Source organism: Pseudorca crassidens, chromosome 2, assembly GCF_039906515.1.
Source record: "Pseudorca crassidens isolate mPseCra1 chromosome 2, mPseCra1.hap1, whole genome shotgun sequence".
Taxonomy (NCBI): Eukaryota; Metazoa; Chordata; class Mammalia; order Artiodactyla; family Delphinidae; genus Pseudorca; species Pseudorca crassidens.
In genome coordinates, this window is record NC_090297.1 from 152,297,695 (window position 1) to 152,440,338 (window position 142,644).

Here is a 142,644-nt window from a genome sequence, read left to right on the forward strand (position 1 = left end):
TCTTTGCCTAACAAATTAGCAATGCATTTTAAAAAAATCCAGTGGAGGTAGGAATACAGAGAAATGGGCACATTTTTATGTTGCTGGTGTAATGTTTAAGATGGAATATATTAACTCTAAAATCCTTTAGGATAAGCTGACAATATATATCAAAAACAAAAATATGTTTAAGCTATTTTTTTCTCAGTAATTCTTGATTTTGACAATCAAACCCAAAGTAATAATCCTAAATATACACACACAAAAGCTAGTTGCACAAATATTCAATATACTTGTTGCTGCATTATTGTAAGGGAAAGACTGGAAACAATCTGTATGATCAATCCTAAGGGAATGCTTAACTAAATTATGACACAGCCATCTACCCAAACTTGTGCAATTATGAGGGCCCTAGAGCAGTAAAATTCACGGAGGCTGAAATTAGAATGGCGGTTACTAGGAGCTGTGAGGGCGAGGGAATAGGGAGTTATTGTTGAATAGGTATGGAGTTTTAGTTTGGGAAGTTGAAAAGAATCTGGAGATGAATGGTGTTGATGATTGTACGACAATGTGAACGTCCACAATGCTATTGAACTATACACTTAAAATGGTTAAAACAGTCAATTTTATGTTATGTATACCTTACACAATAAAAAAAATGTGCATTGAAGAAAACTAAAAAGACATTAAAAATTCTCTTTCCTAAAACCCAATTCATTTAAGTAGAGCTTGTTTGGAGTTTGGAATATGAAATAGTGAATGAGAACAAGGAGAAAACTTGTTCATTCATTTGTTCTTTCGTATCATGAAACACACACCTATGCACCAGGCACCGTGCTCCGAACAGGGCGCACAGTGGGACAAACATGACAGACCTGGATGCTGACCTATTTTCTCCTCAATAATGATCATAACTAGGGGAATTGCAGTTCTAGGGGAGCCAGTTAAACTATCGGAGATAATATAAACTGTGATGTCTCATGTGCCCTGATTTTGCATGTTGGGGCTGGAGAGGTGGCTAGGTCCCAGGTGGACGAGGTGGGCATGGACATTTCCAACAAACCCCTCTGTATTGTCCCATGTCCAAGAAAACTCTGCCTCTGGAAGACGGCAGCTTCCAGCTCACTTAGCTTTAGGTTTTGAGCGCAGGTGAGATACATGAATGTAACTCTAGAGGGTTTCTGGATTGGTGTCGTGGTCCCACAGCCATGAGGAGGGCATGGTCAGTGTTCATGACTTAGCCAGAGTTGGGGAGAAGGGATGAGGCGGTGCTCCCCCACAGGCCTCGCTCCCGTTCACCAATGCTGCTAGAAAATATTTTAGAACATGCCCAGACTCTGGGATGGGGTTACATACAATAAAAGCACGGGGCAAGTAGTGTTAATATCACAATTGGGAGGGACTGGGGGCAGCTTAATGCTCCAGACAGCCAATGAGTTTGGTGTCTACTACATGTCAGGCACAGGGGTTACAGAGGCCACATAGAAAAAGGGTTCAGGGCACAGAGAGTAGAGCTGGGCCATCTAGTTCAAGTCCTGGATCTGCCACTTCAGGCTTAGTCACCCTGGGCAAATTATGTAACCAACTCTGTGACTCAGTTTCCTCATCTGCAAAGTAAGGACAATAAGAACATCTACTCTGTGGGATGTTATGAGGATTAAGTGAGTTTACATTTGCAAAATGCTTAAACTAATGTGTGGTGCATGGTAAGCACTGTGCAAGTTTCTATTAAATGAGATTCAATAAATTATCAGCCCCGTGGAGCTCATGGAGCAAGAAATTCTTGAAGCCTGAACAGACTCACACCTATTAGCAGTCCTGGCCTCTAAGTGAGGAGCTCTCCATGTCTTCTCTTTCCCTCCCCTCCCCGCTGAGGTTCACTTTGCCTCCTCCCATCCAGGCAGGGAGCTTTTCTCCAGATCAGTGAATGAAGTGGGTGCTGGGGGCTGCGGCGCCCCCAGAGGCTGGGAACAGGGTGAAGCCAGGCTGCCTGCTTGGGCTGGCATCCCTTGCCCCTCCTGACTGGCTCCTGGCAGGGGCAGGCCAACAGCAGGAGGATGCAGAGGGGGGTGGAGTCAGATTACTGTAATCGCTGTATTACCAGCCCCACTCACTCCCCCACTCTTTCCCTTAATGGTGATTGTTATACTTATTAGAGGCGCAGCTGCCAATGGTTATTGATTCTCCCTGCTGCAGCATTTTAATCAGGGATTTGCAGCTATTGTTAGTAGTACGAGCCTCTGTGGATCCCAGGACAGAGGCAGAGCTGGGCATTGGGACCTTTTCAGTCAGGCAGGCAGGGTCCCCAGGGTTCCAGAGTCATACAGAGCACTTAACCCAGAAACATCCTGACTCAGTCTGGTGAGAGGGAAGTGGGGGATGGAACGAGGGATGGGGCCACCCTGGGCTTCCAGTCATAGATGCTTGTAGGCAGTTCTTTCCAGCTGGGGCCCGGCTGTGCCTGGCTCTGCTGGATATACCACCAGCCCCCTCCCCTAATCCTCTCTTCCCTGCCTCCCTCCATGGCCATGCAGCTTCCTCACCTACACTCCTCCCAGATGGTGTGGGGGGTGAACTGAATAGTGTCTGGGTGTCTGCAGAGCCAGTAAGAAGCAGTGATGGGGGTGAGGGGTGTGTGGCCACGACACCCTGACCATTTCCCAGGGTTAGGGGTGAGGGTGAGAGTGAATGAACGTTTGTTGTACTCCCACTGTGTGTCAGGCATAGCATTAGGAGCTTTGCCCGTGGTATTCCCTTTAAACCTCACATCAGCCTTTCCAATAGCACATTATTAAAACCATTTTATAGAGGAAACTAAGCTCGGAGAATCAGAGTGACTTGCCAAAGGTCACTCAGCTAGGAAGGGGCAGAGCTGGGATTAGACTCAGGTCTTGTACTTTGTAGGTGAGGAAAACTCCGCTTCAGAGAGAGGTGGTGGCAGAATCTTCTAGACCTTTGATGATGTCAGTCCTGCACAGCCCGACCCTGTCCTGTCCAGGCACTGAGGATGCTCAATGAGCTTCAGGCTTATCATACACTTGAGCCCAGGAGAGTGAAACCTGTCCCATGTGAGAGCCACCTGCCTAGGCTCGGAGGTTGGGCAACAGCCCTGAGTGGCCGGGAAGAGCCCCCATGGCCCCTGCCCTGGGCTTCAGCTCTGGCTCCTGCTGTGCACCCGAGTTCCCCGCCCCCATTGGTGTGCTGAGGGGAAGGCCATTCTGGTTGGCTGAAGCCTTTGTCCATTACTGCCCTGAGAGCCCTCATGGTACCAGGGTCCTGCTGCAGGCTGGCACCTGGCACTCTCTCACTACCCAGGATGCCATCCTCTCTCCCGGCTGAATTTGTGCAAACAATTACCCTGCTCTGTGAAGCTCTTGTAGCAAGTGCAGTGGGGGAGAGTGGCCAATAAAAGTCAAGTGAAAATCCAATAAATCAAAAAATATTAAACATTATGAAAATGGATGTCCTACACCCGCAAACAGTGGACGTCTAACGTGAATGTTTTTCAGTTCTACTGCAAACATTAAGCAGCTTAGGTGTTAGCAGTTAAAAATGATTGCAGGCCTTTGTGGTTGACACTGGTGAAATCTGAGTTCTTCTGGTGGCCCACCCATTGGCCTGCTTGTAGCAGAGGGGCCGGGAGGACAGTGTCCTAGACACACTGCTGCTGAGTGTCTGTACTAGAAATGTCATAGAAATCCTATAATGGGGATTTGTCCCTCCACAGAGTTATGCTCTAGTGATCTTTTGACACCCAGGCTCCTCTACTTTCAGAGAGGACAGGATGGGGGGAGGCAACATAAATGCCTCCAGGGGCACTCCCTCCACCCTGACCCAGGAGGGGTTCCCTTTCCTCCTCAGGGTGCAGGAGAGTTCCAGCTCTCCTCTCTGTTTCCGTAGCTTTCCTTTCCCTTCCCCTTTCCCTGTGTCCTCTGAGTTGCCTCAGGGCCTAGTGCAAGGCTGGTTATGCTGTCATCCCTGAGGTCACACTGGGAGAGCTACAGGGGGGGCTCCAGTGCTTTCAGCAGGATGGCCCACATCCCTGTTGCTGCGGCTCCCTCTCCAGCAGGGGCGGCCCCGGCCACAGCCAGCCTTCCCAGCCCCAGACCCCAAGGCTGGGTCTCTTTTGGCATTGGAGCCAGCCCTATTTATTTATTTATTTTTGGCTGCGTTGGGTCTTCGTTGCTCTGCGCGGGCTTTCCCTAGGGGTGGCGAACTGGGGGCTACTCTTCATTGCGGTGCGCGGGCTTCTCATTGTGGTGGCTTCTCTTGTTGCAGGGCATGGGCTGTAGGTGTGCGGGGTTCAGTAGTTGCAGCATGTGGGCTCAGTAGTTGCAGCGCACGGGCTCAGTAGCTGCAGCACACGGGCCCTAGAGGGCAGGCTCAGTAGTTGTGACGCAGGGGCTCAGTTGCTCTGTGGCATGTTGGATCTTCCTGGAGCAGGGCTCAAACCTGTTGAGCAGGCAGATTCTTAACCACTGCGCCAACAGGGAAGTCCCTTTTATTTTTTTTAAATTGGTTGAGCTTTTTTCTCTGCCACTCCCACCACCCCCATTTTTCAGAGAAGCACATGGCGCTCTGGGCCCAGCTCCCTACGCAAGATTGTCCCCAGCCCCCAGCCCCCAACCTGTGTGCTGCTCAGGGCCCCTGCCATTCAGGCCCAGCCACCACCAGCCCCAGCAGCTCACCAAGCTTCACCGTGCTCTTGCCCCCTGACCTCCATCACTCTCTGCTTGAGCCCGCAGATGCAGCCACCCAGCCGCCCAACATGCTCTTGGTGAGGAAGTATTCCTCCCTAGGAGGATGCAGCTTGGGCAAGTGGAGGAGTAGGGCTGGAACCCCGCTGATTAGCGTCTGTCATGTAGCAAACACATCACCCTTCTGAGCCTTAGATTTTCCTTATCTGTAAAATGGAGATACAGCTGATTGAAGGTATGGGTCAAATTAGATAGTGGGTATACAGTGCCTAACCCAACATCTAGCACACAGGGGGAGTTCATCGGCCTTTTTTAAGCTTATTTGTGCCCTTCTAGCATCTGGTTGGAGTGGGGATGCCATAGGCTTGGAGTCAGTCGGCACCTGCGAGGCCGATGCTGGCTGGAGCTGCCGTCACCTTGGCCTCATCTATGTCACCTGAGGCTTCAGGCCTCCTTTCCTGCTTCTCACTTCCAAGATGTGATATATCTGGATCCACATAGCCTCAGTGGCTCCTAATGCACCCTGGGACTTGGAGAATGAGTCACAGAAGTTGATAGCATGGAAATGAGAGAAGCTCATTTGAGCTACGATCTCAGTATGATAACGAGCCTCATGAAACTTGGAATGAGTCAGAGAGGCAGGCTGCCCTGATCCTTGCCTTTACCAGCTGGGATTCCAATACAAAGGGTCTCTATAACCCCTCCCCCCACTGACATGCTGCTCCTAGGCTGTTCCTGTGGCATCAGAGAGAAGTAGGAGGTCTCCTGGGAAGGTAACCTTTCAAGAAAGGGGAGTCTGAGACCCACCCTACAAGAATTGTCCTGCAGTCTCTCAGAGGCCCCAAAATAGCCCAATGTCTTGGTCGCCATGACTGCTTGATGGGCCCCAAAGGGAGTTCAAAGAGGGAGGATTTAGGGCTCGTCATATTTCTCTTAAAGCATAATAACAATCTCTTCTGTTTGTCAAGCTCTATGTGCCAAATAATGGTAAGCACTATGTGCCAAATAATGGTAAGCACTATGTGTGTGTACATGGCTTAACTTAACCCTCATAACAACCCCGAGAGGGAGTGGTATTCCCGTTTCCCAGATGAAAAAAGTGAAACAGAAGAAAAATAACTTACCTTGTAGTAGAACTAAGTTTCAAACCGAGAGTCATCTCTAAGTTAACCAAACTGGGCCTTGTTCTGGGGCAGCGTTCTAAGGCATCTTTTCTCCCTATTTCCCACTGGTGAGGAGAGCAGGGGCAAAGTATGCATTAGAGGGGCTCCAGCAGGAAAGAGGTGGCATATACACCCCGGCAGGGCTGCGGGACACCGGCGAGGGAAGGTGAAACACCCTGAAGGAATGGGGGAGGGCCTTCCCTGGGACCTGGAGAGAGCTGCAGCGGCAGGAGGAGCCTGCCAGACAGAGGAGGGCTGAGGGCGGGGAGTAAACGAGGGGACGAGGACGGTACAGTCTCCTCCTGCTCCAGGTCTCCAACAGCTGATCCCACTGGAGGCTGGAGGTCTAGGGAGCCTGGCTGGTGCAGGCTTAGAAATCAGTCTTCCAGATACAGGGCTCAGAGCAGGGCAGAGGAGGGTGGCGAGTGTGGGAGCTGGGGCGGAGGGGCGAATGGAGGCTGTTCAATGCAAGGTGCCTCTGGAACTTTCTGAGAAACTGGCACTTCCTTGATGCTCCAGGAGCCTGATAAGGGTCGGGCTGGGAAGCACGCAGTTGTATTTTGCCTGCACCCAGGGCAGCATCTTCTACCTGATGTCCTGGGTGTGAGAGCGAGGCGGGGAGTCTCCCGTTCCTCCCCTCAGGGACACAGGGGATTTGAACAGGGGCCTACCTGGAGACGGGGAGGGAACCAAGTAGAGATGGAGAGGAGTCAGGGAGAAGATGCCCCCCCCCCCCCCACGAAGGAAGGCATGCAAGAGAGGGACTGGCGAAGGCCAGCTACCCAGGAGGGCCCCTTCACGCGGCTTACCTTCAGAAACATACTTTCGCTGCCAGCAGCCTCTTATTCTTTCCATAAATAGGTACTGTGCTGTGTGTAAGGCCTGTCCCTGCCACGTAGAAGTTGTACTAAACAGCTGCCTCTGCGGGAGTGAGGAGGGGCCATGGCAGTTCACACACTGCCTCCCCGACTCAGGCTTCCAGCTGACTTCAGCCCACGGCACCCTCCTCCCTTGAGCTTCCACGTCTTACACTGTTAGCATTACTGCCTCAGCTATGGCCTCCAGAGTAAACTCTCCAGCACAGGCTCATGTTTGACTTGTCAGCATAACCCTATACCTAGGAGTAAGGGAAGCACAAAGCATGCGGCACTCAGGTTAGAGAAGCTCTGTTACCCTACTTCTCTGTGCTCCCCTCTAGAAAAGAGAGTTCAATTACCCAACCAATAATGCAGTCATTTTTGTCTGTTGGGCAGGCGAGACCGATAATGCCAGCTGGCCCAGCCCCAGGCCCCCTCCCCCTGTGCCCAGCTTCCTTTCACTTCAGCTGCTTGCAAGGGTGGCTCCCACGAGTTTCTGTTTCTTTGATTCCCCTCTTATCCAGCAGCTGCTGGGGAGTGAGAGGACAGTGGCATCCCTATCGTCCTGTGTGTACATGGGAGGGATGCAGTACATTCCAGAGGCCTGGACAAATGGAATGCAAAGGCTGGAGAAGAGTAGGCTGAGGCCTTACTCGTCCCATCTATGGGCGGTGGAGCCTGCCAGTCAGTTTAAATGGCAGCCTCAGTTCCTGGAGGGATTGGCTGCCATTCTATTGTACCTTGGACCCTGGGATGGAGTCCTGATTGGATTGATTCCAAGGAGATGTGTCTTTCCCTCTGCTAGCTGCTGGCGCCAGCATCTCCTATGCCTGAGGGAGTGAGGTTGAATGGGAGCTTGAATCTCTGCCAGGAGAATCTGGGGCTGGGCCCATTTCTGGGGCACTGGGGCACTGGAACAGGGACCAGGTCTCGGCTGCCAGGTGAGCTACTCCTGGGTACACCCAAGAGCTTTCCATAACCCATGACCTTGAAGGGAATAGATGATCCTTTGGAACCTTGATCTTTCACCTTCCCCTCTCAGCTGTCCCTCTGTGTCATTTGTGTCATAGAACTTAGGGCCTGGTTCGAGAGGCAGACAGGTGAAGTGGAGATGGCTGAGAGAAGGGCCTAGCTCCCCGCCACTCCCATCCAGCCCCTGAGTGCTTCTCCTGTTTCTCAGTTGCTCTGCCATAATATTTCTCTCCCTGCTCAGCCCCACTGGTCTCAGCCGCCCTGAGCAGCTCTCTTGCCTCCTCGTCCATCATCCTGGTTGCGGGGCACCAGAGTACATCTCACAGAGAAACCTTCCTGCCCTAGGCCTCCGAGGAGAAGAGCTCAGCTGTCAGAGAAGAGAGCAGTTTCCAAAGGGGTCAGAGCACTGGGCCCTCCAGGACTGATCGGCTATGAATTACAGACTTCATGTCCCAGTCGGTCCTGGTGCTGCAGAACCAGTTGGGGTGTCCCTGCCTTCCTTCTGGAGTCAGCCTCTTCTCTTGGGCATCCCTTTAGCATGCATTCATTGACTTTAGGTTCATTCCTGATTGATATTACTTGTCGGTTGCTTTTTTCTTTTTTTCTTTTGGCTGCCTTGGGTCTTCGTTGCTACACGCAGACTTTCTCTAGTTTTGGCGAGCAGGGGCTACTCTTCGTTGCGGTGCGTGGGCTTCTCATTGCGGTGGTTTCTCTTGTTGCGGAGCATGGGTTCTAGGCACGCGGGCTTCAGTAGTTGTGGTGCACAGGCTCGGTAGTTGTGGCTCGCAGGCTCTAGAGGGCAGGCTCAGTAGTTGTGGCGCACAGGCTTAGTTGCTCCGTGGCATGTGGGATCTTCCAGGACCAGGGCTCAAACCCGTGTCCCCTGCCTTGACAGGCAGATTCTTAACTGCTGCACCAGCAGGGAAGTCCCTTGTTGGCTGCTTTTTTAATGGATGGAGATTTTGTGCACATGCTCCTGCAATAGACTGGGAGCTCTCTGAGCATGAGGGCTGTGCCTCTCCTATACGCTACATAGCCCGTGGAAGGGTAGACTGCCAGTTGGTGCTCAATACCAGCAGTCACTGTGATGGATAATGGGGTGGCAGAATGAAGAGTGGTTGTCTCCAGGAAGACCCCAGAGGTGAGGGGAGAGGCAGCAGTGAGCCCAGACTGCTCACACAGGGGTCACCAGGGCCAACGTCACTTCCACACTGAACAGGGTGTTAGCTGTTAGTGACACTCTGCTCTGAGTGAAGCCTGACCCGACTACCTCCCACTTTACCCTCTACCCCTTTTCTTCCCTTCTGGGTTGCCAGCCTCTCCTGCTGCTTTCACCTCTCTGGCTTCTCTTTTGCCTGCACACCCACCCGGCCTGGGTCTCCTCCCATTGGGCAGTGCTCTCTGCCCCCTGGCTGCCTTTCTCACAGCTCATGTGCTTAGTAATCCATCACATACCCTCTCCTGGATTCAGCTGCCCCTCTGCTGGAGAGTCCCACTCCCCAAAACTATTGCAGGCTCTTCCTTTAATGGCTCCTGGGACTTCTCCTGTCCCACCACTGTTCTCAACTCAGAACTCACTTCATTTTATTTTTTTATCCTATTCTATTCTATTCTATTCTATTCTATTCTATTCGGTTGTGCTGGGTCTTAGTTGCGGTAGGCGGCCTCCTTAGTTGTGGCATGTAGCCTCCTTAGTTGTGGCACCTAGGCTCCTTAGTTGTGGCATGTGAACTCTTGGTTGCAGCATACATGTGGGATCAAGTTCCCATGCCCAGGGATCGAGCCCGGGCCCCCTGCACTGGGAGCCCAGAGTCTTATCCACTGCATCACCAGGGAAGTCCCAGAACTCACTTCTGATTCTCATGGCATTGGCCTCCTAACCAGTCTCCCTCCCCCAGACTCCAGGCTTGTCCCCCTCAAAACTGCCTTTCACAGAACTTCTGAGATACCAGCCTGACCCTTCTGATCCCCCACGTGCCACCCAGCAGGGGCTCCTTTCATAAGTCTCTCCTGCCCCTGCTTCCTCTGCTCACAACGTCTGCTCCAGAATCACCCTGCTCAGCACCACTGCGTGCCCTGGGTACAGGCCTGTAGCGCATCACCCCCCATCCCCCCGCCAGCCCTTGATCCCATGATCCCACTTGGCCTCAGGCTTCCTCTGGCATCACTATCTTCTCCTTCAGTACACCTTCCGCCTTCCATGGTCTCTGCCCCACCTTGGTGCCGTGTGCCACCACTGCTGCCACGGTTACTGCTTTGTACTTTAATGGTTTATTCGTGTATCCATGCACCCACCCACCCACCCACCCCCCGTATCTCATATCCACAGCACCTGGAGTCCCTAGCACATAAAAGCAATGACTCTAAATTGCTGAATGAGTGAAATGACCTGAATGAAGGAATGGTTAGGAGTGGATGGGTCCTGTGGGCAAAGGCTCACAGGTGAGGATTAAGAGAATGGGGGACCCAAGAGGCAGGTCAGAGGAGCAGCCTTTGAGGAAAATGAGAAAACAGTGCCAGATTCAGCCATGGGGGTGGGGGTGAGGGGGTGTGGGGGACGGACAGATGGAGGCTTTGAATATACAAAACACCCTTTACCTAGCTGCTCCTGTCAGCACCTTCGCAAAGTGAGGAAAATAAACCTGTTTTCCTTATGACAAAGCCTGATTTGATGATAAACGCTCTCAGTTTCCCAGGAGGTGGCAGTGGCTCTGAGGGGTGGGGAGGAAGTGGGAGAAGGTAAAGGAAGGGGGTGGGGGAGAGACACAGAGAGAGAGAGAGAGAGAAAGGAGGAAAGAGGCAGGAGGCGGGGGAGGAGGGGAGGGGAGGAGGGGAAGAGCGCTGGGTACGTGTGCTGCTTACTAAGGTGGTAGAAAGCGCTGCAGGTTCTGCAGGAAGGACTTGCTGTGCTGAAGAAAGCAGGCAGCCTGCTAAAGCAGCTATGCCCCGGTTCCTGCAGCCAAGCTAGAAGGAAGGAGCCAGGAAGGAGAGGGCTGACCAGGGCCTGGACACTCTGCTTGGCCCCGAAGCAGCAGGGTAAGGAGGAGAGAGGACCTGAACTCTTGGCTCTGCCAGGGTCACAGGTCACCCCAGACCCTCTCCAGAAGGTGAAGAGGCGCTTCTGCTCCCCAGGGGGTATCTCACCACTGAGGTCGTAGCCGCCTTCCTTGAGGAGTTGTTTACATGGTCTACCTTGCTCGGGGCTGCACCCAACCCAGTCCTGGCATCGAAAGACAGACGCTGATGAAAGCTTCCAGGAGTCCCTTGTCCCTGAGGGAGGTCAGTTCTTTGGAGAAGGCTGGGCCTGAGCAGTGTGTGACGGTCAGGGAGCAGGTGTGCCCCTAAAACTGTCCCCTCTCGGCACTAAGGGCAGCAGGACAGCCTGCTGCAGGGGTGAGACAACCTTCTCTGGAGGTCAGGAGGATCTAAGCCTTATCTTCTCAAGTCTCTGTTAAGGAAACGAAAGGACATGTGGCATCTCGGAGCCCCAGACTGCTTGCACCTTAGAGATCATCTAAGTCAGTCCTCTCATGGCCAGAGGAAGGGAGCAGAGAAGTGACTGGACTGAGGCTACACAGCAGGCGAGTGTCCCAGCAGGAGCCCTTTTCACCTGTGTTCCAATCTCAACAGTGCACTGAGCACTGGGGCTCTCCTGAGGCCCACTTCGTCTCTAGACTTGTCTAAAAGGAGCTGACATCAGACTCTAAAAGCTTTGGGACATAGTGAGGCTCTTAACACAAGGTCTTCTTGAGAGGATAACCAAGGGGAAATTACACTGTGTGAAAGCCAAACAAACGTCCTTAAAATACTCTGTTCCCCTCTATTCAAAGCGCCACGGCTCCTGGGAGCCGCTCAGGCCTCCTTCACTCTTTAAGCTCCAGCCCAGAGAGATTTCCTGCTCTCAGCCCTCCCCTAGACACCCTCTCCTGGTGTCTCTCTTTTTGCTCCACTTCTGTTGCCCATTTCCACCCATGACCCTCCCCAGGCCTGGTAGCCAAGCAACAGATCCTTCCTCCCTAAAAGGTTATACTGGCTCTGGTCAATGTCATCGCCAGTGAATCACGCTTCCTTCCCCTCCTTCCCTGTGTTTTTAGCATCACTAACAGAGAGACAAGCAGGTAAGGGTGTTTGAGTTCCTCGGAAAAGGACCCATCTCATTTCCAGTAAAATCCTGCAAGACCTTGATGTTCAGGGCCGGCTGCTTCCCCCTCCCTCACACCCTGGTAGGGGGAAGCAGCTCTGGCTGCTTGCATGGATCTCCTCTCTCCTCTTTGAATCTGCTTGTTTCTGCACAGGGCCTTTGCTTCTTCTCTCCCTTCTGCCTGGAGAGCATTCGCCTCGTATTTGGAAAGGCTGCTGCCTTCTTGTCATGAAAGTCCAAGCTCAACCGTCACCACCTCCCAGAGGCTTTCCTTAATCCTCTTTCTAATGTTGCGGGTGCTATCACCAGTCTCTGTCACATCACCCTCATTTTGCTGCATGTGTCTGAATTACATTGTTGATCTGGTTGTTTGCTTATTCCATTACTGCCTGCCTCCCCCACTGAGAACAGGGACCTTGTCTGTCTATTTACTATAATGTCCCTGATGCTTGGTACTTAATAAAGACTTGTTCAAAGAATCAATGGAGGACACTGGAGATGGTTAAGGTTGAGGGAGGGCCTAGTTCTATGTGAATCTCTTGGTTGATGGGCCCTTGCAGACTCATGCTCCTTCTCCAGCCTGCTCAGAAAACTGAGGCTCAGGATCCGTGTGAGTCAAGAATTAGGGGATCCCCATCATTCCCTGTGATGGAGGAGTTTTGGCCGCCTGCTCTCTTCAGGTGGTTGTGTCTCCCTTCTCCGGTGTTGTCTCTGCCATGTTTATTGCTGCTTCTTCGCCGGCTGTCATGGAGGTTACTTGGAAAACACCATTCCCCCACCCACCAGATCTCAGCCTGGGTGTGGGGTGGTAGGAACTTGCTTGGTGATGGCTACAAACAACGAACACTTCCCCCTTCCCATCCCTCTTCCAGTATTCTAGGCAGGAGCTGAGAGAGCAATTCCTGGGCTCTGAGGAAAAATAGAGGCAGTACGTTTGGCACTGTACCACTTGTCCCCTAAGCTGCAATGTGCAAGAATGGCAGGGACAGAGAGGCAGGGCATGGGCCAGGCCAGGCCACCTCTCTAGGATGTTCTGTCCCCATCAGGAAGAGACTGTGGCATGAGGGGCTCCTTGAGGAGCTGAAACCTGGTCTAGAACACACCGCCCTCGGAATGTTGTGATTCTGTTTACCAACACACACAGGAAGGAGCCTATTGTATTCAGGGTGAAAGAAGCGGGAAGACATCGGTGAATAGAATATCAGGGGCCAAGAAGCTGGGCTCAGAGACAATGGGTAGGAAGGGAGGGGGTGTGGGAAGGGAGATCTAGACTGGAAAGTCTTGAAGGAGAAATCCAGGTGTGCGGGTGCCACCACTGGGGTAGGGAGGGGGCAGAAAAGGAGCTATTTAAGGTCAGATTTCTGCAGAAGTCTGCCTCCCTCCCCATGCCATGTGTGGTGCTCCAAGGACAATGGTGCTTCAAGGACAAAGGACGACCCTGCCTGAAAAAGTGTCAGCGTCACACCCCCTACCGGACTCTTAATTGCCCTCCCCACCATGTTGCGATGGTTATGAAATTCCTGAGCCCACCTGGGCAACGCCCACCTGGGCAACGGGACCTGTCCCAAATAAGGAAAGGCATCTGCCCTGTCCCACTCCCACCCTATAGAAGGAAGGTATATGTGCCTCGACAGATCAGTAAAGGAAATTTTCACCTCGGACCATTCCTTTGTTTTCAGGCTATAAAAACTGATCAATAGCACATGTTCGGGGCTCAACTCTCCCAGACTACCAGGAAGTCGGCCTGCTGTTCTGGCAGTGACCTTCCCTCTAATAAATTCTATCTTCTTTACGTTCTGCCTCATGTCTGGCAGTTCTCTTCCAGCCTGCATTCGGACCACAACGCCATGGAGCTGGCCGCATGGTGTTTACTGGGTGTGTTCCATACGCAAGGCTCCTATGGGAAGCGTGAGGTGACCCATGATTTACCAGGAATGTCAGACACCCAGCACCAATCCAAGAGGGATAGAGGGTTTTGCAGTCAGGCCAAGTTTGAATTTCCATTCAAACTTGCCTCTTACTTGCTGCATAACTTGGACAAGGAACTCCTTGACCTTGGACAAGGAACTTAACCTCTCGGTGTTCTTCTATAAAATTGGGGCAGTGCTCACTTCATCAAGCTACTACAGGGATTAAATGTAACCATGCGTGCAATGCAAAGGGCTCGCCAAGGCCAGGCAACGGTGTCCTGCAAATGGCGGCTGGGTAGCTTTCTGCAGCTTGGACCTCTGGCTCTTACTTAAAACCAGGGGAGGTTTTACCTGCACTAGATAAAGACCTGCCTGGACACAGGAGCTTGGACTGAAGGTCTGTGAGCCATCTCAAGGCCTTTGGAATACTGAATTTCTTCCCATCTTTCGTTACCTCCCATAATCTCTGTAGGGATAATGTTCTGATCTGCTGACTTTAAAATGGAGCCTATTTTCAGACTGACTTGTTCAAAGGGGTACCAGCATCTGCCTGGGCAAGGTGACTTTAACCGAACTATACAGATGATCTGGAGGACTTGAATCCCTAAAGACTACATTTTGGTTTTTTTTTTCTCCTCTGCAGGGTGCTTTAGCTTGAAACATCTGTGTAACTGCTTAACACCTTCCTACTTTGCAGAGCGTTCTGGGCATGGGGCCTGTGGGCATCTCTCTAGCCTGGCATTTTTCATGCATGGCTAGGGTCCCACCTTTCCTCTGCCCATGCCAATCCCCACCTCCCCATCCCCCAGCACTTTCCCCAAGGTCACAGTCTCACCTGCTATCACTTGTCCCCAAGGTTCAAATCTGCCATCATGCCTGTCTCCCAGGACGTGGCTCCATGGGGATTTCTTAGATCCCCAAGAGACGTGCTGCTCTTCTTGCAGGCACTGGGCTCCAGGAGCCTGTCCTCGGATGCAGGGTCCCCTCTGGGGGAGAGAAACACCTCTCCTGAGACTGCGTTTCGGTTACCCTTTGGTGACTGGTCATCCTTAGGTGGGTGAACACTGATCATGGGCAACGTGTGATTCAAGAGCTGTTGCCTCTGATGTCAAGAGGGGTCAGGATGGATGTCCCTGTCCCAGGTTCCTTGGCCTAAGTGGGAGGAGAGCTTGGGTTGTTTCCTGTTCTGCAGGACCAGAGATGGGCTCAGGAAGGCCTGCAGCTAAGCCAGTTTTTGGGTCAAAGTGCAGTTGATCTGGGATCAGAAACCTTGAGTTGGGGGCTAGACACATTCTGTGTGGTGTGTATTTTCTGTCCTTATTCCCCTTTGTTTTCCTTCGTTCTCCTTTACCATTAGGTGTCTCTGTCAACGTTGGCCTGTGCTACTGGGAATAGTGAGGGAGGGTCTGGTCTTTGTTCTTAGACTAGAAAAGTAATGGGGGTGGGGAGATACACCACGCCCACCAGGCTTCTTTATGCTTTGAGCCACAGAAGTAGGCTGAGGGGCCCCAAGTGGAAGGCAGGCAGACTGTGGTGCTGGCATGACTTTTGCCGCATGTTGCACAGCGAGTCAGGGCCTCAGGTGGTCAGACTCAGGGCTCTGGACGCTCATTCCAGTTGCTCGCTCCCTGAACCATGGTTCCTTCGCAGGTGGCTGCAGCAGAGAACACTTGGCGTTTCCTCCTTTGTGTGAACTGTGTGTTAGATACACACCAGAGACGGGGATTCAGGGCAATGGGGCTGGGACCAGCAGTGCCAGGAAAAGGCTAAGAACTGTTTGCTCCGGTGCCTGGGGCACAGCAGTGGGTATGGGAAGGGAACCAGATTGCAGAGGGGAGGAAAGAAGAGAGCAGATGTAGCGCGTTCTGCATGCACGTACTGGACAGTGTGCACATGCATGTCCCGGCCACAGGTTTTTTCCACGCCTGGGAGGGATGAACAGGCTGGTCTGAAGATAAGAAGGAGGTCTGAGTTTGGGGGGCTGTGCAGTGAGACAGGAAGGAGGTGGTCCCCTAGCTGCCTTGTCACTCTTGGAGGAGAAGGGAGACATGGGAGCCGTGGGGAAAGAAGCCAGCATCCCCCCTCCTTATGGAGACCCTCCTTTAAGCTGCCAGCAACCACAGGAGGGAGGTCTGTGAGATGGGGAGATGTTGGCTGCTGGGAGATGTGAAGCTGGCCCAGCTGAGAGAGATGACCTTGAAAGAGAGGAGAGGCCAAACTGAGTTGGTGTCTAGTGTGGGGGAGAGGGGAGGGGCAGGCAGGAGGAAGGAGAAAGCTGAGAGATCCAGACAGTGGAGGGGGCAGGGCAGAGCCTCGTGCACCTCCTGTCTGTCTGCCTCCCTCCTTCTGGCCGGAAGCAAGAAGGACACAGATGGGGGCGTGTGGGTGCTGGGCTGTCCATGCGCCTGCTGGGGTGGGGGCAGAGATGGGGGGCAGTGTGTCCTTGAGTCCTGGGGTTTTCCTGAGCTGAGATTCACAGAAGCTGCCTTCTCCTCACTACCTCCTGTGCACCATCAGGATGCAGGCCCACAGCCCTGTGGGTGGCACGCATTTTGCCAGTCTGAGAGAGGCTCTCTCTGTTCCTTGCTTTTCAAAGAGCTCTTGGGGAGTGGGGAGGGGGATACTAATCCATTGCTCCAGCAGCTGGTGATGGGATTTCCATTTCTCTTGCAGGAATTCCCAAGAAATGATGGCTGTCTCCCCCCATCTCCCTTGTGCTTCTATACATTAAGTCAACTTTCCCTTGAACAAATCACTTAGCCTCCCATTTTCTATCTGTAAAGTAGAGATAATACTACCGTCTGCAGAGTTATTGGGACCATAAATTCAATCCCATATATCAAAGAGGTCTATCTGTAAAGTGAAAATTTACAGCATAAGCATAAGAGATTGTTATTCAGGGAGGAAATTCAAGGGGAAAGGAAGCAGCAAGGCAAGGTCAGGGTGAGGAAACACTCCCTGGCTCCTGAATGGATTTAGCTCCAGCCCCTCCAGCAGCCCCTCCCTCCCTCCATTCCCTACCAGCCTCTTCCTGCCCTGGGCCTGGCTGTGGAGTTGCGGACCGGCAGGTGGACGGGCAATCACTGCAAACTTACCCTGGCCTCTTTGCCTCCTCCCACAACAGTCACAGAACTGGTCAGGGCACCTGCCTGGAGCTAGAACCACCCTGAGGCCATGGGGTGCAACGGGGTGTGGGGGAGGTGCTCCCCTTTGCTCAGGGCTGGCGGGAGGGCCACCAGGGAGCCACCCAAGAGCAAGGGTCCTCACCAAGGTTACCAAGGTGGAGCACAGGTGCTGAGTGCCATTAAGGACCTGGATGAGTGAGGCCAGAAAAGACTGGCTCTTTGAAGAGATGGATTTAAATTCCCCCTAGCACTGCCCACTGCATCAGCAGTGAGGCCCCTTCCCCACCTGACTGGACCCCCACAGCCCACTCCTCTCTGCTCTCCCTTTTTTCCTCAGGGCTGGTTCACACCCGTCTTTACCATTCCGCCGGACAGGAGACCCTCAGTCTGGATAAAGAGGTGCTCTCTCTTTCCCCTGCCAGGTGTCCGACCCTAACTTCGTTAGGTCCCTGAGAAGAGCCCCAGCTCCTTCAGTCAAGATATAAGAGCTGCTGGGAGCCACTTGGATTTCTCTTCCCTCCCCACTCCCTGGATCATGGGAGGGGCCGAGGGACAGATGCACTATTTATAATTTCTTCAGGGAGGCGGCCAACAAGGGCGTTCTTTCTATTCCTTGGGTTTCCCTAGCCAAAAATGGGGCATTAGTTAGGAGACAGCTGCAAAGGCAGCAGGCCCTTGGGGAAATCCTACCCAGCACAGCAGCTGTGGCCTCAGGAAAGGAGCCTGTCTACTTTGGCTGGCCTTGAAAGTAGTGCCTACATTGAAGAGTGCTGTGAGAGCAGGACTCCGTAACCTGTGCTTAGAGGGACCTGGGTTTGAATCCTGGCTCTGCCACTTATTAGCTGTGTGAATTTGGGTACCACACTTTCACAAACTTGTTTCCTCATCCACAATGTGGAGATAAACATCTCTACTATCTAAAGTGGTGGTTGGGATTAAGTGAGTTGATGTGCATAAAAACTTCTAATACAGTGTCTGGCAAATTCCAGGAGTCCAGAAATTGTGAGTCCCCTTCTCCCACAGTAGAACAGGGGTCAGATGACTTTCTGTATTTAGCACATATTAACCTTGGGGCATATGGGTATGATGTGGCTTCTAGCACACGGGAGCCCCAGTTCTGGAAAATTTCTTCTGTTTTTTCCATTGGATTGTTTCAAATCAGGGTTTCTTGCACTTGCGGATCCTGAGGTTTCCAACTGTTGCATGCCTAGGCCTGGTCATAATCAAATACAGTGGGATATGGAAGAGGATGGGACTAGGGGATGAGAGAGAGCGTGCATGTGAGAGAGATAGAGAGAGAGAGCAAGAGAGAAACAGAGACAGAGAGAGAGAGAGACAGACAGAGAGAGACAGGGAGCCTGCTGGGTCCTGGAATCCTTGGGTCCTTGGGGAGAGGGAGGGTGAACACAGCAGCAACTGTACCAGGCCGCTCTCACCGCCTTTGAGACTTCCCACTCCTAGTTTGCAGCCTGTGTGTGAAGTCTTCTCTAGTTCTCAAATTCTTCATCTGAAGAATGTGAATAATGATCCCTGACTGGTCTGCTTACAGGACTGTCCGGAGCACCCACAGTACTTGGAGAGGTCTAGACAGAGGTGGGGGAGGCGGATGAATGGGTTCCCTTCCAGGTGGGCCCCAAGACACACCTGTTCCTCCAGACTTGGGGACCACCTGGGGCCTTGAGTGGTTGCCTTAGCTAACTCCTATTCCTTCAGCTTTCAGCTTAGACATTGATTCTTCAAGGTCTCCTGGACCCTTAAACTGTGTCCCCCTCCTGTAAGTTCTCATAGTGTTTTGAATATTCCTTTTACAGTATTTATCATGAGTTGAATAGTGTGGTTATTTGTGTGATTATTTGTTTCACACATGTCTTCCACACTCGACTTTAAGCTCCATGAAGAAAAGGAGTATGTCTATTGCATACCATCTGCACATAGCAGGTAGGTGCTCAATAAAATCCTTGCTGAATGAATACATGAACTTCTGGCCTCACCCTTCTTCTATGCCCCAGTCAACACCTGATGCCAAGCACCGATCTATAACACCACCCCCCCTTGCCCAACATGTCCTTATAAGAAGGAGAAAGATGACATCTCTCTTCCCATTATAATTCAAGGGGCAAGTTGGCTAGATCATAGCTGCCCTTCTTCCCATTCGCCCAGTACAGCAGGCCCAGCCCAGGATCCAAGAAGGTTGCAAGAAGGTGAGTAATTGCTATATTTATTTATTTATCTTTGCACAAGGCTGCCCTCTGGTGGTTAAACATCAAGAGAGCATGGCTAGGAACCAGCTGGCTGAGCCACCCGTGCTCAGAAGCTGGTCACTGAACCAGGAACAGGTAAGTGCTACAAGGAGGCATCCGGATGAAGATTCATGTCAGTTCTCCATCCTTATGAATGGCTCCCTCCAAATCTAACAGGAAGCCCTGGCACAGGAAAAGTAAGAAAATTTTAAAAGCCCCACAGAAACCCCACCCTACCCCCAGTGGGGTGGCCTGGAAGTACGGGGAGGGGTAGTTTAAATAGCTCTTCTTTTTCCTCAGTGGTGTGCTAGCAAATGCTTAACAACAGGCTCTCTCTCTTTCTCAAAAAAATCCTAATGTGTAGTGTTTACCGATGTGCGTGGTGTAAATACTCCCATCATGGCCAATTTCAAACTACCAATGTGATGTCACTGAAAGCAGAGCTGGGAAGAGATGGGCAGCAGTCGCCTGTCATTATATAGTAGTTCCACCACACAGGTACCGTGGACGTAAGTAAGTTCAAGAACATGATTAATAGTAAAACATAGTAAAGTAATTGGGAAGTGATGAGTTTGAGTATTTATTACATTTGTTTTCAACATATCTAATTGTGAGTTTATATAATTTAGTTTTTAATAATGGCTGTATTTAACAACTGGTTTGCAAAATTCTGGAAAATTTTAATGATCAGTTATTGCGAGCCTAGTAGTAAGAGCTGGCTCCAGCACGCCACTGCTTCTCCCCACTTCCTCCTTCTCTTTCTGTTCCTCCTCTTCCTCTTACATGATTTTCTTGGCATTCTGTATGGGTAGGAGGGATGGGGGATATGGGAAAGAGTTTTGCTGCAGACGTCGCTATTCTCTGAGCCAGGCGCCATAAGGTGTTCAGGAAAGAGGATGGAGAAATACAAATCTGGCTCCTGGAGGACATTTCCGTGTGTGCGTTGGGGGAGGGGTGTGTGTGGAGTTTTGCAATTGCATCCTGAGGATGATTAGTGCCGGGATGAAACACCACTGACAGGGATCGGGCCCTGTGGCCCAGGAGGCCCGTGCCCTTGGTGGTCCTCCAAGGGCTCTTACTTGGGAGCAGTGGAAGGGGTGAGCTAGGTGAAGCGGCCTGTGGGGAGCCGAGGCAGGCAGAAGTAGGCACTGGGGAAGAGGTTCAGGTTGATGGGATTGCCATCCAGGCGGATGTCTTCCAGCTGCCTCCGCGTGTGCTTGTGCCTCTCAGAGTCACAGAAGGTGTCCCTCTGCATGGTCTCTATCATGTTATTCTGGAAAGAACATACTGACAGCTGCAAGCCTGCTCCACCGGGAGATTCTGCCCTCAGGCCGCACTGAAGGCAGGCTCAGTGTGTTCTCCCTACCAGCTTGCCTCCCCTTTACAACTGGAGAAGCCGAGGCACAGAAAGCCAACGCCCCATGCAAGGAAAGAGGAGAGGAGACCATTGAGGACGGATGGAGAGAGAGGGGAGATTGAGAGGGAGGAAGGGAAGACGGGAGACAGAGGGTAAGGGAAGGGGGAGAAGGAACAAGCAATTGGGTGAGATGGGATAAGGACATGGAGGGGAAGTGTTTCAAAGAGCAGGAAGGGGAAGAAATCAAACTGAGTCTGTGGACAGTGGTCTGAACAACACCTACCAATCCTTGTCTCCCACGAGCTCTCAGTGACGTAGACCCACCGCTGCCTAAGGGGGCAGGCTCCCTGCAATCTGACCTCCGCTTTCTGTGCTGTTCAATCCCTTGCTCTGGGGAGGCCGCTCACCTGCAGGTGTAGTGAGCGCAGGCTTAGGGGCAGGGACCTGGGGATGGAGTCCAGCAGGTTATCGGCCAGGTAGAGGAACTGCAGCTTCTCCAGCGCCTGGGGAGGAGGCAAAGGGTGCGTGAGGCTGGTGGGTGCTGTGGGGCCCTGGCAGTGATGGGTGGCTGATGTGATCCCATTCACTCACTCAGGGTCTCCCGGGCCTCAGCCAGGTGCCAGGTTCCGCGCTGGGTGCTGTGGGGGAGGCCCATTTCCTCCCACTGGATGCAGAAGGAAAAGCTGCTGCCACTGAGGCACCGGCAGCTGGGGGAGTGTGAAGGCACTCGGCAGTGTCAGTGGCGACTCTGGGAAGAGCAGGCAAGGGGCAGGGATGGGTGGGAGGCAGGACGCAGGACATTTCGGCCCAGCCTCAGCATTTCTGCTATCAGAAGGGACTTTCCCAAATGAAAAGTCTCCAGATGCTACATCTGGAGCAGCTGTGGAGAGCATGGTCGGGAAACACTCGGACCAGCGTAATGAGAGCCACAGGCACAATGGAAGCAGATTGCATATGTGAGTGTGACAGAGCTGGGGTGTCAATCTCATCCACACCCCTCTTCACTTCCTCACTGGAACTGTCCCCAGGACTCTTCCTGGCCCTGCTGAGTGGGCAGCCCAGGGGGCCATATTTGTGCCATGTGTTGAGCCCTTCCCATCAAAACTGGCCAGCCAGTGACCAGATTTTCTCTCTTGAGAATTTGCTCCTAGAAAGACAGTGATCAGTCAGTTAGTGATGGGTTTTGGAAATAAAAGAATATGTAGAGTGAGAACTGGAGCCAGTACCACTGCAAGTCCAGTCACATGTAAGTCAAAGTTTTAGGGGAGCAGAAACTGAGTGTGCGAGGATGTTGGTGCACAGAGAGGTGACTGGGCAGTTGCACAAAAAGAAGCCAAGAGACCAGGTGCCCCACAGAGGGAGAGGGGGAGCTGCTGATGGTTTAGATGAGGAAAATTGGGTTTGATTTTCATGCCCCAGAACAGGGTTGGAGCAGAGATATCCTGTGAGGGCCGTGTGTGTGTGTGTGTGTGTGTGTGTGTGTGTGTGTGTGTGTGTGTGTGTGTGTGTGGTTGTAGGCATGGGTGGCATGTGGTAGATGGGGGACTTAAGGCCCTGGCTCACCCTGAAGGCTTCAGGCTGTATCCCTGAGCTCTGGAGCTGGTTCAGGCGGATGTCCAGGACCTCAATGCCAGTGGGCAGCACAGGTAGCGCTGCCAGCTTGTTCTCAGGGAGGATCAGATCCTGCAGAGCAGGCAGCAGGAGGAGGGCATCGTCATCGATGGAGGAGATGAAATTGCTAGAGAGGTCAATCCTCTTCAGTTTTGCTAAGAGGTGCAGGGCAGAACACAGAGAGATGAGGGACATACCATCTTCCCTTGCTCCTGCTGGAGCTGCCTGTGCCCTGCTCCCTGCCTCTCAGGATAGGGGATGCTAGCCAGCTCTCCACCTGCACCAGGTCCAAACCAGAAGGAATAACTTTATAAATCTGGAAAAGCCCTCAGATTCTGTGATACCTTTCCCTGGAGTTCTGTCTTATGTGGATTGGCTTGGAAGAAGCTTTTTGAGGGTAAGACCCAACAGGCTCAGGAATCCCTGGATCCATCCCACTTCTACCTGTTAGTTTACACAAAAGAACAATGAGGCCCAGGAAGGCTGTCAGTAATTAGTGGAAGAATCTGGATTAGAGACAAGAGTTAACATGGCCTTGTCCAGAGGCCAGGACGGCAGAGAGCTACAGTTGCTGGGACAGCCTGAAAACGTAGGCTTGATCATACCTTCTCCTCCCCTGCTTCCCATAGCTTCGGGGAGAACATACAAGAACAGGTCACTTTTGCCATCTAAAAATCTTCAAGCAAAGGAATTAAAGAGACTGGGGCTATTTCTGTTTGATAGCTGGAGAGACTGAAAGCCAACAGGGAAAGGCACTTGGGCTGGTGACTGTTCAATGTGGCTGGGTGGCAAGGGAAAGAACCCTGGGGGTTCCCTCTGCCCACCCACTCTTTTCTGTTGCCAGGACATTACATACTCAGCCCTTTGAAGTCTCCAGCCCGAATATGACGGATGCGGTTGAAGCGGGCGTACAGGTAAGCGGTTGTCTGGGGAAGAGGAGGGATGTTCTCTAGGTCAGCATCATCACAGTACACAGAGGAACCAAGGCACACGCAGATCAGACAGGTTGGCAGGCCTGGCCCAGGTGGAAGACAGAACAAAGGGAGACCCCCCTCCTCAGTCAGACTCCCTTCAGCCTCTGGGACCAATAGCCCCGGCCCCAGGGAGTGTCTGAGCCGTGGTTGTCTGTGTCTTCTTGGGTTGCTGCCCAGACCAACTGTCACAATGTACCCAGGAGTGCTGTTGGCCGCTGCCAGCCTGGCACTCAGCCCTTGACCTAAGAGAAGCAGATCCACCCTCAGTTATTACCCATTACAATCCAAGCCCATTAGTGCCTTTATCAGACCCTGGTCCTGTGCAGGTTTTTCTGGGCCTATGTGGGCATTTCTAGGACATCTATCAGTCTCTTTTCCATAGGGCTCCTCTCTGGTCCTAAAAGGTGCAATGAAGATGAAATAAAGCCAGATTCAGTGGAATGGCCAATGGCTGCCGGCTCTGCCATCTGCCTGGTGGGCGAGGAGTTAGACATGTTCTGTGTGGCTCTGAAAAGCATAATAGAGCCAAGGTGGAGTGTACACTGCCTGCCCAGGATTCATTTCCCCTTCTCATCGTTATCAGCATCTCAGTTTTCTATTGGAAAACATCCCTCCCCTGTTCTCAGTCCATGACCAGTGGTCATGAGACTTAGGCCAGACCACTGAGCTCAGACTGGCCTTACAAAGTTGGGAAGGTTTTACTGAATACTGCAGGAGGTTTCCATCCCTTGTTATTAGAAAGAACAGAGGTTACTGGAGATCACTGCTCGTCCAACTCAAGGCGGAACTCTGTTGGTAGTGACACAGACCCAAGATTAAGAGATAGCTCTTCTTCACCAGTCGTGACCAGACAGTGTACTTATCCCCAGGCCTTGAACGGCAGGTCCAGCTGAGGCCCTTTATGGTCTCTTTAAGCCTGGGACGTCATGGATTCCTGACAGAAGTGTTTTCTCTACAGGTGCCCCATTACCCTATACCCATCCAAGGCAAACATCTCAAGAAGAGAACAGGAACCGAGAGCAAGCAAGTCAGGAATTAACTGCATCCTCCTCTGCCTCAGTTCTGATCCCCAGCAGAGTGCCAACCCCCTACTGGCGGATATGCCAGCATCCCAGAGTCTCCAGGAGGGCCTCAAGGAGAGGGAAAAGCTGCTAACGAGGGAACTCAAGCTGAAAAGCAGTATGACTACTTCATTTGCCCCCATGCCAAATGACGGCCACAAAGTTATTTATTCTTCTCTACAGGCCTTTAATTGTCTCTAATCTAATTATCACTCAACCTGCTCCCCCAGCGACGCTATTAATTAAGGTAGGTGGCTTTTCTAGGCACAGCGGAGTTCTTGCATTTCTTTGCTTCCTATCCAGTTTGTGCACTCAGGAAGAAGCATTAGGAACAGCCGGCCTCTCCCTTTGTTTTCTTTTTTCCTCCCCTGCAGCTGTTTCCCCTTCTCTCCCTGATCCTCCACTCCATATAGCTCTGACTGCACTCCTCTTTGGCACCCCTGGTGCTGGGTTATGGCTGCCGGCCCATGACCTGTGGCTATTGAGACCTGTGCCTGTGAACTTACCATGGCTGGTCAGGGAAACCAGCAGGCCCCGCGTCGTAGGCCTGGCCATTGTGGGGTTTGAAGGGGGTGTCCTTGGAGCCCTTGTGCTCTGAGTGAAACTTGTCCTGGTTGGAGAAGCCAGGCTGGTCCCTTTAACCTGGAGACACAGTATACAGTAAGCCAGCTTTGAGGGGCTGAGAGGGACTTCACTTTGGATTCTGGGAACTTCAGCGACCAATTTCAAGCTTGCAAAGAGTCACTGTGGAAAACGAGGGAGGGACGGCAGGAAGAGTGAACAAGGCAAGGGCCTTCTGAGCATCTGGTCCCTCATCATGACGTGGATGAGGAAACTGAGGTCCAGATGTGGAGGGACTGAGCTCAAGGGGCCATCTGGTGGCAGAGCCAGAACCCCATCTCCAGACCCCCCAGACTGGGCTTTTCCCTTGCCCGCACAGACCAAGGTCAGACAGCAGATGAGTGCAGACTTCAGATCAGTCCCTGCAAAGGCCAGAAAGGGCTGAAAAATGAACTTCAGAACTGAAGATAGTCTAAGAAAAGACAGGTTGTAGCATTTCTTTTTCCAAGGGAGAATGTGAGGACTGTTGTCCCAGTGAGATATACCTTATGGTCTTGAAGGCAGAGGGAAGGAGGGATGTATGACTTCTAAGGGAAGTCCCACAAAATTTGCTACAAACAGACAAAGAACTTGAAGTTTTGTGTCCTCTTTCTTAGTATTATCTAAACGACAAGTTCCTGTGGAGGGACAAGAATTTCCACCTCCTAGAGAAAGTTGGAGGCTTGAGATACCTGCATTATGGAACAGGTAGAGAGGGACCAGGCCTCAGGCTCCCAGTTTCTTGCAGGGAATGCAATGGATCTGCTGCATGCCCCTCACCTTGGGGAGCTGGTCCCTGTAGTCTGTGAGTTCATCATAGTTGCTCAGGTCAATGACTTGATCGTAGTTGTCTAGGCTCAGGACATAGTCCCCCAGTTGCAGAACTGCATAAGAATCGCCTTCTCCGTGCGGCTGGTCTCCTTCCCTCTCCCTCTCCGTCTTTGGGAGAGATGCTGTCCTTGCTTCCTGCAGCATCAGGGCCAGCAGGCTGAGTAAGGCCAGGAGCTTCATGGAAGTCCTGGCAGGTGGGGGATGGGATGAGAATGGGGCCGAATCACTTAGGTATCCAGTCCTGGGGGAACAGCTCACAAACTCACCCCACTTCCCACCCCCACACTTGCAGACTCTTAAGCCATTTGTCACACACTTAGTGCCTTCATTGCATGTGCAGGCTCCTTCAAGGCTGGGGCTACATCTAGGGGGATATCTCCTGCCAGCCCCCCTCACTGCTCGCCACTTCAGTCTCTTCACATGCTCATCCACACACTGATATTCACTCACGCAGGAATGTGCAGGCACCTGGCAAAGGCTCATTTACTTAACACACACACACTCATGCATGTCCCCTTGTCTACATACCTCCCTACTAACTAGGCACACACTTGTGAATTTACACAGATGTTCTCTCTTATACAGCCACCCACTCAGAGTACAACCATTAGCCACTAAACTAGATTCAGAGAAACTTCACCATTAAGGAATCCTGTGGTTTTTAAAAAGATCATTCATTCATTCATGCCTTTGCTTGACAAACATTTATGAGATATCTTAATAGTCCCAGGCACTGGATTTGTCTCTGGGGGCACAGAAATAAATAAGGCATGCCTAGTTCCAGGAATGACTAGTCCATTTAGAGAACATAGGCTTAAAAATTGATTACAGTGTAAAAAAGCATGTTAGTTTTAAAATCTATTTATAAATGCAGCTTTTTAGAAACAAATGATTATGGAAACAAAAGAGCTCTTTGTGTTTGGTTGTACACACTCGGAAAGTTCCTTAGGTTTCTGTGTACAGGTGAATTCAAATGTTCATCCACATATGCACAGATGGGTCAAGGAATGTGTGCAGTGTGGATGTGAGGTACCCAGTGTATTTCTGATAATGCAGCTCTCCCCAAAGCTGGCTACACAAGTCTCTAGTAGACTCTCTCTCTTTTTTTCTTCATTTTTAAAAACTGAAGTATAGTTGATTTACAATGTTGTGCCAATCTCTGCTGTACAGCAAAGTGACTCAATTATAAAAAATATGGGGCTCCCCTGGTGGCACAGTGGTTAAGAATCCGCGTGCCGGGCTTCCCTGGTGGCGCAGTGGTTGGGAATCTGCCTGCCGATGCAAGGGACGCGGGTTCGTGCCCCGGTCCAGGAGGATCCCACATGCCGCGGAGTGGCTAGGCCCGTGAGCCATGGCCGCTGAGCCTGCGCGTCCGGAGCCTGTTGCTCCGCAGCGGGAGAGGCCACAACAGTGAGAGGCCCGCGTACCGCAAAATAAATAAATAAATAAAAATCCGCCTGCCAAAGCAGGGGACACGGGTTCGAGCCCTGGTCCCGGAAGATCACACATGCCGCGGAGCAACTAGGCCCGTGTGCCACAACTGCTGAGCCAGTGTGCTGCAACTACTGAAGCCCGCACACCTAGAGCCCATGCTCCGCAACAAGAGAAGCCACCACAATGAGAAGCCTGCGCACCTCAACGAAGAGCAGCCCCTGCTCACCGCAACTAGAGAAAGCCTGTGAGCAGCAACAAAGACTCAATGCAGCAAAAAATATATATATATATGGAAAGCTTCACGAATTTGCGTGTCACCCTTGTGCACGGGCCATGCTAATCTTCTCTGTAGCATTCCAATTTTAGTATGTGTGCTGCCAAAGCGAGCACGCTCCCTTTCTTAGTTTTTGCTGGGCAATGGGGTAAGCCCCCATCCTAGCAAGAGGTGTCTCTTCATCTTACCTCCCATACGTTACTCCAAACCAAATTATATAATCAAAAAAATCTTAAAGCAAAAGCCCTAAGACAGTTTACTGCCTCCCTCCAACCTCAATCCCCTGTCTCACCCCAGACACCCCACCTCACTGCACCCCTGTGCTCTCCTCCCCACAAGCACTCTCTCTCATTTGCATACCAATGGGCCTAACCCCTCAAAGCCTTGAACCTTACCCCTGGAGACTCTTTTGGTTCCAAACGGAGGCTCACAGCTTCCAGAGAGGTGGGGACTCTGATGGAGAAGTCATGACCCACGGAGGGGTCTGGGTAGACTGTCGCCTGGGGAAGGCAGGGGAGCCAGCCAAGGCAGGCGTGTAGCCAATCAGACTTCTCTTTTTCCTGATGTCCAGCTGTTTCTTCTCCTCCTTCCTCAGCGGGTCCCTCATCCCACTCCTTTGCTTGGTTTGAAAGATTTTTTTTCTCCCTCCCTCCACCTCTTCTACTCTCAGCCCCCTATACGTACCCCTCCCCACCTCCCCTCATCTTTTTCTCTCTTTCTCTGTCTGCTACATCTCTCTCTTTCTGGCCCACCGTCTTTGAGGGGGCAGGTGGTTCCCACCTCCTGAGGGGAGACCAACCCCTCAGATTCTGTACTCTCCAAGAAGAGAAGGCAGCAGTGGGGGTATGTGGAGGGATGGGGCTTGGCTTTCCAGCTTTTTTCTCCAGCCAGCGAGTGATAAGGCTTTGGTTTCATAGATGCAATCCAAAGATTAAAAGAGGCTCAGCTGAGGTACTCCGACCAGCACCACTACCCGCCACCTGGACCTCTAATACAGGACCATAAAGATCACCACAGGGAAAGAGATTCAAAGAGAAGGTGAATGGGGGAAGGAGCAGGATTTGATAGCCAACTTCAAGCTCTCTGACGATGATGGGGAGGAAGATACAGGAAATTCTCCCAAATCTATAAGATTGAGCCCTAGAAAAAACCTTCCTGATCATAAACACCAGGAGGCATTGTGTGGGGTCCTCAGGGGGCCGAGGAGACTCCCCCCCACTCCATGGTCCCCTACCAAAGATGCATGTGTCAGGAGAGACTCCTTTCCCTGGTGCCTTAGGTTGCTGCAGGGCAAGTCCTTGCTGAAGGCACGGGTAAGGGGCTAAGACATTGTCCCCAGGAGTCTGCCAGCCTGCATACATGTTTGCCCAGGTTCATAGGTGAGGCTCCTCCATCCTTCCTCCCACTAACCAGATACCGAATCCCAGCTGCATAGTTCTCCTTAGGATCATTTAATCCAAACCTTTCATAGTGCATGTGGGGAAACCGAGGCCCAGCAAGGTGAGGTGACTTGCCCAAGGTCACACAGAGCCAGGGCCAGGTCCTAGATTTCCTGATTCTCAGGCCAGAGAGTTCTCCTTTATTCATATGACCCTCCCCTTCTTTGCCTCACCCCTGAGGTCCTGAGGCCATGTATCTCCGTGCCCTCAGAAGAGATGGCCTTGGCAGAACTCATCTCTGCCCTGGCACAACAGGTGAAGGGTCAGAGCTAACAGCCTGGCCCCAGGGGCAGTGCTCAGCCTGCAGTGCTCCTGGGCACCAGCTGGTGTGGAGGGGGCTTCCCCAGCTCAAGAACCTTGTCACCAGAGCAACACTTGTTCCTGTGCCCCAGACAGCCCCCCGCGTGTGGAGAGACACGCAGGGCTCTGCTGGTGGAGGGAGGGAGCCCCTGGAGCCAGGAAGGTGCCCGGGAAGCAGAATGCATATGTGGTGGGCTGTCCTCTACTTTCTCTCTACAGCCTAGGCTCTGCAGCCAGAAACCCGAGCCCCCGCCCCGCCCCCCAGTCAGCCTGGGCGTCACCCGTCCCCACCCCCCACCATTTATTCCCTGCGAAGAATGCAGATGTGACTGTTCATTCATTCCCCCCTGCAGTCTGCTCCCACTCTCCTTCCCCGCTTTCTCGGTGACGCACACCCGCCAGCCCTCCTGCTCTCTGGGCTCTTATCGCTGTGCCCCCTGCAATCGGTATTCTCCCACGCACTCGGCCAGCTTGGCCAGATTTGCGGTCACGCCACGCATGCGCCGGCTCCCCCACCCCGGACCGCCCCCCCACCCCCGCCCCCGGCCCCCGGCCCCCAGTGGAGCAGCTTCTGATTTAGGCTGCACGTCTTAGACCCTCTCCCAGCTTCTGCTCTCGGTTTCACAAACACACCGGCACACATTCTGGTTACCATGGATTTCAGGGAGGGTCCATGGGATGTGTGTGTGTGTGTGTGTGTGTGTGTGTGTGTGTGTGTGTGAGACCTACGTGGGAACCGTCTAACGATCATGCTGTTGTTCCAGGCAACTCAGCCCCCAGAGAGCCCGGAAAAGGTGGCGGGAGGTGCCGGAGCTGGTCTAATCCGAATCTCATTAGGAGAAGCAGGAGGGCATGATGATGGAACGGAGGTGGCAGGCCCTGGGGACAGAAGCCTGGCCAGCTGACCCTGTTGCTTCCCTGTTCGTGGGCAGAGAGAGAGGCAGGGGTGGACGTTTCAGGAACCCTCCTGCTTTTTGGACAGCAAGGGTAGATTCCCTGCTGAGGGCTTGTAGCTACATAACTGCACGGCTGGAACTCATTTCTCTTCCTCTCTCAGGCACACACACACACACCCCTCATACAGGGTAGACTCCATGTCTTCCAATCTTTTTCTCATGCTGCTTCCCTTCTTTCCTGTTTATGTGCTTTTTCCTCCTTCTCCCACCTGGCAAAATCTGATTCAAACCGTAAGATCCAGCTTAAATGATAGGAGCCATTCTGGTTTCTCCCAGGCAGAAGCAGAGGCCCTCTCCACTATGCTTTCTGTACCCAACATTATTGCAAACACTTAAGACATGCAATTACTAATTCATGGATTTTTCCCTTTATGAATTCCTCAGTGGCGTGGCGTATATATTACTTATCCTTGAATTCTTAGCTGGGAACCTTGCACGTGGTTGATATATGCTGAAAACTTGCTGAATTGAACTGAAGCAGGAAATTAGGGTGCAGGGTGGGAGGGGTGGGACGGCATCCGGCAGTTTTCATTCAAAAGAAGATGGTGTAGTCCGGGAGGATCACGGGGTTGGCTCTGGAACAAACCTTCCACCTGAAGAGAGATTCCAGGGTACCCTGTTTTAGCCCTTCTGTGAACATCTGCATAGCATGTAGACCATTCCAGATGATGTGGCTGGCCCTTTGCTCACTGCCCTTGATACACCTCTGCCATTGTTTTGTGTATCTTACACTACCTGTCCTCAACTAGTCTGTTAGCTTTTCCTGGTCAGGAATGGTGTCTGTTTTGTGTCTTTCAGTACTGAGCATTTGGGAGACCTCAACAATTTGGTATGTGTGGGTTAAAAAGAACTTGGAGATTTGGGCTTCAAATGTAGCTGTCAGATTACTTGTCTGACTTTAGGGATTATTTTTGTAACGATTGTGAGTTTGGGGGAAATTCACCAGAAAAACTTTTGGAATCATTTTCCTAGAGCTTCTTAAGGATAGGATCCTTTCTCCACCAGTCTTCTCAGAGCAAGAAAGGTGGGAGGCCTGGGGAGAGGGGTGGCAAAGTGACTTTAAGGTACTATTCTCATCTGTTTACATTGTCAAATTCAAGCAGGGTATTTTTCATATAACTTTATTTTCTCTGCTGTGAAGCGTGCTGGAATGTCAAAGTTGTTGCACAAAGTTAATACGGTCTTCAAGAAAGAACAGATATATGTACAGAGTACACATACATACACACCTTCCTACACACCTGTATGTGCATATGTCAGCAGCACTGAGAGAATTAACTTGTATATGGAGGAGGGGGGCTTCCTTAAGCCCAAGGGAAAACAGCACATTGTATGTGGGAGGGTGGTGCTGTAAAGCCAATTTAATTTCCTCTGGTTTACAGATACAGGGAGCAATGGAGAAAGCAGAAATATGCTAGATGCGGCAATAGGATGATGGTGATTTTGTTGCTGTTGAATCAAAACACTTCAGCTTGGCAGGAGCTGGGGAATGACCCCTCCTCCCCGGGGAGCCCCAGGAGCTGGGCTCCCCTGAGGGCCTCATCAGAGGGGCTGAGGGCGCAAGGTGGGGATAAGGTGCAGAAGGGGCTTATCCAGGCCATAGCAACAGGTTGCTTACAGACACAATAATATCTTGACTCTAAGCAGAAGTCTTGGAGAAACCAGCTGCAGCCTCGAAGAATGAAGCAGTTGTATGCAAGCATGGGGGATGGAGGCTGTAATGAAATGGGCCCATATTCTGTACATTAGCAAAAGGGAAAAATGAGTATAATGGGAATTTCTTGAAGTTAGGGACCTAGCTTAATCCAATTTCTTAAACATCTCTGGAACTTTTTTCAACCTAACTTGGGAGTGGGCACTGTATCCTAATCATTTCTAGGACATACGCCCCCACCCCCACCAACATACACTCAGAGGCTGTAGAGGGGCAGCATCCCCTAGAGGGAGTTAAGGGGAAGATGAAGTTGAGTCAGCCCTGTGGAACCCAGGCTTCCCTTAGAGGCCTGACACACTGCTCACCTGGGCCAGACAGGGTGGGGTGGGAACTCTGGGGGAAGGAGAGTCCATACAGGGAATAAATTATTGCAAGGGAAAGGGATAATATTTAGGACTCGTCCTGCATTAGAACACGGTCTAAAGGATGGAGCTGCATACAGGAACATGAGCGCCAGAGGGTCCTTGGAGGGGGATCTTATCCACCTCCTTGGTGTACCACATGAAAGCTGAGAGCAGAGGGGACCCATAAGGTAAGAGAGCAGATCGGAACAAACTGTATCCTCAACTGGCTTCCTGAAGGTTCTCACTTGTGTTCACTCATGATGGGAATCAGATCCCCCACCCTGGGGCCTCTGTACCTTTGTGCCCTTTAGACCCCAGAGGAGACAGAGACCATGCACATCGCCCATGGGTCTCCAAGTTGGAACCTGAGGCCAACTCCTTGATCTTGGAAAATCACACCAGAGAGAGGAGCAGGAACACGGGAGCCGGATGTGGCCAGGACCAGCCACCAGGTGTCACTGCTGTGTCTGTCTTAGAAGGGGAGGCCGATCTGCATAAGTGGAAGAGGCTTCTGGGAGATTTCCAGGTGCTCCACCCCTTCTTGAGCAGTTTCTCAGGAACTGCTTCCCGGGAGTGGAAAGAACTGGGCCATCCTCACTGATAGAGAACAGATGGCGGGGCGGGGTTGGTGGCTCTGTACACTCCACCGTGGATGCCGTGTTCCCCAGGGCATCAGGCCTCTTATCCAGAGTGGCCAAGGGGGCAGCAGGATCCATCTGCACCCACACGGGGCCCAGCCTGGGTCTATGACTCCCACCCCTCTCCCACCAGCTGATTCCTAGTTTTTTGAGCCATTCTTCTCCTGGAATGTTCCTCCCTGCTCTTACTCTTGGAACAGAGAGGACCAGCCAGGAGGCTGTGTGCTGAGAAGGAGGGCCCCATCTCATCCCTATGCAGAGACAGCCTGATGCAGGCCCTTGTGTGAATCTCTGACCCTCTGCCCTCCCTCAGCCGTTCCCTTGCACTTCCTTTCCGGAGAACACAGGCTGGCACAGAGCTGGTGCACTGTCTGGTGCCAGTGAATGGGGTGGTGGAGCAGCAGTTTTGGAAGATGGGATCCTCGGCCAGGGAGACACGGGTTTCTCAGCCTCTTTGGGCCAGAGCTGCCCACCATGCAGGAGTTTCCAGCAGGACTTCCCAAACCTCACCTCTAGGCTTCCCCTGACCATCTTCTGCTTGCTTTGGCCAGGACAAGATCCAGATGTCAGTTCATAGCCCAGACTTACCCAGGAGTGATGAGGGGAGGAGGGGAGAGAAGAGAATATGAAGTCTTTAGACACACTTCTGTGCTTCTGGGGCCAGAAGTTTGGATGTGCAGTGGGTGTCTTTGAGCTGCGTGGACCAAATCAAGCCTTTGGAAGTCTTGCTCTAGAAGCTGCAGGGGCAGCAGAGTACGTGGCTTGTCCTTGCATCAGGAGGGTGGGTTAAGAAAGGCAAAGCTGAGAGCAAGAAAAGGAGACAGAGAAAACAAATGGTGGGCACAGGCACCTGGGCCACTGCATTCAAGTGTGGCCAGAGGATCTCCAGGGGCAGAGTAAGGCCTAGATGATCACAGATTGCAGCAGGCGGAAGCACATCATGAGGTCCAGCGGGATGGGTGGCTTCAGGTAGTTTCCATCCAGCCGCAGGTAGCGGAGGTGTGGCACGTTCTCCAGATCCGAGGAGAAGTCGTGGAAGGCAACTAGATCTTTGGGGCAAATCTGGGTCCCATTGATTTCTATGGAGAAAAAGGGGAGAAGTCAGCAGGAGAGATGGGCAGGGGATCAGGCCTGACAGGGCTGGAGTAAAAGACAAAGAGGAAGAAGAGGGTAGACAGGGGCAAGGACTCTAGAGTTTTCCTCTCTGGAACTGGCTGACCAGTTCTTGGGAACGTGTGACCGTGAATGAGTCGACCGTAACCTCCAGGCTCCACTTACCCATTTGTGAAACAAATTAAGTTGGAATTGATCAACAATTGTTATTGAAAATTTACTCAGAAGAGTCATAGAGGAAGTAAACTTTCAGCTGAACCTTCAAAGATAGGATTACAGCAGGTAGAGACCTGGGGATTGTGTTCTGATGCTGTGACCTATTTGAATGATACTGTGGAGGCCAAGAAGCTCATGGCAGAGTTTGGGACCAGTAAACAGTGCAATGTGATGTACTAGGAAGACTAAGCTGGAGAGGTAAGTTGTGGCCACCAGTTACGGTAGGCCTTCAAATATTTCACTAAGGATGGGCTCTTTGATTTCAGTCTGAGGAATGGCACTGAGCAGGACTGTTGTTATGAGATGGATGGTGGGATATATGAACCATAGTGTCCTGGAGCGCTTAACCTGGAAGGGTCCTATGATCACGTTTGTACTATAGAAAGATGAATCTGGCTACAGTGTGGAGAAACAATAGGGGGAAGCAAGATCTGAAGCCAGCCGGTGGATGGGTTACTCTGGAGGTTTTCCTGAGAACAGAATGTGAGGCACGAGGATGAGCAGAAGGTGGTTACATTAACTGAAATAGGGATTACAGGAAGAGGAAAGGGGGCCTGGGAAGGGCATGGAGCCCTAGGACATGATGAATCTGTTGATTCTGAAGTTGATTACCGATTCTGGGGAAGGTAAGCTGGAAAGGTAAGTTATGGCCAAATTGTGGTAGGCTTTCAAATGGAAAATGAGTTTCCATTTTCTCCTTCCCCTCTTATTAGATGACAGGAGGTATGGCATCTTCTAAATGGAGCTTTTGATTCTCCCGAAGCCTTGCTTCTTTTATCTTCTGTCGGTTGTTGTTGTGGTTGCTCTTCATCTCCTTCTTCCACTTCCTCGTCTTCCCTCTCTCCCCTTTCTTCTCTCTTCAACACTGGAGTAGCAGAAAGAGCCCTGACATAGATGGATTTTCTTCCTATGACCTTTGTGACTTTGGACTTTACCACCCTGATGCTCAGTTCTCAAATCTGTGAAATGGTGCGACCTTTCTGTCTTCAACCTCAGAAGGCTGGATAATACACTGCCCCCCCCTCCGCCACCCCTGCAGCCTGTTCTTCCACAGTGTGGTAGAAACTTGTCAGCCATGGATTAATCAAGGTATCATTTCTGTCTAGATCTGTGGCCTATACAGCCTCCTGGGGGTAATGTGTTCCATTAGTTTGCTACCTGCAGGGTAAAATTAGACAGTAGTTTTCCCTTTTCCTGAATTTGTTTCTTACAAGATTTTAAGAAGCCTTCCCCTACTTTTGTGTAATTATCTCAGATGAGTGAATAAGCCTGTTCTCCCACCTGCTTGTTTCACTATTATAGAAATTCAAAAATCCCCCTCTCATCCTTTGGCTTGAAAACTAAGGATTCCTAATATTATTTTAGGACTGCTTCTCTTTCCTCGTGGTGTCCTTTATCTGCACAGCTGCTGCATTCCTTGTGTGAACGTAGCCTGATTTTGTCCACGGACCAGATAATATTTTCTCTTTTGTTTTCAAACTGTTCTGCTGATGCTCTACTCAGACCTGACATTTTTGATTGAAGTAAAACTGTGACTTCGAGCCTCTTTTCTGGCCTGCAATCTTTTATCCCAAGCCCGGGACCCTGTAAATGTAGCTTAGGCAAATTCTGCCTTAAGTGTACTATCTTATATGCGTAAATCTTCCAGCCTTCCAGATAGATTCAGAAAGCACCTGCATACGGACATGTCCTTCTGGCTGCACGTGTTTACCAGTTGTATATACGCTGAGTATATAGTTGCCTCTCTGTGTATGCTTTTTACAGACTCTTTAAAACCTAGGCTTAGGCTTGGGAAGAAGCCTCTTTCCTCACAGCTGCCAGTTTCTGCAGTGGACAGGCCCAGGGCATTTCAGAGTCAACATTTAAATGTCACCATTCTGCTTTTAGGAGAATGTCCAGGCCTATATTCCATGTCTACCTTACCTATAGATCTGGAGGGCAAAGGAGCTGGGGCTGATGGGAAGGGGTGGAGGGAGAAAATCTATTACCCTCCAAGCATGGTATTCTGGGCACTTTATCCATATTAAACTATTAAATCTTCACGTCAACTTTGTGCCATTCTCATTTTACAAATGAGGAAACTTCCCAGAGAGGTCGGATATCCTTTTAAGGTCACATAGATAGTAAGTGGAAAGACCAAGGTTTGAAGACCAGGGCCCCATTGGGTGCGTTTTGCACCCCCCACCGTGAGGCTCATGAGAAAGTGTTGAGGCAGAAGAGACTCCAGCTTCCCTCCCAGTGGCTGCACCCCAGCCCTGCCCCCACTCACGCTCGATGCTGTTGTTGTTGAGGTACAGGTGCTCCAGCTTGTTGCTGATGGCAGGCACATTGCTGATCTTGTTGTGCGACAGGTGGAGCACGAGGAGGTTGGAGATGTTAAAGGAGTTCCTGGGGAGGCCCCTGTCTGAGAGCTTGTTGTAGTTGAGGCGAATGAAGGCCAGGTTGGGGAAGCCCTTGAAGTATCCACTGGGGATGGTCTCGATTTTGTTGCTGTCCAGGTAGAGCTGGTGAATGGCCACAGGGATCTTGGGTGGCATCTTTCTCAAGATGTTGTGAGCCAGGTTGAGCTGCATGAGGTTTTTAAGGCCCTGGAAGGTGTCGGGCTTGAAGACGCCGTCGCTTAGCCTGTTGTGTTGGAGATCCAGGAGCACCAGTTTCTCCAGCTTGCTGAAGACGCCGGGTGGGATTCTGGAGATATGGTTCTGGCTTAGCCTCAGCTGCTCTAAGTTCTGGGGCAGAGCCGAGGGCACCTCTTCAAGGTGGTTCTTTTCCATGTAGAGGAACACCAGGCTGGGTAGTTTCTCTAGCACTTTCTGGTCCACCTTGCGAATTCGGTTGTTGTCCAGGTTGATCCACCTCAGGCCCGTGGCGTTCTTGAAGGACTCCACTGGGAGCTCGGTTATGAAGTTGTTCTGGAGATAGAGGTAATGGATGCGGGATGGGATGAGAGGGACCTTTCGAAGATTGCGGCTGTCACAGTAGAGGGCAGACGGGAAATCAGGGGGGCAATAGCACTCCCGGGGACAGTCAGGAAAGATAGATGGAGGGCCTGGTGGGAGGGGAGGAGGCAGGTCTGTAGGCTCCAATGGCTCATGGGGCTGAGGAAAGCTGGGTGTGGGCCTGAGTTTGGGTCTGGGCTGGAGCCTTGGTCTGGGTCTTGGTCGTCTTGTTGGCTGGCCTTGGACCTCTGAGGCCAAGATGAGGAGAAGTGGGAGGAGCCAGCAGAGGGATGACCTCATGATCCAGGTGACGCCCCTGTGGGGAGGAATACAGGAAGTCATCAGCCTGCTGGACCTCAGTAATGAGAGGACATGTCTTTGCAGCTAGAGTTGGTCAGGATGGGCTCCAGGGGCAGCTGTGGGAGGGACCTGTGGAAGCATCTCCTTGTTTGCCTGTATCCAGCAGGTGAGAAAGTAACAAGGGCTGGAGGCTCTGGACCCTCTCCCAGAGGCCTAGCCACTGAATGTGTTAAGCCTGCTCTGGAGGGTGTGAGCCATCCTGGCAGAAAGCACATTGGGCTGTGAATCAGGAGTCCCGGGGTTTCCTGGAGAAGACCCTTAACCTCTCTAGCCCTCGGTGTCCCCATTTGCACCATGAGAAAATCATCCCTCCACTTATACTCCCCTTATAGGACGGATGTTAGAATATGTGAGCCATAGAGTCCTGGGGTGTTACATCTGCAGGCTCCTTACGGATCCCATAACTCGGTGGTTTTCAAACTGTGCCCCCATTTCTGTGGAGTCCTCCTGAGAGAGGGAGACCAAGGGGGTGGCCCTGGGGTACCCCCAACCCACCCTGTGCCAACCTGAGCAGCTCTGTGTTTTTTTAATCTGTTATGTATAAGGGGGTTTAGCCAAAGCATTCATTTGAAAAAAAAGTTGCATTGCTAAAAATGTTTTGAAATCCACCAATCAAGTCCAGACTTGACTAGTTATAAAAATTGAGTACTGGAGGAAAGAAGTAGCTTGTGAAGGCCAGGAAGCTATGTAACAGCAGACCCAGGACAAACCCCCAGGTCTCCATGGGCTCACAGCGCTCTTGGGAAGGAAGTGCTGCAGATACCCTTGTGTCTGACCTTGATCACCCCTCACCCCCAGCACTCAGCTCAGAGAATGCTGGTCTTTGCCAGCAGGATACACACCAAGAATTTCTCCCCAGATGTGGAGGCTCCTGGGGAAATAAACAAGGAAGGAACTGAAAGCTATGGGGAATACAACAAACTAGTGAATATAACAAAAAGGAAGCAGACTCATAGGTATATAGAACAAACTAGTGGTTACTAGTGGGGAGAGAGAAGCAGGAAGGGGCAATACAGAGGTAGGGGATTAAGAGGTATAAACTATTATGTATAAAATAAACTAGGATATATTGTACAACACGCAGAATATAGCCAATATTTTATAATAACTAGAAATGGAGTATAACCTTTAAAAATTGTGAATCACTGTATTGTACACCTGTAACTTATATAATATTGTACATCAACTATACTTCAATTTAAAAAAAGGCTGTGGGGGTCATTTCTTCTGACCTGGTATTGCTGCTTTCCATATCCATTGGAGTTGGTGGGATTGAGGTGGGATATAAAGAAGAAATTCCTGCCTCAGAGACATAGTGGAATAGGTTGCTAAAGGGTGTTTTCGGGTTGCCCTTCCCCTTGGTCCTGATGACACCTCAGACAGGGCCATGTACTTTGAGTTGAATTAAGCTGGGGAAATTGCAGTAGACACAAGTCTGCAGATGGAAATTGGCTTCTCCCATAGACTTGCTCCCCTGGCCTGGCTGGGTTACCTGTACTTTCCCCTCCCAGGGCCATCATCCCTGTGACAGCCCCTCTGGTCTCCTCTGGGGTCTCTGTTTCCTCATTGCTCCCAATGGCCCTCCTTGCTGCTGCTTCACAGTTGTGGTGGTCTGTCCCTCTCCTTCCTGGGGTCTGGGACACATTGGAGATGCAGGTTTCTTGGGGTGCCCTGCAAGAGAGTGGGCTGGAGTGTATCCCCAGCTGCATCTGGACCCTGTGAAGCCTCTGTTCCAGGCTTCCCCTCTCTTTCCTTGGAGCCCGCATCTTTCCTTGTGTGACCCAGTGCCGGCTTCCTGCTGGCTTTGCTCAAAGGAAGACGATAGAAGCCCTTCACCAGCTGCTTAGTCCTGAGTCCGATGCTCGGGAGGAGCTGAATGCGACAAGAAACAGGAAAGAGGGCAGAGCCCACCCTGGAGGGGCAGAGGGCATCTCCCCACACCTTTCACACATACCCCCTGGACACCCAGCCTGCACACTCTCACACACACACCACTCCTCTCCCCGTACCACACACATAAGCAAACGCACGCTCCCCTGTCGTCTGTGTGCATGAGTGAATCCTCATAGAGGATACTGAGTATGGGAAGGAAGGAGAGGAAGAAGGCGGAAGGCAGATGAGGACGGAGGAGGGAGGAGACTGCCCTGCAGCTTCTGTTGCTTCTTCACCTCCCTCTAAGGTGGTCTCTTCCCAGGCAGACCTCTCCAAGGGGTCCCGGAGTACCATGTCCCCTGGGCCTCCCATCACAAAGGACCTTGCAGTTAGATTCTTGTCTTTATCTCCAGTTGAGGATGTAACAGTTTTGGGGATACACCAAAAGGACTGAGAAGAAAAGACATTCATTGTAAAACCAAACTTGAGTCTTGTTGCCGGACCCCACACCACTTGTAACTGGTGAACCATGAATTAATATGTTACAAGTCCTGTAATTTTCTTGAAAATAGCACAACCATATTGCACATAGATTTTAAACAGGTGGTTAAAACATTAGTGTACTAAAATCAAACATTTTTAAGAGCCCCAATTTTTGTGACCTTGAATTTTTTTGCTTTGGCGTTTTTTATTTCCTGATCGCCCAGAAGCCTGACAATAAGCAAGAGATCTCTCATGGTGTGAGAAGCCCTGCCCTGGGGAGGCTTCCCAGGCTGGCTGGGCCCTCTATCCCTTCATTGCCTTTGTCACCAAGAGCATCTACCTGGTGCTGGGCCCTGAGGGAAGCAAGAAAAGCTCGTCCGGAGTGGAAGCCTGCTCTGTGAGGCACTGTGACTCAGGCAGCTGGCCCTCGCTCAGGGGTGTTTCTTGGTGGTTCAGGGCCTGGGCAGCACTTGGCCTCATTGTCAGGGGTGACAGAATCACGGGTTAGTCACAGCTCCACCTGGCAGGCCTGCCCTCCACTCCTTCCATCCACGTGAACACAGGACTTCCTCATCCCCACCTCCTATGCCAGACCTTTTGGGAACTTCTCTTATCTTCCCATGGGTCCTCTGACCCTTCTACACTCTAGACCTCTGGGGCTGGCCAAGCTCCTCTCAGAGATGAGAGGAGGTTCCCACGGAGAAGCTCCTGGGCCTGTTCCGTGGAGAAACTGGATCTGTTCAATTCTCCTTCTCTTAGCCTGTGGCTGAACCATTCTGTGTGTGTCTGTGTGTGTGTGTGTGTGTGTGTTTGCACGCGCACACACTTCCTTCTTTAGGAAATAGTGCTCATTTCTAAGGCTTTTCTCATCAGGCAGTGCCCTGTCCTGCTGGAGTCTGGGCAGCCCCCAGAGTCTAAGTCTCCAAACCAGAATTTGTGACAGACTGGAGGTCCTTGGACTCCAAGGGGAGCCACAGTCTTCCTCACAAAGCCCAGAGTCACACCTTCTTATGTTCCTGTCTTCCAGAACCTTCTGTCCGGTCATAACAGTGCCTTAGGCTGGGTCGTAAGTGTGTGTGAGTTTTAAATTTTGTATGCCTTTGCAAGCACGCCTCCCAGCTTTCTGCCAGGCTGTGCTCACTGCTTGCTCAGTGAACACATGTGGACCGCCTAGAACCACTCACCTCCTCCTGCAGCCTGTTCACCAGCATCGGTTCTCAAAAAGCTGCTCGTTTGTGGGGGGAAAGCAATTGCTTTGACTGACCCAAAATTCACTCCCTCATTTAAGAACATTTTCTTTTTTTCTTTTTAATAAATTTATTTATTTATCTTTTGGCTGTGTTGGTCTTCATTGCTGCACGCAGGCTTTTTCTAGTTGCGGCGCGTGGGGGCTGCTCTTCTTTGCGGTGCGCGGGCTTCTCATTGCGGTGGCTTCTCTTGTTGCGGAGCACGGGCTCTAGGCACGCGGGCTCAGTAGTTGTGGCTCACGGGCTTAGTTGCTCCGCGGCATGTGGGATCTTCCCGGACCAGGGCTCGAACCCATGTCCCCTGCACTGGCAGGTGGATTCTTAACCACTGTGCCACCAGGGAAGCCCTAAGAACATTTTCTAAGAGAGTTTTAAATTCAAATTTCAGTTCCAAGTATTAGAGATTTGGGCTTGAATCCTGGCTCTGACCCTCTTCCTCAGGCCCCAGGCTCCTCAACTGTGTGAGGATCACACACGTTAAGGCATGTTGTAGAGCATAAAATCTCTACAGATGGCAGTGACTTCGTTTATTCATTTATTTGTTTATAAAAGGGCATATTCTCTAGAGAGACTCTGACCTATTTGTTTATTTTTTAGGCCGTGCCGTGTGGCCTGTGGGATCTTGGTTCCCCAACCAGGGATTGAGCCCATGCCCTCTGCACTGGAAGCACAGAGTCTCGACCTCTGGACCACCAGGGAAGTCCGAGAGACTCTGATTTTTAAAGTGAGATAGCCCTGTCCCTGCTTAGCTCATAAATTCATTCATTTAAGGTTCAAACTCCCAGGATCCTTGCAGTGTTTAGCCTCAGGACTGGGGGCAGGGTTGAGGTCCACATGGGTTTGCCAAGTCATTAGGGCAGGTTTACGGGTAATTGGCTTTGTATGGAGAGAGTCTAGGGTTGGGGCTGGGCTGGGAGTGATGTTGGGTGTGTCTCCCCGGGTTAAAGAAGGATGACTCCACGCTACTTCCTGGTGTTCTTCTTTCTTGTCAGATCTCCCATCTAGCTTGTCACCCCTGAGCCTCCATGGCTTAACACAGCCAGTGACCCTACCACGGAGGATGGGGTTGCCCCTGGACACACCCATGGACATTGGGATGACCCTCTTTCTTTATTCCCTTCCTTCTGTCTTAAACTCAGACTTCTGAAAGCTATCCTGTTCCCTTTACCTCTTCCTGAAGCCCAGAAGAGAGTTGGAAGCTAGGTGAATCAGGTGGTCTCTGACCAGCTGTTAGCAGAGGAGAGAGGCAGGTCCAGCCAGGCTGCCTGAGACTCTTCCAAGGCCTCCAAGTAGGGCTTGTGGGGTTCTGAGGTAAGGAAAGGGTTGACATGGAGGCATGGTAAATTCAGCATATCACTGATGCACTGTCCCTTTCCTGGGGAGTGAAATCAGAGTAAGGGTGAGCCTGACTGGGGCAGAGGCAGGGAGTGCATCATGGTGCGTATTAGACAGGGGACGTGGGGTCACAGCCCGTCTACCTCGACCTAGTGACGTGACCCTGTTCTCGCCTCAGTTTCCTTATCTGTAAAATGGAGATAACGAAGTTTTCCCTATCCCTATCTTCCTCATCCAGTTGTTTTCAGAAGTGTGATAAGCAACTTTAAAATGTGCTACAGATCAGAAAGTGCTAAAAATCAATATAACACTATTATGGAGAGACAATCTGTCTCCCCAGTGTCTACCGCCAGGCAAAGTGTAAACACAGTGTTTTTTTGGCCTCAGGCCACTAGTCCAGAAGAGCAAGTTTTCCGTTCCAAGGGCCTGGGGAAGAAACAAGCGTGAGAATGGCTCTAGTCCTCTGACAGCCTGTCACCTCACCGTATCCTTCTCTCTGCCTCCATCCCCTAACATCTCCAAGCCCTGAAAAAAGAATAAAAGAATCTATCTGATGCACTGGGTGCTTGTAGATGTGGGTCTCAACCCTGCAACTCATCAGCTGTTTAGCTGGGTACGCTTGAGAAATCTCTTACCTCTACTAAGCTTCAGTTTCCTCATCTGTAAAATGGGCATACTAACATCTTCTTATCAGATTATTTTGAAGTTAAGTGAGGAAATGTGTGAAAAGTGAGGCTCAGTGAATGTTAAGCTATTATTGACATTATTTCAAAGTAATGTGGTCTCTTTCCCTCCAGCTTGGCCCGAGGACAGCCCTGCCCTCCACCGAAAGGCTGATCTATGCAGGTGGGCACATGGATTTCTCCCAACCTTCCTACATAGAGCAATTTCCTCCTCTTTGGGGCCTGTGAGACCACACTTGGGTCTCAGAACCAACAAATTAGAGAGAACAGAGATGCCCCCGGCTATTCGGGGAATGTTTACTCTGTCCCTCCAATTCAGTAACCCCCACCCCTAGCATTTCTGAAGCAGGTGAGGGGATGCTGACCTCCTGTCCTCAGCAGGCTGTGGAGTCCCACTGTGACCCATGACTTCCCATCCCAACCTGTTGCACCTGGCCTTTCTGCCCCTTCCAGCTTCTCCCACAGGCCCAATAAATAGGGCTGCCGCCCCCTCTCCCAGGAAGGCGAAGGGGGAGTGTTCAGCCCATCCTCTGTGTGAGCCCGTCAGAACAGACAGCTGTTGGGCAGGGGAGGGGGGCATCTAGAAGGGATGGAGGTGAGCCCCACGCATGCCCCTGGGGGCCCAGGGAAGGCAGATTAGCAGGTAAGAGGAAACATAAACTCTTTGGAGCTACCTTGGGGGAACTTTCTTTCTGGAATGTACCCCCACGACATACCTGTCAGTGCTTACAAGGAGAAGGAGGGTGAGAGTTCACAGGAGGTCTTCCCTGTTCCCTCAGGTGCTTTTTCTACTCTGCAAAAGAGGGTGGCCCACTTGGGACCCTCGGGAGCTCCTCCATCAGACAGTCCTTGTCCAGGAAGCCACACAGCCCTTCTGCGCAGCTAACTGCCTGGGCTCTTCAATTCCACACAGGTCTCCTCAGGCCCCTGGTTCAGGTTCTCAAGCCCTAGCTGACCCTCAAGTCCTGAGACAACAATAGATTCCTGGGTCTTGATCCAGTGGGTCTGGAGCAAGGGGTCCAGACATCTACATTTTTAGTAAGCACCGCTCTCCCCCTCCCCTGCACGCCGGGTGTTTGGAAGAGCACCCATATTTGGAGACCCTGCTCTTGCCCATGCCCTGCCTGCCTTGGGATAGCACTCTGTGTCGTCACAGAGGAATGAGTTGGGGAGATGGAGAGGGACCACCCTATTTGGAAACAAGCCCCATTCGGTTGCCCACTTCAGTTTTCCCCTCCCTGACTGATTAAGGAACTACTGTCTTGTTTCCTCTCCCACAGGGACCCCTTACCAATGTGGGATAATTTTGAAGTGGCTTTAAAGAGAAATCTTTTCTAGCTGCCTGCAGAAAAAAGAAATGAATTGCCCCCAGAGCTGGGAATTAGTACCTCCAAAGTCAGAGCTACTAGGAAGACACTGTGCAGGTTGGAAACCTGCTTTTCTCTCTCCCACTCAATTATGTTCTGAAGAAAGAAGAAATCCTTCCAGCTCCTGCAGTTGTTCATGCCCTTCCTACTCCGCCTGGACTCAGGACACATGATTTCTTTTGGCTCTGCCATCTCAGTGGGGAAACACACTTTCTCTTTTCTCTTACAGCTGGGGAGGCGTGTGAGAGGGCAAGAGACAAGATGCAGCGTGTGTGCACGTGCCTGTGTGTGTCCCTGCCAGTGTCTCATCACTATGTGCTCTAGCCCTGCATGTCAAATGCAGAAGAGTGGAGGTGAATGGACAGGATGCCTTCATGTTGTGTGCGTATTCGTGGGTGTGCATGTGGAGTGAGAGTGCAGCCTCTGTGTGACACGTGTGTGTGCCTGTGACAGTGTGTGACAAAATGTGAAAGGTGCAGAGAAATGGGTTCTAGAGTAGGGTTTCTATGGGAACTTGATCTGTAGAAATACTGTGTGCAGCATAACTCTGCGCTACAACAAACATCTGTACCAAGAAAGTTCAGCTTTTGCAACAAGCAAATACATGAGTACAGAATGATGCAGAGAAGGAAGAGGATGGAGAAGAAATGAGGAAGACTAATTTGAGCTCCTTCGAAAGGAGAAAAATTTGGTGGAAGGAAGGAAAGAAGGATGGAAGGAAGGAAGGGAGGGAGGTAGGGAGGAAGGAAGGAAGGAAGGAGAGGATACAGACTAGATCAATAAACTAGCTTGGATAGAGCAGGAAGAAACTGGCTGGAGGCAGGAGCCTTCCTCCCCATCTCCAGACTGGACTTACCTGCACCACCTGCCTCTCCTCTCAGCTCTGGGTTTAGTCGGCAAGGCTCCCTCCGTCTCCCCCCGCCCTTTGGTGGAGCTGTGGCAGCAGAGAGCCAGCTAGAAGTTCTGATCTCTCAGTGGTGTGTGCCTGCTTGTGTTTGCCTGGCTTTTCTTCCACCGGATCCTATTGGGGTGGGGAGGTTAGGTTGGGGGAGGGCCGGGCAAATTGTAAGGAGGGAGGGGAGGAGTAAGGAAGGGAGGGGAGAAGGGAGGGAGGGAGGGGAGAAGGGAGGGAGGAGAGACGAGAGGGAGGGAGCTTGGGAAAGGAGGAATGACAACAATAAAGTCTTTATTTAGCAGCCAAGACTCCCAAAGACTTCATCCACACACCATGCCCACTAACGGACCCGTTTTTAATAACATTTCCTTCTGCTGCTGCTGCTTCTGGGAGGGAGATTGTTTGACCCATGTTTGGAAAACAGGCCAAATTAACAGAGGAAAAGGAATGAAAAGCGTCAGACTCTTTCATTCCTCCTCCTAACAATTGCCTTTCTTCTAATGCCCCTCACTCCCCTGCTGTTACTTTCCCAAATGTGAGGGGTGTGGGATGTGTCCTGTGAGCAGTGACAGTCCTTCCCTGGGTCATCTTGTCTAGGAGGTTGCTAAGGGAATGGAGTCTTGCTGCGTGTGAGTTAGCACAAGAGACAGCCTTGGTTTGGCTGCCAGGATGCTCTGAGGGAGAGGGAAAATTCTGGCCTGGGATCACACTGCAAAGGTAAGGCAGAATAAAGATTTTATGTAAGACCTAAAGTCACTGTCCGTGTGAACAACGTCAGTGTCTTTTTTCAGCTTCTCCATGTATATCACACTCAGGAGAGAGTTGGAGGCTGTATGGTCATCACACAAAGTACATGAGGAAACCCAAATGTCCCCTGTCCATGTCATCCCAGAAGACCCACTCAGGTAAGACCATCACCTCTAACAATTCTCCTCAGTTAAAAAACTGCAACACACTTGTAGCTAAGTGTTAAGTAACAGCCCATCGAAAGTGCCTGCCGCCTCAGCTGATTACTTAGAAAACTTGATGATGTTTACTTTTTCTATCATCAGGTCCCTGGAGAGCTGCTTCATTGGAAGCATTGGCTGGGAGAGCATTTTGCGATTCACTGGCTTCATATAGCCAGACCCTTAGCCTCCTCCAGAAAGAGCTTCCCTTCTTGGAGTCTCGGGGACACCAATTGTCGAAGCTTCACCCCAAGGGAGGTATTTATCTCTTTTTCGTGTGTCAAGGACAATATGAGGTGAAGGCTAGGAAAAGTGGTGGGAAGTTAAGATACCTGGGTTGCTGCTGCAGTTGCCGACTCCTAGGATGGAGCTAGGAGGCGGAATGTGGGGACAGAAAAGTGCAGGGAAGGTGAGGCAGTGGGGAGGTGGCTCTCCAATGTGGTGGATTACAGCTACATTTCCAGAGAGTCAGGACCTGCTCACACTTCCCACCCAGGTTGAAATCCCATCTTGGGGGCTCACTGCTTATTTGATCTGCACAGTAAGTGCTTAAAGCAAGAGAAGAAAGGGCACGATTGTCTATGATCCTTTCCACAGGGAGGCAGCTCAGGCTCCCCACCTCCCCACTGCCCTGTCTGGAGACTCTGGCAGGAAGGAGAGGTGTGGCCCTGAGCAGTTTGGGCTCAACTGCTCTGTGGTCATCAGGCCCACAGGGGCTGGATCTGGGTCAGACCCTCACCCCTCACAAACTGAGGCTCACAGTCTTGGGTGGCTGGGGGTCCGGGCAAATACGCAACAGGGAGGAGCTGTGGGAGTCTTGTGGTAGCGTACCCCTCAGCCAGCCTGGGGGTCTGGGTCGCCTGGGGTGAGTGGCTCCTGGTGGGTAGAGGCAGCATCCTGCCCATCATGGTATAACCCGCAGCACCCACCTGAGGCTTGGCACAGCCTGGGTGCTCAGTAGCAGTCTGTTTCATCACATTTTAAGAGGGTTGAACAAGGAAATTCTCTGTCGATCTCTTTTTTTTTTTTGCGGTACGTGGGTCTCTCACCACTGTGGCCTCTCCCGCTGCGGAGCACAGGCTCCGGACGCGCAGGCTCAGCGGCCATGGCTCACGGGCCCAGCCGCTCCGCAGCATGTGGGATCTTCCCGGACCGGGGCACGAACCCGCGTCCCCTGCATCGGCAGGCAGACTCTCAATCACTGCGCCACCAGGGAAGCCCTTTTTTTTAATTAATTAATTTATGGCTGTGTTGGGTCTTCGTTTCTGTGCGAGGACTTTCTCTAGTTGTGGCAAGCGGGGGCCACTCTTCATCGCGGTGTGGGGGCCTCTCACTGTCGCGGCCTCCCTTGTTGCGGAGCACAGGCTCCAGACACGCAGGCTCAGTAGTTGTGGTTCACGAGCCTAGTTGCTCCGCAGCATATGTGGGATCTTCCCAGACCAGGGCTCGAACCCATGTCCCCTGCATTAGCAGACAGATTCTTAACCACTGTGCCACCAGGGAAGCCCCTCGATCTCTGTTTTAAAAATGTTATTGCTGTAAAAATATGAAAAACTAATACCTTCTCTTGATTCAAAATCCAAAAGGTACGAAAGATTGCACCAGGGAAAAGTCTTCTCCCCCTGCCTGTTTCCCCGTAACCCAGTTTCCTTCAGGACACAACCAGCATACCAGTTTCTTGCGTGCTGCCAGATTTAACTTAACGCACATACCAGCGATAGGTTCAAGCAACTAAGCCTTTTATTTTTACTCAGTAGGATATCTTGATGATCACTCCATATTGACGCATAAGGCTGTCTCTCACTCTCTGCCCCGTATTTGTCTGAGCAGCCCCTCCTGATGGACATTTGGGCTTGCTGCCACCTCCTGACCCATTTTTAAGGTAAGCAGTGCTGGGCTTGGAGTCTCACAACCTTGGGTCCAGTTCTGGCTCTACCTCCTTTCCATGCTAACTGTGGCCTTTAACCTGAATGAGGGCTACTCATTTGCCCTCTCTGAGCCTCAGTTTTCTCATCTGTGTGTGGCAGGTATCAATTGCAGTCTACTGACTAAGTAGTTAAATTATTTTACAATTTAAACTTTCTTCTATAATTTAACTTAGTTTCTGAATCTGAGCATTCTTGTCACTGGGACAGTGGAAAACTCCACCTCAGTCCTGGGTGTCCCTCCCCTTGGGGTTGTCCAGCTGCTGAGGCAGTTAACGTTTTACCTCCAGTGCTACAGGACACGTCCTTCATCCTGGGAGGCCCCTCTGGCCTGGCAGCCCTCTGACGCTTTCTAAGGCTGTGTACTGAGGACAGAAACCTTCTGCAAGCTGTCATTTCCTTTCTGCAGACATGCTGGCTCCTGGCACTCTGCCAGGGGCTCAACCCCTCCCCCCCCCACCAGACCCCACATTCTACCCTGGCCTGGCCCAACCAGGGACCATTTCTTCTCGGGGAAGAAGCTTCCTTATCCTCTTTACTTCTGGCCAAGACATTGCATGTATACTCGGAAACCCCCAAGGGCTCTGGTTGTCAACCAAAGGGAGGGGAAAGACAGGGAGGGGAGAAATGAACCATGTCTGCAGCCACACAGGGAGTGCAGTTGTACTGGGGGACCCTGAAATCCCTTTCTGCTCACTGTTCATGATCCTGTCCAGAGGTTGTCAATTTGTGGGCCAGCTGAGCAGTCCTGCTACACCATCAGCTGGCATGACCAGACAACACTGGTCAGGGGGCTGCTTAGTCAGCATTGCTTCCAGAGTTCCTCAGGTCCTCGAGAAGCCAGGCTCAGGGGAGTGGTAATGGCATTTTGCCTTCCAAGGTGAGGTCCTCCAAGGTTCTGGGATGCCTCTTCCACCCTCCAATTACATCATCCTGGAACTCCAGTCTAACTTAATATTTATGTTGTAAAAATTGCCTTTTGCAAGTCACAACACCTAGATCTAATATCCAAGTTCTAGATATAATTCTGATAAGTCACAGATGGCATCCTGCTCCATGCAATGGAATATTGGGTAATGACACTGCCTTACATAGGCACAGTCACACTGCCACCATGTGATGATGACACGTGGACATATGTAGTTAATTATGCCCCATGTTGCAAAGTTCAGGAGGGCAGGAGCAACTCAGGCCGACCTGGGGCCACCACACATGACCTTGGGCATCCTCACATCCACACGTGCACCAAGCATCATCTTTAACCTGAATAAAAATTATAGTAATAGCTAAAGCTCATTGAAGTTTACCATACCTCAAGCCTTCTTCTCAGCCCTCTACACGAACAACTCTTCAATCCTAGTACAACTCCATGATGCAGTACTGCTGAAACACCCATCTGACAGGTGAGGGACGGAGGCACAGATAGTTCATGTGCCCAAGGTCACACGTCTAGTAATGGTAGAGATAAGACTGGAATCCAGGTTGTTCTGCTTCCAATGTTCTTGTTCATGTATATATCTATGCTGTTGTGATGAATAAAACGCAAGTTCTTTAAAATGATCTAGAGATCATTTTAGAAATCCATGTAGCTGGTGTCCTTAGGTATTTTCTATTAATGCAAGTTTAACTATCATCACATTTTTTTTTATGTTGAAGAGAAATCCTCACACTCAAAACTGTTGAGAACCACTGATCCAGGCCTCAGTTTCTCATCCCTAAAATACAGATTTACCCTCAGCTCCTCTCTTTCTCCCCCCGCCAACCGTATGGACTCCCTAAGTTCTGTCAGTCGTATTTCCTTAGTGGCTTTGGCAGCTTCCCCCCTCACCTGCCATGGTACTACACCACTACTGGGGCTCCCGAACGAGTGTCCCTGCCTCACCCCTCCCTCTGGCCTCCACCTTCCACCTGGATCTTCCTAAGGCGTGGATCTGACCAGGTCACCTTTCAGTGACTTCCTGTCCCCATAACCATGGTTCTTAGCCTATGGTGCAGGTCAGATTCACCAGAGAGCTCTTAAAAATGTCTGAGCACCCCCCCCCCCCCGCCTTAGAGATGCTGATTCAAATAGATCTGTATTTTTTTTCTTTTTTGCGGTACACGGGCCTCTCACTGTTGTGGCCTCTCCCGTTGTGGAACACGGGCTCCGGACGCGCAGGCTCAGCGGTCATGGCTCACGGGCCCAGCCGCTCCGCGGCATGTGGGATCTTCCCGGACCGGGGCACGAACCTATATCCCCTGTATCGGCAGGTGGACTCTCAACCACTGCGCCACCAGGGAAGCCCTAGATCTGTATTTTTAAAGGCTGCCACTGTGAGAGATTGGGATCCACACCTTTGACTGAGCTCTGACTCCTCCTTACTTCTCCAGCCCCATTTCTCAAACTCTAGACCCTAACCATGTGACTGTCTCACAGCAACCAGAATCCTCCAGGCTATTTCACATCTCCACATCTTTGCTCTCTGACCCTTCTGTCCGCCAGCTGTTGCATCCTCTAGGATGATCTCCTGACAGCACTTTCCTCTCCAACCCCATGGGTAGCCATAAGCACTCTGTCTATGTGTTCCAGCATCCCCCTAGTGTGTGTCCAGCCCAGGACCTGTGCCACTTCCCTGCCCTCCTCTGTTCTCCTCTCTGCCTGCTCTACAAACTCCCCAGTGGCCTGTGTCAAATCTGATTCTTGGAGCCCTGGGACCTGGCACAGTTCTGACACACAGTAGGTGTCAGTACCCTGAACCCTGGCCTCAGTGTAATCTGCCAGCCAGTCCAGAAGCACTAGAATACTTTCTCCTCCTTTGTGTTTGCCCGAGCCATTGCAAAATCCTCCTGTGTGTGTTTTTCTGCAGTCTTCTCACTTTCTAATCTATTTTTCATGACCCACAAGTGTGTTATTTCCCAAAACACAAACTTGATCATGCGATCTCCTTGCTTAAAATTCCGTAGTGAGTCTCAGTTTTTTACAGAACAAAATTCAAATGCCTTAGCATGACACGAGGCCCTGCAGTCTGACCTGGTTTTCCTGCCATTCTCATTTCCTTCTATAATTCCTACAGAACTTGAGAGCCAGATTCACAGGGTCACGTATCCCAGGTTTTCATGTCTCTAAGCTTTTGCCCAATCTAGGTTCAGATGTCCTTCTTCCCTTATTCGTCATTTGGGGAACTCCTATTCACCCTGCAGGACCCAAATCAAATATTATCTCCTGTATGAAGCTCTCCCTGATTTCCACAGGCAGAGTGAGCTTGCTCTTGTCCGTGCTCCCCTGGGCCACAGCTCTCTTACTGCACTTACCGCATGGTGCAGTTACTGCTTGTACCTCCTTTGTATGATCGGAGGGTCTCCAGGGCAGAAACCCAGCTCCTGGCAAAGGACCTGGCAGAGGAGTAATAATGGTCAGAATAGCTAACATTTCCAAGAGCTTAGTATGTACCATGCATCTACTTTACAGTGCATTAGCTCATTTAATCCTCATAACAACCAGAGGACTAGGTACTATTATTATTATCCCCATTTTACAGAGTGTTATACAGTCTCTAAGTGTCAAAGCCAGGCAGCCTGGCTCCAGGGTCCATGCTACACTATACTGATAATGTTTGCTGAACGAATGGTAATCCACAGTGAGTTATGTGTGTGTGTGGGAGTGTGGGGGGCGGTGTTAGTTAATAAAACATGATATGACCTGACTCCTACCCACACTACTCGCGGTGTCAGGCTGCATTGGAACCCTGGTCTCCCGAGAGCTGGTCTGTGGCTTTTACGGAGATAACAGAGCTGTCATCTCTTTTCCAGGAGCCGACACAATGCTCGTCCACTCCTCTCATTATCCCCATAAGCATCAGCCTCCTTTCTTTTTATTTTTCTTGTGTTCTGCTCTGCTTGCCCAGTCAGGAAAAACGACTGGTTGGCCTGCAGCTCAGGGAACGGTGCCCCATCTCCCTCTTGCCTCCTGGCCCTCCTCCGCCTACCTCCTGTGCACACCCCTGGCCTCACTCAGAGCCAGATCACAGGGCTCAGGGGCTGAGCCACGTGGCTGCCCACCCTTAGCTCCCTCCTGATTCCGGCCCCACCAGAGGGAAAGGATCCAGACAGAGGCAAAGACAGAAGCCAATGTTCTCGGCTCCAGTTTTCTCCTTTCTCAGCCTGCAGCGTTCAGAAGTGCTACTGTAGGATGTCACAGCACTGTACGCATGCACTCCCACCCGCTGCCTGAGACTTCTGTTGCCTCCAGGGGCTCTCCCTCTGTAGGCTGAAGCAGAGGGAGAGAGAGAACGCCCTCTGGTAGTGGTCTGTGGGCCCCAGCTTGGTTCTCCGGAGTGGAGTCACCATCCTGCCCTGGAAATTGTGTCAAAGCACCTTCCGGAAGGGAGGGCGGCCCACCCGAGCAGATTCCTGGAACCCCTCTGTTCCTACAGTCACCCTGCCTTCTGTTCACGTTTGCGTGCCTGTGGCTTGTTCCTGGATCTCCTTTCTCTTTTCTTCACATGGTGTGGTTCTGCCCCTGACAGAGGCTGCGTCTCCCCATCAGCCTGGCATTGGCATTTCCCAAGAGCAGTGTGAGAAGGGATTCTCCCAGCTGATGGTGTGGGAAAGAGGAGCCATGATTGGCTTCATCCTTGTTCTCCCTCCCCAGTCAGTGCCCAGGGAGGGTAGCAGGGGAACTTAGGGCTTATTTGAAGTATTCCATTGACTCTCAGTCTAAAATGGGCAATACACACACAGACAGGACAATCGGGGCAACAAGACCCATAACGACTGTCTGAACCCAAAGATTCACAGTAAAGGATAAATACTTTTTATTTTTTAATAAATACTTTTTATGGCCGTAGCTCATGAAACAGCATCATGGAAGAATCCCGAGCTTTGTTATGAAGTGTCCTTGCCAAGAGACACTGTGTTTCCTTTGTAGTGTTTACACTGGCCTTGGCGGCCATAGACAGAGGATTTAGCCAAGGGAGCTCTGGGCCGAGGGCTGCAGCTGGGAAGAAATTTACTGGGCACAAATGATGCCCCTTCGATCCAGTCACCTCTTGGCAGTGAGCTGATGGGGCCACTCCAGCCAGGTCTTAGAAGCCCACCGTAGATGCTCTTTCTTGGGAGGCACTCTGGGGGTGGCACTAGGGGCTGTGCAGCAGAGACTCTGAACCATGGCCTCTTGATGCCCCTCCCCCCACGTGGCCCTGGAAGATGCCCCTCGCTGCTTTTGGGGACTGAAGACCTGCTGTCCCACCCCATAAGGCTGTTCTGAGGACAGAGCAGGGCGTTCAGCCTGGAAACAGTGATGTTAATGGTGGAGCATCCCATCTTGGCCTACCCCAGGTGTGGGGAATTTTCAGGCCCAGTTGAGCCAAGCCACAGAATGAAGGCAAAAAGGCAAAACATGTTTTGGAAGGTGGCTGGCAGCCCCAACTGTCTGCTCCATGGGCCAGGGCTCAATGAGAGGCTCTGGAGTTAGCAAAGTGGTGTGGTGAGCTGGGAGGAGGCAGGCTGGGATAGCGGTGGCTCTGCTTTCACTAGATACCCCCAGAGATGAAGGCTTTCCACCCCACCTTGCCTTCATACACCGAGCCTTCATTAGCCTAGCACTTTAAGCTTAAATGACCTTGTGAGGAAGTTCTTCCTTCAGTCTACCTTGCCTCTCTCATGCTGGAATTCAGGTTCCCTTTTTTTTTTTTTTTGCGGTACACCGGCCTCTCACTACTGTGGCCTCTCCCGCTGCGGAGCACAGGCTCCGGACGCGCAGGCTCAGCGGCCATGGCTCACGGGCCCAGCCGCTCCGCGGCATGTGGGAGCTTCCCGGACCGGGGCACGAATCCGTGTCCCCTGCCTCGGCAGGCGGACTCTCAACCACTGCGCCACCAGGGAAGCCCCCTTTTTTATATTCAGATCCTTCTTGGAGGACGGAGAAGCCCCCTCCCGCCTTAAGCGGAACGTGGATTTGAAAGAGAGCCTTGGGTTCTGGAGACAGGTGCTGGGTAAACCGCGGCGTCGTCATTAGGGCTATTATATCATGAACATTACTCGTCTGTCTGCTCCTTCTGAATGCAGTAGCTCTCTGGGCAGGCAGCCACCCTCCTTCCCGTTTGTTCTGGGGAGCGGAAGAAAGAGGGGAGATGGGGAGGTGTGGTGAGGAGGGGGCAGAAGGAGGAAGGCAAGGACAGGCTCAGAGGGGAGCCAGCTATGCTCTTTTTTTTTTTTTTTTTTTTGCGGTACGCGGGCCTCTCACTACTGCGGCCTCTCCCGTTGCGGAGCACAGGCTCAGCGGCCATGGCTCACGGGCCCAGCCGCCCCGCGGCACGTGGGATCCTCCCGGACCGGGGCGCGAACCCGCGTCCCCTGCATCGGTAGGCGGACCCTCAACCACTGCGCCACCAGGGAAGCCCTATGCTCTTCTTATAACGTGGCTCTGCCCTTAGACTACATGTTCCCCCAGAAAGAGGCTGTGTCACCCCATCAGACTGGCATTTATGAACCTGATTTATGATGGTCACCACCCGTGGAGGTACAAGGGTGTGATATGGGCCATTTGGTCCGTGAGGCTGTCACACTGATTCCTGTTGTCAGGAGACCCTACTCCTCCCTCCCACTCTTCTCTCCCCCTCCTTTCTCCTCTGGTCCTCTCTCCCCTTCACCCATCCCTCCATTTCCTCTCCTTTTCCTCTTCAGGCTGCTCACTTCATTCTCCCATCCTGCTCCCAGCTTCTTCCTCTCTCCCCCAACCTTGGGCTCCTCTTGTGGCTGAGCTCAGGGAGGAGATATGAAATTCATTAGCTGTCACATTGCCGTGGGATTAAATCATCCTGGCCGCTCTGCTCCGGCAGCACTCTCCTCTCCACCAGGCCCTCACTGAGCCCCAGGCGCCTCCAAGCCCTGCAGCTCCGCCAGGACTCTCCCAACCCCTCAGTGCAAGCTCCAGGCTGCCTCCACTCCACCCGGTCCCTGTGACCCAGAGCTGGGTTCCTTCCCTCAACCCAAGTCCCCGGTGGGTTGGGGTGGAGGTGACTCCAGGTCACTCCCTTTTCAGCCTCCCTCTTGCAAGCTTCACTCTCACCCTCCTGGCCCCAGTCCTGGCTTCGAAGCCCAGCGTTGGGCCCCTTCTCCTGCTAGCCCCGCCCCAGCCCATCTCTGGTGCCCCTGCTGCCTCCCTATCAGTGCTCGTGTGCCTGTCATCTTCCTCCACTGCCTTGTCCCTCTCTCCTCATCTCAGGCCCCTTGCCTGATACCTTCTGCTCTCACAAAGAGCTCAGAACTGCCCTCAGAGAATTATTTAAGTTATTCCAGCTTCCCCTTGAGATGAAATGCTCTATGAAGTCTTACAGTGTATCCCAGCACCCTGCCCAGGCCTGGCATTCATCCCACAAATGCTTATTGAGCACCAACTATGTGGTTGGCAGTATATTAGTCTCTGAGAACACAGCTGTGAACAAAACAGACATGGTCCCTGCCCTCCTGGAGAGCTCAGTCTAGCAGGAGACACAGAAAATAACCTCAAAAAAATCACATCGTGTAACCCAAATATATATAATTTTTATTTGTCAATCATACCTCAATAGAGCTGGAAAAAAAATAAACAAACACATAAATAAATCTAAGTATATCATAAATGGTGGTTGTACTATGAAGGGGAGAAAAAGATACGGAGTAGGCCCCTTATACATATTTATGTAATGCATGAATGATGCATTAACTCCAATTTTTTTTTTTCCCCTTTTCTTGGCCCTACTTGCTTCCAAGAATGAAGGCTGATCTGGTCTATACCACCTAAAAATATCCTTAATTATATCCTAAATTAATCTTTCACTTTTTCCCCTTGTTTTTGTCTTATCATATTAATAATAATAATAATTTTCACACATTAAATGGCTATTATGTGCCGGGCAATATGTTAAGAACCTTCATGTATTGCCTCATTGTCATTTTTATCCCCACTTTAAATACAAAAAAAACTGAGACTCAGATTAAATAACCTGTCAAAAGCCACACAGCTACCAGCCATAGGTCTGTGTCTTACACTTCTTCATTGCCCCATAGGCAGGGGTACACAAGATCCCACAAAAGGAGTTGGGTAACCAAGCTGGTGGGGAAGAACGGACCTGGAAGCGTAACTCTGCCTCCGGGCCCCTGCTGAATCCAGCAAGAGTGGGGTTGGCACCCTTCCTGCCCCTTGGAGGGCTCCAGGCCTGGTGCTCTCACACACCTCTGTTAGGAATGGAAATCAGCCATCACCCTGCAAGAGCTGGTTGTTCAGCCTTTACTAGCACACCACTGGGCTTACCCACAAAATATGTCCAGAATCTGATCACTTCTCACTACCCTGACAGCCAGCACTGGGACCCCAGCCACCACGATCTCCTTACCCAGATTATCACACTGGTGTTTTAAAAGCTCTTTCTGCTTCATTCCTTGCTTCTCTTCAACTGATCCTCAACACTGCAGCAAGAATGACCCTGTCACTCCAATGGCTTCCAGTCTCACTCCAAGTGAGACCCAAAGCCCTAGGTACTTTGGCTTTCTCCTCCTCACTCCTCTTACCTGTTACCTCTCTCACCTCTACTACTACTATCCACACCTCTCCCGGCCACTCTTGCCCCCTTCCTGTTTCTCAGCCACTCTGGTACTCTCCTTGGGCCTTAGGGCCTTTGTACGTGTTATTCCCTCTTTCTGCCTGTTCTCCCTGCAGATATCTACATAACTCCCTCACCCCTCAACTTCAAGTCTTTATCACATTTCACCTTCTCAGTGGCTGTCTCTGGCCACCCTGTCTGAAATTGAAATACCTGCACAAAACTTCGTAAGTCCCTTTTCTGCTTTCTTCTTCCCCTTAGCAGTTGTTATTAACACATTATAAATTTTACACATTTATCTTTATCATATGTCTCCCAATTAGAATATAACTCCATGAGTTTGGTGTTTTTTTCTGTTTTTGTTGAGATTCATCCTGTATCCCTAAAACAAAGTCTGACATACAGGCATTCAGTAAATAATTCCTCACTCACTGGTTTGTGTTGACTTACATGGGTATGACCTACTGGGGCATCTGAACATTTTAATTCAATTGAGGAGGATAGGGCTTATCCCAGCCTTACTGGCATCTTAAAGGCAGTGTGCTGGCCCAAGTCTGCAAATTGGCAGCCTGAGTCGAATCCAGCCCAAGAATGTGTTTTGTTTAGCCCACTAGACTTTTAAAAAAATATTAATTAATTAATTTGTTTTTGGCTACGTTGGGTCTTTGTTGCTGCTCGCAGTCTTTCTCTAGTTGTGGCGAGTGGGGGCTACTCTTTGTTGTGGGCTTCTCATTGTGGTGGCTTCTTCCCTTGTTGTGGAGCATGGGCTCTAGAGCGCAGGCTCAGTAGATGTGGTGCATGGGCTTAGTTGCTCCGCGGCATGTGGGATCTTCCCGGACCAGGGCTCGAACCCATGTCCCCTGCATTGGTAGGTGGATTCTTAACCACTGTGCCAGCAGAGAAGCCTGCTAGACATTTTAAACTAAAAAAAATTAGTTGCCAACATAAAAAAATGGGAAAATTCACATTTTAAAAATCCAGATTTCCAGCTTCTCCGGAAAAAAACCCCAAAGATCCTGTAATCCTGAGGCTGCATTCCCACCTGGCAACGATCAGAAGGCACTGAGCAGAGCCTGCTCTCCAGTCTCTACGCCACTCCCCACCAGCATCACCTGCTCACATATGCGTCTGGAACCTGCCTGGTCTCCTGGCTTAGGTTTGTGTCGTTCAACGGTGAGGTTAGTAGCAAGACCCCTAAATTGGAGACAGGAGCTCTGAGTTTCAGTTCTTCACTTGTAAATGGAGATAATAACAATATCTACCTGAGAGGACAGTTATGAGACTTAGTGAGGCAACATCTGTGTTGAAGAGACTGGGTGAGCTGCAAAGCCCAGGACACCCTGAAGGGATCAGCATTCACGCTATAGCTGATAGGTCTCTGTCCAGGTCTCTCCTGTCTGAGGATCCCACCCAAAGCTTCTATGCAACATCATTCTGCCTTTCAGATAGCATCTGGCTCCCATGCAGAGCAAGGTCCTCAACCTACCCTCTGTCCTCAGCCTGTCCAAGGACACCTACCCAGCCACCTTCCTGGCACAGCAGCTCTACCAAGCTGCCTCAGGGGCAGAGTCCTGTGTTCTAGGACATCCCCCTCTGACAGGCTCCACTGCACTGGGCCCTGGGCAGCTGCGTCAGCAAAGCCTGGCAGGATGACACCAGGAGATAATCTATAGGATCCTGTGTAGGTTGGGTCCTGGGAGAGCCAAATGAGGACCGTGGTTCCTGCCTGCTCACAGCACCCACCAGCACTGTCAGCTGAGCCCAGAGCGGTTCGTGAATGTCTCTCTGCCCATGATCAGAAAGGTAGGAGTGTGGCGGGCGAGGGGGACACCATTCCCCCAGCCCACAGTGGGTTTGGGGTGGAAAAGCCAACTGTTATTGGGAAGCTTCAAGAATGTGTGGGAAGGCCACAGGAATGCCAGGGGAGGGGAAGTTGGAGGGACGGTAGGGACGCCAGAGTTGAGGGCTTTTTTATGCCATGTCTGTGGAGCTCAGAATCCTGGCTTTGAGTAACCATGTGCTCATGTATTAGCTGTGTTGTCGGAGGCAAGTAACATAACTTCTCTGAGACTGGTCTCCTCTTCTGTGAAGAGGAGAGATCTTTCCCTACTTTCTAGTGTTGTGATAATCACAAGAGGTCATGGGAGAATCACATCAATTTAATTAATGCGAGATCACATTAGGAGCTTCTGCTTGTGTGGTAGACACTGTCCTAAGTGCTTTATACTAACTCATCCACTCCTCACACCAGCCCTATGACTAGGTGCTATTTTTATACCCATTTTAGGGATGAGGAAACTGAGGTACAGCAAGGTTAAGGACATTGCCTGTGAATTTACAGCTAATAAGTTGCAAAGCTGGAATTTGAACTCAAGGGATCTAGGTCTAGAATTCAAGACCATTTTAAACTCTTGTTGTGTTACATCTCTAAAAAACTGTGCTGGGACAACTCTAAAATCTATGTTAAAATGTAAGGGCAAATTGTTCACTCAAATAACTGGATGTGATTTTACTGGGAGGGTTTTAATTTTTTAAGACTTGTTGGTAAGCAGAATAGTCAGGCTGTTTACTCTTGAGCTCCCAGTGGGGTGCTAGCTCCTATGGGAGGCCTGTGATGTCTGAGGGGCTCATGGCTCCCTGGGGAAGCTGGGACTAGCAGCCTGGGAAGAGAGAAGTGTTACGAGGGAAAGCCCTGGGGTTGAGTTGGGAGTGGATGCCTGAGAGAGGACACAGTGTGCAATTTCTGGGAAGGCCTCTGGAGGGTTAGGGTTAAGGTGGTCCCTGAAGAGCAGGACCTTGAAAAACGGGACGAGAACAGGGTTGGGTCACCCCAGTGCCATGGTTGTGGTGTGACTGAGGTCCTGCCAGCCACCCTTCTGCGTTGTTTTCTGAATCCTACTTGCCCTTTCTGGCTGGGAGTGGTCCTCCCATCACTTCCGTGGTAAGGAGCAGAATTCTGTGATCTCAGAGGCCTTGTTCAGCTTGCAGGTGGCTGTGAATGGACACAGAGGCCTGCCTCTGATTTAAACTTCATGATTTAAACTATACTCCCAAGGGAGCAAATGGCAGCTAGAGACTGGGCCTTGGGGCTAACGGCCATGAAAAGGAGGAGGCAGGAGACAGGAATGCTGCCCTCCCTCCCCTGGTGGCCCTCTTAGTCTGCCCTGTGCCAAGCCCCTCATGTGTGGGGAGAGGCAGACTCAGCCTGGGCTGTGTTGGGGCTTCTTGCGTGAGTTTCTGGCAGCGCTGGTCTGGTTCTGCCATCACCCGAGTAGTTCTCTTTTCCAGAAAATCATCACATCTCTTCCCGGATTCTCTCTTTCTCCCGTCCCTGGACATGATCAGAACAGAGTGAGACATTTCTTGCCCCTGTAAAAAGTCATGTTTATGAAATAAATCATATTCAGATTTCTCTAAACCAATCAGCTTTCTAGAAAGTATGATTCACTTGTTCACTCATTCACAAATATTTCTTCATCTCTAAAGGGGATCAATGATGTAACTCATGGGAAAATTGTAGGTGCTGAATGGCAGTATATGGAAATCTCTAGAATGTTACCTGGCACCCAGTAGACCAGTGTTGAGACTGGCTCATTTTACTGTGCACTGTCACTGTTTTAAGTGCCACGGGGATTGGGGAAGTGGCTGAGACAAGATCCCTGCTCTCAAGGAGTTCATAGTCCGGTGCATCCGAGAAAAAGGCCCTACAACTGTGGTTTAGCATGCAGCATGTGCCTCAGAGTCCCCTGGGGGGCCTCTCTCCTTCACAGTTTTGATTCACTGGGGAGGAAGCAGGGCTGGAGCATCTGTATTTCATTAAAAGATGCGCAGGGGATTCCGAGGCACACGCAGGGTGCAAGAGGCTGTCCTACAGTATGACGGATGCCACGTGGAGGTGGGGCACTAGGGAAGGGCTGATCAGCTCTGCCTGGGTCAGGCAAGGGAGGCTTCCCAGAGGAGGTGCTGCCTGAAGGTTGCAGACAAAGAGGGTGGGAACACCCTTCAGTAGAAGAACCAGCATACATCAAACTGATGGCATTTTCCAGGAACTCCAGGAGTCAGTCACTGCCCACGAGCATAGGTTCAGGGGATGTGGGGCTTGGGGCTCAAAGCAGGACTGCCAAGAGATGAAGCCAGAGAAACAGACGGGGGCTTGACTCTTTAGTTCAGGGGTCACAGTCAGGTTCTGAAAAACCTGCCATCTCTTTCTGCAGGAAGAAAACACATGTACACACAAAATCTTGCATAAAATTTCAAGAGGTTCATAGACACGCCCTTTCCCCCCCACCCATCCATCCACTGACATACATGGACCGAAAACCACTGTCAAATGTGATGCATCAGAATATGGGACACAAAGGAGCCTCAGGTTTATGGAAGAAATTAAGGAGTTCACTTTTGGAGAACTTGAATTTGAGTTGTTTCAAATTTGACCTCCAAGTGGAAGGTGGGTGCTTCGGCAGATGGGTGGTTAGGTGTGGGGTTTAGTGAGACGTGTAGGCTGGACACAGAGACTGGGTCATCTGCAGATAGGTGGTAGCTGAAGTCATGGGAGTGGCTGGGATGACCCTGGGGCGGTGTGGGGGGAGAGAAAAGCAGGGGGGGCTTGGGTGTGACTCTTATACACATGACACTTACCTTTATTACTCTAAGAACATATTAGGTAAACCAAGCCCTGATTATAAGCTATTTACATACTAGGAAATGCTAGTATAGGATGCTATACTTGAGAGGAAGGGACAAGAAGAGAACAAGATGAGTGGAGTGTGAGAGATATAGTTGTCACTACTCCAAGTTCAGGCACGAGCTGCTTGGGAGATCATTTTGGAAAGAGTCCTTGAAGCAGATAGGATCCTACAGTTCTCTGGATGCGGGCTGCCCTGCTAGGCTTGGGGAACCAGGGAACACATGCACTGTCCTTTGGGAGTGGGAGGTGCTCAGGGACACTCCCCAATTCTTTGGAAGTGTTTCTGAGCAGTGTCTTATTCCAATCCAGACGGCACAAAGGGACTCTGGACACCTCCACTTGGCCATGATGCATTCCACCTGCAGAAGAAAGTGAGGCAGACCTCAGGGTCCTCCCACCCTCTCCCATCTTTAATGTATCTATATGGAAAGCCCTCCCAAAGGATGCAATTTAAAACAAACTTAGCTACAGATTTAACAATGAGTCTCCTTTTAAAGAATAAAATTACTCAAACTGGGGACTGTCATAGGAAATACTGGACATATGGTCAACACATTAAAGAGCTGTGAGTCTTTATGCTGAGCAGGAAAACTTTCAGAACTATTAACATGTCTCCCCCTGACCCCCCTTGTTTCCATCTCCTCTTTGCCCTTCCTCTCCAAAGCTAGGGCTTTTAATTACCTCGGGCAGTGTTGTATCAGCAGAGCAAAAATCACCCTCTGCAAAGTTTTGTCCCCTTGACTAGAACATAGATTAGGTACAAGACTTGGGAGAGAAATATATTAATAATATTATATATTTTTATGTAAGAAATATAAGACTCTCCTCACCCTGCTCAGCGGGACAGCTCCTAAAATTCAGAAGTATGGGGTTGGGGGAGGGGGACAAGAGAGCACAGACATTAATGAGTTTTGGAAAAGCTGACCCTGCACACATTTCTTCACTCAATGACCCCAGAGAGGGGAAAATACCAGGGAGATAAGAGGAATCCAAGAACAGAGGGTATGGGCCTCATCGACTGGGGCAGCTCCAGGCAGCAACAAGTGTGTAGAGAAATGCTGCCTGGACCGCCGAGGCAGGTAAAGGCCTTATAGAAGCTCCTGTTTGTTCCAGCACATGGTTGGAGCTCCAGAATCATTGGAGAGTGGCAGAGAATAACGGAGAGAGCCATCAGCCTGAAGGGACCATGGGGCAGAACAAAGGACATCTACTCACTACCTGAGGGTCCCATCCACCAAGACCAGGTAGGGTGGCTGAGGTCTCAGAGGAGGTTTCTTCTGCAAACAGGCCATGTTGAGAATCAGATCCAGGCACATTAGACACCACCCTGGGGAAGGGAGGTGGTTCTTGAAGATTCTGCCAACCCAACTGAATAAAAAGTCAAAACAGAAATGAAAGGAAATGAGTCACACTTCTCATACACATGAGTTTGTGAATAATGATTCATAAAATTTAAATCATATTTATGTAAAGATTACACAAATTACATTTTAAAAACTGGGGCTTTCTGAGAAAATATAAGACAGGTGGTCACTGTACTACAAATCTAAATCTCTAGTACCTTTTAGAAGAAGAAGAAAAAATTATTCCAACCCCACTCCCTTAAAAAATAAATAAATAAAAGGGAGAAAGAGGATCATTGTAGTGTTAGCAGTAATTTTCCAAACATTTCACCAAAAAAACAAACAAACAAAAAAACCAAACAAAACTCCTGAATCTAGTCATTCATTCATCTCAGGCAAATATGGAAGAACTAGAAGTATTAGCCACGAAGAGTGAAGTTACCAGAACAGGGCTGAGGATGGAAAATGTTTTGCAATTTCATAGCTGTCGCCACCTTGGGTGGTGAAATGGGTCATGAACACAGTGTGCCTTGGTGCCTGCTGCTCAGGGGAGCCCAGAGGAGGCTCCAGACACAGGCTCCGTTGACCTTTATGCGTTTAACGCCCTAGCAGCCTTGATGTCTGGAACAGCTGCCTCACCCGCTCCTCTGAAGGGGGCCTGGCGAGTCCTGTCCCCACCCCTCCCCCAACACTTTGTGAGGTGGAGCCGTGGAACCTCCTGCCTTCAGCGGCTTCCCACTGGGATGAGCTGCAGCCATGGACTTGGAAAATGTTCTTGCTGAGGAAGAGGGGGCCCTCTGACTGCCTGCTCACTGTCTTGACCTCTTGGAAGGAAGACTAGGGCTTAGGCTGGCTGCAGGAGGAGGGATTTACATTAAACATCGGGGAACATTTCCACATCATCTGGGCTAAAAAATACTGGCTCATGTCCCAAGGGAAACTGGGGATTTACCTATTTGTCGGGAGTCAGGTCGGAGTGCCTGCAAGCAGGGGGTGACTCAGTTAATACCATCATTCAGTTCTGCATTTTTTCAAGTGTCTTCCACTTTCAAATACACCCACAGATATGGACATGGGCATACAGTTTTATTCTCCCGGTTCTCTAAATCGTGCTCAGTGCTCCAAAGCCAGCTCTCTCTAAGCCTTCCCTTGAGAAATTTTCTCCTACCCTGTGGAGTATGAGACTGAGGCTGGAAGACTTGTCACTAAAGCAGAGAAATGAACAGAACAGAGAGGATGACAGCCTACCCCAAGCCCCAGGGTCTCTTGTCAAATTCAGGTATATTTCTGAACTCATTAGCCCACCCCTCTGACCTTACCCACAATGGAAATGGAGAACAGAAATGCCTTGGGTCGAGGTCCTTCGTGCCTATCTCCCCATCTCCCCAGATTCTTGTCTTCTCGATAAAGAACCAGGGAAGAAGTCAGTTGTGTAATGACTTATTCAGAGCTAACCAAGCAATGAGAGTCTAAATAACAATTGCTACAGCACTTATTATATGTCCTTGATGTGGTCTGTCTTATTTAATTCCTCAAATAGCCCTATGAGGTAAGGAAAATAATTCACTCCATTCTTCAGAAAAGGAAGCCAAGGCTTACAGAGGCTAAGTAACTCACCTGCATAGCTGTTAAGAGGCAAGCTGGGATTTAAACCCAGGTCTATCTGACTCCAGAGCCCACAGCCTTAACTCCTAGACTCTGCCATTTCCTAGAGAGAATGCAGAGTGACGCATAACATATATATATGGGAAATAGCTAGACTAGTGCATGAAAAGAGGGGAGGTGGAAAACCTATTTTTAAATTATAGATAGCATCTTTTGGGAAAGGTTGAAAATTTCATTGTTGAAAATGGTGAAGCTGTGTTCCTACATTTGGCAAATATAGACATGGAGGTCCTGGCCGTAAAGAGCTTGTAGAAAAGGGAAGTTGGAGTAAATGAGTTGGAAGGTTTGGAATGCACCAACGCTTCCTCTCAGTAAAGGCAGGAGCTTGTTCCCTTCTCCCTCGTCCCAGTCCAGCTCCAATTCTAGGCCCTCTAATTCCCAGACCTTCTGTTGAACAATACTCCCCACCCTGTCCAACCCCAGCAAACTCTAGGCCTAACCCACTGGCTGCCAGGGAAATGGCAGGCTGGGGCAGAGCCTGGGATGACAGCTCCAAGGGAAGCAGTCAGTGCTGCCCTGTCTCCAGAAGCCAATGGAAAGAATGATACAGACAGTAGGAGAGCCAAGCTGTTACTTGGGTGGGAAGATGGACTCTCTGTCCAGTTAATCAGTGGGCACTTGTCCAAAGATTTGATCTGGGACCCCCCCTGCAGGGTGTGAAGGGACTAGGGGAGAGGGCGTCCGTAGACATTTTGTTAAAAATTGAGCCAGGTAGCCAGCTGCCTAGGAGATAGGCCTGCCTTAAGACAGGAGCTGGCCGCTAGGCTCCTAGAGCGTGTTTTGAGAGACCTGAGAGGAGGTAAGTTTTCTTGTTACAAGCCTTGAAAGTTCCAGAATGTCACTTCTGTCACATTCTATTGGTCAAGCAAGCCACTAAGGCCAACCCAGGTCTCAAAAGGAGGGGTAGTCAAGGTCTGTGGCCAGCTTTAATCTACCACGCGTCCTCATTTGCCAGAAGAGTAGGTGAGGCTCATAGTGTGGCACCTGACTGCTTCTAGGGCATATAGCTGTTAGACTCTACATTAGTTTCCTAGTGCTGCTGTAACAAATTACCATAAGCATAGTGGCTTAAAACAACTAATCTTTTCTCTTATATTTCTGGAGGCCGGAGGCTGAAATGTGTCTTATAGGTGAAAATCAAGGTTTCAACAGAATGGTGTTTCTTCTGGGGGCTCTAGGAGAGAATTTTTTCCTTGCCTTTTGCAGCTTCTAGAGGCTGCCTGCGTTCCTTGGCTGTGGCTCTGACCTCCACAGCAGGAACACACACTCAACCTCTGCTGTCATCACACCTTCTCCCTGACTTTGACCATCTTGCCTCCCTCTCATAAGCACCTTTGTGATTAAGTTGGGCCCACCCAGATAATGAAAGATGATCTCTCCATCTCAAGATCCTTAACTTAATTCCATCTGCAAGGTCCCGTTTTCCATGTAAGGTAACATATTCACAGGCTCTGAGAATTAGGATGTGGACATCGGGGGGCCATTAATTCTGTCTACAACAGATACTGAGCCTGACCTAGAACACAGGCTCCCAGCTCATGAGGTGCTTTCTGTGATAGTAGGAGAGGGCTATGTCAGTTACTTATTGCCTCAAAAATGCAGCATAACTGACCAACCCCAAAACTCAGGCCTTCAAACTAGAAGTGTTCATTTAGCTCACAAGCTTGTGGGGTTCTGAGTGGTTCTCATCTTCCCTGGCCCTGCTAACATGTTTGTAGGTCAGCCCTCCTCTGCTGGGACAGCTGAGACAAATCGGTTCCTTTCTGCATGTCTCGTTTCCTCTGTGGGCTAGCTCAGACTTATGTTCACGGCAAGGGCAGAAGTGCAAGAGCCCCAGGAGAAACATGCAAATGCCTTATAAAGCCTCTGCTGGATTCACGTCTGCTGACAACCTGTTAGCCAAGGCAAGCCATGTGGTTGGGGCCAGGGTCAGGGTAGGGAGGACACCAAAGATTTCACGGCAAAGGATGTGGACACAGAGAGCAGTGAAGAATTTGGACTCTGAATTAATTTCCCCCCCCCCCCAGTGACATGGTTGTTTCAGTTCCAAGTGCCACTGAATACAAAGTCCACACATGAGCATTTGTTTTGGGCTCACAAGGGCCAGAGACGTGGTCACACTCTATTATCCCAACGTGGCTACATCTGTTTATTTATCCCATCCCATGAGCTCTCCTTACCAGCTGACTAGAACCCAGTGAGAGGCAGGTTTTATGTTCCCTCCCCCCTTGAATCAGCAGGGTCTCGGGATTTCCCTGAACCACAGAACACAGCAGAAGTGATGCCATGTGACTTCTAAAGATTAGGTCACAAAAAGCTTCAGCTTCTGCCTGGTTCACTCTGTCTCAAGATGTTTGCCTTTGGAACCCAGTAGCCATGTTGTAAGGAAGCCCAGGCCACATGAAGAGGTCCCCTTGAAGAGGAGCTAAGGCCTTCCCCCAACAGCCAGCACCAATTGGCCAGCCATGTGGCTAGGCAACCTTGGAAGTGGATCCTCCAGACCCAATCACACCTTTAGGAACTGCAGCCTTGGCTGACATTGTGACCACAACCTCATGAGAGCTGAGTCAGAACTACCCAGCCAAGCCACTCTCAGATTCCTGATCTGTAGAAACAATGAAAGGTAATAAATGATTGTTGTTGTTTTAAGTCACTAATATTTGAGATGATTTGTTATGCAGTATTAGCTAACCACTACAGACCTGTTCATGAGGCTTAGGACAGAATGAGAATAAACATGGTCTGAGACCTTAAGGAACCTACAGTCTCCAGGTGACCAAGCAGACACTAATGGAATCAACAATGTATATGTCTTAGTCCATTTGGACTGCTATAACAGAGCACTATAGACTGGGTGGCTCATAAATGAGAATTTGTCTCTCATCTTTCTGGAGGCTGGGAAGTCCAACGCCAAGTTACCAGCAGATCTGGTATCTGATAAAAGCCCACTTCCTGACTCACACACAGCTGTCTTCTCACTGTGTCCTCACATGGCAGAAGGGGCCAGGGAGCCCTCTGGGGTCTCTTTTATAGAGACACTAATCTATTCATGAAGGCTCTACCCTTGTGACCTAATCACCTCCCAAATGCCCCACCTCTAAATACCATCACATTGGCAATTAGGATTTCAACATATGACTTGGGGCAGGGGACACAAACTTTCAGTCTATAGCAATATACAAAGTATTTAATACAGTCAGGATATATTAGGGTCACCAAGAGAAAATGTGGGTCAGAGATATGGTGACCATATTTTTCCAACTCAGAATTGGGACAACTGACTAATGGTAACCCATTGTAGCTTAGAATTGGAACAGAATATTTAGATCAGGGCTGACCAGGATAGTCAGGTTGGTATGGTCCCTTTGTCCAGCAGTTGTCCTGCCCAGCTGTGGCTTGGTGTGATCTGTAAGGGCTATCTGTAGTGACAGCTACTGTGATGGGGAAAAAGTGATGACCGCATGAATATTTCCAACCTTCACCCTTTCCCCTGCCCAGGAGAGAGGGCTTTACCCAGTCATCTTCTTCCCCTCCCCTCTCTCCAGGGGTGGTCTCTGTGTTTGGGGCTTTTGTGTTACAGAATCAAGAGGAAAGTGGAGATAAGACGAAGAGCTGGAAAAGGAGTTTGGGAGGTAGGAATTTTGGAAAGGAGAGCTACAGGAGCAGATTTGGTATATAGAGAAATAAATGGGAGAGGGGAAACAGGATTTTGAGAAGTATTGTTTTGAGAATACTATAAATAACTTGAGTTATTTTGAAACATTTTTTGGTTGTCAGACTGAGTTTACTGATGGCAACCGCTTTGAGCGTGGACCATGTGGGTGATAACTCTCTGGGGGCTGCGCTGTGATTTCACAGCAGAGCAGGAATGGGGTGTGGTGAGTGTTTCTATGTGTAGGAGACGGTTGGGTCAGTGACTGTGAAGGGAAGAGGCTCAAAGCCAAAGAAATGTTCATCTGTTCCAGGCTTAGAAGTCTGTGTGACTTATGGCCTGGGGAATTTAGGCTGCCCCAGGCCCAGCTGTGTCCAGATATGTGAAAGGAGCTCAAAGACTCTCGGGGCTTTTAGAGACCTGTCTGTCTGTGGTGTCACTGACTACTCTGGCTGTAGCCTCTGGAGCAACTCTGGGAGAAGAAGGGGAAGGAGAGGCTTGGCCAGAGCTTGACCATCTGTCTCTCAAAACAGAGGGAGCTGGGCTGGGGGGAGAAGCAGGAGCTTTGCTGGGCCCCCAATTAGGAGCTCAGAAGTAAAGACCAGGAAAGATTGTCCTGAGAGTAAGGGTGTGTGTGTAAAGAGCTGCCTCAGTTTCCTGGAATTTCTCAAAGGATTGTGAGTTCCCCAAGGGAAAGGCTGGTTCTTAGTTGTGTTTGTTCCTCAGACTTAACACCATGCCCGACAGGTTGTAACTGCTCTATAAATAATGTTAGAGGCAGGAAGGGAAGGAAGGAAGGTTGGTTGATTCTGTGACCTCCCTTCAAAATTAATTGGCTACCTAATTAAGACATGACACTGTTCTCACTGAAATCTAATTTCTCCTGGAGGCAGAGTTGTTGTAGAAGACGTCGATGTCAGTCCTAATTTTCCAGAGTTCTGGAGTTCCTTTTGTCTGCTCTGATCCAGCCACGCCTCCTCTCACAGCGAAGACAGAGTGATGGGGAAGCCATCTGCAATCTGATAGACTGCATTCAATCCCCGTTCCACCACTTCAGCCATGGAGCCACAAGCAAGTTACTGAAATTCCTTACAAAATTTCAGTCTGCTGTAAAAGAGGTCATGTCCTGGCTGAAATGAGGGTTAAATGATATGTGTCTAAAAGGCCCTGACACAACCCCTAGCACATGGGTCTCAGGACACTCAGCTCTTCCTTTCTCTGGTGGATAAACTCAGTCCTGTTCACTGACTGATCTGACCGTTCCTTGTACTTTATCTCTTCAAGCTGCCCTCCTGCACTTTCTTCCTTGTCTCTGACCTTGCTTCCTCCTGACGTCTTCCAGTCTTGGTCACTGCTCCCTGACCCTGTTTCCCTTCAGCATTTCTCTCACTAGCCCTGCTTGGTCTCTTTGGTAGGACTGTGGCGGTGTCCCTCCAGGAGGCTCATGCCCTGGGAGGTGAGGGGCCAGCACAGAGTCACAGAGATAGGACTGTCCACTCCATGGCTCTGGAAGGTTAACGCCTTTCTCTTTCCGGCAGCTGCACACAGCCTGTTATTAGGGGGGAAATTAAATTAAAATTAAAAAACGGATGCTCCTACATTCCACAGCATTCTGTCTCAGCCCCAGGAGAACCCCATCCTCCTCCAGTCTTCCGCCTCACCTCAGTCGCCATCCCCCCTGACTCTGACCTCCATCCTCTGCCCAGATGGAGGTGGCAAGCTGCAGGCTGGCCTTGGTTTCTTGTCGGCATGATCACTCTCATCTCCCCCACCCCTGAAGGTGGGAGGCTCACACAGGGTGCCCCAGCCCTGCTGTGGGCATTTGGACTGACCTCCGAGGAGCCTGTTTTTAATTTAAGATTGCATTGGGATATGCCCTCCAGCAGGTGGTGGGTCTGTGCCTGATTGAAAGGAAGACAATACTGGGGTGGGGGTCAGCCTATCCTGACAATGAGTTTGCCACACTGTCAGGAAAAACCCCAGAGAGTCCAGGTGAGTGGTCAGAGGTCAGTGTGGAGAAAACTCAGGGGCCATGCCCAAGGCTCAGCCCCATGCAAGGCCTTCTGAGGCCTCTTCATCAGTGATACACAAACCCTCAGGAGGGAATGAGATCAGGGCCTGCTTTCTGTCCAGCATGGGGCACCAGTGCACTGCGAGGAGGGCCCAGGAGGAGCTGCCAGCGTGGCTCTGTTCAGGGTGAGGAGCCAGTGGCTTTTGGGGAGGAGCTGCTCCAAGCCACCCTGGCAAGCCCTTGCCACATTCCAGAGCGCAGAGGACCAAGAACCCCCAGCTTGGCCCAAGGCATCCGGGCTGGCATCCAGCCCAGGCGTTTCCTCCTTTCTCTGTTCTCTTTCTGCATCCTGGGGCTAAAGGTTCAGCTGGAGCTTCCATCTCTTTTTTCTGCAGAGGAGCTGTGCTGGAATTGGGGAGGATAGGGAAAGGGTGGGTGTCAGCCAGGGGAACTTTCCACTTTGCTTAAAGCTGTTGGAAAGCCAGATATTTCTACAACGCGGGCTGAGCGTCTCAAGTGCCTGGCACTGTGCCAACCACCTCCAGAATACAGAGATGAGGAGGCCTGGTCTCTGCCCCGAGTTGCTGTCTGTCTAGGAGGGAGGGGACTTCTCATGGAAGGGTCCTTGACAGCCTCATTGGCAGGGCACCTAGAGGAGATATCACTGAGGTTTCCAAAATATTGTGCTCCACAGACTGCGCAAGGATGGGGACCATATCTGCTTGCTCATGGCCAGTGCCTAGCACAGTGCCTGGCCCACTGGAAGACCTTAATGCACATTTGTTGAATGAATGAATAAATGAAATGAGGTAGTCCAAGAAGCCTTCCTGGAGGAAAGGGAATCTGAACAGGGCCTTGGAGGATGGGCAAGATTTAGCCAGGCCAAGCTTAAAGGGAGTTTATCCTAGGCACCTGGGAGCCTTGTAAAGAAAGGCAGGAAAGGGAAGTGGCCACAGAAGGGCTGTTGTGGACAAGAGCAGGAGGGACAGCTCCCCTGTTACTCTCAGGATAAAGTGCAGACCCCCAGCATCACCTCTGAGCCCCTTTGCCGCTGGTTTTGCCTTCCGCTTCAGTACTATCTCTACCCTCCAGCCCACTCAAGTATTTATTTGCAATCCTTGGAACAAGACTCTTGCTTTCTCTCCTCCAGGCCTGTAAACATTCTCATCCCCTCTGGCAGGAAGGCCCTCCACCTCTACCTCTGCATCAGTGGTCTCGTCCTCCCAAGGTCTTCCCTTCCACAGTCAGGTTGTTCAGCCTTTTGCCGACCAGGGTTCTTGGCCTCCTTAATCAATAGAAATTGATCAGAGGCCAGACAAGAAATTCAGGCAAGGCTTTATTGGGGCCCCTCCTGCAGCAAGGGTAACGAGAACAAACAACAGGTTCCCTTGATTGCCCGCTCGCTTGCTGGGGTGGGGGCGGGGCAAGCTGTTTCCTAATATGCGGTGAGGGTAGGGGTGTGTCCAGGGGTCAGGCCTGAGGGGTGGCTTAAGCGGTTTGCCACCGCTTAGGTGGTGGTGTGTGCAGGGGTCACGCGCAATACCGGGCTTTTCTCCCAACCCCCTGATTTTGCTCCCAGCTCTTTGGAAGTGGCAGTTGGGTTTTTTGGTCTCTTTATATCTCGTTGTCCAGAATTTGCCCCAGTTGTGCATGCACACATTTATTTTTAGTCCCTTATGGTTTCTTTGTGTTCTGTTGCTCGAGGAGACGTGTGTCCAGGTACAAGCACTGCAGCAAAGGGTCCTTCCTGGGTCCCAGCCTGTCTCAAGCCCTCCTGAGTGCGGCCACACTGCTCCATGCTTGCCCCTTATCACCGTCCACTGGCCATGAACAAGTTCTCCCAGGTTCCCCCAGAGACTGCCAACCACAGTCAGAGACAATTGACTACAATTTCAACGTGGGTGCCAATGTCAGAGGTGGCCAGCATCCAAGAGGCCGAAGGTACAGCTGACAAAATAGAGAAGGTGTGGTCCCAAACACCCTTGACCTTGGCTCACATACGTCTCTGAGTGGAGGAGCCTGGGCTGAAATGGGCATGGCTTACCAAGATTTTCCATAAAGTGTTAGTGATTTCTGATCACATTCGGCCAATATCCCTTGTGGATGTGGGTTTCCCATTAGCCCGTAAGCTCCGTGGACCTGGAAGTCAAGTCTCATTCCCCTTTGTATCACCAACTAAGCACCATGTCAAGCACATGGTAGGTTTAATACATATTTGTTTATTTATTTGGTTAATTAATTGATCACACCACGTTAGAAAGTGTCATCATAATTTCTAGTCTCTGCCCTCAATCTCGAATGGGCTGCAGGAAGGGGTACCCACCCCTAGTTCCCATGCCCAGAATAGAACATAATACCAGAAGTAGGAAAAAGAAGGCTACTGTGGTAAATGGAAGCAGGTTCCCAACTAAACGTTATGTGCTTAGAGACAGTAAAGGCTTTAGAGAGCACCTAGCCCAAGCTCTCACTTTATAAGATGCGAAACTGAGACTAGGAGATGGAAATTATTTGCCCAAGGTCATAAGACATCTCTTGCACGTCAGATCCAGATATTTGACCTTGGTCTTTGAGGTTCAGCATTCTTTCCACTATAGCAGGCTCTCTTCCTCGACTCCCACTAAGCCTCCTCCTACTGCCTTTTCCCAAGAAGTACGTTGGTGGAAAGATCGTGGGCATTTGTGCCAGACTCGAGTTCAAATCCTGATTCTGCTACTTAATTGCCATTTGACCTTGTATAGCATTCAGATTATTCCCTTGTGAAAGAGAGATCTAGCCCCTGCACGGGGGCCAGTGTCTGCATTCAGTGACAGAATGTCAGCAGACAGTCTACACTGTGGCCTTCAATTAATGTCAGTTCTGCCCTCCTTCCTCCCAGTTCTTGCTTCTCTCTTCTTTCCCTGGCTCTGAGGAAACTGTGAAGTCTACTTAGAATGGCTTCTGGAGGTCCCTAAGCCCGTTTCCCTGGATGTATTCAGAACCCATCCCTCTTCCAGCTTCTAAGGAAGACGTCTCACTGTGCAACCATGCCAGTGGATAAAAGTGGGTGGGTGGCCCCCCCATCTTGAAATCTAAGATCTAACCCAATGCTTCTTGCTGAAGTTTAGCAGTGAAGCTATCTTCTCTATTTCGCCCTCCAGGAGGATGCAAAAAGCTCGTTTTTTTACTTTCTTCCTTCCTTTTTCTACTCTCTGTGTTTATTTTTTCTTCACTGTCCTAATTTAGCTTCCCTTTCTCCTTCCCCAAGGCTTCAGGAGCCACCTCCGTCCCTTCTCTCCATCCTCCCCATCCCTGTAATTTGTCTTTAGACGGCGGCTACATAATGTCTCCTGTACACAGCCCCTCCTGGACCCAGACATCTTCCCAGCCACGCTCCATACTGCCTCTGGCAGAGAGCTTATCTCTGTCTACCACACCGCAGCTCCTGAGGCAGTCAGTCAGGGACAGATGGAAACAGAACAACTGAAGTGAGTCTGCAGGCTGGGCCCTGGAGCTGTCTCACCCAGCTGTCGGCTTGGGGAGAAGTAGGAATCGAGGCTGCCTTCCTGGCTCCTCTGACAAAATGCCAGAGACCCCCCGGGGCCTTCGCCCATGATGCAAGATGGGTGCTACTATCTCTTCTTGCCCCAGGCCCTCTTCCTGGTCTGCACTGACCCTTTGCTAGAAAAGTTTCAGGTCAGGCTGAAGTGATCTGCTGGGAAAACAAACCCTGTGCCCAGCAGGCAGGATGGGCCAAAGGGTTTCAGTTTAATCCAAAAGCTCAGCGCATAGACCAAACCTCTAAGTCAGGAGGGGACTTTTGGTTGCCGTTTTAAGGGCAGCCTGTCTTTTCTTGTGTTGACTGCCTCCTTACTCCTTTCTGCCTCACTCTCTCCACTCACCCTTCTGGAGTTGGGGAAGGGCAGGAATGGAGAGCAGGCAGGCAGGGCCAGAAGGGAAATAATTTCCCTGCCTCTCAGTGTCCTTGACCTTCAGTCTCACTAGAAGACCTCATTGATATTCCAGTGCTGGCCAACCTGCGGAATGGCATGACCTTGTATTTAGGGAGCACAGCCCAACTTTATCAAAGCACCTTCATTTCCATTAATCCATTTTAGACTTCTAGCAGCCCTGGATAGGGCATAAGGTGAGAGACAGTCCTCGGAGGTCACAGAGGTCAGCCATGTCCATGCTTAACTCCCTCCTAGCCCTTGGCATCTTTGACCATCCCCTTAGAGAGCATGTCTTCTGTGACCCAGAGAACTTCCTGAAGCTTCCACACAGTGGCCTCACACTGAGGTCCTTGAGAACATGGACTCTGGCTCAAAATCTGACTCTGCTGTGAGTGACTGTGGAGCCTTGGGCAAGTTACTTAACCTCTCTGTACCTCAGTTTCCTTATCTGTAACACATTGCTAATATTGTACCTAACCCATGGGGCTGTTATGAGGACTAACTGGTTACTATATAGAAAGTGCTTAGCACAGTGTCAGACACATAGTGAGTGCCATGTTAGTGTTTGTTCAAGAACTTAGTCCCGGGCAGGACAGGAATAAAGACGCAGACATAGAGAATGGACTTGAGGACACGGGGAGGGGGAAGGGTGGGCTGGGACGGTGTGAGAGAGTCCATTCTTCCCACTAGTCACTCCCTATGTTCCAGCTGAACTGGAATATTCGTGGTGCCCCAAACATGCCTGGCACATTCGCACCCTGCGCCTTTGCTCCTGCTGTTTCCTCTGCCTGGAAGTCTTTCCACACTTCATTCTAGCGGGTTCTACTGATTCTTTAGGGTTCTGGCAGGCACTGCTTGCTGTCCAGCCCGTACCTGTGCTCCCCTTCTGCCTCATTTACAGTACATTGATTTTGTTTGGAGAAGGGAGATCAATGGGCCATCCTAAAAATAATGATTTTCCAGGCTTCTTTGTTGCTAGAGGTGATAATGTGACACAGTTCTGGCCAATGAGATAGACATTTATTTTAACAAAAAAGGAGGAGGCAGAGCGGTAATATATCTGGCATGTGTTTTTGCTTTTCACTTTCTTGCTGCCTTGAAAGTCTATGATGTGATTGATGCCTGGGGGCGGAGAAGCCAACTTCCAACCCAAGAAGGCTGCATATTAAGGATGCTGGCCCGGAAGACAGAGGGGGCCTGGGTCCTTGATGACATCCTTGAGACCTGCACGGGCCTCCCTCCACACTTTTCGTTACAAGAGAAAAACAAACACCTATTTGTTAAACCTCAGTAATCAGGTTTCTGTCACATGTAGCCAAAGGCTGTCCTAACTGATGAGAAGGCTCATCCCAACAGCTGCTCTCTCCATTTCTAACCATTCTGACTGGGTAGGCTCTTCCCTGTCTCTGAGCTTTCTGTACCTCTCCCAGGGAAGTTATCTTACTCTCCCTAACATTCTCACTGTGTGTTTGTCTCAACAACTTTAATGTGCATGCTTTGAGGGGAAAGGAATACTTCCTCTCCCCGGGAACTCCAATAGTAGCACTGGGCTTAGGAGATCCTTGGTAAAGTTTGTTGAACAGACTTGATTGGTGCTGGCCTCTCTCCTCCAGGATCCACTAGGATTACAGCTTCACTGAGGATTATTTTATGATGATCCCACCACAGGCTCTCCACTAACTGCCCATGCCTTCTGAGCGTGCCACTCATCCTCTGTCCAGGCCTGGACTCCTCTAGAGCAGTGAGGTGTCAGGGTCAGAGAGGGTGGGAGGAACAATCCTTACCAGTCCCTTCTAAGGAGCAGGAATAGAGTGGATATATCCTTGCCTCCTGAGTGTCTGCTCCTTCAAGACAAGACATGTCTTATTCATTTGTTTCTACCACCTAAAGGATATCTGACACAAAAAAGATGCTCAATAAATATTTATGAGAGGAAGGAAGGCAGGGAGGGAGGGAGGCCTTAAATAAAGTTGTCAGGCAAATGAGTTAGGAACTAGCATGCAAGCCCCGCCCTTCCCCAGCCCAACCCAACCTTCCTTTGTGGCACTGATCTTCAAATGTTGCCCTGGCTCTCCCTTCACCCTTCAGGCTCTACTCAGATATCACCTTCTCTCCCACCTCTCTCTGGCCTTCCCACGTCCAAGCAGAACTGACCATTAAGTGCTTCAGCAGCAAATTGGATTCTCCATGACAGCATCTACTCAACTGGATTGAGAGTCTCTGCCCCTCTCTCTTCAGCAGCAGAGGGAGCTACTTGAGGGAAAGGATCAGGGCTCATTCCTCAGACTGGCTGAGAGGGTCTCCAGGTCTCTCAGGTCAGAAGGTTGCACAGCAGGGTAATTGAGATGAAGGTTTAGGTGAGACAGCTCCCTCCTGGCATGAGGAGGAAGGTGGGGTAAGGTAGAGAAAGATTACCTTTGAGGAGGGCTGGCAGACACTCAGGGCAAATGAGGTACTCTCAGGCCAGCAGGAATGGGCCATTAGGACAGGCTTGTTTTTCATAAAGGAAATAAGATAGCTCCTGGCACTGGAAATCAGAACTGAGCCTACGAGCAGAATGGAAAATGTACCTCCACTGGCTGCTAAGGGGCACAGGGCTCCGGCATCATGGGAGAGGGAATTGGACCTCAGAGCTCTCCTAGGCGAATCCCTAGATTATGACGAGTCCTCAAAGATAATAATGTGGACCCGAGAAACATTTACAACTTTCTAAAGAACTAATGGAAATTTTATCCTATGATAAGACTAAACAGGCTAAATTTAAAAGTTGTTTTTCTTTGCTTTTGGCTGGAATTATATCAAGAGTATTCTCATGGGAATATGAATAGTTTGATAAATGCAGTTAGGTAGATCGAAAGTCTTTCAAAAAATATAGGGTTCTTCTTCCTTTTGGTAAAGTTGAGAACCACTGATCTAGCTCAAATCCTTCATTTTATAGGCTGAGGCCCAGAGAGGTCACACAGATAGTGGCAGGCTGAGGGCTAGGACCAGGATAACTAATCCCAGTCAACTGCTCTTTCTGCTACACAGCGTGTCTCTCTTGCCTTCCCTACTCCCTTCCAAAGAGAAGCTCCTCTAGGTCTGCTAACCCAGCTCCTTCCACTCTCCTGTCGTACTTATACAGGAGTCTTGATACCCACATGTTCTATGGCATGGCCCAGTGAGCCCCAGCATCTACTGCCATTAGTATTGTGTCCACAGCTGTCAGGGGAGTGCATCCAGGAATAAAAGGAGGCAACCCAGAGGCCCCAGGGGTATACATAAACCAGGTTTATGTTTAGTTATCAGTAATAGTAACCCTGACAGATAATGGCTTAACTAAGAAAGTTGTTTTCTTCCTTCCTTCTTTCCTTCCTTCCTTCCTTCCTCAATGAAACAAAAAGTGTGGAGATAGATAGTACCAAGTGCAGCTGCTCAAGGAGATCATTAATGTACCAGGCTCTGTCTTCCTGTTCCATCATCCTTAGTGTGTGAACTTTCTCCTCATGGTTGCAATATAGCTGCTGGATATCCAGGCATCAAAGCCAATGCCCAGTCAAGAAAAAGAGAGGAAATAAAAAGGTGGGAAGGAAAAGCCCACTGCTAGAGATGCTTTGCCATTTTATTCAGGAAGGGAAAGCCCCCTCTAGGATTTCAGCTACTCCCATTGACTAGAACTCTGCAAGGGACATCAGCAATTTTAGTTTTGCTCTTTCCAGCCTCTATAACAGAGTAAGGTAATATAGAAAGGTATTGAAATGGGGTAGAGCAAGCTGACATAGACATATACAATCTTCCTTGCATCCTTTCCCATTCTCTCTTCTGGCCTTCCTGTTACAATGGACGGCAGCTTGTGAGGCCAGTCTTTCCATTGGCACTACGGATCCCATGCTCTACCGCCTTCACACCTCTGTTTTCTATATCTTCCATCTTTTCTGCTTTCCTGGATCTTATTCATTTTTTATACATGCTCAAATCATTCCCATGATTTGTTGTTGACAAAAGTCAAACAACTCCAGGAGTGGTGATTTAGGGGGCTTGATAGAAAAATGTTGGGATGTTGACTTGTGTTGGTCAGTTCCTGCTGACCTTCAGTGAGTTGTTGCAAGAGAGAGACAATCATCGCTCATGCTTGTCTACATGACAACAAGAAGGAGATAATTTACAGCTTCGTTGAAAGGCCCTTTCTGCCCATAGCTAAAGGTCTAGGAGCTCTGAGAGTCAAAGGTTCATGTCCCTTGCAGACTGCAAATCTAAATTCCTTTCCCTTCTTGAGTGAGGACAGGACATTTAATCTTTTAGGCTTTGATTTTTCATGTTTAAAGTGGGGATAATAATATACCTGCTTCAAGGGATAGTCATGAGGATATAATGAAGTAATATACACAGAAATGGTTTGTTATCTTATAAAAGATAAAGTGGGAGCTGGAGGGAAGAGAAAAAAACCAACTTCCAGATCTGAGTATCAGTATTAGATGCTCTTGGACCATAATTTAGCCCCATCCTATGTTTTTCCTGCTGTGTGAGCCAAATTTGTTCTTTTTCTCTCCTTAACCTTGTTTGAGTTGTATTTCTTTCTGTGTAACCCAAGGCATCCTCTTAAATAAACCCCTTTACTCCCATGGCTTCCAATGATTCCCAAATCCATATCTATAGCCCAGACCTTACTTCTGTGCTCCAGAGTGATATATCCACCTACATACATGATATTAATACTTGGATATATGCAAACTCCTCAAACTCAAAATGTCTAAAAGTAGACTCTTCATCTTCCCCACATCTGTGTTTTTTCCTCATATTTTCTGATGACATTATAATCCATTGGCTGCCCAAACTGGCAGATAACCTGGAAATCAACCTTTTCCTCTTTCCCTCCTTTATTCTCCTCATCCCATCACCAAGTTCTGTAACTTCCACCTTTTAAATATCTCTATCTCCAATGTATCTTATCTGGGGCCCTCTTCTCTTGCCTCTGTGACCATTGCTGTTTATTTCCTACTCAACAGTCATTTCTCTTTTCACCTGGCTATGAGAACCCCAATTTTGCTCCAGGCAGCAATGTTTCTAGCTTCAGGCACTGAATTATAACGTACAATCCAGATTTTCAATTTTGCAGTCTTGCTTGCAGTTAGAGGGGCATTGTGATCCAATTCTGACAAATGAGATGTAAGGAGACATCTGTGATGAGCTTCTGGGAAAGTTTTGCTTTTCTGAGAAAAGGAACAGATGGTGGCTAGCACTGTTCCTTCCTCCTTTTCTCTGCCTTCAATAAGATTATTGTGTCTTGAGGTAAGACAATCATCTTGCAAACATGAGGGGACAAGCAAGAGAATAAAAAGCCAACACATGGACAGTGGTGGAGTGGAAGGATAGAACAAGCTTGGGTCTTTAATGATATTATTGAGCTGCCCAACCATACCTGGGGGATGCCTGATTTCCTGACTTCTTGTTGTTAAACCAAGGTTTAAACTATGTTGGGTATTCTCTTACTTGAAGCTGAAAGCATTTCTAACTAATAAAACCTCCTAATTAGTCTCTCAGGCTTTATTCTCTTTCTCTCCTTTAATGCATTCCAAAGTATTCCATGAATACTTTGAACTCACCAGCATTCAAAGTAATCTTTTACAAACGTAATTCTGATCTTTACATTTCCTAGTCTAAATGCTTTTGATGGTGTTGCATCAAAAACATTTAGTGTAACTTGTATGATTAATGTTACAGGTTTGGAATAAAAATAAGGACTTGCCTCTGTTTACTATTCACACTAACCACTTGAGCCTCAATCTGTACCCATTTTGGGCCTAAGGACCATAGTGGTCGCCTAGTCCAAGATAGTCAATCTGCATTCAAAGGCCAAAAGAAGGGGGGAACTTGAGAATATGCCAGGCCACCATCGGGTCCTTTCTTTTGGCCACCTTTGAGTGTTATATGGCGTCTTATTTGTAGGATGGTCACATTTGACTGATGCATTCCTATCTGATGCTGCGTGACATCTGTGTTGATCCATGGCCCTGTACCAGCCATGATGGTGAGTCTTTAAGGGAGGAGAATCCCATGCCTTCATGTGACACGGCTACAGTATACCAAGGTTGCAGCTCTGTTGGCTTACACTTGTATTCTTCCTAGACCACATCTCCCATACCAAGTGACTGGATGCAGAGGAGCTCCCAGCCCAAAGCTCTTTAATCTCATAGAGTTGAACTCAACTCATAGAGTTAAACTTCAGGCTCTGTCTTCTTAGTGTTCCCCCTAATTCTGCACACAGCCATATCAGGAGGAAGTGTGTGTGTTGGGGGAATCCCTTAATATGTCTGGAACCTTCCTACTTCCTTAGCCTCATTTCATGGCACTCTCCTCCGTGTCTCTTAGCATCAATGACACCAGACGTCTTGCTGTTTCTCATAAGCATGAAACTCTTTCTCACTTTTAGATTTGAACATGTTCCTTCCTCTGCCTGAACATATTTCCACTCTTTTTCACCTAGCTAATGCTTATTCTTCCTTTAGGTCTCAGCCTAAGTGTCACCTCCTTAGAGAGGTTCATCTCACTCAGCTTCCCTTTCCAGAACACTCCCATGTGTATTAAAGTTTCCATTAAAAGTAAAGTCTGGGGCTTCCCTGGTGGCACAGTGGTTGAGAGTCCGCCTGCTGATGCAGGGGACACGGGTTCGTGCCCCGGTCCGGGAAGATCCCACATGCCGCGGAGCGGCTGGGCCCGTGAGCCATGGCCACTGAGCCTGCACGTCTGGAGCCTGTGCTCTGCAACAGGAGAGGCCACAATAGTGAGAGGCCCGCGTACTGCCAAAAAAAAAAAAAAAAAAGTAAAGTCTGTCTGTCTTGTTTATTGCTTATCACAGTCCTAAAAATTAGTGAGTGAAGGTATGAATGGATGAATGAATGAATGATGGCTTGGTTTGGTCCCCAATGACAACTCCTCTTTTTTACGTGATGAACTTTTACTCATCTTGCACACCTTCTCCATACTTCCACTGCCAAACTGATTAAATTACCCTTCGTCTGTATTCCAGCAGCACATTTTACTTCCATATCACAGGCATAATCTCATTAAATCATGATTACCCTTGTACTTATCTGCCCCCCGCATCTATGATTTGAGCTCCTATGTTCCATGGCTTCGTTTCATTCATCTTTGTATCCCAAGAAGACTGGTTGGCATAAACAGACTCTCAGTGATGTTGACTTTATAAATTAATAAGTCCACGGTTAGAAGAGCCCATAGAACCCTTGAAGCGGGAAGTGGGGAGGGGGTGGGGGAGGAGGCAGAAGGTTAGATTTAGCTTACTGACCTGAGCATGGCAGAGATGACTTCGTCTTCTGCCTAACCTGTCTGGTGACATGGACAGAGAGTTCTGTGTTTCTGTGGCTAAGTGTGTATTTGCATATTTAAGTTCAACTAGAAAAATATAAACTACCCTTGAGAGGACCTTCAAGGTGGCAGAGGAGTGAGACGTGGAGACCACCTTCCTCCCCACAAATACATCAGAAGTACATCTACACATGGAACAACTCCTACAGAACACCTACTGAACGCTGGCAGAAGATCTCAAACTTCCCAAAAGGCAAGAAACTCCCCTGGTACTTGGGTAGGGCAAGAGAAAAAAGAAAAAACAGAGACAAAAGAATAGGGACCGGACCTGCACCAGTGGGAGGGAGCTGTGAAGGAGGAAAGGTTTCCACACACTAGGAAGCCCCTTCACTGGCAGACGGTGGGGGGGGGGGGGGGTGGAAAGGGGGAAGCTTTGGAGCCACGGAGAAGAGCGCAGCAACAGGGGTGCAGAGGGCAAAGTGGAGAGATTCCCGCACAGAGGATCAGTGCGGACCGGCACTCACCAGCCTGAGAGGCTTGTCTGCTCACCTGCCGGGGCGGGTGGGGGCTGGGAGCTGAGGCTTGGGCTTCAGAGGTCAGATCCCAGAGAGGACTGGGGTTGGCTGCGTGAACACAGCCTGAAGGGGGCTAGTGCGCCACAGCTAGCCGGAAGGGAGTCCGGGGAAAAGTCTGGACCTGCCTAAGAGGCAAGAAACCATTGTTTCGGGATTTGCAAGGAGAGGGGATTCAGAGCACCACCTAAACAAGCTCCAGAGACAGGCGCGAGCCGTGACTATCAGCAGAGACACCAGAGACAGGAATGAGATGCTAAAGCTGCTGCTGCAGCCACCAAGAAGCCTGTGTGCAAGCACAGGTCACTATCCACACCTCCCCTCCAGGGAGCCTGTGCAGCCCGCCACTGCCAGGGTCCCGTGATCCAGGGACAACTTCTCCAGGAGAACACACAGCGCGCCACAGGCTGTTGCAACATCATGCCGGCCTCTGCCGCTGCAGGCTCGCCCCGCATCCATATCCCTCCCTCCCCTCCCCCCCCCCCCCCCCCCCCCCCCCGCCACGGCCTGAGTGAGCCAGAGCTCCCTAATCAGCTGCTACTTTAACCCCATCCTGTCTGAGCGAAGAACAGACGCCCTCAGGCGACCTACACGCAGAGGCGGGGCCAAATCCAAAGCTGAACCCCAGGAGCTGTGCGAACAGAGAAGAGAAAGGGAAATCTCTCCCAGCAGCCTCAGGAACAGCGGATTAGATCTCCACAATCAACTTGATGTACCCTGCATCTGTGGAATACCTGAATAGACAACAAATGTTTCCAAAATTGAGGCATTGGATTTTGGGAGCAACTGTAGACTTGGGGTTTGCTTTCTGCATCTAATTTGTTTCTGGTTTTATGTTTATCTTAGTTTAGTATTTAGAGTTTATTATCATTGGTAGATTTGTTTATTGATCTGGTTGCTCTCTTCCTTTTTTTTTAATATGTAGATATATATATCTTTTTCCTTTTTCTCTTTTTGTGAATGTGTATGCTTCTTTGTGTGATTTTGCCTGTATAGCTTTGCTTTTAACATTTGTCCTAGAGTTCTATCCTTTTTTTTTTTTTAGTATAGTTTTTAGCGCTTGTTATCATTGGTGGATTTGTTTTTTGTTTGGTTGCTCTCTTCTTTCTTCCTTTCTTTTTTTTACTTTTTTATTTTTAATAAATTTTTAATTTTAATAACTTTATTTTTTTTTCATTCTTTCTTATTTTCTCCCTTTTCTTCTGAGCTGTGTGGCTGACAGGGTCTTGGTGCTCTGGCCAGGTGTCAGGCCTGTGCCTCTGAGGTGGGAGAGCCGAGTTCAGGACATTGATCCACTAGAGACCTCCCAGCTCCTTGTAATATCAAATGGCGAAAGCTCTTCCAGAGGTCTCAATATCAGTACTAAGACCCAGCTCCACTCACAACCAGCAAGCTACAGTGCTGGACACCCTACGCCAAACAACTAGCAAGACAGGAACACAACCCCACCCATTAGCAGAGAGGCTGCCTAAAATCATAATAAGGTCACAGACACCCCAAAACACACCGCTGGACATGGTCCTGCCCACCAGAAAGACAAGATCCAGCCTCATCCACCAGAACACAGGCACCATTCCCCTCCACCAGGAAGCCTACACAACCCACTGAAACAACCTTAGCCACTGGGGGCAGACATCAAAAACAATGGGAACTACGAACCTGCAGCCTGTGAAAAGGGGACCCCAAACACAATAAGTTAAGCAAAATGAGAAGACAGAGAAACACAGAGCAGATGAAGGAGCAACATAAAAACTCACCAGACCAAACAAATGAAGAGGAAATAGGCAGTCTACCTGAAAAACAACTCAGAGTAATGTTAGTAAAGATGATCCAAAATCTTGGAAATAGAATGGAGAAAATACGTTTAACAAAGACCTAGAAGAACTAAAGTGCAAACAAACTATGATGAACAACACAATAAATGAAATTTAAAATTCTCTAGAAGGAAACAGTCACAGAATAACTGAGGCAGAAGAACAGATAAGTGACCTGGAAGATAAAATAGTGGAAATAACTACTGCAGAGCAGAATAAAGAAAAAAGAATGAAAAGAATTGAGGACAGTCTCAGAGACCTCTGGGACGACCTTAAACGCACCAACATTCGAATTATAGGGGTCCCAGAAGAAGAAGAGAAAAAGAAAGGGACTGAGAAAATATTTGAAGAGATTATAGTTGAAAACGTCCCTAATATGGGAAAGGAAGTAATAAACCCAGCAAGTGCAGAGAGTCCCATACAGGATAAATCCAAGGAGAAACATGCCAAGACACATATTAATCAAATTATTAAAAATTAAATACAAAGAAAAAATATTAAGAGCAGCACGGGAAAAACAACAAATAACATACAAGGGAATCCCCATAAAGTTAAAAGCTGATCTTTCAGCAGAAACTCTGCAAGCCAGAAGGGAGTGGCAAGACATATTTAAAGTGATGAAAGGGAAAAACCTACAACCAAGATTACTCTACCCAGCAAGGATCTCATTCAGATTCGACGGAGAAATTAAAACCTTTATGGACAAGCAAAACCTAAGAGAATTCAGCACCACCAAACCAGCTTTACAACAAATGCTAAAGGAATTTCTCTAGGCATGAAACACAAGAGAAGGAAAAGACCTACAATAACAAACCCAAAATAATTAAGAAAATGGTAATAGAAACATACATATCAATAACTATCTTAAACGTAAAGGATTAAATGCTCCCACCAAAAGACATAGACTGGCTGAATGGATACAAAATTAAGACCTGTATATATGTTGTCTACAAGAGACCCACTTCAGACCTAGGGACACATACAGACTGAAAGTGAGGGGATGGAAAAAGGTATTCCATGCAAATTGAAATCAAAAGAAAGCTGGAGTAGCAATTCTCATATCAGACAAAATAGACTTTAAAATAAAGACTATTACAAGAGACAAAGAAGGACACTACATAATAATCAAGGGATTGATCCAAGAAGAAGATATAACAATTGTAAATATTTATGCACCCAACATAGGAGCACCTCAATACATAAGGCAAATGCTAACAGCTATAAAAGGAGAAATCGACAGTAACACAATCATAGTCAGGGACTTTAACACCCCACTTTCACCAATGGACAGATCATCCAAAATGAAAATAAATAAGGAAACACAAGCTTTAAATGACACATTAAACAAGATGGACTTAATTGATATTTATAGGACATTCCATCCAAAAGCAACAGAATACACTTTCTTCTCAAGTGCTCATGGAACATTCTCCAGAATAGATCATATCTTGGGTCACAAATCAAGCCTTGGTAAATTTAAGAAAATTGAAATCGTATCAAGTATCTTCTCTGACAACAATACTATGAGACTACATATCAGTTACAGGAAAAGAAATCTGTAAAAACTACAAACACATGGAGGCTAAACAATACACTACTAAATAACCAAGAGATCACTGAAGAAATCAAAGAGGACCAGAAAATACCTAGAAACAAATGACAATGAAAACATGATGACCCAAAACCTATGGGATGCAGCAAAAGCAGTTCTAAGAGGGAAGTTTATAGCAGTACAATCCTACCTCAAGAAACAAGAAAAATCTCAAATAAACAACCTAACCTTACACCTAAAGCAGTTAGAGAAAGAAGAACAAAAAAACCCCAAAATTAGCAGAAGGAAAGAAATCATAAAGATCAGATCAGAAATAAATGAAAAAGAAATGAAGGAAACAATAACAAAGATCAATAAAACTAAAAGCTGGTTGTTTGAGAACATAAACAAAATTGAGAAACCATTGACCAGACTCATCAAGAAAAAAATAGAGAAGACTCAAATCAATAGAATTAGAAATGACAAAGGAGAAGTAACAACTGACACTGCAGAAATACAAAGGATCATGAGAGATTACTACAAGCAACTCTATGCCAATAAAATGGACAACCTGGAAGAAATGGACAAATTCTTAGAAAAGCACAACCTTCCGAGACTGAACCAAGAAGGAAGAGAAAATACAAACAAACCAATCACAAGCACTGAAATTGAGCCTGTGATTAAAAATCTTCTACCAAACAAAAGCCCAGGAACAGGTGGCTTCACAGGCGAATTCTATCAAACATTTAGAGAAGAGCTAACACCTATCCTTCTCAAACTCTTCCAAAATATAGCAGAGGGAGGAACACTCCCAAACTCATTCTATGAGGCCACCATCACCCTGATACCAAAACCAGACAAGGATGTCACAAAGAAAGAAAACTGCAGGCCAATATCACTGATGAACTAGATGCAAAAGTTCTCAACAAAATACTAGCAAACAGAATCCAACAGCACGTTAAAAGGATCATACACCATGATCAAGTGGGGTTTATCCCAGGAATGCAAGGATTCTTTAATATACTCAAATCAATCAATGTGATAAACCATATTAACAAATTGAAGGAGAAAAACCATACGATCATCTCAATAGATGCAGAAAAAGCTTTCGACAAAATTCAACACCCATTTATGATAAAAACCCTCCAGAAAGTAGGCATAGAGGGAACTTACCTCAATATAATAAAGACCATATATATAACAAACCCACAGCCAACATCGTTCTCAATGGTGAAAAACTGAAAGCATTTCCTCTAAGATCAGGAAGAAGACAAGATTGCCCATTCTCACCACTATTATTCAACATAGTTTTGGAAGTTTTAGCCACAGCAATCAGAGAAGAAGAAGAAATAAAAGGAATCCAAACTGGAAAGGAAGAAGTAAAGCTGTCACTGTTTGCAGATGACATGATACTATACATAGAGAATCCTAAAGATGCTACCAGAAAACTACTGGAGCTAATCAATGAATTTGGTAAAGAAGTAGGATACGAAATTAATGCACAGAAATCTCTTGCATTCCTATACACTAATGATGAAAAATCTGAAAGAGAAATCACGGAAATACTGCCATTTACCACTGCAACAAAAACAATAAAATACCTAAGAATAAACCTACCTAAGGAGACTAAAGACCTGTATGCAGAAAACTATAAGACACTGATGAAAGAAATTAAAGATGATACAAGCAGATAGAGAGATAGACCATGTTCTTGGATTGGAAGAATCAACATTGTGAAAATGACTATACTAGCCAAAGCAATCTACAGATTCAATGCAATCCCTATCAAACTACCAATGGCATTTTTCAGAGAACTAGAACAAAAAATTCCACAATTTGTATGGAAACACAAAAGACCCTGAATCGCCAAAGCAACCTTGAGAAAGAAAAACAGAGTTGGAGGAATCAGGCTCCTGGACTTCAGACTATACTACAAAGCTACAGTAATCAAGACAGTATGGTACTGGCACAAAAAGAGAAATATAGATCAATGGAACAGGATAGAAAGCCCAGAGATAAACCCATGCACATATGGTCACCTTATTTTTGATAAAGGAGGCAAGAAAATACAATGGAGAAAAGACAGCCTCTTCAATAAGTGGTGCTGGGAAAACTGGACAGCTACATGTAAAAGAATGAAATTAGAACACTCCCTAACACCATACACAAAAATAAATTCAGAATGGATTAAAGACCTCAATGTAAGGCCAGACAGTATAAAACTCTTAGAGGAAAACATAGGCAGAACACTCTATGACATAAATCATGGCAAGATCCTTTTTGACCCACCTACTAGAGTAATGGAAATAAAAACAAAAATAAACAAATGAGACATAATGAAACTTAAAAGCTTTTGCATAGCAAAGGAAACCATAAACAAGACGAAAAGACAACCCTCAGAATGGGAGAAAGTATTTGCAAATGAAGCAACTGCCAAAGGGTTTATCTCCAAAATTTACAAGCAGCTCATGCAGCTCAATATCAAAAAAACAAAGAACACAATCCAAAAATGGGCAGAAGACCTAAATAGACATTTCTCCAAAGAAGATATACAGATTGCCAACAAATTCATGAAAGGATGCTCAACATCACTAATCATTAGAGAAATGCAAGTCAAAACTACAATAAGGTATCACCTCACACCAGTCAGAATGGCCATCATCAAAAAATCTACAAACAATAAATGCTGGAGAGGGTGTGGAGAAAAGTGAACCCTCCTGCACTGTTGGTGAGAATGTAAATTGATACAGCCACTATGGAGAACAGTATGGAAGTTCCTTAAAAAACTACAAATAGAACTACCATATGACCCAGCAATCCCACTCCTGGGCATATACCCTGAGAAAACCATAATTCAAAAAGAATAATGTACCACACGTTTATTGCAGCTCTCTTTGCAATAGCCAGGACATGGAAGGAACCTAAGTGTCCATTGACAGATGAAAGGGTAAAGAAGATGTGGCACATATATACAATGGAATATTACTCAGCCATAAAAGAAATGAAATTTAGTTATTTGTAGTGAGGTGGATGGACCTAGAGACTGTCATACAGTCTGAAGTAAGTCAGAAAGAGAAAACCAAATACCATATGCTAACACACATATATGGAATCTAAAAAATAAAAAAAAAATGGTTCTTAAGAACCTAGGGGAAGGACAGGAATAAAGTTGCAGATGTAGAGAATGGACTTGAGGACACGGGGAGGGGGAAGGGTAAGCTGGGACGAAGTGAGAGAGTGGCATGGACATATATGCGCTACCAAATGTAAAATAGATAGCTAGTGGGAAGCAGTCACATAGCACAGGGAGATCAGCTTGGTGCTTTGTGACCACCTAAAGGGGTGGCATAGGGAGGGTGGGAGGGAGACGCAAGAGGGAGGAGATATGGGGATATATGTATATGTGTAGCTGATTCACTTTGTTATAAAGCAGAAACTAACACACCACTGTAAAGCAATTATACTCCAATAAAGATGTTTTATATATATATATATATATATATATATATATGTATATATATATTACCCCTCTAGAGGAAGATGGGAGAGGCAGATGGCCTTAATCAGCAAGCCACGGGGGCTATTTTCAGAGTTTCCAGTGAGTTTTTGGCTATCTTAAGGGGGTTCAGGAGCCAAGGTTGGGGACAGAGGTTGGAGACAGCTGAGTTGCTCCATGCAAGAAAATGAGAGGAATTTGAATTTTGCCCCTGAGAATAAAACAACAGAGAAGAAGGGAAAGAAGATTTGCTGAATAAGGTGGAGAGTGTCTGGATCTGGAGTTGTGAGAATGACCAATAGGTTTTTAAAAATAAGAACAGAAATGTCTATTATTTGAGTTTTTTGCATTGTTATAATGTACATTTCTTCAAATCTTCCTAAGCTTGCCACATCATGGAAGCCTTGAGAGTGTTTCTGCCATGTTCTCCGTCTGCATGGAGGTGATGTGGAACAGAGATTGTCGTGAGGAATGGCCGGGGGACCCTGGCCTGTATGATTCATCAAAAGCAGGCATGCCCTCTGGAAGTATGCAGAAAACTTGAGATGGACGTTAGGCTTTGCAACATCCAACGGGTGATGATGGTTCAAGGCACGCTGGTCTTGATCTGTAGGGTCAGTGAGACTCCCTCTGGTCTTGGTGAACGTGGCTGCCTGTGCTTCAGAGGCAGCATGCGTGTAAGTAAGACGCATGAGCTTTCATTGTACATACAGCTGATGGCTGCGTTTGCACCTATACTTGCAGGCGTATGTGTTTACGGACTTCTTTGGGGTTTATGTGTGGATATGGTTGCCGGGTTTGTCTCTGTTGGAAATGCTGCTAAATGTTCATGTGATCATACTTTTCTTCCTCATCGAATCTTCACACGAGGAAACTGAGCCCCCTCCCACTCTGTAAGGTGCAGAGGCCTTCCCAGGATCAAACTGGCTCTCCTTGTCTGAGCCCAGCTAAGTAACGTACACTCCCTGCCCCCATCTTCCCTTCTAGGGCCTCATCCCATTTTCCGGACTTCTTCCTCCAGCCCCAAGCACAGCAAAAGCCCTCAACCAAGCAAGAGTAGGAAAACAAAAACATCAGGTCACCAGATGTGTTCCATTCCATCCTCTCTCTCCCCACCCCTGCTTACCACAGGCCAATAAATTCTGAGTATATATACAGCAAGCACCTGGCTTCCCCCCAAACCCAGCTGTGCCCCTGCCTGGTGACAGACCCAACGGAGGTGGAGACTGAGCGTGTAATCCCAAGCCCACCACGCAGCCCACCCATGTCTCTAGCACCAGGGTCCAGTTCATTTGCTCTGTCTAGTCAGCCCAAGCAGACCCTAGAATGAGTTTTCCCATCTGAACAACAGGTGATATATTTGTGCCATCTGTACTGTCAAGCCTTCTTCTCCCTGTGCCTGTCTGGGGCAGGAGGAGACTGAGATCTCCTGGGCAACATACCTATCTGGATATGGGAGGGGCGAGAGGCCAGCAGCTCTGCCTCAGCTCATGTACAGGTTCCCTCTAGCTGGCCCCCACCTGGAGCCCAGGATGAGTGTCTGGGTCTCTGCAATGAACCCGGCATCTGAGATTCTCATTGGAGACTGTTTACTTGTCGATTTGCATTGCAGATTAACAGCCTACAGCAGCCCTCTTCCTGCCAGGGACTTTCAGGAACAATTTCTCCAAAGCCAGCGTGGCCCAGCCTGGGCATGAGCCCTCCCTCCCTCCCCACATCAGCCACGTGGACCGGACTCACGCAGGCTCTCTAAACCCCGGCCAAGAGCAGTCAGAGGACTGCCTGGATAAAGTTGGATGGGCTACTTCGGGAGCAGAGAGCAGTCCAGAGCCCCTTTGGAATCCTGTGCGTCTCCATATCCTCCTTCCACTATTGCTCCCCAAGTAGCCTACCACCCAACCAGCTGAGGCAGTGTGTCATCTCACTGTTCCGGAGAGCGTTCACCCCTCACCACCTGGTTCATTCCTTCCTCCGATACCGTGCAATACGATCAGGGCCCACTGGGGGAGGGCCTCTGGGCTTTTCATGGGAATATTATACTAATAACTCACACCTAAAGCAAGGCACTCATGTACAATATATTACCACGTTTTATCCCCATGATCACCCAAAGAAGAAGAAATTGAGAATAAAAAGACCAACGGAAGGCAAACACAGAGAGTTTTTTGGGCAGTGAAACTATTTCTGTAATGACAGTGTACTGTTGGCTACATGTCATTACACACTTGTCAAAACCCATAGAATGTACAACACCGAGAGTGAACCTGAAGGTAAACTATGGACTTTGGGTGATAATGATGTGTCAGTGTAGTTTCCTCGACTATAACAGACGCCCCGCTCTGGTGTAGGATGTTGATAGTAGGGGAGGCTGTGCGTGGTGGGGGAGGCAGCTGTACATGGGGAACTCTTTGTACTTTCTGCTGAATTTTGCTGTGAACCCAAAATGGCCCTAGAAAAAGAAAATCTGTTATAAATAAATAAAAGATTAGATGACTTGTTATGATCACAGAAAGTGGTAGACCTGGGATTTGAATGGGGGGCAGCCTGCTCACACAGTCCATGTTCTTTACCACTGAGATGTCTCTGCCTAGGATAGGATAGGAGAGATGAATGAGCCAGGCGGCATGGATACACACTAGAGGTTCTCTGAGTCCTGTCTCCTTGATCCCAGTTTTCCCTGTTTTAGATGTACTGCCTAAGACTCTGAATGTACTTGGAGACTTAGCAGTTAACTCTCTTTGCCAATTGTCACTCCTCCCCCCAGCCTGTCATCTGGGTGCCCCACCCTCCACAGGCCCTAGACCGTAAAAGCCTTGAGCCTTGACTTTTTTACTCTGTATTTTTAGCTTATAGCACAGTGTTTGACATACAGCAGCTGCTAAAGCAATGCCCACTGAGAGAATGCATGAATGAATGAATTCATGAACAAAGAAGGAGAGGGACAGAAGAAAACAGGAAAGAAGAGAGAAAGAGAAGAAGACAAAAAAAGGGAAAGAGATGAAGGGATGGTGGGTGGAGAATCGGGTGGGAGGAGAAAAGGCTCGGCCCCCTGGCTTGACCTCATCCCCTCGGTCATCCTTGGGGGCTGGAGAGCCCTCTCCATTGCTTCCTCTTGCCTTCCCTCCCAACAGGAGAAGGGCTTTGGCTGAGCCCTGCCCATCCCCCAGGTATTCCTCAGAAAATCTTTAACCCTTAGAAGAACTGCCCCATCCCTTTTCCACAAAATGAATGTGTTATTTGGGTAAAAGAGAAAAATTGAAGTGGAAAAAATCTGTTACTTGGAAATTCAGCTGACTGCCCTCATTTGGAATAAATGCTCCTTCAGTCCCTGGCTGTGCTGTAGGCAGGCAGGCAGAGCCAACGCAGTTAACACCGGAAGCCGGGATACTGGGAGGAGACCTGGGGACTTTTCAGAGGAGCTGCCAGAGTGGTATGAACTTGGAGTCCAGGAAGACAGTGATGGGGCTCATCTCTGGGGGCTGAATCCCAATGTCCTCCCTCATCTCCATCATGACAGTGGTCAGTCAGATGGATCAACAGAGCACCATCCTGGGGGTAGGAAAAGGACCAGAAGAGGGAAGCCAGGGACTGCATCTGCCTTATATCCTTAGCACCTCCCTCAGTGTCTGACACATGGAAGGTGCCCAAAACACACCAGCTAGAAAAAAAAGAGTAACCCTTGTTCTGAGGGGTTGATGGGAGACCCAGGCCCTACCCTTACCCTCAGGTTGCTCACAGCCTAATGGTGGAGACAAAACAGCTATAAAGAAAACAGACATGAGATCCAAAAGTTGAATACCTAGTCAAATAAAAATAATATAAAACAGGGGCTTACTTTCAGAGTAGCACCATGGACTGGCTGGCTTGGAGGCAGGCGAGGTTAACTGAGAGAGTCTTCTCAGAGTCTATCTTAAGTAGGCCTTTGAAGGAGTAAATGAAAATTATTGGGCTGAATCCAATAGGATGGGTATGAACGCGGAGAGGGAAAATTTGGACTAAAACAGAGTGCAAGGAGAGCCAGAGGCTGAGCGGGAAGGCTGCGGCCAGGTCTCCATGGCAGCAGAGAGGGGCTCACTGGCCCTGACAGGTGTCTACAGATGTGGTATGTGTAAGCAGGGCTGAAGTTTACATGGGTTCACTCATCACCTGGGTAGCTGGGGAAATATAAAAGGATGTGTTTCAGGCCCCAATGTAATCTCCCAGATTCTTTGTTTTCAGCCATGGCTGTGCTTATAGGGGTGATGGGTAGAGGCCTAGACTTGTAAAAGCCCAGAGACCAAATCAATTTCCACAAGAAAGGGCACAGAGACCAGTGAAGGAAAACATGGAAACATAGGGCAGGAGGTCAGAGGTGTGAGTGAAGAGAGACCTGTTTTACTTTGTTTAGCAAGAGAGGGAGATTAGAGCAGTACTGAGAGGAGGTAGATAATAGCATAAAGAGGCTTGTAGAAAAGGTTGGCTAGGTGTGCCGTGTGATCTACTGCACATGTGCATGGAGGTTTCAGTGAAGACCCATATAGATGTCAAGGTTTCTGGATCTGGACTAACAGTTCCTTCAAACGTGACCTGGTGAAGTAGACTTTAGAGATAAAGGGAAACAAAGAGGCTCAATTTTACTCATTATGCCTTCCTGGCAGACAATGTTTCTTACCAATTATCCATTCTTTCCTTACTAATAAATCACAATTTGTTGCTCAGACACAACATATTTCCCAGCCTCCCTTGGACCTAGGAGCTCTGACATAGCTCTGACCAATGAGGCATCTGCAGAAGCTACTGGAGCTTTTGTGAGAAAGGTTGGATTTCCTGATATAGGCCCACCCCTTCCTTTTTTATCATTGTCTTTTTTCTTCTTCCTGCCTGGAACATGTGGTCAGGAGGCAATCATGAGGATGAAAGTCATAAGCAAAGGATGATGGAGCAGAGAGGCTGAAGGAGCCTGCCTCAGGCAACCTGATTTCCTGCTACGTCAAATCGAAAAGCAGCCTCACTGACATGGGTGTGTTACCAGCCACTAAACACAGTCCTACCTGACCCAGTGGCCCTCACCAAGGCTTGGGAAATGAAGAATAGCCCCCAAATCACAACAGCAAAAAGAAGTCATAGTGTTGGGGCATCTCCCTGTGACTGGTGACTGGAAGGGCAGGACCTCATGCAGCAGAGGGGGGCACCCCCAGCGGAGTTGTGAGAGGCGGGACCTGAGAGGCTCAGCAGGTGTTCTGTGTTGGGACTGAAGGCAGAAAGAGGAAGATTTGCAAAGCGCAGCTACTCACCTCCTCTTGCCTCACGTGGGGACTCCCTCACCCCTCACCCCCAGGCGGTAACCTACTCCTGTTCTCATTTTTCTCTGGGGTTGGAAAGGAAGGCAGCAGGAGCCAGACCTCCTGGTGGCTCTTGACCGACCTCATTGTGCCCCACTAAAGTGCTAGCTCCCTGCCCATCCCTCCAGACACTGGACAGATGCCCAATGATTCCAGCCATTTGCCAAATTCAATTTTTTCTAGGAAACTTCAGAGATACATACTTGGTCAAGAGACTTGAGTTCTACTCAAGTTATTCAGTATGTTCAGTAACTGGTCATGGACCTTAGCTGGACAAGTCACGTCTACTCTAGACCAGTTTTTCCTTACCTGGAAGAGGAAGGGGTTGCTCTATCTGCAGTTCCCAGAGGCCAGTTTATGAAGACTTCCTGGTGTGTGGAAATATAATAATAATGACTGTTATTTACCAGGTGTTTCCTTTGTGCCATGATGAAAAGCATGTGTGCATTTGGATGCGTGCACGTCCACACACGTATTCTAATATATTTGTGTAACGTTGGTGAGCTTGACACTGACCTTCTGGGAGAGAACTGGGATATAACCTTTATGTTAAGAGTAAGAATAAGTCTTTCATATTTTTATGTTAAAGTGCCTTTTTTTGAAATGATGACAGAAGATGAATATTTTATTTGTTCAATAAGCAAAATAAAAATTGACAACCTGTTATTGTTTAAACTATTTCCCTCCCAAGTCCTAACAGACCATGAAATTAAAAGTCGGGCAGAAAAAAAAAAAGTCGGGCAGACCCTGGGCTACAGGGACTTCAAAGTCCTTTCTGGTTTGAACAGTTTGAGAGCTTCAACCTTCAGATAAGGTGATTTAGGCCACATGTTCCAGGAGACATCGTCCCTGATACTGAGCCACTCCACCCTGATGCCCTGGTGAGCTTAGCAGAAGGAAGCAGTCAACAGAGGGGCCTGTTGGTACCACGCCTGCTTGAAACTCTGCAAATATTTTGATCCATAAAGAAATTTCCCTTTCATGTCCTGTCCTGGCCCCAGCTTAACTCCAGCCCTCTCTGCACTTGTCTACTTTTTGGGATAAGCACTATAGAAAAAGTCTTAAATTACTCATTAACTGCGTAGAGATATTTCATTTGAGATCAGGTCCCAAACATAACCTCCCCCGACCCAGTCTTGAATTCCAGGTGTCAAAGACGACCAACCTCTAATCAGAGTACTAAGAGAGAGGAAGCAAAAGGAAAAATTATGGATTATCTTGAGGATATCTGTTCAAAGCAATTGTTCTCCACTTACATGGATTCTGCTGATGCCTGGAGCTGATCAGAAACAGAACAAGCAGTACTGTGGGCAGTCCACTGGTGCTTTCTTTAACACAAAGCTGGTGAACACTTATTTTGAAGCTAATATAGAACAAGTAATTTGGGAAAAAAGGAATTTGTGTATCCCAATGTTGTTATCTACTTATTTATTTTTTCCTTACTAAAAGTCTCAGAGACCCTTATGAAGGAGGACATTGCTAACGTCCCAACAGCAGCCAGGGACATTCTTAGGAAAGGCATTGGAAGCCACAGTGCTGCTTCTGCTGTGAGGCCCACATGCCTAAAACCCAGCAAAGAATTAGCCTTTGTGGACTGGGCTAAGACCAGACAGACTTAGGGTTAGGAGTTGAGGAAACGGGGGTGCTTTTTCCTTTCTGTCTCACAAGCATAGAAACAAAAGAGTCACGAAGGCTACCAATCTGGCAGAAATCTAAGGAATTAGAGGAAAATGAACAAAAATAAACAAAAAGACATCATTTTTCCAGTTTTTCAAACCAGATGTGACCCTGGAATAGGGTATAATGAGGAAGAAAAACAGTTGTTGAATATATTATGTGGTGACTCCAATGCTATCAATCTTTCATCATCAAAAGGGGCTTTGACAAATTCACCATTCACAGTAAGATTTAAAATAGAGAAAAAGAGGAGGGAGGAGCTGGGTTACAGCACTAATCTGATTAATTTGCTTCAAAAACTCAGGCTTGTGGCCTGAACTGGTAATGGAATCTAGCCATTAAAAATGATTTGCTCTGGTGATGGAATTTGGAGACACGAAGTTGACAAAGTGGATTCATCTATTTAGAAAAATATTTGCAACTACGGTGGTCCATTAAAACACCAAGAAAAAGAACAAAATAAAAAGATTTTTACTGGAAAGATTCCATATTAAACCCACAATCCTGTAGTTTCAAAGTAGCAGCAAACAACTTGCAAATTAAAATTGGAAATTTGTGTTTCCTGAACTTTTTGTGGGATGGAGGGCTGGGGAGGGACTGTCTGCTTTTTATGGGTGGGAAGTGATTTCTCATCCTGGCTAGAGGCCCATGGTTTACATAATCAATTACTCCCTCAACTGTGTCCTTAGCCTTTCCCACTATGGGCTCTTTCCCTTCAGCCTACAAACAGACCACAGGAAGTGTTGTTGTCTGCTCTACATGCTCAGACAATCCCATCTAGACATAATTTTCCGTTGACCTGGGTCCCCTTCCATCTATGGCCCTGGTACTCATCTTTTATTCCCAGCCACGTTGCTTGAGAGAGAAGTCCACATGCCACCCTGTTAGGATTACTACACAAAGTACAGAATGCCCAGTTAAATGTGAATTCCAGATAAATCACGAATAATTGGTTTATTCTACTAATACTAAAAATATTTTTCATTGTTTATCTTAAATTCAAATTTCAGATAAATTCAAATTTAACTGGGTATCCTCTATTTTTATTTGCTAAATCTGGCACCCCACTGACCCTTCCTCACTTTCCATTTGCTGCTCAGCCCATTGATCCTGCTCTCCCCAATTTCCCCAGAGATCTCCTAACGATCAAATCTAAAGGAGGTGTTTCCAGGCCTTACAGCAGGCACCTCTCTGGAGAATTCAGCAGTCACTCTTGGCGTTCCCTCTCTCATGGTGAAACTGTCTTCGCATTTCTTGTTTTCTCCATCTTTTTCTGACAGCCCTTCTCTGCTTTCTTCATGCACTCCCCTTGCTAAACTTGGTGCTCCCCAGGGTTCTGCCTTTGAGCCTTCATCATTCTCTACACACAGAGCTGTGTCGCTGCCATATTTCTCTCCCTGCTCAGCCCCACTGGTCTCAGCCACCCTGAGCAGCTCTCTTGCCTCCTCGTCCATCATCCTGGCTGCGGGGCACCAGAGTACATCTCACAGAGAAACCTTCCTGCCCTAGGCCTCCGAGGAGAAGGGCTCAGCTGTCAGAGAAGAGAGCAGTTTCCAAAGGTGTCAGAGCACTGGGCCCTCCAGGATTGATCGACTATGAATTACAGACTTCATGTCCCAGTTGGTCCCGGTGTTGCAGAGCCAGCAGGGGTGTCCCTGCCTTCCTTCCGGAGTCAACCTCTTCTCTCGGGCATCCCTTTAGCATGCATTCATTTGACTTTAGGTGTCTTCCTGATTTGCTTTTTTACATTTGTTGTTTTTTAATGATTATTATTTCTGCATACACACACACACACACACACACACACACACACACACCATCTGATTGGGAGCTCCCTGGGCCCTCCTCCACCAGACTGTGCCCTGCTGGAGAGCAGGGACTGACAATGCCCCATGGGGAGTGTTTCATACACAGGTATGACCGTGTGACTATTAGGACTGAGAGCTGTAAAGGGCGAGGAAGAGTTTTTTGAGGGAAGAACTAGGAGACTGTGAAGGAAAGGACGTCTTCAACCCACTGCAGTCTGGTGCCTCCAGCCAACAACAACCTGCACAAACTGCTCTCAATGTTGCTAGTCCTTCCAGCTGCCCAGTCCAATAGACGTTTTCCAGTACTTACCAGTTTGGACTTCTCTAATGCATTGGATCCTGTTGATCACTCTCCTCTGCTACTGTTTGTTTTTTAAAATAATTTATTATATAGCCAATGGTAGTAATTCTCAGTCATGCTGTCATGGTACATTCTAGTGGGGGTGGGAGGTGGGGCTGAAATAGATAATTATTTAATCAACAACTTGGCAAGTGGTTATAAATGTTTACAGATGAATAAGGCAGGAAAGATGATACAGTCTCTTTGGTAAGGTGACATGTGAGTAGAGACCCAAATGAAGTGACGGAGTAAGCCATGGGGATAGTTGGGGGAAAAGTGCTCTGGAAAGAGGAAATAGTAGGTGCAGGTGAACAAGGAGGGAATGTGCAAGAGGGTAAAGGTGGTAGAATCAGAGTGAGCGTGGAGGAGTAGGAGATGAAGTCAGAGAATTAGCAAGGGTGACTAATCGTGAATCGCCTTGTGAGCCATAGCAAAGACTTTGATCCTCTACTCTACGTGGAATAAGAAGCTGTTGGAGAATTTGGTGGCAGTTGAGACTACTGCGTACGGTAGAGGTGGTAATAAATTATTGGACTTGAAGGTGCAGCTGACAGAATTTGCTGACGGACTGCATGTGAATGTGACAGGAGCAAAGACTAGCCCCAGTATTTTTACCTGAATAACTGGTAGTGTGGCAATGCCATTTATGGAGAAGGAGAAGACTACAGGGTACATGGATTTGAGGGGGGAGATCAGTTTAGTTTGAGACTTGTTTAATTATATCTATTGAATATCCAGTGGAGATGTATAATAAGTAGGCAGTTGAAGAGAGGAGTTAAATGCAGGATAAGGGGTGGAAATAGGGATGTAAAGTTGGAAATCATCAATATATAAATGGTATTTAAAGCCATGGACTTGGTGGACCATCTAGGTAGTAAGTATGGGTAAAAAAGTCAGGAAGATGAGGAGGAGCTAGCAAAAGAGACTGAGAAGGAGCTGCCAGTGAGGTAGGAAGAGAGTGATGAGAATGATTTCCCAAAGGCCAAGGGGAAAAAAAGGTTTCAAAAGAGGGCATGAGGGCTTCCCTGGTGGCGCAGTGGTTGAGAGTCTGCCTGCTGATGCAGGGGACAAGGGTTCATGCCCCAGTCCGGTAAGATCCCACATGCCGCAGAGTAGCTGGGCCTGTGAGCCAAGGCATGTAAAGAGACAGGAAAATATAACCTTTAATGAAGAGAAAAGTAAATTTATTGAAACAAATTCAGAAATGACACAGATGATAGAATTAAGTGGACAAGAACATTAAAACATAATGATAAATATACTCTGTGTGTTCAAGAATGTAGAGGAATGAGTGTACATGATAAGGAGAGATATGGAGGACATAACAAAATACCTAATCAAATTCTATAGGTTGAAAAACGTACTAGATGAGATTATAACATATTATTAGACTCTCTACAAGAAAAGTCTTTAAAAACCGAAAGTCATAGCAATAGAAACAATTAAAGATGTAACACCAAGAAAAAGTCTGATAAAAAATAAACAGAGCATCAGTGAACTGAGGGACAACATCAAACTGCATAATATACATATAATCAGAGACCCAGAAAAGAGGAACAGAAAACATATTTAAAGAAATAATTACTAAAAATTTTCTGAATTTGATCAAAACTGTAAACTTACAGATCCCAATGAACCCTAAGAGAACAAACATGAAAAATATATCAAGACATATCATGATCAAATTGCTTAAAACTAGTGATAAAGTCTTAAAGCAAAGAGAGATGATCACAAGCAGACCAGCAGTATAAGAAATGTTAAAGGAAGTACAAAAGGAAAATGATACTAGGTGAAAATTTGAATCTACATAAAAGAATAAAAGAAATTCCTGGAAATGGTAAATGCTTGTGTAAATATAAATTTTAAATAATTAAAAATATACATTTAAAAGATAATTTACTGTTTAGTGTAATAATAATAATAATTTATTATAGGGTTTATGACATATGTTGAAGTAAAATATATGACAACAATAGCACAAAAGTTAGGATGGAAGAAATGCAAATATACTTTGTACAGATGGTATATTTTACACAAAGTGGTAAACATAGACTGTATAAGTTATAGATGAATACTATAAACCCTAAAGCAACAATCGAAAAGAATAATACAAAGGAGTATAGCTAATAATCTAATAAAGGAGATAAAGTAGAATCATTAAAATTATCAACCAAAAAGATGACAGGAAAAAAAAGGATAAAGGAAATTAAGAAGAGACAAATAGAAAACAAATAGCAAGATGATAGATTTAAACCCAACCATGTCAATAATCACATTAAATGCAGTTAGTCTTAACAGTCTAACCAAAAGGCAAATTGTCAGATTGGATTTTTTAAAAAGACAATTATTTTCTAAGATACCCATGTTAAATATATAGGAAAAGACAGATTAAATGTAAAAGGATGAAAATGATGTATCATGTTACTATTTCAAAAGAAAGCTGTAGTGACTATACTAATATCAGACAAAGTAAGTTTCAGAACAAGAAATATCACCAGGAAAAAGAGAGTCATTTCATAGTGATAAAGGGGTTGATTCCTTAAGAGGAAGCAATAGTCCTAAAATATTTATGTACCTAATATTAGAGTTTCAAAATACATGAAAGAAAACCTAATAGAAACACAAGGAGAAATGGATAAATCCACAATTACAACAGGACTTTTCAACATTCCCATTTCAATAATTGATAGAACAAGTAGACAAAAAATAGCAAGGATAAAGTAGAGTTGAACAAACCTACAACCAATTGGACCTAACTGATATTTTGAGAACACTCTGTGATACAGCAGCAGAATACACATTGCTTTCCAGTGCCCATGGAACAAATACTATGATAGATAATTTGGGCCATGAAGCAAGTCATGAAAAATTTCAAATGATTCAAATCATACAAAATACGTTATCTGGCCAAAAAGGGACTATATTAGAATAGGATATATAGAATATATATATATATATATATATAATATATAGAATAGAATATATTAAGAATAGGAAGATACCTGAAAATTTCCCGAGTATTTGTAAACTAAGCAACACTTCTGAAAACATCTCATGTTTCAAACAAATATTCACAAGGGACATTAGAAAATACTTTGATCTGAAAGAAAATGAAAATAAGACATATAAAAATATGTGCGGTATAGCTAAAGCAAGATTTAGAGGAAAATTTATAGCACTAGACACTAATGTTAGAAAGGTATACAGATTTACAATCAATAACCTCAACTTCTACCTGAAGGAATTAGGAAAAAAAGAAAAATTAGACCCAAAGCAGAAGAAAGGAAATAAAGAGCAGAAAATAAATTGAAAACCAAAATATAACAAAGAACAATCAATGGAACCAAAAGCTGAATCCTGGAGAAGATCAATAAAATGGATAAATCTCTAGCCAGATTGATCAGAAAAATAACAGAGAAGACATATATTACCAATATCGAGAGTGAGGGAGGGGTAAGCACTATAGATCCTACAGACATTAAAGCATTAATAAAGGAATATTATGAATGACTTTATGGCAGTCAATTTGGTGCCATAATGACTTTATAAGACAGCTTGGTCCTAGCTAATGCAATAAGGAAAGAAAAAGAAGTAAGAGGCATACGTATCGGAAAGAAGGAAGTGAAAATGTCTGTACTTTCAAGTGACATGATATTCTATACAGAAAATCCTAGGGAATCTACCAAAAAAAAAAAGGCTACAGAACTTTTTAGAGAGTTCATCAAGGTTGCATGATACAAGGTTGAAATCAAGTGTATTTCTATATATTAGCAACAAAAAAAAAAGAAATTGAAAATTTAAAATACCATTTATAATGGCATAAAAATACAATCCAGGGATAAATTTGCCAAAAAATGTACAAGATATTTAAACTCAAAAGTACAAAACATTGCTGAGAGAACTCACAGAGGACCTAAACAAATGGAAAGATACATCAATTCATGAATATTTGGGGTTCTGGGACCCAGTTCCACTGCAGGCGTGGAGGTGCTTTCCATAACAACAACAAACAATTCTCAGACCCCAGTTGTCTACAATTCAACTCAATTCTGACACTATCCACCTGTAGAAATCATCAGACTCCACAGATTAAGGGCTTAGTCTCACAAGACTCCCCACCCCCACCCACTTCAGACGCAAGTTGCAGGCCGAGGCTATCATCTGTGCTTCTGACCAACCCACTGTAGATTGGAAGTTCCAATGACCCCCTCCAATTCAGTGTATCAGTCACAAGTCCACATTGTCGTTACCTGTACTCCTGAATGATTGGCTATACATCAGAGGTTCCCAACACCCCCTCCTTGGGTTCGATTAATTTGCTAGAGCAGCTCACAGAGCCTGTTTGCTACAGGGATATTAATTTATTGGATTGTGCCAATGACTTTATGGGTATACACCTATGTTGAAACTCAACAAAGTGTACATGTTAAAAATGTGCAGGTTTTGTACATGTAACTTAATAAAGTTGTAAAAAGCTAAGAAACAAAAGACTTGACAAGCTGATTATAAAATTAATATGGAAAAGCAAAGAGCCAAGTTCAGCCATGACACAAGGAGGAGAGTCTTGCCCTAATAGATATGAGGACTTGTTTCTAAAAACTACTATAATTAAGACAGTGTAGTATTCATACAGGGAGAGACAAACAGTCCAGTGGAACAGATTAAAGAAACCAGAAACAGACCCACACATGTGGAAACCTGGTAAACAACAGAGATGGCATCCTAAATCAACAGGGAAAAGACAGACTTCTAAATAAATGATGCAGAGACAATTAGGTATCCATATGAAAAAAAATGAAATTAGATATTTACCTCGTAATATTCACAAAAATAAATTTCAAATGAGTAGATACTTAGATGTTTCAAGAGCAAAACTTTAGAACTCTAAAAAGAAAATACAGATACATCTTTATGCCTTTTGTGTAGGGAAGACATTTTTAAACAACATGCAAAGAATGTAAACCATAAAAAAGTAATCAGTTTGATTGCCTGAAAATTATAATCTTCTGCGCAACAAAAATACCATCTATTAAATGAAAAAAACAAGCCACACAATAGGAGAAATTATAACTGAGCAAAGAATTTGCATCCATTTCATACTTTGAAAAATTCCTCAAACAGTAAGAAAATTATAAACTCAATAGACAGATGATATGAACAGATAATTCACCAAAGAGAAAACCCCAAATTCTGTATATTTATGAAAATATTCTCAACTTCACTAGTAATCAGGGACATGTAAATTAGAAAATTAATAAGAATATTTACACACATCAGACTAGAAAAATTTTAAAAGTCTGACAATACTAGACACTGGCAAGGAAGTGAAAAAACGTGAACTCAGTCACCCCTAGTTGGAATGTAAACTAGTAAAAACCATTTTGGAAAAATACTTAGGCATAGTTGAAGATGCACATAGCTTATTCCACTGCTAAGCACATATTCTAAAGAAATTTGCACAATTGCATAAAAAGACAAAAATGTTTATTTCAGTAATGCTTTTATTTTTGTTATTTATTTATTTATTTTTGGCTACGTCGGGTCTTTGTTGCTGTCCGCAGGCTTTCTCTAGTTGCAGCAAGTGGGGGCTACTCCATTGCGGTGTGCAGGCTTGTCATTGCGGTGGCTTCTATTGTTGGGGAACACGGGCTCTAGGCATGTGGGCCTCAGTAGTTGCAGAATGCGGGCTCAGTAGTTGTGGCTCACGGGCTCTAGAGAGCAGACTCAGTAGCTGTAGGGCACGGCTTAGTTGCTCCCTGGCATGTGGGATCTTCCCAGACCAGGGCTCGAACCCGTGTCCCCTGCATTGGCAGGCGGATTCTTAACCACTGCACCACCAGGGAAATTCCAGCAATGCTTTTAATAGTGGAAAATTGTGAACAACCTAAACTGTCCACCCACAGTATTTGGATAAATAAATTGTGGTATATTCATACAACATATTATATAGCAATTTCAAGGAATGAACTAAAGCTATGCATTGCAATAAGAATAAGTCTTAAAATCATGAAGTAGATAGAAAAAAAAGAAATTTGCAAGGTCATGCATTCAGTATAATATTCATAAAATTTAAAAGCATGCGAAGCTATACTATATGTATAATGAAAGTACAAATATATGCATAGGAATAACTTATACCAAATGACTGTAGTGTTTTCTCTGGGAAACACAAGAAAAGAAATGAAAACAGGGACAGTTCACTGTGGAGCTTAACTGTCTCTGAAGAGTTTTGCTTGTGGTGTGTGGTGAACTTATTTGCCTGAGTCCTGGTTCCATCACTTATGAGATGAGTGACCTTGGACAAGTCACTAAACCTCTCTGTGCCTCAATTTCTTTATTTATGACCTAGAGATTATAATTATACAACCTCCTATAGAGGCTGTGAGAATTACCTGAGTTCAGTATACAGTGTTTAGAACAATGCCCAGCACCCAGTAAGCATCATGAGCATTAGCTATTATTAGATCTCAAAAAAAAAATCTCAGTAACTATGTAAAGATTTTTAAAAGCAGTCTTACTCCTTCCCCTTCCTGAGCAATTCAGTCCTGAAGCTGTTAGGTAAGGCAGAGCAAGGTAGGCATCCATGGAGAGAAGCGATCTGGCATGTGGTGTCAGAGCCAGAGCCGAGTAGCGAGGCATCCACACAAGCAGGGGAAATGCTGATGTGGGGAGTCAGTGCCCAAGCAAAATGAGAAGGGTATCCATGTGGGGATAGCCCAGAAAAGGTGTTGGAGTCCAGGGGGAGGGGTGTGAGGAAGACATTCATGATGTGAACCATAAAAAGGTAGCATCCATCCTGGGCTGTCAGCCCAAACAGGTGAGTAGAGGTTCCAAGTAAAAGGGCAGCTTGTCATGGGAGTCAGAGCCTGGGCATGATGACCTGACCTCCACACACAAGTGTGGCCCAGAGAAGGTTATCAGAGCCTGAGCAAGATGAAGGGAGCATCAGTAAGGGGCAGGGCTGGGAACGGGAATGGGAAGGTGGTTACTTACAGGGGGCATTGATTAAATGAGAAAGTAATTTAATTATAGTGGGAGCCAGGTTTCTCTCTGTTAGAAAAAGAAGTTGCAAGTGTGGAAAGGGAGAAAAAGTAGAAACACCCCTGTGGTATTAGATTGGAATTGGAGGCATTGGTAAACACACATGTATATCCTAGCTCTGCCCCCTGAGAGGGCCTGGGAAGAGAAACACCCCAGGAGCAATGAGCATCCCTGGCACCCAGAGCTCAGCTTCTGAGTATCACTCTGCGCTGAAAGACACTAGGGCTCTGTGAAGATATGGTTGCTTTCAAGGCTGGGGCAGAGAACATGCAAAAGGAGCCTAGAACACCTTGTGCCAAAGGCAAGGAAGTGCTCAAAGTATGATGGGGATGTGGCAAAAGGACACAGAGGCCAGCTTGAAGGAGCTTGTACCAGTCAACTCAGAGAAAATTTCAACATCAAAATTCATGTTAGCAACAGAATGTAACCCATTGAGTAAAAGACAAATCCATGAGTTAGCAGACGATGGTCTGTGGACCAAATCCAACCCTCTGTTTCTGTATGGCCCACAGGCTCAGAATGATTTTTGCAGAGCAACATTTGCAATCAATTTGATAATTGGGAACACTGACCTTGAACCCCAGTTAAGTCTAATCTTCCCTCCACCCCCAAAAGAATTCTATTCTCATTAGGATATCTGCACTACAAAAAAATTTGTACTCAATAATTATATTTTTAATTTCATCAGTGAAAATGTTCTGGAAAAATTTTTTTCCTCTCATTATGAAAGTACCTACATAATATCCTCAACTTGGCTTCCTGGCCTGCAAATCTGAAAATACTTACTAGATAGTAATAACTCTGGCCCTTTACACAAGAGTTTGTTGACTCCTGATCTAAATTAATTAAATGTTTGTTGAAGAATGGGATTCAAAATGGGATTTTTTTTTTACATCTTTATTGGAGTATAATTGCTTTACAATGGTGTGTTAGTTTCTGCTTTATAACAAAGTGAATCAGTTATACATATACATATGTTCCCATATCTCTTCCCTCTTGTGTCTCCCTCCCTCCCACCCTCCCTATCCCACCCCTCTAGGTGGTCACAAAGCACCGAGCTGATCTCCCTGTGCTATGCGGCTGCTTCCCACTAGCCATCTACCTTACGTTTGGTAGTGTCTATATGTCCATGCCTCTCTCTCGCTTTGTCACAGTTTACCCTTCCCCCTCCCCATATCCTCAAATCCATTCTCTAGTAGGTCTGTGTCTTTATTCCTGTCTTACCCCTAGGTTCTTCATGACATTTTTTTTCCTTAAATTCCATATATATGTGTTAGCATACGGTATTTGTCTTTCTCTTTCTGACTTACTTCACTCTGTATGACAGACTCTAGTTTCAAAGTACTGCCTATAAAATACTTTTTAGTTACAAAGGAGAAAAGAAAAATGTCATAGCGGAGAAGCCCAGCAGACACCAACGTAAGTAATGAAAGCCTCTTCAGTAACGGGATAAACTGATGTCAAGCCTCACCTACTAGGGTGCAATGAAAAAAACAGGTCACTCCTGTGATATTCCTGCTGAAGATGCATAACCTGAAAATAATCAGGAGGAAACAATGAGGGACATCTACAAAATAATTAGCCTATAATCTTCAAAAGAGTCAAAGTCATGAAAGTCAGGGAAAAACTGAGGAATTGGTTCAGATGGAAGAGACTAAAGAGAAGCAGCAACTAAATGCAACATGTGATTCCAAAGTGGATACTTTTGGTATAAAGGAGATTCTTGGGACAAATAGCAAAACATTAACAATATCTAGGGATTAAAAGGTGGTACTACACCAATGTCAATTTTCTGATCTCCATGGTTGTGTTGTAGTTATACAATATGTAGGAGAATATCCCTTTTTTGTAGGAAACACACATTCAATTTTTCAGGGGTGCTGGGGCATCAGTTGGCAACTTACTCTCAGCAGTTCAGGGAAAAGAGGTTTTTATACCATACTTGCAACTTTTCTCTAAATTTGAGATTATTTTAAGAAAAAAAAAAGTAAAGGCTTTGACAAAGTTAGAGAGTTCTATATTATTCTCACTACCCCAGACTCCCTCAGAGTTAGGGATGCACAGTTCTAGCCAACGAGACATAAACAGAAGAGTGTAGGGAATTCATGGAGAAGCTTGTGTTTCCTTCACACAGACTCAACCCCTCCCTCCTTCCTCCTACCTGGAACATGGATGTGGTGCCCCAGTGTAGAGCATCCTGGGTTTTATAGCACTGTGGTGACAAGTGTGAAGAAGAAAGCTGATACCTTAAAGATGCCAGAGTACTCAAAAGATGCTGGGCTGCCCCAAAGCAGGACAAATGTTAATTACAGAGCGACGAGGAGTCATTTCAGGAGCCTCTGAGGGTGCCTGCAGAGTAGCTCAGAAGGACAGGAGGAAGGTGGCCCATCATCCCCTTGCATTGTGTGGCCTCTTCCAATTGCTATCATTCCTGCACCCACCCCTCTTGCAGGCTATGATAGAAACAAATCGTAAAACTAACTATAAATTTAAAAAACAGAGGAAGAGATGAAAATTAAAATAAAAAATTTAAAGCCAGGAACAGAAGTTGGAAAAGGATAAAACAGAATAAATAAATAAATAAATAAACAAAACCTTAAGAATTATTATTTTTAAAACTAGGTATTTAAGAACGTTTTAAATAAAAATTAAACATTTTACAAGGAAACAAAGTAAAATTATGTACAAAAAGTAAACAACATGAAAAGTAAAGGCAAATAAAAGCTAAGACCTTCAAAGGAGCAAAAACACAACAGGGAAAAGATAATAAAAGGATAAATGTCCGTAGTAAACCATCAAGAACAAAATAGCTAGATGTAGACAGGCAGGGAAAATACTTTCCCGTCAAGAAGAAGACTAGAAAAGACAAAAACTGCTAAAGACCATTGAGTAGAGTCAAGGGTTAATGCCACCAAAGAGAGGAGGAAAAAGAAGAAAATATAAAAAGTAGAAAAGGGTCTGAGGAACAAGCAGCATCTTTCTGGCCTGCAAGGAGAAACTAACGCTTGTCCCAAGAAAGAACTTAGTATCTACTCTAACTCAGGAAATGAAATGCATTTTAGGAAAGCCTTCTGGGAGGACAGCCTGGGGTAAGACACGCTCCTCTTGTTTCACCATCCTCCAGAAGGTTCCTGCCCCTGCCCTTGAGTGTCACTTGGAGATAGTGGTTTCCTATCAAGTAATCAGGAAATACTAGGCAAAGAGGTTCCAACCAGCCTGTTGGAGCCCTGAAAAGTTGCTGCGTTGTTGTTGGTTTCAGGTTTTAGCTCCTGTGTTTGATGCCTCCCTGGTTGTCCCCTGGCCTGGCTTTGGAGGGCAGGACTGAATGAGATGAAATCAGGGGTTGCTGGGGGAGCAGTCCTACAGAGAAGTATTTGATGAGAAGCAAATCTAGTTCTAGAAAGTTCCCTGGATGGGCTTTTGAAGGCAAGGAAAAGAGGTCCGTTCAAGTTGCCTCAAGAAACGTATGCAGGAACCCAGGAAGAGATTAATGGCCAGATCTCAGGAGAAACAGAAATTGGAGGGTGTCCATGCCCCTTTGCTCTGGTGGTCCACCATGAAAATGGCTGCTACAGACTGAATGTTTGTATCCCCACAAATGCATATGTTGAAATCCTGACTCTCAATGCGATGGTGTTAGGAGGTGGGGCCTGAGATAAGTAGGTCATGAGGGTGGAACCCTCATGAATGAGATTAGTGTCTTTTTAAAAGAGACCCCAGAGAACTCCCTCACCTCTTCTGCCTTGTGAAGACACAGTGAGAAGGTTATCTCTGAACCAGGAAGTGGGCTTTCACTATACACGGTATCTGCCAGCACCCTGATCTTCGACTTCCCAGCCTCCACAACTGAGAAATAAAATCTGTTGTTATAAGCCACCCCAGGCTGTAGTGTTCTGTTACAGCAGCCCGAGCAGACAAAGTCAGAGACTTTACAGTTACTCTCACTACTCAGTTCGTGTTGTCTTTTCTTTCTCAACCGGCGGGCTTTATATAATGCGACATCATGTGGATTTCGTTACAGAGAGATATGGATATGTATAACGAGATGCTAAAATACAATGCTTTCTCCCTCAGTCTTGACTGAGAGCCCAAAGGCTTTGCACAAAGCCATGGGTGCAAAGCGACTCCACATTCCAGAGTGAGGTGCTAAACCATCTATACAGGATTTGCAAAGGAGATATCTTAAAACCCATTTTGCAATTCTAAGCACATCAACAACCTTAAGGGTATTAAAGGGTTGTGACTGAAGTTGAAGGAGAGGTGATTTGATTTTTTTGGAGAAAGTTATAGAAGTGTTTTGGAGGTGGGGAGGAGAAGCTTGCCCTTCACATCAAACAAGGTGATTAGGGCTTAAGGGATCACTTGGAGAATATAATAGACATAATAGACTGGTGCTGGACCCATGCCTGTAAAGGTAATAAAGAGACTGTGGCTGGCTAGTGCCTTGGCATAGTGGAGTAGAGAGAGCTGTGCTGGGAAGTAGCTGTGCTCTCATGATAGTAGGACCAAAATGCGGATAGGAGCATTATGGATGCTGATCTGTGACTTATAAGGATGGTGATCTGTGACTTTATATACAGACCCTGCCCATGATGACTTCCCAGAGGAACTCTGGAGCCCCAACAAGAGTATGTGTGGTGTGGACCAAAAGATACCCATGAGCTAAGGGAGGAATGGTAAATGGGCAGCCAGAGGAAAGGCATGGTCTGTATCAAGGAAGCTGCCATCAAAGGACCACAACAGGGGCATCACCAAGAAACATATGTTAGACCCAAGAGAAGAAAGTCAGCTTTAAACATCCACTAAGGCCAGAAAATATCAGCACTATACTAAACAGTACCAGTCAAGTAAGAACTTGCCTGCTCCTTGCATCTCCTCTCTCTCCTTGAGCAATGGCCTTGGAGAGCTACGCAGCCTGGTGAGGGAGGGGAAAATGAGGAGACGCACAAGGTGGGGACATAGAATATAAGCTGATCACCATCCCTTCTGCCCTCTGCAGCTTCTGGCCTGAAGCAGAGGAAGAAGAAGTACTGAGAGAAAGAGAGAGAGAGTTTTATAAGAAATTTAGAGTTTTGATCAAGTAGAAAGGAAATAATTGATGTTTCAGGAGAGAGAGGGGAGAACTGCAGGACAAAGGTCTTTAGTAGACAGGGGGAGATGGGATCAGCCCAACATTTGGGGAGGGACCTGCCTCAATAGGAGTGGGGGCTATACATCCACTGCAGTTGGGAATTGGGGAGTGAATTTACTAGGGAAGTATAGCTGGATCTCCAGGCAGTACTGAACCTCGTTAAAGCATGTTGGAGAAAGACAAAGACATACACAAGGGATGATTACACTGAAGGACCATAGAATCCCCACTTGGTTAGGAGGGACAAGAAGACAGGAGGGGAATGAGGGTCATTAAATTTCAGGGCCAATGTAGCTAAGATCCTGATGAGTGTGAAGAATTGTGAGACTGACTGTGCCGGCAGGCGGCCACCAGAGACAACCCTAAAATGGAAGACCCAAACTATTACCATTGTTCACTCCCACCTCTCCACACTTTAAACACTTCTGAGGCAGCTGTCTGCTGTCTGACCTGCTGTCCCGGGCACATTTTGTACATCCTTCGACAAAAAATCTACCTCAATTCTTGGCCCTATAACCCTACTAATAGGATTTTTCTCTTCCAGTTTCAATCCTTATACTCTTTTTTCCTTACACTGCCACTTCTGGACCTGAGTACTTTGGATAAAGCTCAGCAATTTTTCAGAAGATCAGAGGCTGGGGCCAGATGTGTAGCCTCCCTTGACCCCAGTTGAGTAAAATGTTGTCTCTCTTATGCATGAAGTTTTCCCACAAGAGAGTTTTGGGAGACAAGTAGCATCCCAACTCCTATAGGTGGGGTCCAGGAAGTAACAAGGAAAAGCATACAGCCACAGACACCTCCAGGATCCTCCAGCTAAAGTGGCAAAGGTCTGAGACCCAGATAATGCTGGGGAACTCCAGCCAGAGAGCTATCCTTAGAGCACACAGATCTTAAGGGAATAAAACTAGAAGTTATCAAGCTATCTCAACTATGTTAGTGGAAGCACATACAGTTAGGAGCTGCCTGGGTAAGATGGAACCCCCTGACCCATGTGTCAAATACTCAGAGTGGGTAGAACAACAACAAAAAACCCACATGGTGTTTGTCAACCTCTGTTCTCCCCCAAGCAGTTGTCTGTTCTGTCTCCTGAAGTCCGAACCTCCTTAAGGAAATGGAACCCACTCTAAACCTCTCCCCCGGTGATGTGGCCTTTGCTTCTAGTGGGAGTGGTTTTAACACCAATGCATTTATTCCCGGACCGTAAGTAACAGAGGGATCCCAGCAGTGGTGCCCTAAAGGCAGCCCACACTGGCCTGCAAGAACTGACTGTTCAATTTTCCAGAACTTTGTGAGCAGGTTGTTAAAGGCATTCTACATCATTTGAAATTAAGTTATAAAAACTGACAATTACATCATATTAAAAACAAAGGTGGGAATTCCCTGGCGGTCCAGTGGTAAGGACTCAGCGCTTTCATGGCCGGGGCCCAAGTTCGATCTCTGGTCAGGGAACATAGATTCCCCAAGCTGTGCGTCTTAGCCAAAAAAACCAAGAAACCAAAAAATGAAAACAAAACAAAACAAAAACAAAGGTAATAAATACTCAACACTCATCACTCACTAATTATCTTACTGCGTTTTATAATTACTTACGTTCTGGAGGTTACGTACATCTATTGTATCAGATGGTAGAAATATTATGAAATGGAGTGCCAGTGCACATCTCTTCCCAACTCCATGTTCAGGGACTTCACTTTTGGTAGCTCCAAATAGGCCATGGAAATCAGCAGGCACTACGAATCAGCCCCCCGCCCCGCCCTGCCCCGAGAATTGGCTGTTAAACATTTACCAGCACGCCACTGGACTCCACGGACCTGAGGGAAGTCAGTTAGAACAACCCCAGCGTCAGCCCACCTCCGGAACCCAACGTTTCCACTGCCTTTTTCGTACACCCTCCTCTGCTCAGGGACGGGGCAAAACTGTATTTACTTACTTAAAGGGCATCTGGGTCAGATGGTCTCCCTCAGACAGCAGTGCTGAGGAGCTGGCTGAAGAAATATTTTCCCAATTCTGCCTGGTTTCCATTTGAACAGGAAAAAAACTGGTTCTAAGGAATGCAGCCAGTAGGTAAGTAAATAGGGCAGCTGTGATGTGAGTTCCAGCTGAAATAAAGAAAACTTATGAGTCTGGTTTATATAAAAAGAAAGCTTATAGATTCAGATTTTCCTCCCTTCCTGCCTCTGGTCTCTCTCCTACAACAGGGCACAGTCTGTGCTCGCATTGCCCTTTCCTTCCCCCAGGGATGTAATTGGCACCTGGTTGCTCCTTGGCTCTAGCACAGGATAAACTTGCTGTTTTCTGGACACTTGTTTTCAGTGGTGGAGTTATTCATTTCTCTTTTCATAGTAGACATTACTTAGACTCCACTGGACTCTCTCAAGGGCCCATGTTCAAGGATCCACTATTCTGAGTTGGAATAATCCTCCGGCCTCAGTTCCGTTCAAAAACTCAGTCATTTCCCTTGAGAGCCAACGACAGGAGGAGATGGGGAACCCAGCAGGTTTAGGAATTCAGCTAGATTTCTGAACCTCCCTGAAAAGATACAATTTTCTTTCCTACCCCCAAACCTGGTAGTGAATTAGCCACACCAAAGATGCATGTGTATATGCACTCCATGTCAGTACAGGCAGACCTTGGTGATAGTGCAGGCTGGGTTCCAGACCACTGCAATAAAATGAATATCACAATAAAATGAGTCACACAAATTTTTTGGTTTCCCAGTGCATATAAAAGTTATGCTTACACTATATTGTAGTCTATTAAGTGTGCAATAGCATTAGGTCTAAGAAAGTATATACCTCAATTAAAAAATACTTTATTGCTAAAAAAATGCTAAGCATCATCTGAGGCTTTAGTGAGGAGTAGTAGCCACATCAAAGACCACTGATCACACATCACCATAACAAATATAATAATAATGAAAAAGTTTGAAATATTGAGAGAATTACCAGAATGTGACACAGAGACATGAAGTGAGCAAATGCTGTTGGAAGAATGGTGCTGATAGACTTGCTCAGTGCAGGGTTGCCTCAAACCTTCAATTTGTGAAAAATGCAATATCTGCAAATGCAATAAAGTGAAGCACAATAAAATGAAGGATGCTTGTATATGGCAATAACACTGCAGAAATGGCTCTATTTACTAGTTTCTATTTGTTCATATGTATGTGTGCCATCTATTGTGAATGAATGTTTGCAGGTACGTGTGTGTGTGTGTGTGTGTGTGTGTGTGTAGACAGGCATGTGTGAGTGCCATTTCGTAGATACCTGTGTGTTTGAACGTGTATAAAATCATGTTTTTGTGTTCCTCTGTCTGTATTTTTGCATATGCAGATGTGATTCGTGTGAGCAGGAGTGAGACTTTCACAAACCTGGTTGAAATGCTTGGAGAGTGTCATCATCTTCTAAAAAGAGAGGAATGAAACATTTTGAAGAAAGGATTAAAACACCCAAACATTTCTTTTTTAAGACTCCCCATGTTTTCTCTATGTGTAATGGAAAAGTACCAGATATTTGCATTTTTCTGTCATGATAAGGATGGTTGATTTCATCTAGGGACAGGATTTCATCATTAAGTTTAAGCTAAAAATTCTTTAGAAGGAATGTTGTAAGAGGAGAGATGAGAGACCATGGCCCCTGAAGGGGCAAGTTTGGACATATCAAGCTTCCCTTCCCCTCTCTCCAGCTGCTGCTATCTGCCTCTGAAACATCGTGGCCCTCTTCCCACTGTTCAAAGGGAAAGGGCTGTTCTCTAGCTGTGGATCCCTTTAGCACACGGGCAAGGGGCCAGGGGCCATGCCCTTCTTCCTTCTAAGGACAAGGAGACACAAAGAAGACATGAGATTGGGTTGTAGCAGAATGAGCAGGGGAAAATGTCTCTACTTCTTTATGGGCCATGGGATACAATAAGGCCTTTCTGAAGTGTTTGTGAATTCTCTTCCAGGTGATTCTAAGGGGAGAGGACTCAGTTCTCTGAGGTGAATTAGAAGTAGGATCATGGAGAGGCATAAAATCAGCAGGATGACCTCTGGAAGTTTTAATAATACAGTAACTTATGTTTATTGGGTTTTGTTATGGTGCCATGAGGGCTTTGTGTGTGTCAACTCGTTTAATCTCTGCCACAACCGTTTAAAGATAATTATTACCCTTACTTAACATATGAGGAAAAAGAGACACAAAGAGGTAAAGACACTTGGCTAAGGTCATATAGCTAGTAAATGATGGATTCAGGATTCACACCAGGTGGTCTGGCTCCAGAGTCCACCCAGTCAACCATTAGACTGTCCTAGTCCTGACAACTCTGCTCTAGGGCTCTGCATCACTTCAGAGAAGTCAGTGCCTCTTCTTATTGCTGACACCTGGAGGGTTAGGGCTAAAACGGGTGTGCATCAAAGGCCCAACTACCAGGAATACTTTCAGATGCATGTGTTCATGCATCAAAGCTGGAATAGAACCTCAGGAAGCCACCTGCCCTCACAAGTTTGGGGTTGGAAAATTTCTGGCAGGAAGAAAACTCACATATTTAGCACTGTGTGTGTAACAGCTGCTGTGCTCCTTGCTTGTTATAATCACCATGTCCTGACACACTGGTGTAACAAACCCTTTACCTTGTTGTTTCCCCTAGAGTTTTAAAGTGTTTCTTCAGTGAAAGCTTACCATACCCACAGACTTCTTCTACGGAAAACTGCCCTGCCCAAGGCCCCTGTAACTTTGTGATTCTGTCTTCTTAGATACAGCTGACTGGGGCAAAGGTGACCCAGTGGCAGCCAATTCACAGACTGGCCAGCCCTGGCTAGAAGATTAACCAGGACTCTCAGATGGTTGCTTTCAGAAATCCAAGGTTGAAACTATTGGAAGGAGGAGGTAGTTAACAGTGGATGTTGAGGTGGAAAGATATAGAGAAGGGAAAGGCCATGAAAGTTGTGTGCAAGATGAGGTTATAAGGAAGCAAAACTGGGAGTGAACAGAGGCTATAAGGAAAAGGAGGCATGCACAGGGAGAGAGAAGTGGCTGAATCCCACCAGCCTTCTGGTTTCAGAGCAGCCACCAGCCTGCCTATGCCCTAAAGCAGCTTGAATGAGCTCCTTGCTATACAAAGACCTCTTAGAATACCAAAGTTTTCAAATTATTTACATTTTTTATATTATGTTAGAATTAAAACAGAATCAAGGTTATCACATAATAAGTCTTTTGCTGATTTCTGTTCCAAAATGCCATTTTGGGTGGGGGGAAAAATTAGTAAAAGTAGGCAAATTTCACATAACACGAGATTTATCTTATCTGTGCTTGTAGTAACTACATCTCACATACATTAATAGTTGTAACAAATACAGACTACTGTAGTGCTTTACTTCCCTGTAAAATTGTTTTTGGTATTATATACATCTGGTGTGTCATTCATGTGAATATCATCTATTACAATTTGCAGGGAAATGGATGGGAACAACTGCGAGGTATTTTTACACATCTTTTCACAGAGAGTCAAATTGAGACTCAAAAGGTTAAGTTCCATGCAGCTAGCACATGTCAGAGGCAGGGTATAAATTTAAATCTCGACTTCATAATGCAGCAGTTTGATGGACTAAAAATTCTGAAGATTTCTGCTACAAAACAACTAGACCCTATACAAAATATAATTGTTATTTCAGTGCCAGACTTGTAATAAATAATTCTACAAGGACGAAAAAAGGCCTTATAAACCATGAACTAAAACCAGTACTGTGAATGGTTAAGCGTAAGTAAAAGGTGAGGGTTGTCCAGAGGATAAATGCTGATATCAGGGCTGCTTTTAGGAGACTAAGCCTTGGGCCACCAGCAAAGTGGAGGAGCTGAACCCAAGACCCTGAGGTTTAGCCAAGGATCCACTAGGGTATAAAGCTTTCTGTGGTCCGTAGTGGTCCTAGCTTCCATCAAAAGCAAATGCAAATTCTCACTGAGGAAAGAATCTTCATTTTAGTTCTCTAGGTTTTTCAGAAATAAAAATCAAATATGACCTCGCCATCAAAGATCAGTAAACACACAACAAATAAACCACCACAACAAATGTAGCCCCCTGCTTCCCAACAAGAGCTTCAGGTATTGAAATTATCAGACACAGAATATGAAGTCATGATATATGAAATGTTTAAAAAAATTTTGAAGTGGAATGACGGATATGAAATAGACATTACCAGAAATGACAGGCATACACATTTGAGGGAGTTCCAGGGCCTAAACCCTTAGCAGCTCTCCTTCATGAGAAGCCCCGAAGAAGTGAAAGCATCACTGCTGTTCCCTAGTGGCGGCCCGTGGCTGAGAGGGAGCTGGAGCTGAGCAGAGTTGGAAGCAGTCATGGAACTCACTGTGAAGGCCCCTCAACCCCTTCTAGACCTTCCATGCTACCTCTGAAGCCACAGCTTGGTAAACACCATACCTTTAAATACGGTCTTACTGGAGTGAACATAACCTGCAGGCATAGCAATAATCAACTCTGTTCTCTCTAGGCCTGGGGAGGGGGTGCTTAGGGGGAGCTGGATTTTGCCTTTTATTTTTCCAAGGTCAGAAATTACTTTGTAGTTCACTTGGCTCAATTTCCCTTTGGATCAGCACTAAAACAGCTTTTAACTAAAAGTTTTCTCCCCATTGAAGTGCACCAAAGTCAGCTAAGACTTCTGGCCTTAGATCATAATTCTCTTCCTTTTCCTCCCCTGAGAAGCAGCCTTGAAGGGTCATTGATTTGCTTAACAATTTGTTGGTGCAGATATGAAAGGCAGCTGCTTCTCCTCAGCTAACATGCTGTTTCTTTCTAGGGCCTGGTATTTCTTGAAGGTCTTCTCTGGCCTTCCTCCACAAAGAGGCAAGATCCTCCTCTCAACAGGAAATGGGAGGAAACACAGGAGCAAAAAGGGGTCAAAATGTTGAAGTTGCAAAGAGGAGAAAGGAGATAGCTGTCCAGGGGACACAAGAAGTCAGTGGAACGACTGCTCGTCCCTCCCAGGATCTGCATCTCAGCTTCCCTGGCTTAGGGCTGGTCTATACCTCTGCTCTGCCCCACCTTAGCACCCCCGGGTCCTCTTCTTCTTCTCCTGGACCCCTGGACAAGAAAAAACTTTCCTTTTGTAACCTAGACCTTGCTGCACCATCCCTCCTTCACATTTAATCAAGGTCTCTCAGGCTTGGGTCCCTGGAAGCCCTACCCTCACTCCTAAGTGTTATAACAAATAAACCCTTTGTTCAGATTGTCCGTATCCCTTCCTGATTGCCAACAAGATGCAAATACATTCGAATCTCCTCCCCAGGTATGCTTCTCTAAGGTAACAAAGTGCCCAGTTAATCCAGCCCTGAGGGTCAGGAGCAATAGAACAAGAATGCCCAGTCCCTAAACCCGAAAGAGGGAACAATCAGCCTCTGCAAAGTTCACCGTCCTTGGTGTTCATCAGAAACACCCAGAGAGATTGATAAAATTACAAATTCCTGGGCCCCAACACAGAATCACTGAGTTAGAATCTCCTGAGACAGAGACCCCCGTGACTGCACCAATAGCTCTTCAGGTAATCCAGATGCACACAAGAGTTTGGGGATTACTGGTTTAAGGGTATCAGTTCTACGGAATCTGGAACGAGAGATACTCCAAAGAGACCCTGAGCTATCATAACTTAGAATCCTGTAACAATAGTAATAGAGGTGGGAGTAGTAATGATTGCTAGCACTTATAGCTACTCTCCATGTGGCAGGTACTATTTCTAAGTGCTTTGCATGTTATTTCCTTCTCACAGTAACCCTCTGAAGGAGGCACTACTATTATCTCCATTTTATAGATTAGGAAACTGACACATAGAGGGGGTTGTCCTAAGATCACATAGCTAGTAAGTAGGAAAACTTAAATTCGATCTCAGACAGTCTTACTCCAAAGTCTCTGCTCTGAGCCACTATACCATACAGTTGCCCTACCCTAACTGTCCCCCTCTCCTTGTTTAATAGGTGGGGGGTGGTGTTGAAAGGGGAGAAGGAGTCTAGAGAAGAGCTGGGAGGAAGATGGAAAGACCATGGAGCTCCATCTTCCCCACCTGTCACCAATCCCTGCCACACTAATAAGAGGAGGACAACAAAGGGGTCAGAGAGGGGATGCTGAGACAGAACGGCCTCCCCATTCAGTCTGACCACTCTGGTAATAACTTCCTGCTGGCCCATCCATGCGTCTGAGGAATGGCCAAGTCTGCTCCCTTTGTCTGCCATGTCCTTTCTCTGCATCAACACCTGACAAGATTCTCCTGATCCTTCAAGGCTCTCTGGAAAAGCATTAGTAACTCCCCACCCTGACAGGGTTTATGATGACATCCTCTTTTGCAATGATATATGTTCATCTCTTTCTTCAGCCATGTGTTCCTTAAAAGCAGGGACTCCACAGTCCTGTTTATCAATGTAGTCCCTATGCTTGGCACCTAAGGACTCTCAATAAGAGTTGTTGAAAAAAAATGAATGAGGGACCTACTGTGTGCAGGCACCACTAGACCCTGTGGATCATTGAGGACCGTGCATTGCCCCTGATCGCATGGAATATATAACCCTGTTAAGAGGAGCAGATGTGTCCCCAGGCATCACTGGCCTGCTGTGTCACTGTGAGTCAGCCACTGCCCAGTAGAAATTCTTTCCTGGTAGAAAAAATTTATAAAACCTTTGGGGATATCTTCCACAATTCTGTTACCTCCTGTCTGTTTCCATGTAGAGACATCTTTAAATAGAAAGACCCGTGTACTTGTGTACTTGTGGTTTGGAGGATGGGAGGGAGCCAGAGAAGGGGAGCTGAAAAGGCCACTTTCCGACTGTACTGGGGGAGGGTAGGTGGTGGCACAGTGAGGAGGAGAGGGAAACTGACCGAGGCCCCAGGTTGCTGGTGAAGAAATGAGGGAATTCTCAGGGAGCCAGCCTGGGCAGAGGCAATGCTCTAAGGGGTGATTTTTATGTCTGGGTGCCGGTCCAGGGCTGTCCTGCACAGTCTTGCTATTTTAGGTGGGGTGTAAGGGGCTACCTTCCTATTGCTCCCTATTCAGAGCCCAGAAACCCTGGGGCCAGATTGGATCCTCCGCACGCTGCCACACAACATTTGTTTGGGACTTGCACACTAACTGGCTCCACACTGCGGTTCCAGGACTTAATTGTGAGCCCATCACGACCCCTTCTGTCCTCAGATAGGAATGTGCACAGACTCATAGCAGAAACCGGGGTTGCACAGTACAGGAGGCTGGAGGGGGTGGGGGGTGGGAGATCTTGGCTGTTAAACTTTGCCTGAATGGATGCACGGTCATCTTCTGAAGGATGAGAGGAAGCAACAAGGTCAGGAGGCCCAGCCAGGGACACAGAGGTCAGGAAGGAGGCAGCGGCATCCCATGAATTTCCCCAGTGGAAAACCAGGTGTCAGAGCACAGGGTGGAAAGTTAATGCATCTCCCAGATATGGGCTATTTTCTTTTTCTTCTGATCTCAGACGCTTCCAAATGACTTGTCCAGGCCTGGCCAGTCCCTCAGCAGAGCCTGGATGGATGCGGTTAGGGACGGGAGGTCAGCACTGCCAACAGGACTCAGGAGCCCCAAATCTGTCTTCTTTCCAGAATGAGTCAGTCCAGGCTGCCCGAGCAGGCTGCCTTGCCTGGTCCCCACTCCTTCAGGGGCCCCAACACAGTCTGGTGTTCCAGTCCTGGACCTGGGCAAGAGGGATTAAAGGTGTTGGAGCCCTGGATTTGTGCATCAAGCCCTTGCCTGTTCATCCACCTCTGACCTCAGGCCCCAGTTCTGACAACCAGCTTTCTTGCTCGCTGTTTAGGGCCAGTTCCTCACATCCTGAAGATCTCAGCCTCTCCACCAGAATTATAGTAAAGACTCAGTCTGGTAAACCCCTGCCTCTGGGGGCTGCCAGCTACCCAACCCTCCTGCTCTTGCCCAGGGACAGCAGATCCTCACTAGGCACCCGCGGTAGCCACTGTTAATCGATCACATCACTCTTTCCTACTTTTTCTGCTGAGTTCAGACTTAAATCCCCCCCTTGACTCAGAGCTCCAAAGAGTCACTACCAATTCATCAGACCTGGCATGGGAGTTCCCATTCCCTCCTAATCTCAGAGGGATACTGACATTATTCTACCTATTTTAGGAAGAGGAGAATTTGGTAGAGAAAGAAGATACAAGAATCTTATCTGGTTCTTAATCCAAAGTGGGAAATATCCTCTAATCAGGCTGAGCAAAGTCCCAGAATGTAACCAGGACCACTAGCTTTATTCAATGTCTCCCTCATTAAAAAAACAAAGTGCGTGATCTCCATTTACCCCAGGGGAAGTCCTAGCTTTCACTCAGCAATAAACTCTCATTTCACACCTCTTTCATGCTGCTTGCTTCCAAATACATACAGAGATGTCTCTGTATATGACACTGTCCTTGCCCTAACTGTACACAAAGTCCACTTCCTCAGTATCCCCTGAGTGTGTCTTTGGGAGTCCTAAGCCCTGACTTACAATGTCGCTCTAAGGCATTGATTTCCTAAACCTTGTGCTTCAGAATCACCTGCAAGTTTGTTAAAAATACAGATGTCTGGGCCCTACCTTATTCTCACTAAGAATCTCCTGGACTGGGCCCGAGATTCTGGTCCTATACCAGTATTCTTAAAGGGTAGTCACAGACCAGTGGCATCATGAACACCTGAGAACTTCTGATAAATGCAAATTCTCCCTCTGTACCACAGACTCTGGAGATGGGGCCCAGCAATCTGTGTTTTAACAGCCCTTCAGGTGATTCTGGTGCACACAAAATTCTAAGAACCACTGCCCTAGGTGATTCTGAGATAGATTCAAGTTTGAGAGCCATTGACCCGAGGGGCCTTCCAGAATTCTGATTTCAGCCACTGTTCCTTTGGGCACTTCCAGTGCAGCCCAAGAGGTAGGGAGAAAACACTGGAACATCTTTAGTCTTCTCTAGGGGAGCAGCATATTGCAAGGGAGAGGCTGGAAGGGACAACTTCTCCAGGCTATTGCTATACCTGGCATTAGTTTCTGCTGGCTGCTAGACCACTAGCCAGCCAAAGGCCCTTCTGAAAGGTTCTATTCAAAATTGTTAAATGAGCAAACACCATCATTTTTTCCTTTCCTCTGCACCTGGAGCTGTGACCAGAAGTGTTGGCAGCTGCATCTGTGGCCCCAGAAAATGGTCAGAGCAAAAGAAGATCAGTCCTCACCTGCTGGGGAGCTGGATCCCTGGGAAGGAGCTGGCCAGTGGGTTAGAAAGAGAGAATGTCTGCTGGAAAATTGGGCCAATTCCTTGGAGTGGGAAAACCAACCCTTGTCTGTATCCCTAGCACAGTGCTTACATTTGAAAGGTACCTGAACAGTGAGCTGTGCTGAATGCTTACCAGATGGTCTCTGGGGATCTCTCAGTCTGAGGGGGACACATGGACAGGCCAAGCACCCACAGACAATCCAACAGCAACATTATAACCAAGGTAGGAACCTATGCCATAGCCCAGTCAGGGGTCAGGGCACTTTGGGGTGGGAGCTGTGGACCTTTATAGTTGCAGACAGAGCAGAGATTTGAATCTGTCCTGTCCTCCATAGCCCATATCACGTGACCAATGCAGGACTCTGTGCTGAGCTGGCCACTGAGCAGAGGGAATTACACAGCTGTGCATCCTCTCTCAGGGGTCTACACTCATTTCCACAAGGCAGTGTAAGTCCTGGGTTCTGAGTTCAACTACAGTTTATTTTTTAACTGCCTATCCTTTGATTCACTTGGGGACCAGGAATAAACCCTCTGGTGTTTTATAAAATCATATGGCTTTGACTTGTTGAATTTGAGCCCCAGAAGGGGTCACCATGCACTTCCTCTCCACTCATATCCCAGAAGACCCTTCTTACTAGCAGTGGGATCGAGTAACTTCCATGCCCTTTCCCAGCCTCAATCTTTTTATCTGAAAAATAAGGATGACATTGTCAACCTCACAATACCCTTACACCACGTTACAGGCATTTAACAAATTCTAATTTCCTACTTACTTTCTCATTTAGGCTGAAGAAGCCAGTGCCCAAGTCCACAAAGTGGTAGAAGTGGGGCCTGAGTCCAGTTTCTCTATCTCTCCATCCAGAATTCCATTGCAATGGGTTGAATTGTGTCCCCCAAGAGGATATGTGGAAGTCCTAATCCCTGGTACCGAGAATATGACCTTATTTGGAAATAGGGTCTTTGCAGATGTAGTCAAGTTAAGATGAAGTCATATTGGACTAGAGTTGGCCCTAAATCCAATGACCTATATCTTGATAAGAGAAAGGAGACTGAAATTTGGACACAGAGACACACAAAGAAAAAGATGGTGTAAAGATGAAGGCAGAGATGGGAGTGACGCAGCTGCAAAGCCAAAGAAATCCAAGATCTACGGGGAGCCAGGAGAAGGTAGGATGAGGCAAGGAAAGGCTCTTCCCTGGAGCCTTCAGAGGGAATGTGGCCCTGCCAATACCTTGATTTCACACTTCTAGGCTCTAGAACTGTGGAAGAATAAATTTCTGTTGTTTTAAGCCACCCAGGTTTTGGTAATTTGTTCTGGCAGCCTTAGGAAACTAATACCTCCACCCTCCCCACAAACCCAAAGCATGGCTGCTGACCTTTCCTTGGCTGGCCCAGTCCCATCAGCAGCCTCTGCTCTCCTGCTGATCTCCACCCTTATCTGACCCTCCATAAAATAAAATACTATTTTACATGTGAATCCTGCTTTATAGTTTACTGGGTCTCAACAATACACAAGTTTTTCACTCAACCCTCACAGCCACCCTGAGAGCTTTAAGGTTTGCTGACCCCATTTTACAGATGTGGAAACTGAGGACCAGAGAGATTAAGTTGACTATACTATGATCTCATGAAAAATAAGTGGAAGAGCCGCGGATGAACCCAGATATTCTGACTCGTAAGCCAGGATTGTTCTTCTTTAAGCTTTTTTGTTGTGAAATATAACAATACACATACATAAAGATGCACAAAACAGGGGACTTCCCTGGTGTTCCAACGGTTAAAAATCTGCCTTCCAATGCAAGGGACGTGGGTTCTATCCCACATGCCGTGGGGTAACTAAGTCTGCGTGCTCTAAATCCCACACGCCACAACTAGAGAGCCCACACGCTGCAACTAGTGAGCCCACGCGCTCTAGAGCCCTCATGCCACAACTGGAGAGAAGCCTGAGTGCCGCAACGAAAGATCCCGCATGCCGCAACTAAGACCTGACTCAGCCAAATAAATATTTTCTTTTAAAAGATGCACAAAACATAAATGTATAGCTCAAGGTCAGCAACACCCACATAACCACTCACTAGGTCAAGGAATAGAACGTTGCCAGCTCCCAGGCACCCTCTGCCAATCACTCCTCCTTCCTTCTGCCCAAGGTAGTCACTGCCAGGCCATTCCTCTCTGTTCCATTCTGACCTTTGCATCATTAGGAATCAACAGAGACCACAGGAAGAGACAGAAACCTGTCAACTTTTTCCCCTAAGGCCTTTCCCCTGAAGCTAGGACACTCTAGGGCTCTTCCCCACCCTACTCTTCAGGAGAAAAATAAAAACAAAACTCCCAACTGGTCTTGACATTTCAGAACCATAAAATCTGGGAGTGGCTGCCACTTTTTGAAGCAGTCAAACCACAGACTTTTAACAAGAAGAGAGAGAGAGGGAGGGGGGAAAGCAGAAGGATAGGCCCAAGGGCAACAATCATGGATGAGTTAAAGAAACAAAACAAAAATTACAAAGTCCCCCAGGACCCCCTGGCTGCCACTTCTTCCTCCCCATCCCATCCGAGATGCCTCTGCTGTACGTGCAGGGGTCAGCTAGACCCACAGGATTTCAGCCTAATCTCAGCCGGAGGCAGGGGTGAACCACATGGATTCTTGGATCTTTCCTGCCTGAGTTTGCGACACCTCTCTTCTCCAGAAGTCTGTGCTCCTACTCTCGGTATCATGGGCAGGGCAGAGTAAGAGAATGGGGGCTGGGCAGAAAGCGCCTGCCGGGAATCTGTGCTGTCTTCCCCTTGCCTGACTGCCGGAAAGCCACTTAACTCCTCTGGGCTGCAGACCCAGCCCTCTGAGGTGAGGGTACTGGTCAAGTCCCTCTGAGGTGCTGGTGAGTAAACACTGATGCAGACATGAAATGCTCAGGCGGGATCCCAGATGAGAAGAGACAAGCAGATGGATCCTCTGCGCGGGGCGAGCCTCTGGGTCACACGCCCGCCCTGGGTTGCCCCAGGGGGAGGTCCATTGTAACTATTTCTGCAGATGGGCCAAAGGCAGGAAAACCAGGGGCTCTGGAGGGACAATGGGAGTTCAGGGGAAGTGACAGGCCAGCCAGCTGTCAGTTACACTCAGCGCCACTCTCCACCTGCTGTCAGGCTGCTGTTGCAGAGCTGAGGTCCGGGGAGAAGGCAGGACAGCGCAGAGGTTCGGAGAGCAGAGTGGGAGGTCTCTCCCTGCTCAGTTCTCCAGTCTCTTCTCCTTGGGCTAGGGCAGGGCAGGTCCCTGAGCCCAAGGAGAAATTCACACTATTGGTTTTTTTTTTTTTTCCTGGGGAAAATCCATGGCCTGAGTTCCTGAAATCTGTTGGAAGAAGACTGGCTCTATGGTCTAAAATTGGAAGCCGTGGATTTAGTTTAGATTCTATTATTTATAGGGAGCTTGTGCAAGTCACTTGAACTCTCCGAGCCTCAGTTTCTGCATCTGATAATAATATTTTAAAATTTATTGAGCACTTATTATGTGTAGGTAATGAACGACCTAGATGCTTAATATGCATTCTCTCTAATATCTGCCCTCTCTACTTCACAGGGGTGCTGTGAGGATCAAATAAAAAATATATTTCCTCAAAAAGTTAAACATAGAATTATGTTTAACCATATTAGCCACTATTCCACTACTAGGTATATTCCCCAAAGAATTGAAAACAGGTACTCAAACAAATACTTGTTCACAAATATTCATAGCAACACTATTCACAATAGCCAAAAGGCTGTAACAACCCCAACGTTTATCAATGGATGAATGGATAAACAAATTGTGGTATATACACACAACAGATTATCATTCAGCCATAAAAAGGAATGGAGCCCTGATACATGCTACACTTTGGATGAAACTTGAAGACATTATGCTAAGTTAAAGACGTCAAAGAATCACACATTGTATGATTTCATTTGTATGAAAAATTCAGAATAGGCAAATCCATAGAGACAGAAACTAGATTAGTGGTTGCCAGGGACTGAGTGGGAAGGAAGAATGGGGAGTGACTGCTTATTGGGTGAGGGGCATTCTTCAGGGGTGACAAAAATCTTTTGAAACCAGAGTGGTGGTAGCTGCATAACATTGTGAATGCACGAAATGACACTGCATTGTGCATTTAAATGGATAATCGTATTTTTATCTCAATAAAATATGTACGTATATGTGGAAGTGTGCAATGTGTGAAGCCTTTGGTGTATATGACCACTGGCTTGCTTACTCCTCTGCAATGAGAAGAGATGAGGGCAGCTTGCCTTAACTCTCCTCTAAAGCACATTGCAACCATGTTCCACTACATGTGGTTCAATTCAGCCTCCCTGGTCAGTGTTGTTGCCAGACTGTGCAGGCATATGTTACCACGCGTACACTGATGTGCCCACAGGCGGTGGTGCTCTGCAGAGAACACAGTTCCCACGTGGAGCACCCATCCCTCTGCAGTGAGCAAATATGTCCTAATTTACGCATCTCAGGTAGTAGGGAATTGTCAGCAAATCCAATGAGTTCCTATTCTCATTGAGTGTCTTCACACATAGCGGTGCCCACAGAAGGCTCACAGAAATGCAGGGCAGGCTCCAGAGACAATAGCAAGCGGGAGGCTGCGGGCACTTGCGGCCAAGTGCGAAGGCACGATTTGCTTTTAGCTAGTGAATGACACACACACTCCCCTGGCGCCTCCTGCACTGATCTCCAAGCACTTAAAGGGTACTGCTTTCCTCGGGGAGGGTCCCTGGAGAGGCAGGGGCCAGGAGGGACCCAAAGCCTGTAGGGCTGGATGTGTACCAGGGGGAAGGAGTGTGGCCAAATTGTTGCTGCTCTGGGCGCTCCGGGTTGGTACCCAGGCTTCTTCTGCTGTTAGGGCCATTAGCCCTGGGTTTATTACTTTGCATGAAGATCCCAGTAGGGCTGGGTGGACAGGACAGTGTGTGTGAGGTGAGAAGAGTACAATCTTGGGTGCTGTAAGCTCATCAGGAAGACTGCTTTCTTAGACTGACAAGCAAGAGGGGCCCCAGCTCTCCTCCATCCGTCACCTGCTCTAAGCCCCAGAGGATGCTGGGTTCTAGCAGGCGCCTGGTCACCAACCTCTAGAGGACCTGCCTTGCTGCCCCTGAGGCCACATCCCTAATGACCCCAGATGAATGGGGCCAGGTGACCTCTCTGAATCCCAGAGCTTAAAGTGGAAGTGAGTTCATGCCTCTGGGCTCCTTTGCCCTGGTTGACGGGTTGGAGCCACAGTTACTACATGAGCTGCCAGAGACCCTGCCAGCAGCACTCAAGGTTCCTTCTGCCTGGTGGCCAAGCCCACTCAACTGCCAGAAGCCAGAGGTCTTAGGTAATGGCTCCTTGCTGTTTCCTTGCATTTTCCCCAGGCCTGGGAGGTACTGGGCTTTAGGAGATGCTGCTGGCAGCCCGGGGCACAGACAACAGTCTGCATGAGGTAGGGAACCGGCACAACCAGGCAAACTGTGCACACCTATCGCCCTCCCCAGTGCTCATGCACGTGTACACACACAGGCACTCATATGCATAAGAAGCAAGAGGATGAATAATGCAGAAGGGAGGAGGTTTGTCAGGAGGTGGTCCTCTGTAGTTGGAGAGGCATCCAGCCAAAAAAAAGAAAAAAAGAAACAACAAAATCTGACTTTCCTTTACCTATAACCAGCTGGTGCTCTCTTCCCATCCCTCCTGCTGCGTTAAATCAGGAGAGGGCCTCACACAGCAGAGGAGAGGACGTTAATTAAAGCATCAGCTTTGTGCCTGAACCCCAGTCACTTTTTTCACTCACTTAAAATGCCTCCTGATGATATAGCGACACAGCTCAGAGCTTCCATGGGGCTCCCAGCCCTGGGCTGCAGACACAGGTCTCTAAGAACAAAAGTGTGACTAGGCAAGAACATCTCTTCAGCTACTAACCTGTCAATTCTTCATTCCCTTCCAAATAACAGCACTTGTTCATGTCAAATCCCACTAATCGGTGACACTAACTCCTCTCCTCCAGCAAACCCACAGCAGCCAACTAAAGACCAGGGCCTCCCTAACTCAGGGCCCCTCCTCCCTTCCCCAGTGTCTCCCTCCTCTCCTCCATTTCTTGTCCTGTCCGGGCTCTCTTCCCTCCTGTTGAGACAAGATGGTATGTCTGGCAGCTGTCCACTCAGTGCACTTCATCAAACCTTGACTGAATACCCACGATGCCCTAGGCATGGGTGCAGAGTCCGAGGAGATGTTCCTTCAGCAGTGTCAGTACAAACCAGGGCCAGAGTCAAAGAGAACTAGGCCAGAACACAGAAAAAGAAAGAAAGAAAGAGTCAGAGAACACCTGGCCTTCTGTCCCCTTCAGGCTTGGTTCTCATGGAAACCTGGCTCTGGAAGAAAGAGAGACACGGAAGGTGGGTGTTCTGCGGCAGGTCAGGTGGCTTCTCACAGTCCTGGACTCCGTGGTGGAGACCCCAGGAGCAGATCTTCTGGAATTGGGGCTTTCTGGGAGAACTTCCTTCCAACTAACTTTCCCAGGTGGGCACAGAAGATTCACTTAGACAGTACAGCTTGTAATACAGGTCCCAGGGCAAATGCTGAGCCCCTCTGCTGCTGCCCTGGGACGACAATGGGAGGCTGGGAGCCGCAGCAGCAGGAGAAACACAGACAATAAGGAGTTAGCACTGCCTGTGAGAAGCCAGGGACAGTGGCCTTCAGTATATTTCCCTGAGGGGGATCACTGACAGTTGGGACTCCTGGCGACCCTTGGGCAGGTGGTGCAGTCAAAAGAATCCTAATTTTGTTTCCTAGTTTACTCCATCCATTCACTCATTTATCTGTTCATTCATTCATACATACTATACACACCATATGCTTGTGTTTAAATCTTAGTTCACCTCTTCGAGCCTCAGTTTTTCTCATGTGTTAAATGGAGATAATTGTAGCTGTGTTCCAGCGTTTTATGACGTTTAAATGAAATGATGTATGAGGACTTAGCCTTAAAAAACGTTAATTCCCTCTGCTTCCTTCTTCTAGTTCTCTGGAAAGAAGGCAGCTCCTTCTAATCCTACACCCCACATCCCACTTATCCCCTCAAACCAGAACATGTTTGCTCCTGGAAGATGTTGTTTTGTTGAAATTTATGAAATGGGGGGCTGGAGGAGGAGGGGGCAATGGATTTGGAGAGAGGGGCAGGTCCAAAGGAAAGTAGCAGGCCAGACAGAAATGCCTCAGGGCAGGTGAAGTTCAAGTACTTTTTGTGAGGCTGGCTGCTGGTAGGGAGGTAGAGGAGAGAGCAAATTCTCCCATAAGGATGTGTTTCTTAAAGCAGTTGGGGATCTAAAAAGTGGGAGGAAGTGGGGAGAGAGTGAAGCTTTCTGTATCTTGACTGAAGATGAAAACAATTTCTATTCTTGTAAATTCCCTTAGAAATACAGCCTCAGGAGGATTGGGAAAGGAATCTATTTCTTCACAAAGCTTTACCAAGCTGCCTGGCTAGGAGCCATCGGGCAGTTTCTCTAGCAAGAAAGTTGTGGAAGAAGTAACAGTGCCCCCTCCTCAGGCTACAGCAACAGACATAGGGAGCTGCGCCTGTCAGTTCCTGCTCTGGGTGACCCCACAGCCAGCATCATGCACAGGGGCAACCCCCCGCCCAGCTGTCCCTCCAGTGGCCGAGGAGCTCGTCAGCCAAGGTGAATGACCTAAAATTATGCTGTTCAGTTGGGGATTCCTGGGATGCATGATGCCCTGGAGAAGCATGGCATATCTGGGGCACCATTTTTACTAAAGGAGATTTTTTGGGGGGGGAGGAGGGGTAATTTCTATTGAAATAAACATGAATGCTTTATGGAACAAAATTCAGATGATTTTTTTACATCAAATGTGAGATTTCAGTTTGAATGAGCTGCTTTGGATTATGTTCCTTGATCACATTCATTCTCTCCTTTTCTGGGTACTTCATAAATAAAAGTTTGAAAAGCCCTTCTTTTTGGAGCTAGATGTTAGGATGACCTCTATCTTAGAAGTCATCATGATCATCCCCCTGCCTCTGGATAGCACTCTCAAACCTGGTTTCACACTAAAATCATCAATCAGTCCACAAAAAGATGTCAGGCTCCAACTGCAGAAATTCTATTCCATTTGTCTGGAGTGGGGCCTGGGCCCGGGTGTGTTCCAAAGCCACCCCAGTGGCTCCCATGTGCAGCCGGGGCTGAGAACCACTCCTCCTAAATGGAGGGCTGTATTGTCAGACTCCTAGACCCTTTGGGCCTGCTAACCCCCATTTCTGTTTTTTCTTACAAGTGTCAGGTATTTAGTCTGTTTTCTTTCCAGGCTGTCACCAGCTACAGTCCTACTAAAATTGTCTTCCCTCTGACCTTCCCATAGATTAGGATATAAGGTCCTATTTTTAACGAGTTCCTGGACAAACACGCAAGGTGAGGAAAGGAAATGACATTTTCTAAATGTCTCCCATGTGCCAGGTGCTGTGCTAGATACTTACAATTGTTTTAAAACCACCCAAAGAGCTAGGTGTTAACATCCTCATGCTACAGATAAGGAACCTGAAGGAGAACCAAGGAAATTAAGGAAACCAAGGAAATTAAGGGGCATGCTCTAGATTCTGGGATTCAAAGCCATTCTGCCTGACTCAAAATCCCTGTCCTTTCCAAGACAATGACAATATATTGCCCTTCCTCTTTTGGTTTTTAAGGAATTTTTCTTATTTGTTTTTTATTTAATTGTTAAACTATTGTTTTATTTCAGGGACCACAGAAAGAACTAGAGTTCTAGATATCTCACATGGTACTAAGGATCATTATTCCTGGTCTTTGCAGACCTAACTGAACTAGATCCAAGTCCACAGACCTTTGGATGGGCTCATGGGACCTGTTCCTAATTCTTGCTTTGAGGACTCAGCCTCATCCATCTCCAGGTAGGAGTTAACCACTCTCCCCAGCCTGAGGGTATTCAGAGTGGTGCTACCAGTTAGGTGGTATTCTCTCCCCAACCCAAACCTGCTTCTTACACTCCTGTCTGGGAAGGAGCTGAGGCATCTCCTCTTGTGGGCTGCTCTGTACAAGGCTCTTGAATCCTGACCTTTCCATGACCCCCAAGATAAGTAAGATATTTCCCTATCTGTCCCCCAAAGATATTTGTACATTTGTCTGTGGAGGGTTCTACACTGACCTTATAGTCATCTTTCTTGCCCTTCCTTGGGGCAGTTCAATAATTCTAGCCCTGAAAGTCCCACCTCTACCCTTGGCTAGCTTCTCTCTGATTGGTTTAAGTTACCAAAGTATGTTTACTACCCTTTAGTAAAATCCAGCTTCTTCACCTTTCATTTATTCATAATGCTTAGAAAAGGGCTAATACGTGCCAGGCACTTGGCCAAGCATTGTACTAGTGGGAGGCACAACGACATTGCCTCGTTCCTCAGGGAGCTGACAATCTACTAAAATAACCAAAGGATGCTACCATTTATTGAAGGTCCACGTGTGGCCGCCTCCCTACTAGGAGTCTATGTCCTTTATGTCATTTAGTCCTCCCAACATCTCATGAGGTTAAGGTTATTGCTCCCATTCTACAAATGAGAACGTTGTCTCACTGATGTTTAAGCAATTAGCCCAAAGTCACAGAGACTACTTTAGTAAGTGGTAGAGCTGGAATGTGAACATATATCTGTGTTCCCAACCCATGCTTTTTCCTTTACTCTGGAGATTCTATAAAGCATACTGGTTAGGAACTCAGACTCTAGGGGTGGACAGACTTAAGTTTAGAATCCAAGCCCTGCTGCTTTTAATTGCTATACGACCTTGAACAAATTAATTAGCCTTTCTGAACTTTGGTTTCCTCATCTGTAAAAGTAAGATATGAAAATACCTATCTCATAGGGTTGTGGTGAGAATTCAGAAATGGTACGTGGTATTTTAGAGCGAATATCCAGACCTGGTCTCACCTACAGCCAGGTAACATCCGTGACAGGTACCAGCATCCTGGGAACTGGTCTATCCTACACACCTGTTCTCTCCAACAGCCCCAAGCACAGTCTGAGGGGAACCATTAGCTCATTTGCAGAACATAGAGGGATGTCACATACTGAGTCACTGAATGACCAAACCCTCCAGGTTTCAAATTTCAGGTTGTCTCCTCTGCCTCCATCCTCATTTAGGTATCGCTCCCTGAACCAACAACCTCCCTTGCCTGACTCAGATACACTCATATTTTCCAGAAGGTGATCTTCTGGAATCCGTCATGTATGTCCTCATCATGTTAATAATAGCAAGCATGCAGTAAATATACAGTAAAAATAAGAGATACTATCCATTAAATAAGAAAGGTTGTTCTCTGTCTTATTTTTAAAGAGCTTATTAAAAGGAAATTCTGAAGCCCTCAATGCATTTCCCAGAACTTGGAACTTGAGGTTCCAAGTTCTTATTCTCCTATTGCATTTGAAAGAAAACAAGCCATTCTCCCAGCTCCAACATCTTTGTTTCATCCTCTGGAGAGAGGAGACTATCCATGGTGAGGACTTCTAATGACCACTCAGTGCCAAGGGAATAAGGGGAAACATCTCCCTTGGAAACTCTGAGATACCACTGTTGAGTGCCAGTATAGCCAGGACTTCCCATCAAAACCTCAGACTAGTAAACAGTCCCTCTCTGGCATCAAGAGTTTTCAGGATGGGCAAGCAGCAGGGCCTGGATTGTACCACCATGATCATCTTTCTACTGACCTCTTTATATCCAACTCAATAATTTTGTTTGGGTGGATTTCAGGCTTACCCCTCATCCCTCGGTTGTTTGGGATCAGAGGCTGTTTTATAAAAACAGTGGCTTTTGGGTTCTGTGAAGGTTGAAGTGGAAGGGTTTGGCGGCCACAGGTGCATAACTCTCTTTGCTGGTAGGAATTTGAGTCAGAAGGCACTTTGTCTCTTCCAGACAGGGTGGGTCCAAACATCAAAGGGAATCAGCTTTGCCTAGTGGCTGTGGCTTAACTTGTACTTTTCTGGGTGGGAAGGAAATAGCAATGACATGAACCCCTGGAAAGTCTAACTGGCCTGAAGGCCTAAGGGTTTTCCTGTCCTGGTTGATGGTGGCTGTTCTACCAAACACTGGGTTCTGAAGACAGGCAGACTCTGTAGGGAACCAAAAATACAGTTCACTTTATAATACTTTACCAATTACCTACTAAGCGCCAAGCACTATATGCCCAGCTGGGGATAGGGGCTACAGAAATGAATAACATAGCCTCTTTCCTTAGTTTGCTTGCAGTCTAGTAACTGGGTAGTGCTGGCTTGACACCTCCCAGAAAGCACCAGTGTCCCAAATGAACTTTCTTCACATGCGGATTCCTTTGGCAATCTGAGAGACGTCAGGATCCCCTACTTGGTTTCCTATATTGAAATCAAGCTCTGAGGGCCTAGATCCAGGAACCAGGGAAACAGAGAGGCAGTAGTCAAAATGGAGGTTAGAATCCATTGACAAAGGAATTTTTGAACAGTGAATGATTCCCTGAAACTCTTCCTCCTGACCTGATCTCAATCATCCCCTCCCTCTTTTCTTCCTCCCAAGTCTACCTTGAAACAGAATAGGTGACTAAAGACCTAGTGCAAATCCACATGGGGATACTGTGTTTTTTGGTAGATCTTAGTTGGAAAGAATCCCAATCAATGTTTGGCCCCCAGACTCTGCTGACTTTCATTGTTACTAAGTGAAGTATTATTCGGTATGCTGGAATTTAAAAAAATTAACATCTGTACCTAATGGGTGTATTTGTCCAGGCTATCTAGATCCAGCTAAGGAGTGTCTCTCAGGCCCAGTTGCCAGAACTAGTGTTTTCCATTGAAAAGTGACTGCTTTCTAGACTCAAAAATGATGGGAAAGTTATCTGTGCATTTTTTTTTTTTGCGGCACGCGGGCCTCTCACTGTTGTGGCCTCTCCCGCTGCGGAGCAACAGGCTCCGGACGCGCAGGCTCAGTGGCCATGGCTCACGGACCCAGCCGCTCCACGGCATGTGGGATCTTCGCGGACCGGGGCACGAATCTGTGTCCCCTGCATCGGCAGGCGGACTCTCAACCACTGCGCCACCAGGGAAGCCCATCTGTGCATTCTTTATAACCGTCTTCACATTAAGGCCACTCTGCCTCCGTCATGAGATCAGAGTTTGCTGCTTATACATCTGCTTTATTTTGAGCAGGTACTCTATCAAAACCTTCTTTGTGTCCCGAACACTTAAGAGCATGCCAGGCCCACAGTAAATGCTCATATGCATTAAATTGAAATGAAATATGTGTGGGGTCAGGAAGAGAAACCCTGTATCCCAGCCCCCTTTCATCTTTACAATCCCCTGTCCCCAAATTCAAGCAGATTGGGCCACTGTAATTAGCTGCACTCCATATTAATTGAGTTCAGCCCTGACAGCAGGGTGGTCATTACCCCCTACACTCCACCAGTCCTCTGGCCTTGTGTTGTGAGAAAGGTCTTTGGAGTCGTGCAGGTCAAGGTTCAAATCCTTATTTTACCACTATCCAATCACTTTATATCTGTGATCCCCTATTTCCAACACAAAATATCTACTGTGATTATTAATGAGATAACATACGTAAACCATCTAGTTTATAGTAGGTAGTCAGCAGAGGTCCATTCGTTATATTTAATCTTTTTAAAAACTCTTTGAAATTCCTGAGGAGATTGGGTCCCTAATAAGGACCTTTCATATCATGTCAACAGCTCAACCTTATTGGAGCAACCAAAAGTGTCATTCTTTAAAATTCAAATTCTAAATTCTTCAAATTCAAATCTGAGGCTTTCTCAATTGGTACTTTTAAAAAATAAGGAGCGATTCCAATTCACACCCTTGTGCATTGTTGGTGGATATATAAAATGGTGTATCCACTATGAAAAACAATATGGCAGCTCCTCAAAGAAGTTAAAAATAGATTACCATATGATCCAACAATTCCACTTCTGAACATATAACCAATATAATTAAAAGCAGGATCTCAAAGAGATATTTGTACACCCATGTTCACAGCGGCATTATTCACAATAGCTAAGAAGTGTAAGCAACTCAAATGTCCATTGACAGATAAATGGATAAACAAAATGTGGTATATGCATACAGTAATTACTCAGCCTTTAAAAGGAAGGAAATTCTGACACACACTACAACATGGATGAACCCTGAGAACATTATTCTAAGTGAAATAAGCCAGTCACAAAAAGACAAAGACTGTATGATTCCATTTATATGAGTCATGCAGAGTGGTCAAATTCATAGAGGTGGAAAGTCGTTCTTTCTACTCTGGTGGTTGCCAGGGGCTGAGGGAGGGTGAAATGGGGTGTTTTTGTTTAATGAATATAAAGTTTCCGTTTTGAAAGATGAAAAAGTTCTAGAGACTGGCTGTACAGCAATACTTAACACTTCTGAACTGCACACTTAAAATTTGTTAAGATAGTAAAGTTTAAGTTATGAGTCAGTTACCACAATTTAAAACAATTTGAAGGGTGTTTCTTGGATGTTAGCATGAGGCAGTTAGTTGAGGAAAGAGCATTCAGGATGCAAGGGTTCATCTAAGCTACTGAGATTCTAAGTAATCCAAATTCTTCTAGCCCCTGAACTTCCAGTTCAGACTCATCTATCTAACTGCCTGCCTGCATCTCCACTGGAATGCCTAACAGGCATCTCTAACTTAGACTCTGTCCCTCCCCATCTTTCTAATGTCAGGAAATGGTGCTACCACCCAACCAGTTGCTCAAACTCAAAATCAAGGACTCGTCCTTGACTTCCTCTAACTCCCTATCTGGTCCATTTTCAAGATTCCTTGTCTAAAGATACATTGTTCCCTCTTCCATTGCACTAGCCCAATCTGCCATTATCTCTCAACAAAGGCGGGCTAGAGCTCCTGCTTCCACACTTTCCTGCTTTTTGCCACACAGCAGTCTCTCCCATGTGCTTTTAAAAATGTAGGTCAGATCTTTTCACTTCCTCTGCTTAAACATTCAGAATAAAAGTTAAATCCATGCCATGGCCTAAAAGTCCCTTCATGGTCTAGCTCCTGCCTACTTCTCCGACCTCATCTTCCCCTTGTTCAGGGTCTCTACATCTGTAAAATGGCCACAACAGCAATCATCTCTGGGCCGGGGGCCTCACACAAATTACCTCACAGAGTCCTTGCTACAACTCAACAAGGTACTTGTTGCTAACCCTAAGATCATCATGAGACAGGCGAAAGTGCATGAGGCTAGTGAACAGTAAGTGATCAACAAATGTGAGTCCCTTTCTTCCCTTTTATCACAGTGGCGAGAGAGAAACCCTACAGCCCAGACAGGTCTACACTGGTCAGGGATGGAACTGGAGCCAGAGCCAGCTGTCCTGTGTCCTCTCCCTTAGTCCATTAGCCTAACCACCTGCCCGTAGAGGGCGCCGGAGCCCAGAAGGGTGAGCCCTCGCTCTCCCGTGGGACCCGTGGGTTGCTGAAAGAGTTAAGATGCCTCTTCCCAAATCCTGGCCCTCCCCATCCCTGCATCTGCCCTTGTGGGTTTAATGAGAAATCCAGGCGCTTCGTAAGAGACTGTACAAATAACTTCGAGGGCGCCACTAACTCATTCAGCAGAAAGAGACCCTGAGCTGCCAATGCTTTAGGGCAGATGAGTGGAAAGAAGGTGGTTTTTATAGAGTCAGGCGGACAGCAGGATTTTGAGCGGTTGAGTGTGAGCTCCGCCCCTGCAGCAGAGCCGAAAAAGCCAGGATCCGGGCTCCTCAACCCCTCTCTTCACAACATTTGATTAGGAATGTGGGGGCGGGCCCTGGCCTGGCACAGACACACACACTCTCAGTAGACACCCTCACTCCTCTCCCTCTCACACGCTCTCCAACCAAGGAGGCCAGACAGAGAGACGTGGTCATTCTCTGAAAGGTTCAACTCGAGGTAAGTCAGTCATTTTACTTCAGGTTTTGTCCCTGGTAGTTCCACAAAGGGACAACAGCAAAGAGGCTGGGGAGCAGGGCAAGGGCCGGGCGGAAGGAGTCATTCGTCCTTCTCCCATCTGGGCTGTGTCCCAGGATGCTGGAGCCGGGAAAGGGGAGTAGAAGGAAGGGTTTCCAACATGCTACCTTTGTCCTACAGTTTCTTTCTGTTGTTGGGGGACATCCAATTCTCAGGCATGAAAAAGTGAAGGGCCAGGTATCTAGCATAGCCAGCTCTGCCCCACTACTGCTCAGAAAGCCCACCATCCTAGCCCTGTGTCCCTGCAGTCTCTCTTCAGAAGGGTTGTGGTAACTAAATTCTGTTATGAGAGCGGAGAGGGAGTTTTGTGTAGTGTGTGTGTGCGTCCGTGTGCATGCACACGCGTGCTTGTGTGTTGCTGGGGTGAAAGGGAAAGAATACACAGAAATATTGAGACTTGACCAGGTCCAAGGAGCTGTGAAATGGGGATCCAATTCAGGTTAGGGAATAGCTCTGGCTTGACCTCCTGGACTCTGACAGAAGGGAGAAATGGTTCTCTAGAATGGAGAAATGAAAGAACGGCAGTAACTCCTGAGTAAGCTCCCCCCAACTCAGAGAGTGCCAGTCCTAGAAACTCTCCACCTTACAAAGCTCTGAGCACAGGAGGGTCTCTATCATTGGGGGTGGGGTGGGTGAGGATTTAAGAGTATAAACCCTGGAGCAACATTGCTAAGAGATGGGGGTAGGGTAAAGAGAGGAATAAGGTACCACCAAACCCTTTTAGCCGTCATGACTCCAAAGGAGACTCAAGTGGGCAGGATGCACAGCCCTGGAAGGCTGGGTCTCGAAGAGGAAGATGGCTCTTGTCTGCCACGGTGCCTAGTCTGGAAGGAGAAATGGAGACAGAGGCTCACTGTGCCAGCCTCCAGACAGCCACTGTGATCCTGCAGCAGCCCAGAGCTGAGCATGGAAAAATGTGCTACTGGTAATGGGCCATTCCGTCCGTCTTCCCCTGGCCAGTGCCAAGGCCCAGCCAGCATGCCCAGGCAGTGGGTGGCTGGGTTGGCCCCTCAGAAACACTGTGGGCTCTTTGTCTGAGACTGCCTGAGGATGAGCCCGGGGCCTCGCCTCTGCGACCCAGAGGCCTCGCCTCTGCAACCCAGAGGCTAATGGAATAAAGTGGGCCTAAGGGAATTGCTTTCAGGGGACAGAGAGGTCTGACAGAGACGGTGGCCAGAAGGTGACTAGATTGTCACTATTAGGGTCCTTCTCATCGGTTCATTGGATTTGATGTTGGCTTTTAGACTCCTTTCTTTCTCCTGTCCACGGGTGCCAACCCCAGCCAAGGGCCAATAGCAATGTGAATGGTATACATGCCTATTCCCAGACCAAGAAAGGTTCTAAGGTCTTCTGTCCAAGGGTGACAATCACCCCTCTGGAAGGGACCCATTGCTCACAGGGGTTATGCAGTGCTTTGGCTATAGGTATTCAGAGTAAGACATCCAGACTGATATGCCACCCCATGACCCCTCATCTTCCACTCCTTCAGCTTCCCTCTCAGGTGACACCAAACCCACACTTCTCTCTAAACCTACCCTGCTCTCATCTCGCTAGCATAACAAGCTCGAAGGCAATGGGCTGCCAGGAAATGTGGGGGCCTAGATATGGAGACTGGTAATCCAGAGGTGGCTTGGGATGGGAGAGAAGGATGCCAGAATCCCATTCTAAAGGCATGTTCCCTTGGGCATACTCAAGAGGCTTCAATTCCTGTTCCATTGTTTGATGTTCCTCATTCATTCTCTTGGTCCCATTTGGCTCTTGCATAATGTCCATGGTGGAGCGGGAGAAGTAGTAACACTTTACTGGACAAGTGCAGGAAGACTTGCATGCACTCAGTACTCACTCTAGAAGACAAGTGCCACACCTGGGTGGCAGTGGGCCCAGTCTGGAGGGAATCTGTAACTGTTACATGAAGACCCTGTGCCGGCCAAGTTGCATGTGTAGCCACAGACTGCCAACCAGAGAGTTTCCTCCCCAGCAGACTGTTACAGGTGCTGGTACCACGAGCCCAGGCCTTGTGGTGGCTGCAGGGGGACCACAGCACTCCCCACAGACTCAAAACAGAAACCCTCTGCCTTCCCAAGTAGTTCAGATCTTCCCCTTTGAGATCTCAAGCCACTTCTGGCTGTTTCCCAGAGATATGGAAAGAGCCAGAGGGCTTTTTCCTTGGACTCTTGGGAAACATTATGTCCTGGGGAGTCCAAACTGGATGTGAATTCAGGCCTAAAGAGCACCCACCACCACTACCACTCCCATGGGAATTGCTGTGGCCTTTCTAGCTCCCCCAACAGTACCTTCAGGTTGCTAGAGGTTCCTATGGGCCTGCCCTCCAAAACAAATGCAGCACCTCCATTCAAGCTCCTTTTAATCTCAAAGGCTATGTTTCTGCGACTCTATGACCAGAGGAAAATGCACCTAGCTCCCCGCAGACAGCCACGTTTCTGCTGGACCAAGTGTGCAGGGGCGGCACTGGGAGGAGGCCCAGAGGAAGTGAGAGCAAGGCTACTGCTCACAGCTGTTTGCTGCCGAAGTCAGGTCTGCGTAGCTCAAAGACTAAGGCTCACCTGCTCTGCCTCCCTGCCTCCCTAGAGTCTCACTCACGCCTGCTTACTCTGTTCTCTCTCCCTTCTTGCAGAGAGACAACATGCAGTGGGCTTCCCTCCTGCTGCTGGCAGGGCTCTGCTCCCTTTCCCGGGCCCAATATGAGGAAGACTCCCACTGGTGGTTCCACTACCTCCGCAGCAACCAGCAGTCCACCTACTACGACCCCTATGACCCTTACCCTTATGAGCCCTATGACCCTTACCCCTATGGGGGAGAGGAAGGTCCAGCCTATGCCTATGGCTCTCCACCCCCACCAGAGCCCCGCGACTGCCCCCAGGAGTGCGACTGCCCCCCCAACTTCCCCACAGCCATGTACTGTGACAACCGCAACCTCAAGTACCTACCCTTCGTCCCCTCCCGCATGAAATACGTCTACTTCCAGAACAATCAGATCTCTTCCATCCAGGAGGGCGTTTTCGACAACGCCACTGGGCTGCTCTGGATTGCTCTCCATGGCAACCAGATCACCAGTGATAAGGTGGGCAAGAAGGTCTTCTCCAAGCTGAGGCACCTGGAGAGGCTGTACATGGACCACAACAACCTGACCCGGATGCCTGGCCCACTGCCTCGATCCCTGAGGGAGCTCCATCTCGAGCACAACCAGATCTCGAGGGTCCCCAACAACGCACTGGAGGGGCTGGAGAACCTCACGGCCTTGTACCTCCAACACAACGAGATCCAGGAAGTGGGCAGTTCGGTGAAAGGCCTCCGGTCACTGATCTTGCTGGACCTGAGTTACAACCACCTTCGGAAGGTGCCTGATGGACTGCCCTCAGCCCTTGAGCAGCTGTACCTAGAGCACAACAATGTCTACTCGGTCCCCGACAGCTACTTCCGGGGGTCGCCCAAGCTGCTGTATGTGCGGCTGTCCCACAACAGTCTCACCAACAGTGGCCTGGCCTCTAACACCTTCAATTCCAGCAGCCTCCTTGAGCTTGATCTCTCCTACAACCAGCTGCAGAAGATCCCCCCAGTGAACACCAACCTGGAGAACCTTTACCTCCAAGGCAATAGGATCAATGGTGAGACTTTCGCAAAGGGGAGTGGGGAGGGCTGTCTGCTGCATTGGAAAGACCCAATTCTGAGTGCTGGGGGCAATACAGAAGAAATAGAAGTAGGGGAACCAAAGAGTACCAATGAAGTAAGCTGAAAACCCTGCCATATCCCTGTACAAAATGGTACATAGTGGCATTCTCTTATACTACACAGCAGTGCTAGGAAAAGTCAGTGGGAGAGTGGGTTGGTACGGAAGAAGACTTCCCAGAAGAGTTAAGTCTCAATCTAGGTCTTGAGAGATAAGCGGGCATGGGCTGGAGGAACACAGGACTGGGCCCTTCTGAGAAATGCAATTGCCACAAACAAAGGGACCAGTCATTTAACAGGCCACCTGGAGGGGGCAGCCAGGAAATTCCTGTGTCTAAGAGGTAGGGGTCATGTGTTAAGCAGTGAGAGAGGAGTTGGGAGAGGTTGGGGAGGTGGCAGTTCATAGACAGGGGGGTTTAAGTTGAACTTCTACGGTCCGTCTCAGGAGGAAAGTGTGCTGTTAAGAAACCGTGGTATCTGCACTTTCTCACTGACCCGGAAGAGGATGAGCTCTCTGTTTCCACCTGATCTACTCATGCCTTGACAGCCTGGTCTTGTGTCTGGATGTTTATTTGCTTTTTAAACATAACAACTGGTGGACAAGAATTTGTAGCCTCTCAGAGCTGAATGCGGCACTTGCTCTGGCTGGTTCTCCCTGGAGTACAAGGAGCCCCTGGTGGCAGGGCAGAGGCCCCCTAGGGTAACATGAGCCTGACCACCGCCAAACCCTGGGGTGGTGGACAAGGACAAGGGCTTCTTGTTTTCCAAGCTCTTCCCAGAAAAGGCCTAAAGTGCTGCCTCTCTGTGTCCAAGAACTAAAATCTTCATTTCAGATTGGATTATCTAGTTGATTTTCAGCTCCCTCTCAGGATCTTGTGTTCACAATGTGCTTACATTACCCCAGGGCCTCTGATATCTTAATCCAGCTGGAAGGTACAGAGCCAGATTTTAACCTCTCTTCCTCTGCAGCAAAGTACCCCTCTCCCTGGGGAATGAAGGACTCATTAATGACCATTGGCAAAGGGCTCTGAAGTAGAGCCTGCTGAGAGCAAACAGCACCATCAAAGCATGGATAGGGACTGAGTCTACAACCTCTCCCATCAATACTTTCTCTCCCTGTGCTCAGGGAACAGATCAGTCGTTTGGCAAGATGTTAACGAGCTAGACAGCCCTCTGAGTGAGAGAGGCACCAGTCCCAGAGGTTGACTGTGAGGTGGGCAAGGTGAAGAGGTCCCTGGTTCTCTAGTTGGAAGTGCAAGACACCATCATGTATAGGGCAAACTGTTTTGTATTTAAAGTCTCTCTTTCTTTGGGGGGTGGGGGTGTGGGGGTACGGGTCTTCCTATTCCCAAGGCAGGGTTCTCTGGTCTCCAAGATGTTGCATGCTGCAAAGGGTTTGACATTTGCTTGTAGCTGTTCATCATCCCACCCAGAAGTCACCACTACTTATCTGCCACCCATTCTAAATACAGGAGGATCGTCACAACAGAAACGTCATATTGTATACAGTGCTTTATCAGAGTTTGACCCTGAAAATGTGACAGCAAAGAGCAGCTGTCACGGGAGAGAAGCCGTTAGTTATTGCCTGACTGTACAATCAGAAAACTTGGGGTGAGGAAGTCTCCATTGCAGCATCTTGTCACCCTGTCTTCTTGCAGAACCACATCTGCCGCTCAAATACAAGGTGGTTCACCCCTTCCAAAAGCTCTGCTAAAGATAAAATCACTTTAGTCGAGTGTCTCAAGGTCTTGCAAGAAATTTCTCCCTTAAGTCAAACCTAAAAATGTCCAGTGCCTACCCCAAATCCCTTCTTGTGCAATTTAAGCCAAAGCCCCTTTGTCTGGATATCTCCCTTTTAGTCTTCTTTTGGCAAAATAACACCAACTCCTCATTTTTCTTAATTAGTGGATGAATACATGTAAAGTGCTTGGTTCGCCTGGCACATTATTGAAAAAGCAATACACAGTAACTATATTATAAGCTTTTCTTCTATTGCCACTTTGAAATTGCCAGGTACAGTTTTGTTCTGTTTTATTTTTTTCATCGCAAAGATGGGGAAACTGAGACACAGAGAAGGAAAGGCAATCTCTTTAGGTCACCCAGATCTTGTAGCATAGCCTCTACCATCAACAGCAAAGGACTGAAAGCCAGGCTTCTCTAGCTGAGAATGGAAGGAGTATCTCTCTGATTCAGACCAACAGCAGGAAAGACAGTTCTCCAGGCTCAGGCCCTCGCCTGGGCCAATGTGAAGGAGGTCTCCCTGCACAGCTGGTCAGGGACCCAGAGCAGGGGTGGGTGGTGAAGTTGGGATATTGAAGCAACCCTCTGAGAGGGGAGCTAAAAGGACAGGAGCTGAAGGGTGTGCAGTGGAATTAGGCCCGGCCCTCTCCCTCCCCCTTCCTTCTTCCATTAGCATCTCCCTCAGTTTTTCCAGCCTGGCAAGAGCAGGAAACACAGCTCAGAATGTTATCCAGCAGCTCTGAGATCCAGGGGGCAGGGCGGGTGTACCAGGAGGAATTTGGAAAGACTTTTGTCAGAATTTAATCCGGGATGGAAAGTGTCCTCCGGAGTCTCCAAGCAGAAGCCCCGTCCTATTCATGAGCTTAGGGAAGATAAACAGGGGGCTCACGGTGCTCAACCTGTGGATAGAATCTACACATGCTGTGTGCTGAGCAGCCCCTCAGTGCTCAACAGTTGGGATCCAGGACTTTAGCAGGCAGTCTGAAGGCCCCAGGATGGTGTAGAGAATCTATGGTGGAACCTCTAAGTGCAGTCTGCCGACAGGGTTGGAGGTGATATTTAAGCTGGGCCACTTTACTTCTCCCCAGCCCAACTC

The 142,644-nt window shown here is 47.8% G+C and overlaps 3 protein-coding genes, 2 long non-coding RNA genes and 1 other non-coding gene across 7 annotated transcripts in view; 1 reads left to right on the plus strand and 5 right to left on the minus strand.

The window, feature by feature from the left end:
* Nucleotides 1-3,526: 3,526 nt before the first annotated feature.
* Nucleotides 3,527-5,982, minus strand: LOC137212057 (uncharacterized). Its single transcript, XR_010937335.1, has 3 exons — nt 5,801-5,982; nt 4,697-4,882; nt 3,527-4,431 (listed from the first exon to the last, which is right to left on the minus strand). It is a non-coding gene; the product is annotated as an uncharacterized lncRNA (long non-coding RNA).
* A 13,132-nt stretch (nt 5,983-19,114) lies between these two features.
* OPTC (opticin) lies at nt 19,115-29,222 on the minus strand. Its single transcript, XM_067729369.1, has 6 exons — nt 25,468-29,222; nt 24,594-24,729; nt 22,909-23,067; nt 22,005-22,207; nt 20,849-20,944; nt 19,115-20,357 (listed from the first exon to the last, which is right to left on the minus strand). Exons 1-6 carry the CDS (start codon nt 25,999-26,001, stop codon nt 20,187-20,189), a joined length of 1,299 nt encoding a protein of 432 aa, XP_067585470.1. The 5' UTR covers nt 26,002-29,222; the 3' UTR covers nt 19,115-20,186.
* LOC137220264 (U6 spliceosomal RNA) lies at nt 27,236-27,342 on the minus strand. The gene has a single exon (XR_010941576.1). It is a non-coding gene; the product is annotated as a U6 spliceosomal RNA (small nuclear RNA).
* Nucleotides 29,223-31,026: 1,804 nt separating the features above from the next.
* On the minus strand, nt 31,027-45,281 carry PRELP (proline and arginine rich end leucine rich repeat protein). Its single transcript, XM_067729370.1, has 3 exons — nt 45,089-45,281; nt 36,216-37,201; nt 31,027-33,696 (listed from the first exon to the last, which is right to left on the minus strand). Exons 2-3 carry the CDS (start codon nt 37,183-37,185, stop codon nt 33,521-33,523), a joined length of 1,146 nt encoding a protein of 381 aa, XP_067585471.1. The 5' UTR covers nt 37,186-37,201; nt 45,089-45,281; the 3' UTR covers nt 31,027-33,520.
* Nucleotides 45,282-55,503: 10,222 nt separating this feature from the next.
* On the minus strand, nt 55,504-94,261 carry LOC137219972 (uncharacterized). Of its 2 annotated transcripts, none has more exons than XR_010941338.1 (5): nt 94,196-94,261; nt 92,401-92,485; nt 62,463-62,615; nt 61,199-61,606; nt 55,504-60,768 (listed from the first exon to the last, which is right to left on the minus strand). It is a non-coding gene; the product is annotated as an uncharacterized lncRNA (long non-coding RNA). The 2 variants fall into 2 exon arrangements; XR_010941337.1 differs by having other exon boundaries at nt 60,869-61,606.
* Nucleotides 94,262-135,710: 41,449 nt separating this feature from the next.
* Nucleotides 135,711-142,644, plus strand: part of FMOD (fibromodulin) — a 10,420-nt gene continuing 3,486 nt past the window's right edge. Inside the window, exons 1-2 of the mRNA XM_067729371.1 lie at nt 135,711-136,043; nt 138,757-139,747. Of these exons, the coding sequence (XP_067585472.1) occupies nt 138,766-139,747 (982 nt within the window). The 5' untranslated portion in view covers nt 135,711-136,043; nt 138,757-138,765. The remainder of the gene's footprint in view (nt 136,044-138,756; nt 139,748-142,644) is intronic.

What these genes read in the sequence shown, in the direction of transcription:
- OPTC (XM_067729369.1), bottom strand. Translation starts at nt 26,001, where the DNA reads ATGAGCCTTTGCCAGGTGCCTGCACATTCCTGCGTGAGTGAATATCAG. An exon ending in ACAGGGACCAGCTCCCCAAG is followed by an intron (nt 24,730 to 25,467) that starts GTGAGGGGCATG and finishes CTGTGTCTCCAG; the next exon opens with GTTAAAGGGACCAGCCTGGC. An exon ending in GGTTTCCCTGACCAGCCATG is followed by an intron (nt 23,068 to 24,593) that starts GTAAGTTCACAG and finishes CACCTGGGCCAG; the next exon opens with GCCTGCCAACCTGTCTGATC.
- PRELP (XM_067729370.1), bottom strand. Translation starts at nt 37,185, where the DNA reads ATGAGGTCATCCCTCTGCTGGCTCCTCCCACTTCTCCTCATCTTGGCC. An exon ending in CAACAACAACAGCATCGAGC is followed by an intron (nt 33,697 to 36,215) that starts GTGAGTGGGGGC and finishes TTTTCTCCATAG; the next exon opens with AAATCAATGGGACCCAGATT.